This window comes from Ranitomeya variabilis, chromosome 5 (assembly GCF_051348905.1).
Source record: "Ranitomeya variabilis isolate aRanVar5 chromosome 5, aRanVar5.hap1, whole genome shotgun sequence".
In the NCBI taxonomy this organism is placed as follows: Eukaryota; Metazoa; Chordata; class Amphibia; order Anura; family Dendrobatidae; genus Ranitomeya; species Ranitomeya variabilis.
Window position 1 is genome coordinate 35,966,585 of NC_135236.1, and position 144,179 is coordinate 36,110,763.

A 144,179-nucleotide genomic window follows, 5' to 3' on the forward strand; every position below is an offset into this window, starting at 1 on the left:
CCATTTCATCATCTATCCCCTCTGAAATCCCTGAGTTCCTGTCTGACTATCGTGACGTCTTTGAAGAACCCAAGCTTGGTTCACTACCTCCGCACCGTGAGTGCGATTGTGCTATAGATTTAATTCCGGGTAGTAAATACCCAAAGGGTCGTTTGTTTAATCTGTCTGTGCCTGAACATGCTGCTATGCGAGAATATATAAAGGAGTCCTTGGAAAAGGGACATATTCGTCCATCGTCATCTCCCTTAGGAGCCGGTTTTTTCTTTGTGTCAAAAAAAGACGGCTCTTTGAGACCATGTATTGATTATCGGCTTTTGAATAAAATCACGGTTAAATATCAATACCCATTGCCGTTGCTGACTGATTTGTTTGCTCGCATAAAGGGGGCCAAGTGGTTCTCTAAGATTGATCTCCGTGGGGCGTATAATTTGGTGCGGATCAGGCAGGGGGATGAGTGGAAAACCGCATTTAATACGCCCGAGGGCCACTTTGAGTATTTGGTGATGCCTTTTGGTCTTTCTAATGCCCCTTCAGTCTTCCAGTCCTTTATGCATGATATTTTCCGCGATTTTTTGGATAAATTTATGATAGTGTATCTGGATGATATTCTGATTTTTTCGGATGACTGGGACTCTCATGTCCGGCAAGTTAAGAGGGTTTTTCAGGTTTTGCGGTCTAATTCTCTGTGTGTCAAGGGTTCTAAGTGCGTTTTTGGGGTTCAGAGAATTTCCTTTTTGGGATATATTTTTTCTCCCTCTTCCATTGAGATGGATCCTGTTAAGGTTCAAGCTATTTGTGATTGGACGCAGCCCTCTTCTCTTAAAAGTCTTCAGAAATTTTTGGGCTTTGCCAACTTTTATCGTCGATTTATTTCTGGTTTTTCGGATGTCGTTAAGCCATTGACCGATTTGACTAGACAGGGTGCTGATGTTGCTAATTGGTCCCCTGATGCTGTGGAGGCCTTTCAGGAGCTTAAGCGCTGTTTTTCTTCTGCCCCTGTGTTGCGTCAGCCTGATGTGACTCTTCCTTTTCAGGTTGAGGTCGACGCTTCTGAGATCGGAGCTGGGGCAGTGTTGTCGCAGAAAAGTTCTGACTGCGCCGTGATGAGGCCTTGTGCCTTCTTTTCCCGTAAATTTTCGCCCGCTGAGCGGAATTATGATGTTGGGAATCGGGAGCTTTTGGCCATGAAGTGGGCGTTTGAGGAGTGGCGCCATTGGCTCGAGGGGGCCAGACATCAGGTGGTGGTATTGACTGACCACAAAAATTTGATTTATCTTGAGACCGCCAGGCGCCTGAATCCTAGACAGGCGCGCTGGTCATTATTTTTTTCTCGGTTTAATTTTGTGGTATCGTACCTACCAGGTTCTAAGAATGTTAAGGCGGATGCCCTTTCTAGGAGTTTTGAGCCTGATTCACCTGGCAACTCTGACCCCACAGGTATTCTTAAGGAGGGAGTTATCTTGTCAGCCGTTTCTCCAGACCTGCGGCGGGCCTTGCAGGAGTTTCAGGCGGATAGACCGGATCGTTGTCCGCCTGATAGGCTGTTTGTTCCTGATGATTGGACCAGTAAAGTCATCTCTGAGGTGCATTCTTCTGCGTTGGCAGGTCATCCTGGAATTTTTGGTACCAGGGATTTGGTGGCAAGATCCTTCTGGTGGCCTTCCCTGTCACGAGATGTGCGAGGCTTTGTGCAGTCTTGTGACGTTTGTGCTCGGGCCAAGCCTTGTTGTTCTCGGGCTAGTGGATTATTGTTGCCCTTGCCTATTCCTAAGAGGCCTTGGACACACATCTCGATGGATTTTATTTCAGATCTGCCTGTTTCTCAGAAGATGTCTGTCATCTGGGTGGTGTGTGACCGTTTTTCTAAGATGGTTCATTTGGTTCCCCTGCCCAAATTGCCTTCTTCTTCCGAGTTGGTGCCCCTGTTTTTTCAAAATGTTGTTCGTTTGCATGGTATTCCTGAGAATATCGTTTCTGACAGAGGAACCCAATTTGTGTCTAGATTTTGGCGGGCATTTTGTGCTAGGATGGGCATAGATTTGTCTTTTTCGTCTGCTTTTCACCCTCAGACTAATGGCCAGACCGAGCGGACTAATCAGACCCTGGAGACATATCTGAGGTGTTTTGTGTCTGCTGACCAGGATGATTGGGTTGCTTTTTTGCCATTGGCGGAGTTCGCCCTCAATAATCGGGCCAGCTCTGCCACCTTGGTTTCCCCGTTTTTCTGTAATTCGGGGTTCCATCCTCGATTTTCCTCCGGTCAGATGGAATCCTCGGATTGTCCTGGAGTGGATGCGGTGGTGGAGAGATTGCATCATATCTGGGGGCAGGTGATGGACAATTTAAAGTTGTCCCAGGAGAAGACTCAGCTTTTTGCCAACCGTCACCGTCGTGTTGGTCCTCGGCTTTGTGTTGGAGATTTGGTGTGGTTGTCTTCTCGTTTTGTCCCTATGAGGGTCTCATCTCCTAAGTTTAAGCCTCGGTTCATCGGTCCGTATAAAATATTGGAGATTCTTAACCCTGTTTCCTTCCGTTTGGACCTCCCTGCATCCTTTTCTATTCATAACGTTTTTCATCGGTCGTTATTGCGCAGGTATGAGGCACCGGTTGTGCCTTCCGTTGAGCCTCCTGCTCCGGTGTTGGTTGAGGGTGAGTTGGAGTACGTTGTGGAAAAAATCCTAGACTCCCGTGTTTCCAGACGGAGACTCCAGTATCTGGTCAAGTGGAAGGGATATGGCCAGGAGGATAATTCTTGGGTCACTGCATCTGATGTTCATGCCTCTGATCTGGTTCGTGCCTTTCATAGGGCCCATCCTGATCGCCCTGGTGGTTCTGGTGAGGGTTCGGTGCCCCCTCCTTGAGGGGGGGGTACTGTTGTGAATTTGGATTCTGGGCTCCCCCGGTGGCTACTGGTGGAATTGAACTTGTGACATCATCTTCCCTGTTCACCTGTTCTGATTAGATCTGGGTGTCGCTATATAACCTGGCTTCTCTGTTAGATGCTTGCCGGTCAACAATGTTATCAGAAGCCTCTCTGTGCTTGTTCCTGCTCCCAGACATCTACTAGATAAGTTGGACATTCGTCCATGTTTTGTTTTTGTATTTTGGTTCCAGTTCACAGCTGCAGTTTCGTTACTGTGTCTGGAAAGCTCTTGTTGATCAGGAATTGCCACTCTGGTATTATGAGTTAATGCCAGAGTCCTAAAGTAATTTCTGGATGTGTTTTGTTAGGGTTTTCTACTGACCATGAAAGTATGCTTTCTGTCTTCTGCTATCTAGAAAGCGGACCTCAAATTTGCTAAAACTATTTTCCTGCTGCGTTTGTTGTTTCATCTCATATCACCGCCAATATATGTGGGGGGCCTCTGTCTCCTTTTTGGGCATTTCTCTAGAGGTGAGTCAGGTCTTATATTTCCCTCTGCTAGCATTATTTAGTTCTCCGGCCGGCGCTGGGCATATAGGGATAAAAAGTAGGACATGCTACCTGGCTACTTCTAGATGATGCGGTAGGTTTAGTTCATGGTCAGTATAGTTACATCTTCCAAGAGCTTGTTCCTATAGAGGCTTATGCTAGTTCTCTGGCCATGGAGATCATGACAGGCATGACTTCATGAAAACCCACACGGCGCAGCTGACAGTGGACCTCCGACTTACCATGTTGCTAGTAGGTATCAGCCATGGTCTCCCACAGAACAGATGTCTTTGACTGCCCAGCTGCCAGACATTAACCAACGACCTATGATTTTTGCCAGACAGTGTGGGGTGATACAGCACACTTACCAGGCAACCAGACAGGACGTGTAACAGTTAATGCGTTCAGCCCTGGGGGAAGCACCTTCCGCCCGACTGACAGCTGAGACATTTAAAATGTACCCAGGGGGAAATGGTCCCCAAGACGGAGAATCTAACAATGCCAGGTCAGGGTCTGACTTTGTTGAAGCACTAGAAAAAGCCTGTAAGATTAGACAGGAGGAAGTATCGGTGCATTTAGAAAACTGTACACAGGACCCGAAGGAGCTCCCCATTGATTATTTCTACAGGTTGCAACAACGGTGGTCTGATATGGGTTATGGTGAAGATGATAGAACTGCGACACGTTTGTTAAGTCATGCATATATGCAAGGGATTGATAAGTATGTAAGAGAGAAGGTGATGGCAAGTAGACCAGATTGGAGATCCTGCCCCCCAGGGGCAGGAGTGGACCCTCACAGAGAGGTGGAGGACGTGGACGACCCACTATGGGTCCTAGATTGTGTTACGGATGTAAGAAACCAGGACATTTTAGGAAAGATTGTCGCACAAACCCATACCCAGATAAGGTTCCCACACCTGCTACCCCCCACACCGACGAATAGGTAACTGACAGCCTGCAACTGTGTCCTCTAGTCACTCTACCTCCCATCCCCAACTGTACAGTACAGGTGAGCCTGCCAGGAGGAACTACAGCTGATTTCCAGGTTGACACAGGAGCTGACAACTCAGTTATCACGCTTTCAGACTGTCCATTATCCTTCCGTGACACCACCGACTTAGTCATGGCCATTGGCCACACCTTTCAAAGCGCCGACCCAGACCTTGGGAATGACGGAAACCATTCCCCTCTCCATTTGTGGGAAGACCATTCTGACTTAGTTAATAGTAGCCCCCAAGGGACAATGTAATTTGCTAGGTGCTGACGTTTTTGCGGAAACTACAGGCGGTTATTACTTGCCATGATGACGGAACAGTGACTATGACCCCTCAACTTAAACCCAGTACCCTCTGCAAGATTATGGCCCTGGATGCAGCTGCAAGTACTGCAGAAAGTGATCCGCCCACTGCACCTGCCCTGGATCAACTCCCACTGATCTGTGGGCAAAAGGCAAAACTGATGTGGGAAAACTCAAAGTTCCTCCCATAATAGTCAAATTGAAACCGGGGTAGAACCACCCCTATTGCGTCAGTACCCCTTGAGTGCTGCGCAAGAGGCTGCAATAGACGCACAGTTACAAAAATTGCTGGAATCAGGGGTTGTTGTGCCTACACAGTCCGTTTGCAACACTCCCCTGTATCCAGTAAAGGAGAGGGTTAGACCTTGGGAGCCGGTGAATTATAGAAAGGTCCATGACCTCAGAGCAGTCAATGCCGCAACAGAACTGCTTGCTCCCTTGGTTCCTAACCCGCACACCTTGTTAGCACACATACCTGTTAACAGTACTTGTTTTTCAGTGATTGACTTAGCAAATGCCTTTTTCAGTGTTCCATTGCACCTAGTTTGTCAGTATCACAAGGCTGGCATGTTAAAGGAGCAGTTCTCATTCAGTATGTTGATGACCTATTGCTGTGTGCTCCTTCTCATTCTCTGTGTAAAATGGCCACAATCTCTTTACTCTTTTTTTTCCTCCATGAACAGGAGTGCAAGGTATCCAAACAAAAATTACAGTTTTGCTTAAGTACTGTTGTGTTTCTAGGACATTGTCTCTCTCCAGGGAAAAAGCACCTCACCCCTGAGCGAAAACAGGCTATCATGGACATGCAGCCCCCACGGAATTTGCAGGGCCTCAGTGTGTTTTTAGGACTAACTTCCTACTGTCGTCCATGGATTTGTTCTGCCTCCATCTTAATGCAACTTCTATATGACCGTATGCAACCTGTCCCCTTCTGTCTTACACCAGAGGCACTCGACTGTTTTTACTCTCTGAAATTGTGCATTGTTTCTTCTCCAACTTTAGGCATCCCCAATTGTGCCCTTCCTTTTTACCTTTTTCTCCATGAAAATGCAGGACATGCTACGGGTGTGCTGACTCAGCTTCATGGAGACAAACAGAGACCTGTCGCTTCTTACAGCGGCCACCTGGATAAAGTGGCAAGAGAAAGCCCCTCCTGTGTTCGGGCTGTGTTGTCTGTCCAGCTGTTGCTACACAAGTTTTCAGAGATTGTTTGGGATCACCCACTGACGGTCCATACCCCACATGATGTACATAGTATCCTTAACCAAGTACAACCTAGCCACATGTCCATGGCCAGGCAGCTGCGACTTCAGTGTGCTATTCTCATGCCTACTAATGTGACTTTGAAAAGGTGCACTGTCCTAAACCCCGCTACTCTTCTTCCAGTTCCTATGGATCCAAATGGGGCAGGGGTAGGTGACATGGAAAAGGAGACTCTTTTTCTTTCTAGAATGGATCCAGAGGAACAAGATTAGGTTTCCAAACCACATGATTGTCTAGAATTGATGTCTCAGGAAACGGCTGGTCTCCTTACTGTCTCTAGTGTGCCCATTCTAATGCTGATTTTGAGCTTTTTGTAGATGGATCCCGTCACCATGATGACCAAGGACGCTTCTGTACCAGATATGCTGTGGTCTCAGCACATGAGGTAATCAAGGCAGAGTCAATGCCAGCTCATATGTCTGCACAAGAAGCAGAGCTCAAGGCGCTCACAGAAGCGTGCAAACTAGCAGAAGGTAAGACTGTAAATATCTACACTGATTCCAGGTATGCTTTTGGCATTGCACACGATTACGGGCCTATCTGGAGAGCCAGGGCCTTCCTGACAGCAAATGGCCACCCCATTAAACATGCTGAGGCAGTCCAGCAACTTATGAATGCACTACAGCTTCCCACCCAAGCAGGCATCATAAAGGTAAAGGCACATACCAAAGGCACTGATGGACAGGCAAAGGGTAACGCACTGGCAGACCAGGCTGCCAAGAAAGCAGCAAGCACTCCTGTAGCCTCTAGAGTACATCACCTAGACACCCCACCATCTCCACTTGTGTCAAAAGACATCTTAGCCCGGTTACAAGAACAGGCAAGTAAGGAGGAGAAAAATAGGTGGCAGGAGATAGGGGCTTGCTCTGATACCGTCACTGGACTATGGGGGAGGGGTGAAAAGGTCTGCCTACCACAGGTACTGTACCCAATGATGGCACAGTTTCTGCACGGGAATGTGCACCACTCGAAGATGGCCATGTGTGACACCCTACAGAAACAATGGATTGCCCCTGGGTTTTCCACCTGCGCAGAAAGGCAGGTACAGAGCTGCATGATATGTGTCACACATAATCAGGGTAGGACAGTGAAAACTCCATCCAAACACACTCCCCGGCCCCTTTACCCATTCCAGAGACTGCAGATTGATTATATTCAGTTGTCTAGGGTAGGGACGTATGAGTATGTGTTGGTCTGCATTGATTTATTTTCAGGTTGGCCAGAAGCCTACCCAGTTGCCAAAGCTACGGCTAAGACAACAGCGAAGAAACTGATGGCTGAGATCATATGCAGGTATGGAGTTCCTGAAGTCATTGAAAGCGATCAGGGTTCCCATTTTACTGGAGAGATCATGTCAGAGGTAATGGCAGCACTGGGGGTAAGTCAAGCATTGCATACTCCGTACCATCCACAGAGCAGTGGAAAAGTGGAGAGACTAAATGGAACTTTTAAGCTTAAAATCCAGAAGGCAATGGCAGAGACTGGAAAACCATGGACAGAATGCCTTCCTCTAGCTTTGTTTTCAGTAAGATATACCCCAAACAGGAAGACAGGACTGTCACCGTATGAGATTCTGTTTGGCAGGAGCCCCAATCTTGGATGTTTCTTTTCACAACAGTTGCAGCTCAAGTACCAGGACTTGACTAGCTATGTGCAGTTAACTGTCTTCAGTTCTCTTCCAGACCCAGACAAGGTTCCTGGACACCAACTCTTGGAGCCAGGAGACTGGGTAGTGATAAAGCGGCACGTCCGGAAGAGCCTGGATCCAAGATTTGACGGACTATACCAAGTGCTTCTGACCACAGCCACAGCTGTCAAGCTCGAAGGAAAACCTAGTTGGATCTGTACGCATTCACCGACGTCAGACACAAGTATCCCCTTCCTAGCTATCCCTGTGTCACCTGAGGAATTGCTTGACTGGACTGATTGTTCTGACACACTTGCCAACAATGCCACGAACAATGTTCAGTTGTGGAACACTACTGTCGGACAGCTGGTGGTCAGATACTTTCTCTTTCCTAAACCCAGCCAATTGGTTTAAGGGGATCGGGGGCTGGGTAGCTGGGGTTTTGCAAAGCCTATTGCATATAGTTGCGATTGTCCTTATTGCATATATAGTGTTCCAAATAGTTTTTAAGTGTATCTCTGCATGTACTGGGAAATTCTGCACTCACACAGCTGATGATGATGATATATACTAACAAATCCTACAGATACAAAAAAAAAAAAAAAAAGGGTACAGCTTATTCAGAATAGTGAATAAAATGGGGGAATTTGTTAGAGCAGGATCCATTTTATTTTGCTTGCCTCCATTTTGTATAAGTGTTACCTAAGGTCAGCAAAATAAGACATAATTCACTATTCTTCATTGTGCTGTTATCGCTGATTCCTAAGAACTAATTGTAGCAGTGAATGTCCTTGGTAGAATAACGAATAATGTACTGTGTAAAAATGTGTTTGCGAAATCATAGGGAGTCAAGGGAGTAATACACTCCGACGCTTAGCCAATATATGGAGAATCCGCCTCCAACACAAGAATGCATAAAAAGTGTGTGTAAGCTTAAATAAACTAGAGATATTTCAGATACAGCCCTGGCGTACTGTGTCTTGCCTCTCCAGTGCCGTGACGTCATCTCTACAGTGGACTCATCAGAGAGTAGGTCGAGACCTGCGATAACAGGAGAGACGAAGTGCTATTTACCGCCTGGATCGTAAATTTTCCTAGTGCTAGAATTACAGAACCAATTGACCCCATTTTGGAAATTATACCCCTTTGGGAATATATCTTACAGGTGTAGTGACAATTTTGACTCCATGTGTCTTTTTCAGAAGCAAGCAGCGGTGAATGTTACTGAGTTAAAATTGCAAACTGCCATTGTAGTGATCAGTACGTTGTAGTGACCAGTTTGCTGTGAGCAGCTCGTGCTTCTGGAGACACGCACCTGTAAATTAGGCGTATTCTCATCACTACCGGAATGCCAACCAAGTAAACTCTAACTGCGGATTAGATACATTGGAGCTAAGAAGGGAGAAGGCATTTGAGTTTGGGAGCACAGAATTTGCTGAATTTGTTTTGGGGGCAAGGAGCCATAGAACTTTTCCGAAGCCTTTGTGCTACCTGTAACGTGGAAGCCCTTATGTTTCCGTTAACAGATGACTGACTTTTTTTCCGGCAGACCCTAAAAAGAGGTCTGGCGGCCAGTGAAAATGTTCAAATGGATGGAAAAAGTGCTGAATTGAAGGAGAACAGCATGGGGAAGACCCCCCAGAAGCCTCTCTGACTCACAGATCGCTGCTGAGAACAATAGAGTCACACTTTTACTTCACTTTAAGGAGGGACAAAAAAATTCCAAACCCACAAAAAATTGCATTTTACAAAAAAAAATGTTAAGCATCATTTTTTCCTGTGCAATGACTTATATATGATGCAAAATTCGAAAAGGATTTTAAAACATATACAATGCTCAAAAATATAAAGGGAATGCTAAAATCCTACATCCTAGATATCACTGAATGAAATATTCCAGTTGTAAATCTTTATTCATTACAGAGTGGAATGTGTTGAGAGCAATAAAACCTAAAAATGATCAACGAAAATCACAACTAATATCCCACGGAGGTCTGGAGTTGGAATGATGCTCAAAATCAAAGTGGAAAATGAAGTTACAGGCTTATCCAACTTCAGTGGAAATGCCTCAAGACAAGGAAATGATGCTCAGTAGTGTGTGTGGCCTCCACATGCCTGTATGACCTCCCAACAATGCCTGGGCATGTGCCTGATGAGGTGGATAGTCTCCTGAGGGATCTCCTCTCAGACCTGGACTAAAGCATTCACCAACTCCTGTGGTGCAACGTGACATTGGTGGATGGTGCGAGACATGATGTCCCAGATGTGTTCAATTGGATTCAGGTCTGGGGAACGAGAGGGCCAGTCCATAGCTTCAATGCCTTCATCTTGCAGGAACTGCTGACACACTCCAGCCACATGAGGTCTGGCATTGTCCTGCATTAGGAGGAACCCAGGGCCAACCGCACCAGCATATGGTCTCACAAGGGGTCTGAGGATCTCATCTCGGTACCTAATGGCAGTCAGGCTACCTCTAGCGAGCACATGGAGGGCTGTGCGGCCCTCCAAAGAAATGCCACCCCATACCATTACTGACCTACTGCCAAACCGGTCATGCTGAAGGATGTTGCAGGCAGCAGGTCGCTCTCCACGGCATCTCCAGACTCTGTCATGTCTGTCACATGTGCTCAATGTGAACCTGCTTCCATCTGTGAAGAGCACAGGGCACCAGTGGCAAATTTGCCAATCCTGGTGTTCTGTAGCAAATGCCAAGCATCCTACACAGTGTTGGGCTATGAGCACAACCCCATCTGTGGACGTCGGGCACTCAGACCATCCTCATGGAGTCGGTTTCTAACCATTTGTTCAGACACATGCACATTTGTGGCCTGCTGGAGGTCATTTTGCAGGGCTCTGGCAGTGCTCCTCCTGTTCCTCCTTGCGCAAAGGCAGAGGTAGTGGTCCTACTGCTCGGTTGTTGCCCCCTCCAAGTCTCCCGGTGTACTGGCCTGTCTCCTGGTAGCGCCTCCAGCTTCTGGACACTATGCTGACAGACACAGTAAACCTTCTTGCCACAGCTCGCATTGATGTGTCATCCTGGAGGAGCTGCACTACCTTAGCCACTTGTGTGGGTTGTAGAGTCTGTCTACCATGAGTGTGAAAGCACAACCAATATTCAATAGTGACCAAAACATCAGCCAGAAAGCATTGGTACTGAGATGTGGTCTGTGGTCCCCACCTGCAGAACCACTCCTTTATTGAGTGTGTCTTGATAATTGCAATAATTTCCATCTGTTTATTCCATTTGCACAACAGAATGTGAAATTGATTGTCAAACAGTGTTGCTTCCTAAGTGGACAGTTTGATTTCACAGAAGTTTGATTTACTTGGAGTTATATTCTGTTGTTTAAGTGTTCCCTTTTTTTTTTGAGCAGTGTATAATTTAAGTAAACCCAAATAGTTTTTTTAATTAAAAATAGGAAATTTCATTTTAATTTATGAAAGAAGCAAGAACTGCCAATAATTAGGGACGCATATACACCCTGTATGAAACATAAAGAAGGCTGTGCACGTTTGAAGAATATATAGCAAGGAAATGTACTCCAGACAACGGAATAATCTATGGGTGAGCAATATAATACCTACACGTTGAGTCAAATCTTTCACCATTTTTGCATCTATTGGCAGGAAGTTATAATACCCTAAGGGTGAGCAATATAATACTGATAAATTATGGACAAGTTTTTTTGAGGTTTTTTTACCAACAAAATGTACTCAAGAAGATATAATGCCCTATGGGTGAGCAATAAAATACCATTAAACCTTGAACAAGTTTTTTGATGCTTTTATAGCAAAAAATGTACCCAAGGAGATGTAATACCCTGTGGGTGAGCAATTTGATACTATGAGTTTTGAACAAGTTTTTGGAGGTTGATATAGCAAATAAATGTACCTAAGAAAATGTAATACCCTATGGATGAGCAAGATTATACCGATACATTTTTTAGCAAGTTTTTTTTTGCGGCTTTTATAACAACGAAACCGACTCCAGACCACAGAACAGTCTATGAGTGAGCAATGTAATACCGATACATTTTTGAACAAGTTTTTTGAAGGTTACATACCACTGAAATGGACTCCAGACCACGAAATAGTTTATGGATGTGGAATATAATAACGATAAATTTTGAACAAGTTTTTTAGGCTAATATAGCAACTAAATGTACCCAAGAAGATGTAATACCCTATGGGAAAACAAAATAATACAGATACATATTGAACATTTTTTTTTAGGCTTACACAGCAACAAAATGTACTCCAGACCATGGAATAGTCTACGGGTGATCAATATAATAACGATAAAATTTTGAAAAAGTGTTTGGAGGGTTATGTACCTAAGAAATGTACCCAAGAACACATAACACTGTATGGCTGAGAAATGTAACCCAGCAACACAGAATAGTGTATGAGTTAGAAATGCCAAGAAGCAACCACAATATTCAAACGCTTTTTTCTACTGTTATATACCGCAAAAAATGTGATGTGTAATACTGTATAGATCAGTAATAAAATCCTGAACTATTTTTCTATGCTTGTTGTACATTTTATATACCACTGTAATGCAAAAATAATCATATTAATCTGTATGGATGAGTCGTTGAATCCGTAACAACACGTTGAATGAAAATATTTTAAAAGTGTAGTTGATGTACTAGTACAGTCATAAAGGCTTTGCAGGAAGTGCTAAGCCAGATAGAAAATATGACTAGGGTCATACATGGACCTCCTAAAGGCAACAACTGATAAAATATTGAATATTACAAACAAGTAATGGAAAAGTGTGGACTAATCCAGGCTTTTCATTTGTATGCTAGTGAGCACGTCTGAATGCTGTGATGACAGGCAAAAGTGCCTGTCTGTTATGACCCCCTTGCAGTACTAAAAACCCACTCAGATGCTAGTTGAAGGGCAGCACCACACCTCTAAGACACAGGGGTACAGCTCATGCCAGGTGCCCAGCTTTTAGACCTAAACATTGAAAGCTCCAACTGAATTAGGGAGCACGTTGGTACTTTGAATGGCACGTTGACCATCTTTAAAAACGTTTCCCTCCTTGTCAGCAATACCTGGTCATCAAGCCCTGGTCGCTGGGCTGGTGTCACAAAATTGGCCCACGCCTTTGTCAGTGTATCCCAACCTCTGCTGTGTGTTTCCCTGGCCTCTTTCCCTTGGTTGGGCAAGGAAGCTTCCCCCTGCTGCTAACATTGTCTGCTGGGAATTTTTTCAACATATTTTCCTCAATGGCCTTCTGGTATACCACCAATTTAGAAGACCTCTCCATCTTAAGAAGAAGAGATGCAAAATTCTCCTTGTTTCATAGGTCGAGCAGTGTGAACAACCAGTACTCTTTTTTTTGCCTAGATGAATATTACAAGAGGTTCACGGGAAAGGCAGAGGTACATAGTCAGCCATAAGTTCAAGTGTCAAGTGTTATGCTCCATACTGCCAACATTTCCAGTCTCCATCATCTCCTCCTCCCTCTCTTGCTCCTCATTCCCATCCTTAGCTCATCCATGTAGTAGAGATGGGGTGATGGTCGTGTGGCTATTAGCCTTTTTTGCACTAGCCACCAGCTCCTGTTTCTCCTCTTCCTCCTCCTCAGCATCCACATTGTTACCAAATTAATGCTGAGCAGATGATATGAGACTGGGTGCTCTACAATCTCTCTATGTTATGTCTTCCTCCATCTCCACCTGGTTCACATGCAAAGCTTCATGAGCAATTGTGAGCAGGGACTGTTTAAGTAGGCACAGAAGTGGGATAGTTGTGCTGACTATGGCAACATCGCCGCTTACCATCTTTGTGGAGTCCTGAAAGTCTTGGAGAACTGAACAAATGTATGCATTTGTGTGTGCACCATACGTGTAAATGAGTGCAACAGTGTATGTATGCATATATGTGTAACGTACCTCTGAGTGTGTGCATGTTTCTATGTCTAAAGCCTTGTAGCTGGGTGTGCATGTATGTGTAGAGCCATGCGCATGAGTGTGCATGTACAGTATGTGTACAGCCATGCGCATGAGCGTGCATGTAGAGTATGTGTACAGCCATGCGCATGAGTGTGCATGTAGAGTATGTGTACAGCCATGCGCATGAGTGTCCATGTACATACAATTTATTTTCTGGTGATATATTTTTATGTATAAATATGTATGCAACAATATAATACATATTTATTACAATTAGTGCAATTAAAAACAAAAATTATGCAAATAGTAATACTAAAAACATATTAATATGATTAATTCAAACATTTATTAAAATTATTTTGTTAATATAGAACTTCTTACAAAATATTTTCTAACGTTTATCTCAGGTCTGAACAATATGATAAAACATTTAGGGAAGAACATACATATGATTAGAGCCCAACTAGAGGCCAAAATGGCAAATATCTCCATGGCCACTGTATATTTGCCCTGGGCACTGAGGGAAGCTGGGATATAGGATATCCAGACACTGATGAAAGCCAACATGCTGAATGTAATAAATTGGGCTTCATTGAATCTGTTGGGAAGTCCCCGAGCCAGGAAAGCCACAATGAAACTAATAGTTGCCAGAAGGAAAAGATAACCCAACATGGTCCAAAAGGCAACGGGAGAACCTTCATTACATTCTATGACAATTATTGGAGATTTAGAGTTTGTGCTATGTTGAGGGAATGGAGGAGTAAGAGACAGCCAGATGAGACACAAAATGAGTTGAAAAAATGAACCATTAATAATAACCATGTAAGACACCTTGGGATTGATCCATTTTTGCAAATCTGGCTTGGTGGCCATAAAGGCAAAGACCACAATGATGGTCTTGGCCAAAACACAAGAGATGCAAAGAGCAAAAGTCATTCCAAATGCTACCTGTCGGAGAAGACATGTCTCAATTTTGGGATGGCCAATGAACATGAGAGGACAAAGAAAGCACAGGGATAAAGAGATCAAGAGAAGACAACTGATGCAGTAATTGTTGGCTTTTACTAGAGGTGTATTTTTATGGTGTATCAACATCTTCATAATCGTAATGGGGGTTAGGAAGGAGCCAAGACTGATGGCAGTAAATGTTGTTCCCATGGGGTCTTCAAAAGAAAGATATTCTATGGTTTTTGGCAGACATTGTGATTTTTCAGAATTTGGCCACTCGTTCCATGGACACGTCAAGCAAGTAACTGAATCTAAAAAAAGTTATAAGACACCATTACTTTCTAAACATTATAAGTCAAAACAGTTAAGATATAGGATAAATATTTCATAACTGGAGCCATTGGACACTTTTTTTACAACTTCTCTGCATTTAACCACTAACATGAGTGCATGAGTGAATTAATTTGATGCAAATCATATTTGTGTTGAATTTCCACAAATTCATGGAACTTGGTAAATTTAAACAATTTACAATTCTGTTAACACGGAAGCCACTTTTCCCATTGCAGAGGATAACATTAACCAGAGAAAGCTCACATGACCTAGATGTGGACAAGAAAGCTTCTGTACAATGTCTTTCAAAAAAAACAAAGTCCAGCTCACCATGTCGACATTCCCGGAGGCTCGGAGCACGGAACCGCTGTGTCAGGGCGCAGGCAAACATAAAAGGAGAAGAATCCAGCTCAACGATGCAGTGAAGAATCCGTAACTTTATTTCACTTCAAAATAGCGTGTAAGGACAAGACATCAGCATGATAAAACCAAGATCGACGCGTTTCCGGTGACTAGGCACCCTTAATCATGATTAAGGGTGCCTAGTCACCGGAAACGCGTCGATCTTGGTTTTATCATGCTGATGTCTTGTCCTTACACGCTATTTTGAAGTGAAATAAAGTTACGGATTCTTCACTGCATCGTTGAGCTGGATTCTTCTCCTACAATGTCTTTCAACATTCACATGACATGGTCAATCAGAAAGGACTACTATCATAGCCTCTATAAAAGCAGAAGCAGGAAATGCATTTGCAATTTTGAAATGAATCTGGATTGTTAGGAGATAGTACAGCTGATAGCTTAGCAATGAATGGAGTGATAGAAAGCTACAAACCAGTGTAGAAAATCTACAGGTAGTGTGTGTGACCAGGGCTGCCATCAGGGAATTACTGTCCTTACTGGAGTATGGGGCCTGGTGAGCAGAAGCAATGGGAGTGCCAAACTTCGGCCAGATGTAACCTCAGTGACGTCATCGCTAGTCACTGAGGCTGTGCTGACAGCAGCTCGTTCACCAGTGATTTTCAGTCTGGATGATCGCATCGTGGCACCGTCCAGGTTGAAAACTGTTTATCCCCCAGACATGGATTACGGCATGGGACAGAATGATGGACAAGTATGGTATATTTAATTTTTATTATTTTACTTTTATTACAAGAGATCGAGGGCTTCTTTGGGATTAGGCGTTTAAATAAAAATGAAAAACTGTGTTTAGTCTTATTTCTAATAAAGGACTTTATGCTGGCTGTGTCTTTATTTACCATACAACTATAGGATTAGTAATGGATAGTTGTCTTATAGACGCCTCTTCATTACTAAGCTGTGGGCTTGATGTCACCGGACAATACAAAGGTGACCTCAACCCCACAAATATGAACCTCACTTGCCACCGCTACAGGGCAAGCGGGAAGAGCCGAGCAAAGCACCAAAAATGGCGCATGTAATAGGTGTGCCTTTTTCTGGGCAGCTGCGGGCTGCTATATTTAGTTTGGAGGGGCCAATATCCATGGTCCCTTACCTGCCTAAGAATACCAGCTCCCAGTTTTCTGCTTTAGTAAGGTTGTTTGTCAAAAAGGAGGACCCTAAGGCATTTTTTTATTATTATTTATTTAAATAATTAAAAAAAACTGTGTTGGGACACCTCTATTCTTGATAACTAGCCTTGCTGTTGCTGAAAGCTGAGGGTTGCAGCCCCCAGCTGTGAGTTTTGTCTGGCTTGTTAGCATAAATACAGGGGAACCCACGCCGTTTTTTTACATTATTTATTTACAGCGCAGGAACAGATGATGAATACTCCCATCCGCCGCTCCTGCGCTCACTGTTATTAGCGGCAGGCAGTAAGTGTCAGCTGATGGGAGCTGTAGTCCCATCAGCTGACACCAGTGACCGGAGGTAAAATTTATACCTCCGATCACGGCTGAGCGCTCCTGTTGTCATTTGACAGCGTGGGAACCGCGGCTCTCTGACCGGCGTGGGTGATTTCACCGCCAAGCAGAAACAGTGTTTGCTGTGCTGCCATGCACATGACAGCAAGACAAACACCCAGTATTTGGGCATCTGAACCCTAACAGTAACACAGACTTCCTGATAAAGTCCAGGTTCGATGTACATGCCTGAACAGTAGGTGTTCTGTACGGACGTCGAACTTTACTGTTCCGGTTCGCCCATCTCTAGTGCTAAACACGAGTTCCGACAATACACTTGCCACAGGACAGTCCAGCCCCTCGTAGGCCCAAAAGGCAAACTAAGACCATGTGTCCAATTTGTAGACTCAAAAGTTAAATAGGGCAGACCCCTCACTGATTACTATCAAAGAAAAAGAAAAGAAAAGAAACGGCACTGCCCAACACAATTAACTATAGAAACGAGCCGGTGTGGATAGTGTCATGAATCCCCAATGGCTAGGGATAGCACAGGACAAGCAAAGTACAAATAAATAACGGACGAGCTCTAGGGTGATGGAACCTGGGCTGACCGCTGCCCTACGCCTGACAAACGCAACTAGAGATAGCCAGGGAGCGTGCCTACGTTGGTTCTAGACGCCACACACCAGCCTAAGAGCTAACTAGTACTGCAGAGAAAATAAAGACCTCACTTGCCTCCAGAGGAATGAACCCCAAAAGATATAGTTGCCCCCTCACATGTATTGACGGTGAAATAAGAGGAAGGCACACACATAGAGATGATATATATAGCTTTAGCAAATTGAGGCCCGCTGTAAACTAGAAAGCAGAACGATACAAAAGGGGACTGAGCGGTCAGCAAAAAACCCTAATCAAAAAAAAACCATCCTGAGATTACAAGAACCCATGTGCCAACTCATGGCACATGGGGAGAACCTCAGTCCACTAGAGCTACCAGCTAGCATAGAGAAATAATAAGCAAGCTGGACAAAAAAACAAACAACTGAAAATCAGCACTTAGCTTATCCTGAAAGATCTGGGAGCAGGTAGGCAGGAACCAAACAGAGCACATCTGAATACATTGATAGCCGGCAAGGGAATGACAGAAAGGCCAGGTAAAATAGGAAATACCCAGCCTCTGATGGACAGGTGGAAACCAAAGGCCGCAACCCACCAAAGTCACCCAGTACCAGCAGTAACCACCAGAGGGAGCCCACGAACAGAATCCACAACAGTACCCCCCCCTTGAGGAGGGGTCACCGAACCCTCACGAGAACGCCCAGGGCGATCAGGGTGAGCTCTATGGAAGGCGCGGACCAAATCAGTCGCATGAACATCGGAGGCGACCACCCAGGAATTATCCTCCTGACCATAACCCTTCCACTTAACCAAATACTGGAGTTTGCGTCTGGAAACACGAGAATCCAAGATCTTCTCAACAACATACTCCAATTCTCCCTCCACCAGCACCGGAGCAGGAGGCTCAACCAAAGGAACAACGGGCACCTCATACCTCCGCAACAACGACCGATGGAACACATTATGAATAGCAAACGATGCTGGGAGATCCAAATGAAAAGATACAGGGTTAAGAATCTCCGAGATCCTATAAGGACCGATGAACCGAGGCTTGAACTTAGGAGAAGAGACCTTCATAGGGACAAAACGAGAAGACAACCACACCAAATCCCCAACAAGAAGTCGGGGACCCACGCGGCGACGGCGATTAGCAAACTGCTGAGTCTTCTCCTGAGATAACTTCAAATTGTCCACCACCTGATTCCAAATCTGATGTAGCCTGTCCACCACCACGTCCACTCCAGGACAATCCGAAGACTCCACCTGACCAGAGGAAAAACGAGGATGAAACCCCGAATTACAAAAAAAAGGAGAGACCAACGTGGCAGAACTAGCCCGATTATTAAGAGCAAATTCGGCCAGTGGCAAAAAAGCAACCCAGTCATCTTGATCAGCAGAAACAAAACACCTCAAATAAGTTTCCAAGGTCTGATTAGTTCGCTCCGTCTGGCCATTCGTCTGAGGATGGAATGCAGACGAGAAAGACAAATCAATGCCCATCTTGGCACAAAACGTCCACCAAAATCTAGACACAAACTGGGATCCCCTGTCAGAAACGATATTCTCCGGAATCCCATGCAAACGAACCACGTTCTGAAAAAATAAAGGGACCAACTCAGAGGAGGAGGGCAACTTAGGCAAGGGCACCAAATGAACCATCTTAGAAAAGCGGTCACACACAACCCAGATAACGGACATTTTCTGTGAAACCGGGAGATCAGAAATAAAATCCATGGAAATGTGCGTCCAAGGCCTCTTCGGGATGGGCAAGGATAACAACAACCCACTGGCCCGAGAACAGCAAGGCTTAGCTCGAGCACACACTTCACAAGACTGCACAAAGGTACGCACATCCCTAGACAAGGAAGGCCACCAAAAAGACCTGGCCACCAAGTCTCTAGTACCAAATATTCCAGGATGACCAGCCAACACAGAAGAATGGACCTCGGAGATGACTCTACTGGTCCAATCATCCGGGACAAACAGTCTTTCTGGTGGACAACGATCCGGTTTATCCACCTGAAACTCCAGCAATGCACGTCGCAAGTCTGGGGATACGGCGGACAATATTACCCCATCCCTAAGGATACCAGTAGGCCCAGAGTCTCCAGGAGAGTCAGGCACAAAACTCCTGGAAAGAGCATCTGCCTTCACATTCTTTGAACCTGGCAGGTATGAAACCACGAAATTGAAACGAGAAAAAAACAACGACCAACGAGCCTGTCTAGGATTCAAACGCCTGGCAGACTCAAGGTAAATGAGATTCTTGTGATCAGTCAAGACCACCACACGATGTTTAGCACCCTCAAGCCAATGACGCCACTCCTCAAATGCCCACTTCATGGCCAAAAGCTCCCGATTACCCACATCATAATTGCGCTCGGCGGGCGAGAATTTTCTAGAGAAGAATGCACATCGCTTCATCACCGAGCCATTAGAACTTCTCTGTGACAAAACCGCCCCCGCTCCAATCTCGGAAGCATCAACCTCAACCTGAAAAGGAAGTGAAACATCTGGTTGACACAACACAGGAGCAGAAGAAAACCGGCGCTTAAGTTCCTGAAAGGCCTCCACGGCCGCAGGAGACCAATCAGCAACATCAGCACCCTTTTTAGTCAAATCAGTCAAAGGTTTAACAATACTGGAAAAATTAGCAATGAACCGACGATAAAAATTAGCAAACCCCAAGAACTTCTGAAGGCTCTTAACAGATGTAGGTTGTGTCCAGTCACAAATAGCCTGAACCTTGACGGGATCCATCTCAATAGTAGAAGGAGAAAAAATGTACCCCAAAAAAGAAATCTTCTGGACTCCGAAGAGACACTTTGAGCCCTTCACAAACAGAGAATTGGCCCGCAGAACCTGAAACACCTTCCTGACCTGTAGAACATGAGACTCCCAGTCATCAGAAAACACCAAAATATCATCCAAATACACAATCATAAACTTATCCAGATATTCACGGAAAATATTGTGCATAAAGGACTGAAAGACTGACGGAGCATTGGAGAGTCCAAAAGGCATTACCAAATACTCAAAATGGCCCTCAGGCGTATTAAATGCGGTTTTCCACTCATCACCCTGTTTTATCCGCACCAGATTATACGCACCGCGAAGATCTATCTTAGTGAACCACCTAGCCCCCTTAATGCGAGCAAACAAATCAGTTAATAATGGCAATGGATACTGATATTTAACTGTAATCTTATTCAGAAGGCGATAATCTATACAAGGCCTCAGGGAACCATCTTTTTTTGCCACGAAAAAAAAACCTGCTCCCAGAGGGGACGAAGATGGACGAATATGTCCCTTTTCCAAGGACTCCTTAATATAATTCCGCATAGCAGTATGCTCTGGCAGTGACAGATTAAATAAACGACCCTTAGGGAACTTACTGCCAGGAATCAATTCTATAGCACAGTCACAATCTCTATGAGGAGGGAGCGAATTGAGCTTAGGCTCCTCAAAAACATCCCTATAGTCAGACAAAAACGCAGGGATCTCAGAAGGAGTAGATGAAGCGATTGAAATCGGAGGTGCATCATCATGAACCCCCTGACATCCCCAGCTTAACACAGACATTGTTTTCCAGTCCAGGACAGGATTATGAGTTTGTAACCATGGCAGACCAAGCACTAGTACATCATGTAAATTATACAGTACAAGGAAGCGAATCACCTCCTGATGAACGGGAGTCATGCGCATGGTCACTTGTGTCCAGTACTGCGGTTTATTCATAGCCAATGGTGTAGAGTCAATTCCCTTCAGAGGAATAGGAACTTCCAGAGGCTCCAGACTAAAACCGCAGTGTTTAGCAAATGACCAATCCATAAGACTCAGGGCAGCGCCCGAATCCACATAGGCATCGACGGAAATGGAAGACAGTGAAAAAATCAGAGTCACAGACAAAATGAACTTAGGCTGCAGAGTACCAATGGCAAAAGATTTATCAACCCTTTTTGTGCGTTTAGAGCATGCTGATATAACATGAGCTGAATCACCACAATAAAAACACAATCCATTTTTCCGCCTATAATTTTGCCGTTCACTTCTGGACTGAATTCTATCACATTGCATAGTCTCAGGTGCCTGTTCAGAAGACACCGCCAACTGGTGCACGGGTTTGCGCTCCCGTAAACGCTGATCAATCTGAATGGCCATAGCCATAGACTCATTCAGACCTGTAGGCGTAGGGAACCCCACCATAATATCCTTAATGGCCTCAGAAAGACCATTTCTGAAGTTTGCAGCCAGGGCGCACTCATTCCACTGAGTAAGCACCGACCATTTCCGAAATTTTTGACAATATATTTCCGCTTCATCATGCCCCTGAGAGAGGGCTAATAAAGCCTTTTCAGCCTGAATCTCCAGGTTAGGTTCCTCATAGAGCAATCCCAATGCCAGAAAAAACGCATCCACACTGAGCAATGCAGGATCCCCTGGTGCCAATGCAAATGCCCAATTCTGAGGGTCGCCCCGCAGGAAAGATATTACAATCTTGACCTGTTGAGCAGGGTCTCCAGAGGAGCGAGATTTTAAAGAAAGAAACAATTTACAATTGTTCCTGAAATTCAGGAAGGTAGATCTATCTCCAGAAAAGAACTCTGGAATAGGGATTCTAGGTTCAGACATGGGAGTGTGAACAACAAAATCCTGTATGTTTTGAACTTTTGCCGCGAGATTACTCAGGCTGGAAGCCAAACTCTGGACATCCATGTTAAACAGCTAAGATCAGAGCCATTCAAGGGTTAAGAGGAGGTAAGAAGCAGCTAGACAGCAATTAAGGGCTAGGCAGCAAAACTCTGAAGGGAAAAAAAAAATAAAAATTTCCCTTAAACACTTCTTTTTCTCCTGCTTCAGCCCAAACAATTAACACTTTGTGGGCCGGCTATACTGTCATGAATCCCCAATGGCTAGGGATAGCACAGGACAAGCAAAGTACAAATAAATAACGGACGAGCTCTAGGGTGATGGAACCTGGGCTGACCGCTGCCCTACGCCTGACAAACGCAACTAGAGATAGCCAGGGAGCGTGCCTACGTTGGTTCTAGACGCCACGCACCAGCCTAAGAGCTAACTAGTACTGCAGAGAAAATAAAGACCTCACTTGCCTCCAGAGGAATGAACCCCAAAAGATATAGTTGCCCCCTCACATGTATTGACGGTGAAATAAGAGGAAGGCACACACATAGAGATGATATATATAGCTTTAGCAAATTGAGGCCCGCTGTAAACTAGAAAGCAGAACGATACAAAAGGGGACTGAGCGGTCAGCAAAAAACCCTAATCAAAAAAAAACCATCCTGAGATTACAAGAACCCATGTGCCAACTCATGGCACATGGGGAGAACCTCAGTCCACTAGAGCTACCAGCTAGCATACAGAAATAATAAGCAAGCTGGACAAAAAAACAAACAACTGAAAATCAGCACTTAGCTTATCCTGAAAGATCTGGGAGCAGGTAGGCAGGAACCAAACAGAGCACATCTGAATACATTGATAGCCGGCAAGGGAAAGACAGAAAGGCCAGGTAAAATAGGAAACACCCAGCCTCTGATGGACAGGTGGAAACCAAAGGCCGCAACCCACCAAAGTCACCCAGTACCAGCAGTAACCACCAGAGGGAGCCCACAAACAGAATCCACAACAGGATAGCGCCTGTTAGTCCAGAGACAGCCATACCTACGGAGATTACGGGTGCAACTCCATGAAAAAACAGTTGTATTCCATGAGGATAGAAGAAAAAACGGAATGCACTCACCATTCTTCCAAAAATAGCAGCTTTATTTAAGTCTTCATAAGTAAAACTTCAGGGCCGGGGGTGAAGGAGTGGAGCTCGGGCGAGCAGGAGGAGACGACGGCCGTTTCGCACAGTGTTTGTGCTTCAACGGGTCTGCATTACGTTAAGACATTTGGACATCTACGCTTTCACTATGTTGTTGAAATATTGCTTCATGCTAATGCTGACTTTATCAGATGGTGGTGACGGATGTTGTGGCGTGCGAGAAACGTTTTCCGCATTTCAGCCATGCTAACCCTCACTTCCAAGGTGGTGCTGGTGCCCCTGCTACATTGGTGACTTCCTCCTCATCCTCCTATGCCTTGATCTTCCACTGAGCCCCAGCTGTCGAGTGGAAACACCATCAGTAGCGTGTCTATGAACATGCCTTTGTATTCTTGCACTTTATGATCCCGCTTCAGTGAAGTGTGTGTACATATAATCCCTTAAAACTTCATTTTTATTTCTAATAAATATAAAACCCTGACCCACTATAAAAACTGAATATGGATATCACAAATATGGACAATAGGTCACCAATATATGTACCTATTCTGGTCCTAACTACACCTACTACTCATGCCTGCCTTGCTGTGGGGGTTGGCACCCTAAGAATCGATTTTTTTGGCGCCCCCACTCCACGTCGGCTAGCCCTTTCTCCCCTGTAGTATCCCTCACACTACAGGTGGGAAAACAAAATAGTTAAGAGCAGTCGTGAAAAAAACAGTAAATAACCAGATGTATAATCAATTGGACCTATATAGGTACCTCTACATAGTATAACAACATACCAAAACACACCGCACAAAATGCACTTATAATCCCCTATAATATATCAACACAGTCTGAGATGATAGCCGTAATGGTCCCAAAAATAATTAGCGATATATTAGATCAATAACCAAACAGCCACAAAAGGGGGCCCAATACATGCCAGACAAAATTTCTCTCAATAGATAATTAGGGTCACTTAGCGTGTGTCGGTATCTCCTCGACGCGTTTCCCCGCTCTCACGGTTCATCAGAAGGAGGTGATGCCGGATGCTCCATAGATGTAAGGCATTCAGTGAAGGAATTAGGGATAGTACATTGTTCTTGTTTCTGAGATCTAGTGAGGAGGCCACACAGTGATCAGCACTTGTAACAATCCAAGCAACTTGGCAGTCATTGCGCAGACACAAAATCATGTATTGGCTCATGTGTGACAAGATGCCCAGAGGCAACGACAAGCTGTCCTAAGTGGGAGGTGTCATCTGGGTTCTCTGCATCTCTCAAGCCATGCTCCAGTGATGCCCGTGAGCTGCTCTGAGTACCACCCTCCTGTGAACATGGTTCCTCCTCATCATCATCATGCATCAAAACTGTCCCTTGGCTGGACAGCTGTGTACCTGGCTGCTGTACAGGAACCCACTCTTCAAGCCATGTGTGGATAACTGGCCTGATAATGTTGTGGATGGTCCCTGTACCTACTCCTCTCTTTCCTGTGCCCCCACCTCATCCATCAACGCCCGAAGCTTTTTTTCATGCAAGCATAGAAGTGGGATAGTAATTCTGATGATGGGGTCATCAGCGCTGGCCAAGTTGGTGGAGTATTCGAAGCAGTGCAACATGGCAAACACATCCGCATGAAGGCCCACTCATTGTGCCGTGTGTGCTGCAGCTGAAACTCCACTATTGCCTGCTGCAGCTCGCACAGTCTCTCCAGCAAATGCAAAGTCGAGTTCCACCTTGTGGGTATGTTGCATATTAGATGTTGAGTGGGAAGGCAGAAGTGATACAGCAACGAAGACAGGTGAGCATCAGGGTGAAAACGCTGTAAGTAGCACAGAAAGTCCGGACTTTCTGCAGCAGCTCTGGCATTTTGGGGTAATTTTTAAGGAAGCTTTGCAACATCAAATTCAACATGGGTTAAGAAAGGGATGTGCATCAAACTGTCTAGGCCCAGAGTTGCTACTAGATTCCACTCATTATTAGTGTTGAGCGATACCTTCCGATACTTGAAAGTATTGGTATCGGATAGTATCGGCCGATACCTGAAAAATATTGGATATCGCCGATACCGATACCCAATATCAATACAAGTCAATGGGACACAAGTATCGGAAGGTATCCTGGATGGTTCCCAGGGTCTGAAGGAGAGGAAACTCTCCTTCAGGCCCTGGGATCCATATTCATGTAAAAAATAAAGAATTAAAATAAAAAATATGGATATACTCACCCCTCCGGAGGCCCCTGGACCTTACCGATGTAACCGGCAGCCTCCGTTCCTAAGAATGAGGAGTTTAGGACCTTCGATGACGTCGCGGCTTGTGATTGGTCGCGTGACCGCTCATGTGACCGCTCACGCGACCAATCACAAGCCGCGACATCATCGCAGGTCCTAAGCTCCTCATTCTTAGGAACGGAGGCTACCGGTTACATCGGTAAGGTCCAGGGGCCGCCGGAGGGGTGAATATATCCATATTTTTGATTTTAATTCTTTATTTTTTACATGAATATGGATCCCAGGGCCTGAAGGAGAGTCTCCTCTCCTCCAGACCCTGGGAACCATACACTGGGAACTTCCGATTCCGATTTCCGATATCACAAAAATATCAGAACTCGGTATCGGAATTCCGATACCGCAAATATCGGCAGATACCCGATACTTGCGGTATCGGAATGCTCAACACTACTCATTATAGCACACCGCCTTGCTGGGCTTAATGTTCAGTGACACCAACCACTCATCTTTCTGTTGTTTGATCCGTGTCCACAGCTCCTGCATAGTGTGGGATCTTTCCCTCAAACACATGAGTTTCAGAATAGCTGTCGTTTCACCCTGGCTGTGCTGAAGTTGGTAGTACAAGTGTTATGCTAACTGGTGGAGGAAGGGGAGTAGGAAGAAGAGGAGGCAACATGGACAGAGAAAGGTCCAGCAATCCTCGGTGGTCATGCAACATGCTCCAGAATGCCTTATACTTCACACACCCAGCCACCACTACGGTTACCTAGTGGGCAGGTAGATATAAAAATCCTTGGCCATGCCTACTGATCCACGTATCAGTGGTTACTTGGATCTTGGATGGAGTTGTACATTGTACACCTGATTTTGTCTGCAACCCGTGAGTGCAGAGTAGGGATGGTTCACCTGGAAAAGTAGTGGTGGCTAGTAGGGTTGAGCGAAACGGGTCGATCATTTTCAAAAGTCGCCGACTTTTGGCTAAGTCGGCGTCTCATGAAACCCGATCCGACCCCTGTGCTTGTCGGCCATGCGGTACGCGACTTTCGCGCCAAAGTCGCGTTTCAATGACGCGAAAAGCGCCATTTCTCAGCCAATGAAGGTGAACGCAGAGTGTGGGCAGCGTGATGACATAGATCCTGGTCACCACCATCTTAGAGAAGGGCATTGCAGTGATTGGCTTGCTGTCTGCGGCGTCACAGGGGCTATAAAGGGGCGTTCCCGCCGACCGCCATCTTACTGCTGCTGATCTGAGCTTAGGGACAGGTTGCTGCCGCTTCGTCAGAAGCAGGGAGAGCGTTAGGCAGGGTCCACTAACCACCAAACCGCTTGTGCTGCAGCGATTTCCACTGTCCAACACCACCTTCGGTGTGCAGGGACTGTGGAAGCTATTTTTTTTTTTTTTTCCCCTCAGCGCTGTAGCTCATTGGGCTGCCCTAGAAGGCTCCGTGATAGCTGTATTGCTGTGTGTACGCCACTGTGGAAACCAACTGCTTTTTTCAAAGCACATATCCTCTTGTTCCTTCCTTTCTGCACAGCTATCTTTTTTGTTTGTCCACACTTTTTATTTAATTTGTGCATCAGTCCACTCCTATTGCTGCCTGCCATACCTGGCTTAGATTACTGCAGGGAGATAGTAATTGTAGGACAGTCCCTGTTTTTTTTTTTTTTTTTTTTTTGTGGGAGATTAAGATTTGCATTTCTGCTACAGTGCCATCCCTGTGTGTGCCATCTCTCACTGAGTGGGCCATAGAAAGCCTATTTATTTTTTCCGTGATTTGTGTTCTAAATTCTACCTCAACACAAAAACACTACATCAATCAGTGGGAGAAAAATATTGGCCTCAGTCAGGGCTTGTGTGCCACTGCTGTGTGTGCTATCTCTCATTCAGTGGGCTATAGAAAGCCTATTTTTTTTTTTTTTTTTTTTTTTTAATATTATTTGGTTTCTAAAGTCTCCCTTAAAAAACAAAAAATACATAAAAAAACAGTGGGAGAGTAATATTGCCCTTTCAGCTTGTGTGCCAGGCTTGACTCCTGGGTGTGCCACCTCTCTCTCTCATTCAGTGGGCCATAGAAAGGCTATTTTTTTTTTTTGTTTTTTTAATATTATTTGGTTTCTAAAGTCTCCCTGAAAAAAAAAAAAAAACATAAAAAAACAGTGGGAGAGTAATATTGCCCTTTCAGCTTGTGTGCCAGTCTTGACTCCTGGGTGTGCCACCTCTCTCCCTCTCATTCAGTGGGCCATAGAAAGCCTATTTATTTATTTTTTTAAATATTATTGGGTTTCTAAAGTCTCCCTTAAAAAACAAAAAAAACATAAAAAAAAAGTGGGAGAGTAATATTGCCCTTTCAGCTTGTGTGCCAGGCTTGACTCCTGGGTGTGCCACCTCTCTCCCTCTCATTCAGTGGGCCATAGAAAGCCTATTTATTTTTTTTTTTAAATATTATTGGGTTTCTAAAGTCTCCCTTAAAAAACAAATAATACATAAAAAAACAGTGGGAGAGTAATATTGCCCTTTCAGCTTGTGTGCCAGGCTTGACTCCTGGGTGTGCCACCTCTCTCCCTCTCATTCAGTGGGCCATAGAAAGCCTATTTATTTTTTTTTTTAAATATTATTGGGTTTCTAAAGTCTCCCTTAAAAAACAAAAAATACATAAAAAAACAGTGGGAGAGTAATATTGCCCTTTCAGCTTGTGTGCCAGGCTTGACTCCTGGGTGTGCCACCTCTCTCCCTCTCATTCAGTGGGCCATAGAAAGCCTATTTATTTATTTTTTTAAATATTATTGGGTTTCTAAAGTCTCCCTTAAAAAACAAAAAATACATAAAAAAACAGTGGGAGAGTAATATTGCCCTTTCAGCTTGTGTGCCAGTCTTGACTCCTGGGTGTGCCACCTCTCTCCCTCTCATTCAGTGGGCCATAGAAAGCCTATTTATTTTTTTTTTAAAATATTATTGGGTTTCTAAAGTCTCCCTTAAAAAACAAAAAATACATAAAGAAACAGTGGGAGAGTAATATTGCCCTTTCAGCTTGTGTGCCAGTCTTGACTCCTGGGTGTGCCACCTCTCTCCCTCTCATTCAGTGGGCCATAGAAAGGCTATTTTTTTTTTTTGGTTTTTTTAATATTATTTGGTTTCTAAAGTCTCCCTGAAAAAAAAAAAAAACATAAAAAAACAGTGGGAGAGTAATATTGCCCTTTCAGCTTGTGTGCCAGTCTTGACTCCTGGGTGTGCCACCTCTCTCCCTCTCATTCAGTGGGCCATAGAAAGCCTATTTATTTATTTTTTAAAATATTATTGGGTTTCTAAAGTCTCCTTTAAAAAACAAAAAATACATAAAAAAACAGTGGGAGAGTAATATTGCCCTTTCAGCTTGTGTGCCAGGCTTGACTCCTGGGTGTGCCACCTCTCTCCCTCTCATTCAGTGGGCCATAGAAAGCCTATTTATTTATTTTTTTAAATATTATTGGGTTTCTAAAGTCTCCCTTAAAAAACAAAAACTACATAAAAAAACAGTGGGAGAGTAATATTGCCCTTTCAGCTTGTGTGCCAGTCTTGACTCCTGGGTGTGCCACCTCTCTCTCTCATTCAGTGGGCTATAGAAAGCCTATTTTTATTTTTTATTTTTTTAATATTATTTGGTTTCTAAAGTCTCCCTGAAATAAAAAAAAAACTTAAAAAAACAGTGGGAGAGTAATATTGCCCTTTCAGCTTGTGCGCCAGTCTTGACTCCTGGGTGTGCCACCTCTCTCTCTCTAATTGTGGGCCATAGAAAGCCTTTTTTTTTTTTTTTTTTTTAATATTATTTGGTTTCTAAAGTCTCCCTGAGAAAAAAAAAAAAATAAATTAGGTGGGAGATTAATATTGACATTAGTGCTTGAGTGACAGTCCTGCGTGTGTGTCATCTCTGTGATTTTGTGCCACAGAAAACAGAGTGTGTAACATTGTGCCTGATTTTCCTTGTGGTCTCACCAACCTGTTAAGGGATATTGAAATCATACTGAAGTTATAGCTCACCGTGTAAGTTGTTTGACAGCAACAAATAAAGTTACTTTGGTTAAGATTTTAAAACAATGAGGAAGTCTGGTGCAAGAGGTCGTCGTGGGCGTTCATTGTCAGCTGGTAATGATGGTAGTGGTAGTGGAGCATCAGGTGGTCGTGGGGATAAAAATATTCCACCTAAGTCTGGAGCTGTGGAGCCAGTTTCGTCGTCAGGCTATACAAGGCCTCGAACGCTCTCTTTTCTGGGAGTAGGAAAACCGCTTTTAAAGGCGGAGCAGCAACAGCAAGTTTTGGCTTACATTGCAGACTCAGCCTCTAGCTCTTTTGCCTCCTCTTCCGAAACTGGTAAATGTAAAAGCAGCGCGTCGCTTGTGGATGTTCACGGTCAGGGACAAGTTGCTTCCTTGTCCTCCTCAGCAAAAACTACAACAAGAGAGAAGGATGCAGCAGGCGACACAACGGGTCACTCCATGGAGCTCTTTACACATACCGTCCCTGGCTTAGAAAGTGAAACATTTAACAGGCCATGCCCATTACAAGTATATTCTGACATGGAGTGCACTGATGCACAGCCACAGCCAGAGTACTATGCTGCTCCTTTGACTCAGACCACCACATTGCCCTCTCAGGGTACAGATCCACAATCAGACCCTGATGAGACTATGTTGCCCCGCCACGAACGCTATACCACCGACCGACACAGTGACACAGACGAAGTTGCACACGAGCTCGAAGAGGAGGTAATAGATGACCCAGTTATTGACCCCGATTGGCAGCCATTGGGGGAACAGGGTGCAGGCGGCAGTAGTTCAGAAGCGGAGGTGGAGGAGGGGCCGCAGCAGGCATCAACATCGCAACAGGTTCCATCTGCCGGGCCCGTATCTGGCCCAAAACGCGTGTCAAAGCCAAAACCTGTTGGAGCACAGCGTTGCCATCCGGTTAAAGCTCAGTCTGCAATCCCTGAAAAGGGATCCGAGTCTAGGAAGAGTGCAGTCTGGCATTTTTTTAAACAACATCCAACTGATCAGCGCAAAGTCATCTGTCAAAAATGTTCAACTAGCTTAAGCAGAGGTCAGAATCTGAAAAGTCTAAATACTAGTTGCATGCATAGACACTTAACCACCATGCATTTTCAAGCCTGGACTAACTACCAAACGTCCCTCAAGGTTGTAGCACCCTCGGCCAATGAAGCTAGTCAGCAACGCAACATCCCTTCCGTCACTGTAAGGCCACCATTTTCCGCACCACCGGCAGTATCTGTGCAGGTTTCTTTGCCAGCCAAAAGCAGTCAGGGTCAGGGAATCACCAGTTTTGTAGGAGGAAATATTGCATCTAGGGCACCGGCGGAAACAATACCGTCTCCAACCGTCTCTCAGTCTGCCATGTACACCGGCACACCCGAAAGTTCCACGATCTCCAGCTCTCCAGTCCAGCTCACCCTACATGAGACTCTGGTTAGAAAAAGGAAGTACTTATCCTCGCATCCGCGTACACAGTGTTTTAACGCCCACATAGCTAGACTAATCTCGTTAGAGATGATGCCCTACCGGTTAGTTGAAAGCGAAGCTTTCAAAGCCCTGATGGAGTACGCTGAACCACGATACGAGCTACCCAGTCGACACTTTTTTTCCAGAAAAGCCATCCCAGCCCTGCACCAGCATGTTAAACAGCGCATCGTCCATGCACTCAGGCAATCTGTGAGTACAAAGGTGCACCTGACTACAGATGCATGGACCAGTAGGCATGGCCAGGGACGTTATGTGTCCATCACGGCACACTGGGTGAATGTGGTGGATGCAGGGTCCACAGGCGACATCAATTTAGGGACAGTTGTGCCTAGCCCACGGTCTAGGAAACAGTTGGCTGTAGGCGTTCGCACCCCCTCCTCCTCCTCCTCCTCGTTCTCCTGCAGAAGCTACAGCTCTTCCACAGAACGCAGTCTGCCAACCACTCCATCGGCAGATGACACTGTTGCACACCAGTTGTCCCATTATGGGCCAGCTACTGCCAAGCGTCAGCAGGCGCGGAAGTTCTGTCCGAGTTCTTGCAACAAGAAACGCAGTCGTGGCTGGGCACAGTAGATCTTGAGGCAGGCAAGGTAGTGAGTGATAACGGAAGGAATTTCATGGCTGCCATCTCCCTTTCCCAACTGAAACACATTCCTTGCCTGGCTCACACCTTAAACCTGGTGGTGCAGTGCTTATTGAAAACTTATCCTGGGTTCTCCGACCTGCTCCTCAAAGTGCGTGCACTTTGCTCACATATCCGACGTTCGCCTGTACACGCCAGCCGTATGCAGACCTATCAGCGGTCTTTGAACCTTCCCCAGCATCGCCTAATCATAGACGTTGCAACAAGGTGGAACTCAACACTGCACATGCTTCAGAGACTGTGCGAACAGAGGCGTGCTGTTATTTATTTGTGGGAGGATACACGGGCAGGCAGTAGGATGGCAGACATGGAGTTGTCAGGTGTGCAGTGGTCTAAGATACAAGACATGTGTCAAGTCCTTCAGTGTTTTGAGGAATGCACACGGCTGGTTAGTGCAGACAACGCCGTAATAAGCATGAGCATCCCCCTAATGCGTCTGCTGATGCAAAGTTTGACGCACATAAAGGAGCAGGCGTCTGCACCAGAGGAAGAGGAAAGCCTTGATGACAGTCAGCCATTGTCTGGTCAGGGCAGTGTACAGGACGAGGTAGCGGGCGAAGAGGAGGTGGAGGACGAGGAGGATGATGGGGATGAGTATATTTTTAATGCCGAACCTTTCCCGGGGGCACAGGAAATTGGTTGCGTGTCACGGCCGGGTTCTGGTTTTTTGAGGGACACAAGTGACGTAGATTTGCCTGCAACTGCCCCTCAACCAATCACAACCGGAGATTTGACAACTGGAACTTTGGCCGACATGGCGGATTATGCCTTACGTATCCTAAAAAGGGACACACGCATTACGAAAATGATGAACGATGACGATTACTGGTTGGCCTGCCTCCTTGATCCACGCTATAAAGGCAAATTGCAAAATATTATGCCACATGAGAACTTGGAACTAATATTAGCAACCAAACAATCAACTCTTGTTGACCGTTTGCTTCAGGCATTCCCAGCACACAGCGCACGTGATCGTTCTCACACGAGCTCCAGGGGGCAGCAGACTAGGAGTGTTAGGGGTGCACACATCAGAAGTGGCGTTGGACAGAGGGGTTTTCTGACCAGGTTGTGGAGTGATTTTGCTATGACCGCAGACAGGACAGGTACTGCTGCATCAATTGAAAGTGACAGGAGACAACATTTGTCCAGTATGGTTACTAACTATTTTTCATCCCTTATCGATGTTCTCCCTCAACCGTCATTCCCATTTGATTACTGGGCCTCCAAATTAGACACCTGGCCAGAATTGGCAGAATATGCATTGCAGGAGCTTGCTTGCCCGGCAGCAAGTGTCCTATCAGAAAGAGTATTCAGTGCTGCAGGTTCAATATTAACCGAAAAAAGGACTCGTCTGGCTACCCAAAATGTTGACGATCTAACATTCATTAAAATGAACCACAACTGGATTTCGAAATCTTTTGCCCCACCTTGCCCGGCCGACACCTAGCTTTCCTATGAAAGGCTCTTGCCTGTGAATTACTTTTCTAATGTCTAATTTGCTGCAGCTGATTGTACAGCATACGACATGTTTACACCTCCCTAAATGGCCAAACTCCCCACACGGGGCCGTGGTATCGCGACTTGGCGCAAGCACCCGTGAGACTGCTGTTTGTCTGAAGAGGTGGGTGTGCTCGCTTTTGGTTGACGGCATTGCTACTGGGTCCCTCATAGTACAATGTAGTGTCTCTGGCGGTGGTGGTGCGCACCCAACGTCAGACACACCGTTGTAACATGAGGGGCCCTGGGGCGGTCCCGCCGGCCTCTAGAGAGTTCCCCCCGTACCCCAGCTCAAAATGTGCTCTACCACATGCAAAATTATGTCGCACAGCTCCACCAATCTTTAGTCTATTCGCTGACATCATTCAATGTCTGGCACTGACAATACAAATTTGTAGACATCTATGATGCAACTTAAAGTAGTCTGTGTCTGTGTCCTATATTGGCACCATTAAATAGTTACTGCCAAATTACTATGTCAGAAACTCAGCAGATGAGCCCACCCCTGTACCTAAGTATGCCACCTTTTTTTTTGTTTTGGTTGTTTTGCGAGACATTAACATCTATTTATATTTTGGGAGTACTGGGACAGACACTCCTTGCACTACTCCTCCACTCACCACCAAGCTGCCCGTGTATCCATGTAACCGCTGTAAAACTGCCATGAGCCTATTGTTTGTTATTTTAGGCCTTTGAAGCCTGTCTGCGGTCCCTCCTTCCACTAGTCCTCCACTGACCAGACCACTGCTGCCCGTGTACCCCTGGAACCAATTATAAAGTGCCTACAGCCAGCCCATTTTTTTATGTTAGGCCTTTGAAGCCTGTCTGCGGTCCCTCCTTCCACTAGTCCTCCACTGACCAGACCACTGCTGCCCGTGTACCCCTGGAACCAATTATAAAGTGCCTACAGCCAGCCCATTTTTTTATGTTAGGCCTTTGAAGCCTGTCTGCGGTCCCTCCTTCCACTAGTCCTCCACTGACCAGACCACTGCTGCCCGTGTACCCCTGGAACCAATTATAAAGTGCCTACAGCCAGCCCATTTTTTATGTTAGGCCTTTGAAGCCTGTCTGCGGTCCCTCCTTCCACTAGTCCTCCACTGGCCAGACCACTGCTGCCCGTGTACCCCTGGAACCAATTATAAAGTGCCTACAGCCAGCCCATTTTTTTATGTTAGGCCTTTGAAGCCTGTCTGCGGTCCCTCCTTCCACTAGTCCTCCACTGGCCAGACCACTGCTGCCCGTGTACCCCTGGAACCAATTATAAAGTGCCTACAGCCAGCCCATTTTTTTATGTTAGGCCTTTGAAGCCTGTCTGCGGTCCCTCCTTCCACTAGTCCTCCACTGACCAGACCACTGCTGCCCGTGTACCCCTGGAACCAATTATAAAGTGCCTACAGCCAGCCCATTTTTTTATGTTAGGCCTTTGAAGCCTGTCTGCGGTCCCTCCTTCCACTAGTCCTCCACTGGCCAGACCACTGCTGCCCGTGTACCCCTGGAACCAATTATAAAGTGCCTACAGCCAGCCCATTTTTTTATGTTAGGCCTTTGAAGCCTGTCTGCGGTCCCTCCTTCCACTAGTCCTCCACTGGCCAGACCACTGCTGCCCGTGTACCCCTGGAACCAATTATAAAGTGCCTACAGCCAGCCCATTTTTTTATGTTAGGCCTTTGAAGCCTGTCTGCGGTCCCTCCTTCCACTAGTCCTCCACTGGCCAGACCACTGCTGCCCGTGTACCCCTGGAACCAATTATAAAGTGCCTACAGCCAGCCCATTTTTTTATGTTAGGCCTTTGAAGCCTGTCTGCGGTCCCTCCTTCCACTAGTCCTCCACTGACCAGACCACTGCTGCCCGTGTACCCCTGGAACCAATTATAAAGTGCCTACAGACAGCCCATTTTTTTATGTTAGGCCTTTGAAGCCTGTCTGCGGTCCCTCCTTCCACTAGTCCTCCACTGGCCAGACCACTGCTGCCCGTGTACCCCTGGAACCAATTATAAAGTGCCTACAGCCAGCCCATTTTTTTATGTTAGGCCTTTGAAGCCTGTCTGCGGTCCCTCCTTCCACTAGTCCTCCACTGGCCAGACCACTGCTGCCCGTGTACCCCTGGAACCAATTATAAAGTGCCTACAGCCAGCCCATTTTTTTATGTTAGGCCTTTGAAGCCTGTCTGCGGTCCCTCCTTCCACTAGTCCTCCACTGACCAGACCACTGCTGCCCGTGTACCCCTGGAACCAATTATAAAGTGCCTACAGCCAGCCCATTTTTTTATGTTAGGCCTTTGAAGCCTGTCTGCGGTCCCTCCTTCCACTAGTCCTCCACTGGCCAGACCACTGCTGCCCGTGTACCCCTGGAACCAATTATAAAGTGCCTACAGCCAGCCCATTTTTTTATGTTAGGCCTTTGAAGCCTGTCTGCGGTCCCTCCTTCCACTAGTCCTCCACTGGCCAGACCACTGCTGCCCGTGTACCCCTGGAACCAATTATAAAGTGCCTACAGCCAGCCCATTTTTTTATGTTAGGCCTTTGAAGCCTGTCTGCGGTCCCTCCTTCCACTAGTCCTCCACTGACCAGACCACTGCTGCCCGTGTACCCCTGGAACCAATTATAAAGTGCCTACAGCCAGCCCATTTTTTTATGTTAGGCCTTTGAAGCCTGTCTGCGGTCCCTCCTTCCACTAGTCCTCCACTGGCCAGACCACTGCTGCCCGTGTACCCCTGGAACCAATTATAAAGTGCCTACAGCCAGCCCATTTTTTTATGTTAGGCCTTTGAAGCCTGTCTGCGGTCCCTCCTTCCACTAGTCCTCCACTGGCCAGACCACTGCTGCCCGTGTACCCCTGGAACCAATTATAAAGTGCCTACAGCCAGCCCATTTTTTTATGTTAGGCCTTTGAAGCCTGTCTGCGGTCCCTCCTTCCACTAGTCCTCCACTGGCCAGACCACTGCTGCCCGTGTACCCCTGGAACCAATTATAAAGTGCCTACAGCCAGCCCATTTTCTTATGTTAGGCCTTTGAAGCCTGTCTGCGGTCCCTACTTTAAATACTCCTCCACTGACCACCAAGCTGCCTGCCCGTGTATCCATGTAACCGCTGTAAAACTGCCATGAGCCTATTGTTTGTTATGTTAGGCCTTTGATAGCCTGTCTGCGGTCCCTACTTTAAATACTCCTCCACTCACCACCAAGCTGCCTGCCCATCTATCCATGTAACCACTGTAAAACTGCAATGAGCCTATTGTTTGTTATTTTAGGCCTTTGATAGCCTGTCTGCGGCCCCTACTTGCAATACTCCTCCACTGACCACAATGCTGCCTGGAGTGCCTGCCTGTGTATCCACGTAACCGATGTAAAACTGCCATGACTGCCTACTGTTTGTTATTTTAGGCCTTTGATAGCCTGTCTGCAATACTCCTCCACTGACCACACCAATGCTGCCCGTGTACCCCTGGAACCTATTTAAAAGTTCATAGAGCCTAGTTATATATTTTATTTACTATTAATAAGGCCATGATGGACTACGCTGTACCACGCTACAAGCTAACCAGTCGACACTTCTTTTGCGAGAAAAGCCATCCCAACCCTCCACCAGCATGTAGAAGACCGCATTGTCCATGCACTCTGGCAATCTGTGAGTACAAAGGTGCACCTGACAACAGACGCATGGACCTGTAGGCATGGCCACGGAAGATTACGTGTCCATTACGGCGCAATGGGTTAATGTGGTGGATGCATGGTCCACAGGGGACAGCCTACTAAGTCTGTCTGCAGTCCCTAATTCAAATTGTCCTCCACTGTCTAAATTGGAGCTTCCACCTTCTGGCTTTCGGCCTATAGTATCAGAAATTAAACTGCATTTGGCCTTCAACTTTGGTTAGGGCCTACTAACGGCTTCTGCCCCTCCCTGGTGTTGTCCTCAACTAAATAAAGCTGAGCTTCAACCTTCTGCTCCAAATTACCATTTTAAAAAATGCAATAGGCTTTTCCGGCCTACTAAAGGTGTCTGTCTGTGTGCCCCTGCCTGGTGTTGTCCTCAACTAAATAAAGCTGAGCTTCAACCTTCTGCTCCAAATTACCATTTTAAAAAATGCAATAGGCTTTTCCGGCCTACTAAAGGTGTCTGTCTGTGTGCCCCTGCCTGGTGTTGTCCTCAACTAAATAAAGCTGAGCTTCAACCTTCTGCTCCAAATTACCATTTTAAAAAATGCAATAGGCTTTTCCGGCCTACTAAAGGTGTCTGTCTGTGTGTCCCTGCCTGGTGTTGTCCTCAACTAAATAAAGCTGAGCTTCAACCTTCCGGCTCTCATTAAGTGGTTTTAAAAAAAAAAAATGGTGGTTAGGGCCTACTAACGGCTTCTGCCCCTCCCTGGTGTTGTCCTCAACTAAATAAAGCTGAGCTTCAACCTTCCGGCTCTCATTAAGTGGTTTTAAAAAAAAAAAATGGTGGTTAGGGCCTACTAACGGCTTCTGCCCCTCCCTGGTGTTGTCCTCAACTAAATAAAGCTGAGCTTCAACCTTCTGCTCCAAATTACCATTTTAAAAAATGCAATAGGCTTTTCCGGCCTACTAAAGGTGTCTGTCTGTGTGCCCCTGCCTGGTGTTGTCCTCAACTAAATAAAGCTGAGCTTCAACCTTCCGGCTCTCATTAAGTGGTTTTAAAAAAAAAAAATGGTGGTTAGGGCCTACTAACGGCTTCTGCCCCTCCCTGGTGTTGTCCTCAACTAAATAAAGCTGAGCTTCAACCTTCCGGCTCTCATTAAGTGGTTTAAAAAAAAAAAAATGGTGGTTAGGGCCTACTAACGGCTTCTGCCCCTCCCTGGTGTTGTCCTCAACTAAATAAAGCTGAGCTTCAACCTTCTGCTCCAAATTACCATTTTAAAAAATGCAATAGGCTTTTCCGGCCTACTAAAGGTGTCTGTCTGTGTGCCCCTGCCTGGTGTTGTCCTCAACTAAATAAAGCTGAGCTTCAACCTTCCGGCTCTCATTAAGTGGTTTTAAAAAAAAAAAAATGGTGGTTAGGGCCTACTAACGGCTTCTGCCCCTCCCTGGTGTTGTCCTCAACTAAATAAAGCTGAGCTTCAACCTTCCGGCTCTCATTAAGTGGTTTTAAAAAAAAAAAATGGTGGTTAGGGCCTACTAACGGCTTCTGCCCCTCCCTGGTGTTGTCCTCAACTAAATAAAGCTGAGCTTCAACCTTCTGCTCCAAATTACCATTTTAAAAAATGCAATAGGCTTTTCCGGCCTACTAAAGGTGTCTGTCTGTGTGCCCCTGCCTGGTGTTGTCCTCAACTAAATAAAGCTGAGCTTCAACCTTCTGCTCCAAATTACCATTTTAAAAAATGCAATAGGCTTTTCCGGCCTACTAAAGGTGTCTGTCTGTGTGCCCCTGCCTGGTGTTGTCCTCAACTAAATAAAGCTGAGCTTCAACCTTCCGGCTCTCATTAAGTGGTTTTAAAAAAAAAAAATGGTGGTTAGGGCCTACTAACGGCTTCTGCCCCTCCCTGGTGTTGTCCTCAACTAAATAAAGCTGAGCTTCAACCTTCCGGCTCTCATTAAGTGGTTTTAAAAAAAAAAAATGGTGGTTAGGGCCTACTAACGGCTTCTGCCCCTCCCTGGTGTTGTCCTCAACTAAATAAAGCTGAGCTTCAACCTTCTGCTCCAAATTACGATTTTAAAAAATGCAATAGGCTTTTCCGGCCTACTAAAGGTGTCTGTCTGTGTGCCCCTGCCTGGTGTTGTCCTCAACTAAATAAAGCTGAGCTTCAACCTTCTGCTCCAAATTACCATTTTAAAAAATGCAATAGGCTTTTCCGGCCTACTAAAGGTGTCTGTCTGTGTGCCCCTGCCTGGTGTTGTCCTCAACTAAATAAAGCTGAGCTTCAACCTTCCGGCTCTCATTAAGTGGTTTTAAAAAAAAAAAATGGTGGTTAGGGCCTACTAACGGCTTCTGCCCCTCCCTGGTGTTGTCCTCAACTAAATAAAGCTGAGCTTCAACCTTCCGGCTCTCATTAAGTGGTTTTAAAAAAAAAAAATGGTGGTTAGGGCCTACTAACGGCTTCTGCCCCTCCCTGGTGTTGTCCTCAACTAAATAAAGCTGAGCTTCAACCTTCTGCTCCAAATTACCATTTTAAAAAATGCAATAGGCTTTTCCGGCCTACTAAAGGTGTCTGTCTGTGTGCCCCTGCCTGGTGTTGTCCTCAACTAAATAAAGCTGAGCTTCAACCTTCCGGCTCTCATTAAGTGGTTTTAAAAAAAAAAAATGGTGGTTAGGGCCTACTAACGGCTTCTGCCCCTCCCTGGTGTTGTCCTCAACTAAATAAAGCTGAGCTTCAACCTTCCGGCTCTCATTAAGTGGTTTAAAAAAAAAAAAATGGTGGTTAGGGCCTACTAACGGCTTCTGCCCCTCCCTGGTGTTGTCCTCAACTAAATAAAGCTGAGCTTCAACCTTCTGCTCCAAATTACCATTTTAAAAAATGCAATAGGCTTTTCCGGCCTACTAAAGGTGTCTGTCTGTGTGCCCCTGCCTGGTGTTGTCCTCAACTAAATAAAGCTGAGCTTCAACCTTCTGCTCCAAATTACCATTTTAAAAAATGCAATAGGCTTTTCCGGCCTACTAAAGGTGTCTGTCTGTGTGCCCCTGCCTGGTGTTGTCCTCAACTAAATAAAGCTGAGCTTCAACCTTCCGGCTCTCATTAAGTGGTTTTAAAAAAAAAAAATGGTGGTTAGGGCCTACTAACGGCTTCTGCCCCTCCCTGGTGTTGTCCTCAACTAAATAAAGCTGAGCTTCAACCTTCCGGCTCTCATTAAGTGGTTTTAAAAAAAAAAAATGGTGGTTAGGGCCTACTAACGGCTTCTGCCCCTCCCTGGTGTTGTCCTCAACTAAATAAAGCTGAGCTTCAACCTTCTGCTCCAAATTACCATTTTAAAAAATGCAATAGGCTTTTCCGGCCTACTAAAGGTGTCTGTCTGTGTGCCCCTGCCTGGTGTTGTCCTCAACTAAATAAAGCTGAGCTTCAACCTTCTGCTCCAAATTACCATTTTAAAAAATGCAATAGGCTTTTCCGGCCTACTAAAGGTGTCTGTCTGTGTGCCCCTGCCTGGTGTTGTCCTCAACTAAATAAAGCTGAGCTTCAACCTTCCGGCTCTCATTAAGTGGTTTTAAAAAAAAAAAATGGTGGTTAGGGCCTACTAACGGCTTCTGCCCCTCCCTGGTGTTGTCCTCAACTAAATAAAGCTGAGCTTCAACCTTCCGGCTCTCATTAAGTGGTTTTAAAAAAAAAAAATGGTGGTTAGGGCCTACTAACGGCTTCTGCCCCTCCCTGGTGTTGTCCTCAACTAAATAAAGCTGAGCTTCAACCTTCTGCTCCAAATTACCATTTTAAAAAATGCAATAGGCTTTTCCGGCCTACTAAAGGTGTCTGTCTGTGTGCCCCTGCCTGGTGTTGTCCTCAACTAAATAAAGCTGAGCTTCAACCTTCCAGCTCTCATTAAGTGGTTTTAAAAAAAAAAAATGGTGGTTAGGGCCTACTAACGGCTTCTGCCCCTCCCTGGTGTTGTCCTCAACTAAATAAAGCTGAGCTTCAACCTTCCGGCTCTCATTAAGTGGTTTAAAAAAAAAAAAATGGTGGTTAGGGCCTACTAACGGCTTCTGCCCCTCCCTGGTGTTGTCCTCAACTAAATAAAGCTGAGCTTCAACCTTCTGCTCCAAATTACCATTTTAAAAAATGCAATAGGCTTTTCCGGCCTACTAAAGGTGTCTGTCTGTGTGCCCCTGCCTGGTGTTGTCCTCAACTAAATAAAGCTGAGCTTCAACCTTCCGGCTCTCATTAAGTGGTTTTAAAAAAAAAAAATGGTGGTTAGGGCCTACTAACGGCTTCTGCCCCTCCCTGGTGTTGTCCTCAACTAAATAAAGCTGAGCTTCAACCTTCCGGCTCTCATTAAGTGGTTTTTAAAAAAAAAAATGGTGGTTAGGGCCTACTAACGGCTTCTGCCCCTCCCTGGTGTTGTCCTCAACTAAATAAAGCTGAGCTTCAACCTTCTGCTCCAAATTACCATTTTAAAAAATGCAATAGGCTTTTCCGGCCTACTAAAGGTGTCTGTCTGTGTGCCCCTGCCTGGTGTTGTCCTCAACTAAATAAAGCTGAGCTTCAACCTTCCGGCTCTCATTAAGTGGTTTTAAAAAAAAAAAATGGTGGTTAGGGCCTACTAACGGCTTCTGCCCCTCCCTGGTGTTGTCCTCAACTAAATAAAGCTGAGCTTCAACCTTCCGGCTCTCATTAAGTGGTTTTAAAAAAAAAAAATGGTGGTTAGGGCCTACTAACGGTTTCTGCCCCTCCCTGGTGTTGTCCTCAACTAAATAAAGCTGAGCTTCAACCTTCTGCTCCAAATTACCATTTTAAAAAATGCAATAGGCTTTTCCGGCCTACTAAAGGTGTCTGTCTGTGTGCCCCTGCCTCGTGTTGTCCTCAACTAAATAAAGCTGAGCTTCAACCTTCTGGCTCTCATTAAGTGGTTTTAAAAAAAAAAAATGGTGGTTAGGGCCTACTAACGGCTTCTGCCCCTCCCTGGTGTTGTCCTCAACTAAATAAAGCTGAGCTTCAACCTTCCGGCTCTCATTAAGTGGTTTTAAAAAAAAAAAATGGTGGTTAGGGCCTACTAACGGCTTCTGCCCCTCCCTGGTGTTGTCCTCAACTAAATAAAGCTGAGCTTCAACCTTCTGCTCCAAATTACCATTTTAAAAAATGCAATAGGCTTTTCCGGCCTACTAAAGGTGTCTGTCTGTGTGCCCCTGCCTGGTGTTGTCCTCAACTAAATAAAGCTGAGCTTCAACCTTCTGCTCCAAATTACCATTTTAAAAAATGCAATAGGCTTTTCCGGCCTACTAAAGGTGTCTGTCTGTGTGCCCCTGCCTGGTGTTGTCCTCAACTAAATAAAGCTGAGCTTCAACCTTCCGGCTCTCATTAAGTGGTTTTAAAAAAAAAAAATGGTGGTTAGGGCCTACTAACGGCTTCTGCCCCTCCCTGGTGTTGTCCTCAACTAAATAAAGCTGAGCTTCAACCTTCCGGCTCTCATTAAGTGGTTTTAAAAAAAAAAAATGGTGGTTAGGGCCTACTAACGGCTTCTGCCCCTCCCTGGTGTTGTCCTCAACTAAATAAAGCTGAGCTTCAACCTTCTGCTCCAAATTACCATTTTAAAAAATGCAATAGGCTTTTCCGGCCTACTAAAGGTGTCTGTCTGTGTGCCCCTGCCTGGTGTTGTCCTCAACTAAATAAAGCTGAGCTTCAACCTTCTGCTCCAAATTACCATTTTAAAAAATGCAATAGGCTTTTCCGGCCTACTAAAGGTGTCTGTCTGTGTGCCCCTGCCTGGTGTTGTCCTCAACTAAATAAAGCTGAGCTTCAACCTTCCGGCTCTCATTAAGTGGTTTTAAAAAAAAAAAATGGTGGTTAGGGCCTACTAACGGCTTCTGCCCCTCCCTGGTGTTGTCCTCAACTAAATAAAGCTGAGCTTCAACCTTCCGGCTCTCATTAAGTGGTTTTAAAAAAAAAAAATGGTGGTTAGGGCCTACTAACGGCTTCTGCCCCTCCCTGGTGTTGTCCTCAACTAAATAAAGCTGAGCTTCAACCTTCTGCTCCAAATTACCATTTTAAAAAATGCAATAGGCTTTTCCGGCCTACTAAAGGTGTCTGTCTGTGTGCCCCTGCCTGGTGTTGTCCTCAACTAAATAAAGCTGAGCTTCAACCTTCCGGCTCTCATTAAGTGGTTTTAAAAAAAAAAAATGGTGGTTAGGGCCTACTAACGGCTTCTGCCCCTCCCTGGTGTTGTCCTCAACTAAATAAAGCTGAGCTTCAACCTTCCGGCTCTCATTAAGTGGTTTTAAAAAAAAAAATGGTGGTTAGGGCCTACTAACGGCTTCTGCCCCTCCCTGGTGTTGTCCTCAACTAAATAAAGCTGAGCTTCAACCTTCTGCTCCAAATTACCATTTTAAAAAATGCAATAGGCTTTTCCGGCCTACTAAAGGTGTCTGTCTGTGTGCCCCTGCCTGGTGTTGTCCTCAACTAAATAAAGCTGAGCTTCAACCTTCCGGCTCTCATTAAGTGGTTTAAAAAAAAAAAAATGGTGGTTAGGGCCTACTAACGGCTTCTGCCCCTCCCTGGTGTTGTCCTCAACTAAATAAAGCTGAGCTTCAACCTTCCGGCTCTCATTAAGTGGTTTTAAAAAAAAAAAATGGTGGTTAGGGCCTACTAACGGCTTCTGCCCCTCCCTGGTGTTGTCCTCAACTAAATAAAGCTGAGCTTCAACCTTCTGCTCCAAATTACCATTTTAAAAAATGCAATAGGCTTTTCCGGCCTACTAAAGGTGTCTGTCTGTGTGCCCCTGCCTGGTGTTGTCCTCAACTAAATAAAGCTGAGCTTCAACCTTCCGGCTCTCATTAAGTGGTTTTAAAAAAAAAAAATGGTGGTTAGGGCCTACTAACGGCTTCTGCCCCTCCCTGGTGTTGTCCTCAACTAAATAAAGCTGAGCTTCAACCTTCCGGCTCTCATTAAGTGGTTTTAAAAAAAAAAAATGGTGGTTAGGGCCTACTAACGGCTTCTGCCCCTCCCTGGTGTTGTCCTCAACTAAATAAAGCTGAGCTTCAACCTTCTGCTCCAAATTACCATTTTAAAAAATGCAATAGGCTTTTCCGGCCTACTAAAGGTGTCTGTCTGTGTGCCCCTGCCTGGTGTTGTCCTCAACTAAATAAAGCTGAGCTTCAACCTTCCGGCTCTCATTAAGTGGTTTTAAAAAAAAAAAATGGTGGTTAGGGCCTACTAACGGCTTCTGCCCCTCCCTGGTGTTGTCCTCAACTAAATAAAGCTGAGCTTCAACCTTCCGGCTCTCATTAAGTGGTTTTAAAAAAAAAAAATGGTGGTTAGGGCCTACTAACGGCTTCTGCCCCTCCCTGGTGTTGTCCTCAACTAAATAAAGCTGAGCTTCAACCTTCTGCTCCAAATTACCATTTTAAAAAATGCAATAGGCTTTTCCGGCCTACTAAAGGTGTCTGTCTGTGTGCCCCTGCCTGGTGTTGTCCTCAACTAAATAAAGCTGAGCTTCAACCTTCTGCTCCAAATTACCATTTTAAAAAATGCAATAGGCTTTTCCGGCCTACTAAAGGTGTCTGTCTGTGTGCCCCTGCCTGGTGTTGTCCTCAACTAAATAAAGCTGAGCTTCAACCTTCCGGCTCTCATTAAGTGGTTTAAAAAAAAAAAAATGGTGGTTAGGGCCTACTAACGGCTTCTGCCCCTCCCTGGTGTTGTCCTCAACTAAATAAAGCTGAGCTTCAACCTTCTGGCTCTCATTAAGTGGTTTTAAAAAAAAAAAATGGTGGTTAGGGCCTACTAATGGCTTCTGCCCCTCCCTGGTGTTGTCCTCAACTAAATAAAGCTGAGCTTCAACCTTCTGCTCCAAATTACCATTTTAAAAAATGCAATAGGCTTTTCCGGCCTACTAAAGGTGTCTGTCTGTGTGCCCCTGCCTGGTGTTGTCCTCAACTAAATAAAGCTGAGCTTCAACCTTCCGGCTCTCATTAAGTGGTTTTAAAAAAAAAAAATGGTGGTTAGGGCCTACTAACGGCTTCTGCCCCTCCCTGGTGTTGTCCTCAACTAAATAAAGCTGAGCTTCAACCTTCTGCTCCAAATTACCATTTTAAAAAATGCAATAGGCTTTTCCGGCCTACTAAAGGTGTCTGTCTGTGTGCCCCTGCCTGGTGTTGTCCTCAACTAAATAAAGCTGAGCTTCAACCTTCTGCTCCAAATTACCATTTTAAAAAATGCAATAGGCTTTTCCGGCCTACTAAAGGTGTCTGCCCCTCCCTGGTGTTGTCCTCAACTGAACAAAGCTGAGCTTCCACATTCTGGCTTTCGCCCTATACTATCAGATATTAAACTGCATTTGGCCTATTAGTGTGGTTAGGCCCTTGAAACAGTGTCTGCTGCTCTTGGGTTTGCTACTCCACTGAACAAAGCAATGCCGCCTGTTTAGTCCTGTTACCAATTTTGAACTGCATGTAGCCTACTTTATTCTTTGGCCCTATATCTGTTTCCTCCTCATCCTGCCCATTGCCCAGCCACTGCTAAATGAGTCTGCTGGTACATTGACCTAGACCACTACATTCCCCTTGTACTCTACACAGCCAGAATCTGACCCTGCTGAAAGTAAGGTTCCCCTTCCCGCATGTTATACCACCTTACACAGGGACAAAGAGGAAGGTGCAGATGAAAGTGCAGGTTCCTTCATCAGGTGGGGGGGCATACTCGTTGGCGACGTCACTGGCACAGGGCCCCTCAGAGTACGCAAAAGTGTCGCTGCTGGTGGGAGGCGCCCCCGCCATGCAAACACACCGCCGTACTTTGAGGGGCCCTGTGCCAGTGGCAATGCGAACGAGTGGGCCCCCCCCTGCTTGCTCAGGATCACAGCACTTGCAACGTTTAAATACTTACCTTTCCCTGCAACACCGCCGTGACGTAGTCCGCATTTCCTGGGCCCACGAAAAACTTGAGCCAGCCCTACTCCCCCCACAACTTTCCCCCAATTCCCTATGCCCAACTATTATTATACAGTTAATTAAGATTGGCAAGCTTCAGAAACAAGAATGGATGTTTTTGGCATTAAAATGGGCACTGTAGGTGTTTTCCTGGCCTCCACTCACTGCCGACTATGCTTCCCCATTGACTTGCATTGGGTTTCGTGTTTCGGTCGATCCCCGACTTTTAGCGATAATCGGCCGACTGCACTCGACTCGACTCTGGACAAAATCGGGTTTCCCAAAACCCTACTCGATCTTAAAAAAATGAAAGTCGCTCAACCCTAGTGGCTAGGAATCATGTTCTGTGGGACAGCCACCTATATCAGTTTTTTAAAACTGTCTGGCTCCACCAGCTGGAATGGAAGAATTTCAAAGGTCTGGAATTTTTAAATGCTCTCATTTACGACCATGGCTCATGGGTTGGAAAAGGGGTACTTGTGCAGTGTGTGGGAGATGGAAAGCTGAACACTTCCATGGGATGGTGTGGAGATGCCCAGTGACACTGCTGGTTGTGGTAGTGCTGTGACATCCTCTCTATGTGGGAAGCCTGGGGGCCTGGATGACTGAGAGCTGGAGGAAGAGGCCGAAACTGCAGCAGTTGAGGGAGCAGTAGGCGCCTCAGATCTTCTCTGTTTTTTAAGGTATTACTCCACTGCAGCTTGTGCTTGGAATGCAGATGCTTTGTCATACAGGAGGTGCTCAGGTATGAAAATTAATGTCGCATTTCAGACTATGACTGGACAGCAAGCAAACGTGTCTCTTGTCATCAGCACATTGCTGGAAAAACTACCAAGCCAGGGAGATCCTTAGAGGTAGCATTGGTGTGCTCAGTTCATCCGAGCGATGGGCAGTAACAGATGATGTACTGTCTAGGTGTCGGATGCTGTGATTTTGCACCCTACTTTTTGGCTGTGCAGGTGGGGCAGCATGACCACCTCTTCTTCCTCTGAACTGCACAAGTCACACAGATTGCCTTCACTCCATGTAGGGTCTAGGACCTCATCATCCTCCACATCAAGCTCCTCCCACTCCTCACCCCTGCCTTCATTGCTAGTCTGCACACTACAGAATGACGCAGCAATTGGCACCAGTGTTTCGTTATTTTCACAGATGTGCTGCAGTGGTTCGCTGACCATGTATTCATTCCACGTACTCATCCTTCAACCAAACAAGTGGTTGGGCATCAGTGCACTTAATCTCTTTTGCTTGTGGGACTAAGCCAGGTGGATGGCCTATGGAACCCCAGTCAGCAGAGTCATTGAAAAGCAAAAGTGACTGCTGCGTGAGTTAGGGCTCAGACTGCTTGGCTGATTTGCACAGGGGTCAGTTGGAAGACAGATGACCATGGTCCGCAGATGCCAACTTTGCGCTTTCAGCAGGGGAATGGGTGGAAGATAATGCAAAGGAGCTTGAGGCACTTAGCCATAGAATCTAAAACAGCCACAGCATGTCTGAGGCCTCACCATTCATCCAGAACCCACAAAATTATGCAGAATGTCCTGTGTGCACAAGAGGAAGGTGTTTATTTAGTGCATAGAGCAGGCATTGAATAACCACATCCTCTCCATGCAGCAGTTACACCAACAAAACCATGGTCATGTCCACGTCCCCTATTTGATGCTCTCCTCATTTTTCACCCATGAAAGGTGCACAACAAAAAAGATAAAGTGCCACACAGATAAATACATTGTTATGGTACTGTGCATCAGGCTGCTATGGCACTCCATACTAGTCTTTCATGGAATTGTACACCAAGCTATTATGGTACTCCATACTAGGCTGTCATGGCACTGCACATCAGGCTCTTATTGCACTCCACACTAGGCTTTCATAGCACTGTGCACCAGGCTTTTATGGTACGCTACACTAGGCTGTCATGGCACTGTGCACCAGGCGGTAATGGCACTCCACAATATTCTGTCATGGCACTGTGCATCAGGCTGTTATTGCACTCCACATTAGGCTATCATGGCACTCTGCACCAGGCTGTTAAGGTACGCCACACTAGGCTGTCATGGCACTGTGCACCAGGCTCTTATGGCACTCCACACTAGGCTTTCATAGCACTGTACACCAGGCTTTTATGTTTCTCCACACTAGGCTGTCATGGCACTGTGCATCACGCTGATATGGCACTCCACACTAGGTTATCATGGCACTGTGCACCAGGCTGTTAATGTACTCCACACCAGGCTATCATGGCACTGTGCACCTGGCTGTAATGGTACTCCACACTAGTCTGTCATGGCACTGTGCACCTGGCTGTAATAGTACTCCACACTAGTCTGTCATGGCACTGTGCACCAGGCTGTTATGGCATTCCACACTAGGCTGCCATGACACTGTGCACCAGGCTGTTATGGCATTCCAAATCAGGCTGTCATGGCACTGTGCACCAGGCTGTTATGACACTCCACACTAGGCTGTCATGGCACTATGCACCAGGCTATTATGGCACTCCACATCAGGCTGTTATGGCACTATGCACCAGGCTGTTAGGGCACTCCACACTAGGCTGTCATAGCACTGTGCACCAGGCTGTTATGGTATTCCACACTAGGCTGCCATGATACTCTGCACCAGGCTGTTATGGTTCTCCACATCAGGCTGTCATGGCACTATGCACCAGGCTGTTATGGCACTACACACTAGGATATCTGTTGTGAATTCTGTTGTGAATTCTGCTCTTGGGCTCCCTCCGGTGGTTATAAGTGGTAGTGCTGCTGTTTGTCCTTCACAGCAGTCATCAGGTGCGTCCACTTCGGACGGGGCTATTTAGTCTGGCTTCACCCTTTAGTGAGTGCCAGTTGTTCATTGTTTCTGGAGGATTGACATCCCTTCCTGGTCGCTCCTGCTTGCTGTTCATTTCTACAAGATAAGTTCTGCTTGTTTTGCTTCCCACATGTTGTGGGCCTCATTGTTCAGTGCATTACATGTTTTTTCTTGTCCAGCTTAATCTGTGTAAGGATTTATGCAGCTTAGCTGGAATCTCTGGAGAAGCAGAAATACCCTCCATGTCTTTAGTTAGATGTGGAGTTTTTTGTATTTTCTGTGGTGGACATTTTCTTAGTATTTTAATACTGACCGCATAGTTCTCTGTCCTATCTTTTCTATTTAGCTAGATTGGCCTCCTTTGCTAAATCCTGTTTTCAGCCTGTGTATGTTCTTTCCTCTCCTCTCACAGTCAATATTTGTGGGGGGCTGCCTATCCTTTTGGAATTTTCTCTGAGGCAAGATAGTTTTCCCTTTTCTATCTATAGGGTTAATTAGTCCTCCGGCTGTGTCGAGGTGTCTAGGATTGGTAGGTACATCCCACGGCTACTTCTAGTTGCGGTGTTAAGTCCAGGGTCTGTGGTCAGTACAGTTGCCACATTCTCCAGAGTATGTCTCATGCCGCTCCTAGGCCACCAGATCATAACAGTACAACTGGCCTACAATGAGTTAACCGCATCTCAGAAGAAGGGAAAGAAATAATAATAATAATAATAATCTTTATTTATATAGCGCCAACATATTCCGCAGCGCTTTAAAGTTTAAAGAAAGTGCTGAGCCATTTTTTTTTCTGTACTCTGTTGTGTTCTTTTTTCCCTCTTTACCTCTGGGTGGCTCAGGAGTTAGGCGCTGACATGGATGTTCAGGGACTTGCTTCTCGTGTGGATCAACTTGCTGCTAGAGTACAGGGTATTTCTGATTATATCGTGCAGACTCCTGTTTTAGAGCCTAGAATTCCTACCCCTGATCTGTTTTTTGGGGACAGGTCCAAATTTTTGAGCTTTAAAAATAACTGTAAACTGTTTTGTGCTCTGAAGCCCCGTTCCACTGGTGATTCCATCCAGCAGGTAAAAATTGTCATATCTCTGTTGCGTGGCGACCCTCAGGATTGGGCATTTTCCCTGGAATCTGGGAATCCGGCCTTGCTTAATGTAGACACCTTTTTTCAGGCGCTTGGGTTATTGTATGATGAACCTAATTCTGTGGATCATGCTGAGAAAACCTTGTTGGCCCTGTGTCAGGGTCAAGAAGCGGCAGAATCGTATTGCCAGAAATTTAGAAAATGGTCTGTGCTTACTAAATGGAATGAGGATGCTTTGGCGGCAATTTTCAGAAAGGGTCTTTCTGAATCCGTTAAAGATGTTATGGTGGGGTTCCCCATGCCTGCAGGTCTGAGTGATTCTATGTCTCTGGCCATTCAAATTGATCGGCGCTTGCGTGAGCGCAGAGTGGTGCACACTATGGCGTTGTCTTCCGAGCGGAGTCCTGAGCCTATGCAGTGTGATAGGATTGTGTCTAGAGCTGAACGTCAAGGATTCAGACGTCAGAATAGGTTGTGCTTTTACTGCGGCGATTCTGCTCATGTTATTTCTGATTGCCCTAAGCGTGCCAAGAGAATCGCTAGTTCTGTTACCATCAGTACTGTACAACCTAAATTTCTGTTATCTGTGACCCTGATCTGCTCATTATCGTCATTTTCTGTCATGGCATTTGTGGATTCAGGCGCCGCTTTAAATTTAATGGACTTAGAATTTCCAGACGTTGTGGTTTTCCCTTACAGTCTTTGCAGAGTCCTATCCCTTTGAGGGGCATTGATGCTACACCATTGGCTAAAAACAAACCTCAGTTTTGGACACAGTTAACCATGTGCATGGCGCCAGCCCATCAGGAAGATTGTCGTTTCCTGGTGTTGCATAATTTGCATGATGCTATTGTGCTGGGGTTTCCATGATTACAGGTACATATTCCGGTGTTGGATTGGAAATCTATGTCTGTGACTAGTTGGGGTTGTCAGGGGGTTCATGATGACGTTTCTTTGATGTAAATTTCCTCCTCCCCCTCTTCTGAAATTCCTGAGTTTCTGTCAGATTTCCAGGATGTTTTCGATGAGCCCAAGTCCAGTTCCCTTCCACCGCATAGGGACTGTGATTGTGCTATCAACTTGATTCCAGGCTGTAAGTTCCCTAAGGGCCGACTTTTCAACCTGTCTGTGCCTGAGCATGCCGCCATGTGGAGTTATGTTAAGGAGTCTTTGGAGAAGGGGCATATTCAGCCATCTTCTTCTCCATTGGGAGCAGGGGTTTTTTTTGTTGCCAAGAAGGATGGCTCCTTGAGACCCTGTATTGATTATCGCCTCTTGAATAAGATCACGGTCAAATTCCAATACCCTTTGCCTTTGCTTTCTGATTTGTTTGCCAGGATTAAGGGGGCTAGTTGGTTTACTAAGATTGACCTTCGAGGGGCATATAATCTTGTTCGTATTAAGCAGGGTGACGAATGGAAAACTGCGTTTAATACACCCGAGGGCCATTTTGAATATCTTGTGATGCCATTCGGACTCTCTAATGCCTCATCTGTGTTTCAGTCCTTCATGCATGATATATTTCGGAATTATCTTGATAAATTCATGATTGTATATTTGGATGATATTTTGATTTTTTCAGATGATTGGGAGTCTCATGTGAAACAAGTCAGGATGGTATTTCAGGTCCTTCGTGATAATGCCTTGTTTGTGAAGGGGTCTAAGTGCCTCTTTGGAGTACAGAAGGTTTCTTTTTTGGGCTTCATTTTTTCTCCATCATCTATAGAAATGGATCCGGTTAAGGTTCAGGCCATTCATGTTTGGATCCAGCCCACATCCGTGAAGAGCCTTCAGAAATTTTTGGGCTTTGCTAATTTTTATCGCCGTTTCATTGCCAACTTGTCCAGTGTGGTTAAACCCCTGACCGATTTGACGAGGAAGGGCGCTGATGTAACGAATTGGTCCTCTGAGGCTGTTTCTGCCTTTCAGGAGCTTAAGCGCCGATTTACTTCTGCCCCTGTGTTGCGTCAGCTGGATGTTTCTCTTCCTTTTCAGGTTGAGGTTGACGCTTCTGAGATTGGGGCAGGGGCCGTTTTGTCTCAGAGGAATCCTGATGGTTCCTTGATGAAACCGTGTGCCTTCTTTTCTCGAAAGTTTTCGCCTGCGGAACGCAATTATAATGTCGGCAATCGTGAGTTGTTGGCTATGAAGTGGGCATTTGAGGAGTGGCAACATTGGCTTGAGGGGGCCAAGCACCGTATTGTGGTCTTGACCGATCATAAGAATCTGATTTACCTCGAGTCTGCCAAATGGCTGAATCCTAGACAGGCCCGATGGTCCCTGTTTTTCTCCCGTTTTGATTTTGTTGTCTCGTATCTTCCAGGTTCTAAGAATGTTAAGGCTGATGCCCTCTCTAGGAGTTTTTTGCCTGATTCTCCTGGGGTTCTTGAGCCGGTCGGCATTCTGAAGGAGGGGGTGATTCTTTCTGCCATCTCCCCTGATTTGCGACGGGTTCTTCAGGAGTTTCAGGCTGATAAACCTGATCGCTGTCCAGCGGGGAAACTGTTTGTTCCTGACAGATGGACTAGTAAAGTGATTTCTGAGGTTCACTGTTCTGTGTTGGCTGGCCATCCTGGGATTTTTGGTACCAGAGATTTGGTTAGTAGGTCCTTTTGGTGGCCTTCTTTGTCACAGGATGTGCGTTCTTTTGTGCAGTCCTGTGGGACTTGTGCGTGGGCCAAACCTTGCTGCTCCCACGCCAGTGGGTTGCTTTTGCCTTTGCCGGTCCCTGAGAGGCCTTGGACTCATATTTCTATGGATTTTATTTTGGATCTTCCTGTTTCCCAGAGGATGTCGGTTATCTAAGTGGTTTGTGACCAGTTTTCTAAGATGGTTCATTTGGTACCTTTGCCTAAATTGCCTTCCTCTTCTGAGTTGGTTCAGTTGTTTTTTCAGCATGTGGTTCGTTTGCATGGCATTCCGGAGAATATTGTTTCCGATAGAGGTTCCCAGTTTGTTTCTAGGTTTTGGCGGTCCTTTTGTGCTAAGCTGGGCATTGATTTGTCTTTTTCCTCCGCATTTCATCCTCAGACAAACGGCCAAACCGAGCGAACTAACCAGACTTTGGAAACTTATTTGAGATGCTTTGTGTCTGCCGATCAGGATGATTGGGTGGCTTTCTTGCCATTGGCCGAGTTTGCCCTTAATAATCGGGCTAGTTCTGCTACCTTTGTTTCACCCTTCTTTTGTAACTCTGGGTTTCATCCTCGTTTTTCTTCAGGGCAGGTTGAGTCTTCCGATTGTCCTGGGGTGGACTCTGTGGTTGACAGGTTGCAGCAAATTTGGGCTCATGTTGTGGACAATTTGGTGTTGTCTCAGGAGGAGGCTCAGCGTTTTGCTAACCGTCGTCGGCGTGTGGGTTCCCGGCTTCGGTTTGGGGATTTGGTCTGGTTGTCTTCCCGTCATGTTCCTATGAAGGTTTCTTCCCCGAAGTTCAAGCCTCGGTTTATTGGTCCTTATAGGATTTCTGAGATTATCAATCCAGTGTCTTTTCGTTTGGCCCTTCCAGCCTCTTTTTGCATCCATAATGTTTTTCATAGATCTTTGTTGCGGAAATATGTGGTGCCCGTGGTTCCCTCTGTTGATCCTCCTGCCCCGGTGTTGATTGATGGGGAGTTGGAGTATGTTGTTGAGAAGATCTTGGATTCTCGTTTTTCTAGATGGAGGCTTCAGTATCTTGTCAAGTGGAAGGGTTATGGCCAGGAGGATAATTCTTGGGTTGTTGCCTCCGATGTTCATGCTGACGATTTGGTTCGTGCCTTCCATTCGGCTCGTCCTGATCGGCCTGGGGGCTCTGGTGAGGGTTCGGTGACCCCCCCTCAAGGGGGGGATACTGTTGTGAATTCTGTTGTGAATTCTGCTCTTGGGCTCCCTCCGGTGGTTATAAGTGGTAGTGCTGCTGTTTGTCCTTCACAGCAGTCATCAGGTGCGTCCACTTCGGACGGGGCTATATAGTATGGCTTCACCCTTTAGTGAGTGCCAGTTGTTCATTGTTTCTGGAGGATTGACATCCCTTCCTGTTCGCTCCTGCTTGCTGTTTATTTCTACAAGATAAGTTCTGCTTGTTTTGCTTCCCACATGTTGTGGGCCTCATTGTTCAGTGCATTACATGTTTTTTCTTGTCCAGCTTAATCTGTGTAAGGATTTATGCAGCTTAGCTGGAATCTCTGGAGAAGCAGAAATACCCTCCATGTCTTTAGTTAGATGTGGAGTTTTTTGTATTTTCTGTGGTGGACATTTTCTTAGTATTTTAATACTGACTGCATAGTTCTCTGTCCTATCTTTTCTATCTAGCTAGATTGGCCTCCTTTGCTAAATCCTGTTTTCAGCCTGTGTATGTTCTTTCCTCTCCTCTCACAGTCAATATTTGTGGGGGGCTGCCTATCCTTTTGGAATTTTCTCTGAGGCAAGATAGTTTTCCCTTTTCTATCTATAGGGTTAATTAGTCCTCCGGCTGTGTCGAGGTGTCTAGGATTGGTAGGTACATCCCACGGCTACTTCTAGTTGCGGTGTTAAGTCCAGGGTCTGCGGTCAGTACAGTTGCCACATTCTCCAGAGTACGTCTCATGCCGCTCCTAGGCCACCAGATCATAACAGATATCATGGCACTGCGCATCAGGCTGATATGGCACTCGACACTAGGTTTTCATGGCATTGTGCACTAGGCTTTTAAGGTACTCCACACAAGGCTGACATGGCACTGTGCCACAGCCTGTTATGGCACTTCACACTAGGTTGTCATGGCACTGTGCGCCAGGCTGTTATGGTACTCTATACTGGGCTGTCATGGCACTGTGCATCAGGCTGTTATGGGATTCCACACTAGGCTGTAATGGCACTCTGCATCAGGCTTGTTATTGCACTCCACATTAGGCTGTCATGGCACTGTGCACCAGGCTGTTATGGCACTCTACACTATGCTGTCATGGCACTGTGCACCAGGCTGTTATGGCACTCTACAGTAGGCTGTCATGGCACTGTGCACCAGGCTGTTATGGCACTCCATACTAGGCTGTCATGGCACTGTGCACCAGGCTATTATGGCACGCCACATCAGGCTGTTATGACACTCCACATCAGGCTGTCATGGCACTGTGCACCAGGCTGTTAGGGCACTGTACTCCAGGCTGTTAGGGCACTGTACTCCAGGCTGTTAGGGCACTGTACTCCAGGCTGTTGTGGCACTGTACTCCATGATGTTGTGGCACTGTACTCCAGGCTGTTAGGGCCCTCTATATTAGGCTGTTATGGCACTGTGCACCAGGCTGTTATGGCTCTCCACACTAGGCTGTCATAGCACTGTGCACCAGGCTGTTATGGTATTCCACACTAGGCTGTCATGACACTCTGCACCAGGCTGTTATGGTTCTCCACATCAGGCTGTCATGGCACTATGCACCAGGCTGTTATGGCACTACACACCAGGATATCATGGCACTGTGCATCAGGCTGATATGGCACTCGACACTAGGTTTTCATGGCACTGTGCACCAGGCTTTTAAGGTACTCCACACAAGGCTGACATGGCACTGTGCCACAGCCTGTTATGGCACTTCACACTAGGTTGTCATGGCACTGTGCATCAGGCTGTTATGGGATTCCACACTAGGCTGTAATGGCACTCTGCATCAGGCTGTTATTGCACTCCACATTAGGCTGTCATGGCACTGTGCACCAGGCTGTTATGGTACTCTACACTAGGCTGTCATGGCACTGTGCACCAGGCTGTTATGGTATTCCACACTAGTCTGTCATGGCACTGTGCACCAGGCTGTTATGGCACTCCACACTAGGCTGTCATGGCACTGTGCACCAGGCTATTATGGCACTCCACATCAGGCTGTTATGACACTCCACATCAGGCTGTCATGGCACTGTGCACCAGGCTGTTAGGGCACTGTACTCCAGGCTGTTGTGGCACTGTACTCCATGATGTTGTGGCACTGTACTCCAGGCTGTTAGGGCCCTCTATACTAGGCTGTTATGGCACTGTGTACCAGGCTGTTAGGGCACTGTACTCCAGGCTGTTGTGGCACTGTACTCCATGATGTTGTGGCACTGTACTCCAGGCTGTTAGGGCCCTCTATACTAGGCTGTTATGGCACTGTGTACCAGGCTGTTAGGGGACTGTACTCCAGGCTGTTGTGGCACTGTACTCCGGGCTGTTGTGGCACTGTACTTCAGGCTGCTGTGGCACTGTACTCTAGGCTGTTAGGGCACTGTGCACCAGGCTGTTATAGCACACTATACTAGTCTGTTATGGCACTTTACTCCAGGCTGTTAGGGCACTGTGCACCAGGCAGTAAGTGAAGGCTGCACAAGGCTGTTATGACACTCTACAGCATACTGTTATAACACTGTGCACCAGGCTTTTATGGCACTGTACTCCAGGCTGTTAGGGCACTCTGTACCAGGCAGTAAGGGAAGACTGCACAAGGCTAAATGGCACTCTACACCAGGCTGTTATGGCAATGTGCTCACCGTACTCCAGGCTGTTAGAGCACTGTGAACCAGGCTGTTAGATCACACTGCATCGGATTGTTATGGCACTCTCTACCAGGCTGTTAGAGGACACTGTACCAGTCTTTTAAAGCACCCAGGCTGTTATGCTACTGTGCACCAGTTTGTTATCGGAGGCTGCACCAGGCTGTTATGGCATTCTACACTAGGCTGTTATGGCACTGTGCACCAGGCTGTTAGGGCATGCTGCACCCAGTTAGAGCACGCTGCATCAGATTGTTAGGGCATTCTACACCAAGCTGTTAGGGCATGCTGTACCAGGCTGCTATGGCACTGTGCAGCAGGCTGTTAGGGCATACTGCACCAGGTTGTTAGGGCATTCTGCACCAAGATGTTAGGGCATGCTATACCAGGTTGTTAGGGCACGCTGTACCAGGTTGTTATGGCACTCTACACCAGGCTCCGTTTAAAATGGTGATGCAACCCGTGATCTGGTGTTTATACAGGCCAGGTCACATGTTGCACCGGCCAATCAAAGTAATGCCATGGCTGTGATGGCTGCAGAGGTTACAGTTCGGCTTTGCTCATCCCTAATTGCAACATCGCCATAATTATTGTACCACATGCGAGACCACATGCTGTCACAAAGAGTGCCTAGGGCTCCACAGTAGAGTGCCAAGTAGACTGCCATGCTGTAAGTCTGGGGCCTTACTTGTAGGTAGAGTTTTATAAAAAAAAAAAAACATAACATTTATTTTAGTCCTGCATTATCCATACTATTTTATATTTCCACAATTCACCTGTCTGATTGGAGACCTCTCCAGGAGCACATGGGACACATTCATAGCAGCAGATGGGCTGTCCTATCCTAGCTGCTTTCCTGAAACCAGGTGGACAAATGTCACTGCAAGGTGAGACCTAGGAGACAAGGAAGCTTCATGTTACCTGCCCTCCTGACCATTCGTTTCATGGCTATTCAATAGAAATGAGTGGACGGATTTGAGGGATTCTGGTACAGTGCGCAGGTCAGTGGTACCAGTAGTACCTGGTGGCTTTCTCTTTTGCTCTGTCCCAGAAACAGCTTTTGATTAGCAAGGGCTGGTGCAACATCATCTTGTCATACCAGTCCTGACAAATCAAATCGAAAATGCAGGAAAGTAAGAAATTTGTGGACCTTCCATATAGCCATTAGGGACCACTTACCTGGACACTGGACCAGAGTCCCACGAATTGATCTGCTCACCTCTATTATACAGCTTAATAGTTTTACTTAAAACACCAATCTCAAGATATGTCTGTATCAACTTGTCCTTGGTTTTCCATATTATTTACCAGGTGACCCAATAGGACTTGGTGCTAATTAAACTAATTTATCTACAAATTGGTCAGACAGTTTGCACAAACCTTACTTAAAATTATTTAATATCCCTACAAATCTCAAAAGTATTGAATGAAAACCTCTTGCAGGTCCTGACCATTTCCACAAAAGATGTATAGAGAATAATTCAGCAACCATAGAGAACTCAGTCATAATAACATAGCTATTTATGTTACCTAAAGTATCAACACAGTGGCATTCAATAGACAGGACTTAATATACTAAATGTTTTATTGCTAACATATGGCTTCTTCAGGTAAAAAATTGTACCATAAGTTTTTATACTAAAGATGAGTGGATCAATCTGCAAATTTCTCACTATGCGAGAGGTGATGTCAGTAAGGTTACCGTAGTTCATCGGCCGGCTCACATAGAGCTTACTATGGGCACCACTGCTTGTGACCGGCGGTAACTCTAACAACATCATCGCTCCTCACTGCTGCTGTATTTTCACGCTAAGCTCAGTGTGTTCTGACTGGCATGGTGAGTAGTGTTGAGCATTCCGATACCGCAAGTATCGGGTATCGGCCGATACTTGCGGGTATCGGAATTCCGATACCGAGATCCGATACTTTTGTGGTATCGGGTATCGGTATCGAAACAACATTAATGTAAAAATGTGTAAAAGAGAGAATTAAAATAAAAAATATTGCTATACTCACCTCTCCGACGCAGCCTGCACCTTACCGAGGGAAGCGGCAGCGTTCTTTGTTTAAAATTCGCGCTTTTCTTTCCTTTACGTGAAGTCCCGGCTTGTGATTGGTTGCGTCGCAGTCACATGGGCGACGCAACCAATCACAGCAAGCCGTGACGTAATTTCAGGTCCTTAAGGATTTTAAAATTACGTCCCGGCTTTGTGATTGGTTGCGTCGCAGTCACATGGGCGACGCAACCAATCACAGCAAGCCGTGACGTAATTTCAGGCCCTTAAGGATTTTAAAATTACGTCCCGGCTTTGTGATTGGTTGCGTCGCAGTCACATGGGCGACGCAACCAATCACAAGCCATGACGTCACGGGAGGCTGGACAAGCGCGCATTTTAAAATGCGCGCGTGTCCAGCCTCCCGGCTTGTGATTGGTTGACCGCGACGCAACCAATCACAAGCCGGGACGTCACGGGAGGCTGGACAAGCGCGCATTTTAAAATGCGCGCGTGTCCAGCCTCCCGGCTTGTGATTGGTTGACCGCGACGCAACCAATCACAAGCCGTGACGTCACGGGAGGCTGGACAAGCGCGCATTTTAAAATGCGCGTGTGTCCAGCCTCCCATGACGTCACGGCTTGTGATTGGTTGCGTCGCCCATGTGACTGCGACGCAACCAATCACAAAGCCGGGACGTAATTTTAAAATCCTTAAGGACCTGAAATTACGTCACGGCTTGCTGTGATTGGTTGCGTCGCCCATGTGACTGCGACGCAACCAATCACAAAGCCGGGACTTCACGTAAGGAAAGAAAAGCGCGAATTTTAAGCAAACAACGCTGCCGGTTCCCTCGGAGAGGTGAGTATAGCAATATTTTTTATTTTAATTCTTTATTTTACACATTAATATGGTTCCCAGGGCCTGAAGGAGAGTTTCCTCTCCTTCAGACCCTGGGAACCATCAGGGATACCGTCCGATACTTGAGTCCCATTGACTTGTATTGGTATCGGGTATCGGTATCGGATTGGATCCGATACTTTGCCGGTATCGGCCGATACTTTCCGATACCGATACTTTCAAGCATCGGACGGTATCGCTCAACACTAATGGTGAGCAGTCACATTACTGATGTCACCGCTCACCACACTATCCGGATGCAGCAGAATTGGGGATTGGCGTGGGACCTCATCATTGTGGATTAATGGTAGACAGATGAGGATTACTTTGCTTTTTAATGTGTAGGTTAATTATTGGGAAAGAGAAGGTCAGGGAGTGTTTATTTCAATAAAAGGACTTTACTCTATGTGACACTTTATTCATGTTGACCACGGTGTTAGTAGTAGGAGCGTCTGATAGACACTTCTCCATTACTTACTCCTGGGCTTCATGTAAGGACATAAAACAGCTAACATCAACCCAAAACCTATTACCCCAATTGCCACTGCATGAGGGCAAGTGGGAAGACCCAAGGCTAAGTGATAGAATTGGCACATTCAATGTATGCACAATTTCTGAGGCTGCTGAGGACTGGTGTTCTTAGCCTGGAAGGGGGCCAATATCCATGGCCCCTTTCTAGCCTATTAATGTCAGACAGCAGCTGTCTGTTTAGCCTTTGCTGGTTAGTAAAATTATTGGGGACTGTAAGTCATTTTTTTATGTTCCTCATTTTTACTAACCAGTAAAAACAAAGCAAAGAGCTGTGAGCTGTTATTAATAGACTGGGAACCTTTATAGTTATTGGCCCCTTCCCAGAATATTAACACCAGCTCAAAGATGTCGGCTTTCCTTCAGCTGGTTAGGAAAATGAAGGGGGACTCTGTACAGTTTTTAAAAAATTCATTTAATACACACAATACACAGATGGCGGTTCCTGACTCAAACTGTCATCATTTCCGCCTGATCGTGCTGATGGCAGAGAGATCAGGCAACAATGATGAGAGCTGGATTCAGTGCCCAATGCCTGGGAACAGCACTGACAGTAGTGCTCTTTTAAAGAGGCTGGTACACAATAATGTATCACACAGACGGCACAAGGATGCCACATGGAGGAGACACCGGACATGGATAGCACCGGTGCTGGTTTTTGCAGTAACGGAATAGCAGTACGTGTGAAAGATGCCTGAGAGAGTCCTCTCTGTTTGCTGAGTAATTCCTGACGTATCTAATATGAGAAAAGTGTGGAACACCTCCGGAGATTTCAACTCTCTACTTCTGAGCTTTTTAGGGATATTCTGTAATAAAAGGTTGGCATTTAGGGTTCGCTCCAACTAGCATATAGATATCGGTCCCATTCTCATCCAGGAGAGTAGGACAATTTTTTCTCACTTGTCATCTGTGTGCTGTCTGTATACAATCCGTTTTTTTACTCAGCAGCTATTAATCATTTACAGGACCATTAATCTTTTACAGGACCATTAATCATTTACAGGACCATTAATTTTTACGCAAGTTTGAGCAAGACCATAATCATATAATATGGCAATGAATCGTAATAAAAATCTAATGTAGAGTCGTTAAATATCTTTCTGTTGCCTTCAGGAAACTTGTAAGTTAATACATCACTTTATCACATAACTGCGATAGTGAATCAATGGCCACATGGGTGATGTCAGGGTGATTGACAGCCATCACAAGATTTGACTTGAGAACTATATATTGAAATAACTATAGATGTGGCAAATTTTAGACCAAAGGACCAGGCTCAAGGTCATATTATGGGGCTGTGTCATATATATCCTGAAGACTTCACTCCAAGACTTCCATGTAAACATTTTGTTTATTCACGATACTCAGAGTTGGTATAAAAGTCCACTGAAATAAGTACTGTATATATTAAAATACAATGGTTCATGGAGTTACTACAGGTTTGTAATTGGCAAAAAGTCCCATTACTTAATTTTATTTTGTCTTCATAGACCTCACTTTTAAGGCAGGGTTTTTGCTATGAGAGCTATGAGCAACATGATCTAGGTGATGAGACCCTGATTCCAGTGATGTATCACTTACTAGGCTGTGTTTTTGTGTAATGAAATCAGTGTTTTATAAACAGGAGATTATCACTACTGGACTATGTGTCTGGTGCCTCCTAGTCCAACCCTGCCCTCACCACTGTTAACAGTTTTCTTCTAGATTGTACACAGTAAGCTTTCAATCAGAGATATGGGCGGGGTTATGCAGGGCTCAACATTCCGAGCTCTGCTAGATCTGCAGTAGTACTGCTGCACCCAGTAAACTAAGCGACACATCACTGGAATCAGGGTCTCAGTCTCAAATTTTTGAATTTTTTTTTGTATAAAACATCTTTCCTGTAAAATGAGCTTGAGATATGATACCTGTTCAGTTTTTTGCTTTATGATCTTAGCCCTGTAATACCTGATGATCTTCTAGACCCCAGAGGATTGAACTTGTGTTAATGGCAAACATTTCTCCGGAGGAAGACACTGTGTCATAGCTGCCCACCTTCACCTGGTGCAAGACGCCTTCTGCAGTCAGCTGCCAGTTCACAATATCATATACTGCAGGTGGATCTCCATTTTGATCAAAATATAGATCTCTGCCATTGTTGAGTCTGATTTTCACCCTCTTCATATAGTGTAAGATCTGAAAGATAGAAGACAAACCAATACTCTCCATGACATTGGAGTACATCCTGCTGATCCCTGAAATCATTGATGTAGACAGGGCCGACTTCATCACCCGACGCACCCAGGGATATGCTGAGACCCCACTCACCATCGTACCTACTGAGGTCACAGCTGTCATGAGGGGCCCATTGATCCCAACAAATATTTGAGCTGGATGTGCTTTCTCAGACACACATTCAGTTGAAGTGTATTGCAACCCAAAGGCCCATCAGATGCATGCACCGCAATACACGCTGCCGGCCAATCGGAGGCAAGCAGCTGACATGGTACGCATGTGCCGTCATGCGCTTCCATCACTTGTACTCTGCAAGTGAGCTGACGGCTTCAGAAGAGGATGTTGCACAGTGGGGGAACAGATGGGAGGTGAGTAGGTATTTTTTTAAAAAATCAGTGAGTACACGGTGGTCATGCTACTACATCAATGACTATGGGCTGTGCATTATATATGAAGATGCATTATACTATATGGAGGAATATGGAGGACTATGGGAGGTACACTATATTATATGGAGGACTATGGGCTGTGCATTATATGTGGAGGACTATGGGCTGTGCATTATACTATATAGAAGACTATGGAGTGTGCATTATTTATGGAGGACAAGGGGTTGTGCATTTTACTATATGGAGGACTATGAGATGTGCATTATATATGGAGGACTAGGAGATGTGCATTATATATAGAGGACTTTGACGAGTGCATTATACTATATGGAAGATTAGAGGCTGGCTGTCCATTATACTATATGGAGGACTATGGGATTATTATACTATATGTATGGTGCTGTGGAATTTCCAACAGATATCACTCACGTAATGTAAGAAATGAAATCTTTGACATTGCACTATACCTTTATTTCTCTGCCGTATCTGAACATCATGAATTGTGGTATGTGTTTAAGGGGCCCACTGAGAGTCTTTTTTTTCCCAGGGCCCACGAAAACCTAGAGCTGTCCCTGGATTTAGAGGCTTGAGTCCTTCAAGTTACAACTGCAGTCATCCTCCCTCACTTGTGAATTATTGTGATGGGCATGCAAAACAAATCTGCCTATATTAAAGGGTTTGTTCAGGCATCTAAACACTTCCCGACCAGGCGGTTGGTTTTCCAGCTTTGAGCTTTTGTTTCTTCTTTCCCTTATTAGACTGAATCTTAACCTTTTGAGTCTCTAATTTATCTCTGGCAGCAGGGATTCATGCTGTAATCCTAATTGATGAAATAGCATCCCACTCCTAGTTGTCTGGTCCTAATGGAGTCCATAGTTGCCCCTGTGCAATACCAGACACCACAGACAAAAACATACCAGTCTGATTCTGTGTAAGTAGCAATCCATCAGTGTATGTCTTATTAACTATAGATATAGTGCATATTAGCTAGCTGCTGAGGGGCATACATGTAAAACATCTCCTGCTAGACATAAATAAAGTGCAAATTATAGATGAGGCGCATACATGCTGTGGAAACACAGTGGTCAGTGGGTGCTCTCATCAGCTGGCCCGACTGTCTTTAGAAAGACAGCATGGACCAAGGGTCATCCCAATGAATGCCTGCACTCCTTCCCCTTGGGCATAATGCTACTCAGACAACAAAGGGTGAGGGTAAAACAGTGGGGCAGTGTGGATTCAGAACTGAAAGGGCTGCATCCTCTGTTCCTGGGGGAAAGCTTTGAGGAAGCGGACCTTCCCCTGCTGCCTGTGGGAAGCTCTAGTGAGATGGAGTTTCCTGCTGCCTCAGGAGGGCGGGGAGGGCAAAAGAAGTGCGTACAGCGAAGAAGTAAGAGAGGAGGAAAGTGCGTAAAGCAGAGCAGTCTGGCGCTGGTGGAGAGCAGCGCAGAGAGCAGCACGCAGAATGGTGAGTGGCATGCTCTGCTTTCCCCAACTGAGAGGACTGACTTGGCGACGGGCTGTATAGAAAGAGCCCCCGTTGCCTGTGGAGAGAGCTGTGCCAGCAGAGAGAGCCATATGGAGCAGAGTCTTGCAGAGCTGTGCCCGCAGAGCAGAGCCAAGCCCGGTGCTGCAGCAGCCAAAGAGAGGTGTGCTCCATCCAGGGAGCACCAGCACCAAACAGACCAGCAACCGCTGTCGTCCGCCATTGACAAGAGAGAGTGAGACTGGCAGTGTGTGCCTGGTGACCCCCATAAAACCAGGTGGCAGTTGCTCCAGGACAATGAGTACCGCGCGTGTGCTGCTTGACAGAGACTGAAGTGTGACCATCAGCTACCCCTGACTGTGCTGTTTAATATTGGCACAGACACTTGTGACCTAACCTTGCCCGCATTTGGCATGCTGAGCTCATACAGGACTGTGGCCCTCACCGTTAGTTAGCCACTACAGTATGTGGACTAGGGGTAATGCAAGGTGCCGGAGACCGACCACTGTCACCAGAAGACAGGGTATATGTTGCGTGCTGAACCCCATTAGTAAGGACAACATGCCCGCCGTTGCCGGCGCTATTGAATTCACAGCAGGACCTGTAGTTTTGGGACTTCCTGATACGCTTGTTACCGAACTGTTGTTATTTGAATGGTTGTACTTCACTTTACCATTTATACTGTTTTACTCTTTACCTCCCTGCATTCCCCTGTAAATAAACCTGTTAACCCTTGCTCTGCCTCCTGTCTGTCACTGCATCCCACTTTCCTGCTTGAACCTTTCACTTGGCGTAAGTGGGCAGGATGCAGTCTATGGACGCGGGGGTGGCAGACCAAGCAGTCAGGGGTGCCCCAAGAGCCACCATACCATTGGAGACAATATTGAATAATCTCCCCATGTTCACAGGGAGCAATGTTCCATTATGGAGCTGGACTGAGTGTGTCAGGGGGATGATGAAGATGTACCACATGACTCCTGCAATAGAGGCCGAGGTTGGATGATGTTTCTGGATGGAGAGGCAAAGAAGTCTGTCATGCTACAACCTCCCCAGGCACGAGACATCTTTGACAAAGTACTGCAAGAACTTGAAGAGACGCATGGAGACCTCACGGATGTAGGAGAGTTCCGCACACATTTGTTTACGTGTATTCAAAGAGAGGTGGAGATTGTGACACAGTACATGATCATAATACAGGATTTACACACTGCAATTCTTAAGAAAGACGGCATAGGCTTATGAACCCCCAACATAGTGCTGCGAGATGAGTTAGTGACGGGCCTGAGTGATGTGCTGCTTGGGCGGTCTTTGCGTGAGCGCCTGCTAGTTAACCAGTACATGAATTTGCCGACAAATCGGAGCAGGAGATTGCAGCCTTGACAGGGATGGTCCGGAGTTGTGAGGTATCCACCCCCAACATTGAAGAACCGAAGTGGTCCTGTGAATTACAGCAAGGAATGGAGAAAATAGCAATCGAGAATCTGAAGGAAGTCAATACTGAAACCTTAGAGAACACCGCCATACCCCGAGGTAACTCGCATCAACAGATGAAAGAGGTTAGAGGAGAGGTGTGGAGCATGAAAATAACTTCAGAAACAGCTCCAGAACTCAACCCCATATTGTGGGGAGAAGAGCGAAGGCGGAGGGAGTATGCTTCTCGTAGAGGACGGCGATCCCGACCAAAACGCCCACCAGAGACACGCAGAAGAAGGTGTTGGACGTGTGGAAAACTGGGACACCTGTCCAGAAGTTGCCCTTACAGAGACAGGCAATGGAGAAGATACGATCATCCCTCTGAAGGTTCTGCTAATTGGAGAGAATGCCGCCCCTGGGAAAAATGGAATGGCGAGAGGAGAGAAGCCGCACCTAGAGCCAGACAGAGTCATAATGACGGATGCAGAGAAGAGATGGAGGAAGTGTTGACTGGCCACAGTGAGATGTCTGCGCTGTCCAGGCGCAAGAAGGTAAGTCTGGTTGAACTCCAAACTGGATACGAAGGCCACGTCTGTGAGATTCGACCCGAAGGAGAAGAAGCGACATCTGCCTGAAAGGTCCACCGGAGTAAATCGCTACCTTGCCTACCACAAGTTCCCGAAGAAGTGTCCTGTGACACTCGTTCCTGAGGTTCCTGATGGAAAGGATGAAGAACCACTGCACCATTCTCTGAAGTGGAAAGTTTTCAGTCCACTAGCTCACAAGATTCTGACCGGATAGAAGAGATGAAGCAGCTGTGTGAGACAGAGAGTAAGGCTGAAAAGCAATGGGGACTCATGCCCATAGAACCCAGTGCGGATGTCAAGGGGTCCAGCCTGCATGGTCTTAATTCATCCGATTCCAGTTCTGATGGGAAAGGACCAGTCAAAGAGAGGGGGAGCTATGGAGAAGAATTGCCAGTACAAAGTCCCCGAGCTGAGGAGCCAGAGCAAGAAGTCCCTAAGGTTTCCACTGATGAAAAAAAAATGGGTGAACCATCTGATCAAATGTATGCTGGCAGCAAAGCCAAGAAGAAGAAAAAAAAAGAAGATGATGATGGAAGCCATTAAAAAACCTAAGGTGACAACACAAAATTCATCTGAGGAATTTTCTTCTACGGCTGCCGTTGAAGAAGAGGAAGAATTTCTTGACTTCACTGACAAGCAACTCCTAGACAGTATCTTTTGGCAGAGTGTGGAAGAAGAGAGGCAGGAGAGGACATGAAAACTGCGGGAGTTTGTCTCCCCTCAAAAGAGTGAAAAGGAGTATGAAAAGTTCTCGCCCGTGGAATGGCGAGCTAAAAGAGAAGGGGAGCGTAAGGAGAAACACTGAACCATGGGTACCTGCATGCCTGGTCTGGAACTGAAAGAGCCTCATCCTCTGTTCCTCAGGGGAAAGCTTTGAGGAGGAGGACCTTCCCCTGCAGCCTGGGGGAAGCTCTAGTGAGATGGAGTTTCCTGCTGCCTTGGGAGGGCAGGGAGAGCAAAAGAAGCACGCGCAGCGAAGAAGTAAGAAAGGAGGAAAACGCGCAAAGCAGGGCAGTCTGGTGCCGGCAGAGAGTAGAACAGAGAGCAGTGCGCAGAATTGTGAGCATCGCTCTCTGCTTTCCCCACCTGAGAGGACTGACTTGGCAACGGGCCAGATAGAAAGAGTCCCCGTTGCCTGTGGAGAGAGTTGTGTCAGCAGACAGAGACGTGCGGATCAGAGTCTTGCAGAGCCATGCCCACAGAGCTGAGCCAAGCCGGGTGCTGCAGCAGCCAAAGAGAGGAGTGCTCCGTCCAGGGAGCACCAGCACCACACAGACCAGCAACCGCTGTCATCCGCCATCGACAGTGGGGACAAGAGAGAGAGAGACGGGCAGTGTGTACCCGGTGACTGACATAATGCCAGGTGCCAGTCGCTCCAGGACAGTCAATACCATGCGCTTGCTGCTTGACAGACACCGGAAGGGTGACCGTCAGCTACCCCTGACTGCGCTGTTTAATATCGACCCAGACACTTGTGACCTAACCTTGCCAGTGTATGTTAGCAGAGCCACGCTGGGCTTGTACAGGACTGTGGACCTCACCATTAGTTAGCTGCTACAGTATATGGACTAGGGGAAATGGAAGGTACCGGAGACTGACCACTGTCACCAGAAGACAGGATATTGTTGTTTGCTGAACCCCATTAGTAAAGACACCGTGCCAGCCGTTGCCGATGCTATTGAGTTCACAGCAGGAGCTGTAGTTTTGGGACTTCCTGATACGCTTGCTACCGAACTGTTATTTGAACAGTTGCACTTCACTTTACCATTTATACTGTTTTACTCTTTACCTCCCTGCGTAGAGTATTCCCCTGTAAATAAACCTGTTAACCCTTGCTCTCCATCCCGTCCGTCACTGCATCCCGCGTTCCTGCTTGAACCTTTCAGAAAAGACTGAGTGATTCATGCTAGCTAACACTACGGAAGACAGAGAAAGGATTCAGATGGATCAAGATTAGCTTGAACAATGGACAGCAATTAATGGAATCATATTTGGCAGGTAGAAATGCAAGATTCTACTTCTGGGTAAGAAAAACAAAAATTACATCTATAGAAATGGAGGAATACACGTAAGCAACAGCGCGTGTGAAAAAGACTTGGGTATGCTAATAGATCACAGACTGCACATAAGTCAACAGAGTGATGCAGCAGCAAAAAAAAAGAAACACAGTTCTAGGATGTATTCAGAGAATCATATAATCTAGATCACATTGAGTAATTATCCCCCCTACTCCTCCTTGGTCAGGCCTCATCTGGAATACTGTGTGCTGCTCTGGGCACCACATATAAAAAAACATTAAAAACCTGGAGCAACTACGGAGAAGAGCTACCAGAATGGTGAACGGTGTTGTGAAATTGGATTTTGGGCTCCCCTGGTGGCCACTGATGGAATTGAACTGTGTGCATCATCCCCTCTGTTCACCTGTTTCCATCAGGATGTGGGAGTCGCTATTTAACCTTGCTCCTCTGTCACTTCCATGCCGGTCAACATTGTAATCAGAAGCCTTTCTGTGCATGTTCCTGCTACTAGACAACTCCCAGCTAAGTTGGACTTTTGTCCTCGTTTGTTTTTGCATTTTGTTCCAGTTCACAGCTGTAGTTTCGTTTCTGTGTCTGGAAAGCTCTTGTGATCTGAAATTGCCACTCTGATGTTATGAGTTAATACTAGAGTCTTAAAGTAATTTCAGGATGATATTTTGATAGGGTTTTCAGCTGACCATGAAAGTGCCCTTTCTGTCTTCCTGCTATCTAGTAAGCGGACCTCAATTTTGCTAAACCTATTTTCATACTACGTTTGTCATTTCATCTATAATCACCGCCAATATATGTGGGGGCCTCTGTCAGCCTATCGGGGAAATTTCTCTAGAGGTGAGCCAGGACTATATTTTCCTCTGCCAGGATTAGTTAGTCCTCCGGCCGGCGCTGGGCGTCTAGGGATAAAAACGTAGGCTACGCTACCCGGCTACTGTTAGTTGTGCGGCAGGTTTAGTTCATGGTCAGTTTAGTTTCCATCCTTCCAAGAGCTAGTACTCATGTTTGCTGGGCTATGTTCTCTTGCCATTGAGAACCATAACAGTTTGACCGGCCAAAAAGGGTTAAATTAATTGACAGAGAAAGGAGAGAAAAGAGAAGTCTGCTGAAGATTTTTTTTTTTTTTTCCCTTCCCTTTAGTTCTGAGTGTGCTTGTAATTGAATCTCTTGCAAGTCTGCCTATATTGCAGCCTTTCTCTCTCTCTCTCTCCTTCTAATCCTGGAATGGCTCTGTGTTCACCTGTTTAAAATGGATATTCAGAGTTTAGCTGCAGGTTTGAATAATCTCACCACGAAAGTTCAAAATTTACAAGATTTTGTTGTTCATGTTCCTATATCTGAACCTAGAATTCCTTTGCCTGAATTTTTCTCGGGGAATAGATCTTGCTTTCAAAATTTCAAAAATAATTGCAAGTTGTTTTTGTCCCTGAAATCTCGCTCTGCTGGAGATCCTGCTCAGCAGGTCAGGATTGTGATTTCCTTGCTCCGGGGCGACCCTCAGGATTGGGCTTTTGCATTGGCTCCAGGGGATCCTGCGTTGCTCAATGTGGATGCGTTTTTTCTGGCCTTGGGGTTGCTTTATGAGGAACCTCAGTTAGAGCTTCAGGCGGAAAAGGCCTTGATGTCCCTATCTCAGGGGCAAGACGAAGCTGAAATATACTGCCAGAAATTCCGTAAATGGGCTGTGCTTACTCAGTGGAATGAGTGCGCCCTGGCGGCGAATTTCAGAGAGGGTCTCTCTGATGCCATTAAGGATGTTATGGTGGGGTTCCCTGTGCCTGCGGGTCTGAATGAGTCCATGACAATGGCTATCCAGATCGATAGGCGTCTGCGGGAGCGCAAACCTGTGCACCATTTGGCGGTGTCTACTGAGAAGACGCCAGAGAATATGCAATGTGATAGAATTCTGTCCAGAAGTGAACGGCAGAATTTAAGACGAAAAAATGGGTTGTGCTTCTATTGCGGTGATTCAACTCATGTTATATCAGCATGCTCTAAGCGTACTAAGAAGCTTGATAAGTCTGTTTCAATTGGCACTTTACAGTCTAAGTTTATTCTATCTGTGACCCTGATTTGTTCTTTATCATCTATTACCGCGGATGCCTATGTCGACTCTGGCGCCGCTTTGAGTCTTATGGATTGGTCCTTTGCCAAACGCTGTGGGTATGATTTGGAGCCTCTTGAAACTCCTATACCCCTGAAGGGGATTGACTCCACCCCATTGGCTAGTAATAAACCACAATACTGGACACAAGTAACTATGCGGATTAATCCGGATCATCAGGAGATTATTCGCTTTCTTGTGCTGTATAACCTACATGATGTGTTGGTGCTTGGATTGCCATGGCTGCAATCTCATAACCCAGTCCTTGACTGGAAAGCTATGTCTGTGTTAAGCTGGGGATGTAAGGGGACGCATGGGGACGTACCTGTGGTTTCCATTTCATCATCTATTTCCTCTGAGATTCCTGAATTCTTGACTGAATATCGTGACGTTTTTGAAGAACCTAAGCTTGGTTCATTACCTCCGCACCGGGAGTGCGATTGTGCCATAGATTTGATTCCGGGTAGTAAATACCCTAAGGGTCGTTTATTTAATCTGTCTGTGCCTGAACATGCTGCTATGCGAGAATATATAAAGGAGTCCCTGGAAAAGGGACATATTCGTCCTTCGTCATCTCCCTTAGGAGCCGTTTTTTTCTTTGTGGCTAAGAAAGATGGCTCTTTGAGACCGTGTATTGATTATCGGCTTTTGAATAAAATCACGGTTAAATATCAATATCCGTTGCCACTGCTGACTGATTTGTTTGCTCGCATAAAGGGGGCCAAGTGGTTCTCTAAGATAGATCTCCGTGGGGCGTATAATTTGGTGCGAATTAAGCAGGGGGATGAGTGGAAGACCGCATTTAATACGCCCGAGGGCCACTTTGAGTATTTGGTGATGCCTTTTGGTCTTTCAAATGCCCCTTCAGTCTTTCAGTCCTTTATGCATGACATTTTCCGTGATTATTTGGATAAATTTATGATTGTGTATCTGGATGATATTTTGATTTTTTCGGATGACTGGGACTCTCATGTCCAGCAGGTCAGGAGGGTTTTTCAGGTTTTGCGGTCTAATTCCTTGTGTGTGAAGGGTTCTAAGTGCGTTTTTGGGGTTCAAAAGATTTCCTTTTTGGGATATATTTTTTCCCCCTCTTCCATCGAGATGGATCCTGTCAAGGTTCAGGCTATTTGTGATTGGACGCAACCCTCTTCTCTTAAGAGTCTTCAGAAATTTTTGGGCTTTGCTAACTTTTATCGTCGATTTATTGCTGGTTTTTCTGATGTTGTTAAACCATTGACTGATTTGACTAAGAAGGGTGCTGATGTTGCTGATTGGTCCCCTGCTGCTGTGGAGGCCTTTCGGGAGCTTAAGCGCCGCTTTTCTTCCGCCCCTGTGTTGCGTCAGCCTGATGTTGCTCTTCCTTTTCAGGTTGAGGTCGACGCTTCTGAAATCGGAGCTGGGGCAGTTTTGTCGCAGAGAAGTTCCGATTGTTCCGTGATGAGACCTTGTGCCTTTTTCTCGCGTAAATGTTCGCCTGCCGAGCGGAATTATGATGTTGGGAATCGGGAGCTTTTGGCCATGAAGTGGGCTTTTGAGGAGTGGCGTCATTGGCTTGAGGGGGCTAGACATCAGGTGGTGGTATTGACTGACCACAAAAATCTAATTTATCTTGAGTCCGCCAGACGCCTGAATCCTAGACAGGCGCGCTGGTCGTTGTTTTTCTCTCGGTTTAATTTTGTGGTGTCCTACCTGCCGGGTTCTAAGAATGTTAAGGCGGATGCCCTTTCTAGGAGTTTTGAGCCTGACTCCCCTGGTAACTCTGAACCTACAGGTATCCTTAAGGATGGAGTGATATTGTCTGCCGTTTCTCCAGACCTGCGGCGGGCCTTGCAGGAGTTTCAGGCGGATAGACCTGATCGTTGCCCACCTGGTAGACTGTTTGTTCCTGATGATTGGACCAGTAAAGTCATTTCTGAGGTTCATTCTTCTGCGTTGACAGGTCATCCTGGAATCTTTGGTACCAGGGATTTGGTGGCAAGGTCCTTCTGGTGGCCTTCCCTGTCTCGAGATGTGCGAGGCTTTGTGCAGTCTTGTGACGTTTGTGCTCGGGCCAAGCCTTGTTGTTCTCGGGCTAGTGGATTGTTGTTGCCCTTGCCTATCCCGAAGAGGCCCTGGACGCACATCTCGATGGATTTTATTTCGGATCTTCCTGTTTCTCAGAAGATGTCTGTCATCTGGGTGGTGTGTGACCGTTTCTCTAAGATGGTCCATTTGGTTCCCCTGCCTAAGTTGCCTTCTTCTTCCGAGTTGGTTCCTCTGTTTTTTCAAAATGTGGTCCGTTTGCATGGTATTCCGGAGAATATCGTTTCTGACAGAGGAACCCAATTCGTGTCTAGATTTTGGCGAGCATTCTGTGCTAGGATGGGCATAGATTTGTCTTTCTCGTCTGCTTTCCATCCTCAGACAAATGGCCAGACCGAGCGGACGAATCAGACCTTGGAGACATATTTGAGGTGTTTTGTGTCTGCAGATCAGGATGATTGGGTTGCTTTTTTGCCTTTAGCGGAGTTTGCCCTCAATAATCGGGCCAGCTCTGCCACCTTGGTGTCTCCTTTTTTCTGTAATTCGGGGTTTCATCCTCGATTTTCTTCTGGTCAGGTGGAATCTTCGGATTGTCCTGGAGTGGATGCTGTGGTGGAGAGGTTGCATCAGATTTGGGGGCAGGTAGTGGACAATTTGAAGTTGTCCCAGGAGAAGACTCAGCTTTTTGCCAACCGCCGGCGTCGGGTTGGTCCTCGGCTTTGTGTTGGGGACTTGGTGTGGTTGTCTTCTCGTTTTGTCCCTATGAGGGTTTCTTCTCCTAAGTTTAAGCCTCGGTTCATCGGCCCGTACAAGATATTGGAGATTCTTAACCCTGTGTCCTTCCGTTTGGACCTCCCTGCATCTTTTTCTATTCATAATGTTTTTCATCGGTCATTGTTGCGCAGGTATGAGGTACCGGTTGTGCCTTCCGTTGAGCCTCCTGCTCCGGTGTTGGTTGAGGGCGAGTTGGAGTACGTTGTGGAAAAAATCTTGGACTCCCGTGTTTCCAGACGGAAACTCCAGTATCTGGTCAAATGGAAGGGATACGGTCAGGAGGATAATTCTTGGGTGACTGCCTCTGATGTTCATGCCTCCGATCTGGTCCGTGCCTTTCATAGGGCTCATCCTGATCGCCCTGGTGGTTCTGGTGAGGGTTCGGTGCCCCCTCCTTGAGGGGGGGTACTGTTGTGAAATTGGATTTTGGGCTCCCCCGGTGGCCACTGGTGGAATTGAACTGTGTGCATCATCCCCTCTGTTCACCTGTTTCCATCAGGATGTGGGAGTCGCTATTTAACCTTGCTCCTCTGTCACTTCCATGCCGGTCAACATTGTAATCAGAAGCCTTTCTGTGCATGTTCCTGCTACTAGACAACTCCCAGCTAAGTTGGACTTTTGTCCTCGTTTGTTTTTGCATTTTGTTCCAGTTCACAGCTGTAGTTTCGTTTCTGTGTCTGGAAAGCTCTTGTGATCTGAAATTGCCACTCTGATGTTATGAGTTAATACTAGAGTCTTAAAGTAATTTCAGGATGATATTTTGATAGGGTTTTCAGCTGACCATGAAAGTGCCCTTTCTGTCTTCCTGCTATCTAGTAAGCGGACCTCAATTTTGCTAAACCTATTTTCATACTACGTTTGTCATTTCATCTATAATCACCGCCAATATATGTGGGGGCCTCTGTCAGCCTATCGGGGAAATTTCTCTAGAGGTGAGCCAGGACTATATTTTCCTCTGCCAGGATTAGTTAGTCCTCCGGCCGGCGCTGGGCGTCTAGGGATAAAAACGTAGGCTACGCTACCCGGCTACTGTTAGTTGTGCGGCAGGTTTAGTTCATGGTCAGTTTAGTTTCCATCCTTCCAAGAGCTAGTACTCATGTTTGCTGGGCTATGTTCTCTTGCCATTGAGAACCATAACAGAACGGACTGCAATATATGTCCTACGAGGAATGGTTAAAGGATCTGGGAATGTTTAGCTTGCAAAAATGAAGGCTACTGTCTACAGATATCTGAAGGGCTGTCACAGTGTAAAGGGACCATTCTTATTCTCACTTGCACATAGAAACACAACAATCAATGGAATGAAACTGAAAGGGAGATGATTAGTGTTGAGCATTCCGATACTGCAAGTATTGGGTATCGGCCGATACTTGCGGTATCGGAATTCCGATACCGAGATCCGATACTTTTGTGGTATCGGGAATCGGAATCGGAAGTTCCCAGTGTATGGTTCTCAGGGTCTGAAGGAGAGGAAACTCTCCTTCAGGCCCTGGGATCCATATCCATGTAAAAAATAAATAATTAAAATAAAAAATATTGATATACTCACCTCTCCGGAGGCCCCTGGACATCACCGCTGGTAACCGGCAGCCTGCTTTGCTTAAAATGAGCGCGTTCAGCACCTTCCATGACGTCACGGCCCTGACAGTGCTCACTAGGACCTTCAATGGTTTAGAAATTCTTCTGTAACCAATGCCATCAGTATGTTTTGCAACAAAAAGGTTGTAAAGGTCTTGAGGCAACTCATTGGTTTTACCCATTGTGAGATGTTTCTTGTGTGGCACCGTGGCAATGAGACACCTCGTTATAGACCGTCAGTTGAACAAGCTGATATTATTTGTCACTAAGTGGCAGGATTGATTTCTAACTACTGATAGATTTCTGCTGGGGTCATGAGTTTCCAAGGCTTATTGCACCTCTCTTTCTTCATGAGTTTAATACGTTTTCCCTGTATTAGTTCTCATTTTTACATATAACTTAATTTATGGATCTCTGTGGTTTGACTGATTTGTCTGTGTGGGTTGTTAATGATATCCGGTGATAATTTTATGTCAATAGCAGCTTTAGAAATGTATTTACTTAGAAAATTAGTGACGTGTGTTATATACTTATTTCACCCTGTATATATATATATTTTTTTTTTATAAACATTTTTTATTTTAGTTTTAGTTTTCCTCAGAGACATGGACCTGATTATTTGGGCTATATACTGCTATAATATTGCAGTATATAGTAAAAAATCATGGTCTCCTTGTGAAGGGACAAATTAAGAAAGATTCTCCATTTTGTGCTTTTCGACTCCATTTTCCTGTTGCTTAAAGATAAATTCTGTTAATTAGGTAAAAGGTTATAGCTGCCATGAAGTAACTTTATCTTGTTGTTCACAAGCCTGGTATTCAACTAGGCTATGGTTTATAATTGGTATAAAGACCTTGAATCTTCTGACTCGAGCCAGGGAAGGGACTCGGGGGTGTATTGCTAGATAAGACTTTGAGGCACCTGTGAGTATATGTTTTTCTAGGCCAAGAAGATATGACCATATATGTAGTTTCCGGTTTTTCTGTATACTCATGGGTTAAGTTTTTCCTGCATTCTTATAGGTTAAGAACTGTGAGCGTGTTCTTATGCTGATTGGTTGAAGTATAATTTCTATGATTATGAAAAGCAATACACAATAAAACGGGGGCCAGAGATCTGCTCGATCCCCCATACAGAGACACACGTCTCCGTCTGGTCATTTTCAGTTGCCGGCAACGCCCTGTAGATTAATTTGGAAATCACTGAGTTAACCGTGAAGGATCAATTTAGATCCTCCCTCAACATCCTATGAAGTCTAGCAACTGGTATCGATCTTCCAGGGAGCACCATCATGGCCAGTACAGTGTCATTCAGCAGGCCCCTGGTTGCTATGGTAACCTATGGGCATCCCATGATCACATTGTAGAGGAAGGCAATGGGTAACTACAGTGGGCAGAACTCAGTCTAATTGACTGCTGATAGAGGCAGATAATAACTGTATAACAAAGCCAATATCTTCTGGGCTTGATGCAATCATAAAAAAGGATCTAGCCATAGGATGAACAATTTTGTCCCATGTCGTACATGGGCCAATATTTATGACCTATCTTCAGGATAGATCATCAATATCAGGAAAGTGGGGTTCAACGCCCAAGACCTCAACAATTATATATTATTAACTCTGTCTTTCGCTGAATGGACATACTGAATAAAGTTCTGCTGCCCAGTTCCCTTTAATGTGTATTATGAGTTGCCAAGAACTGAATACTAGCCTCAATTCTATTGAATATCAGCAAACATATATATGTGAGTCTTCTTAATAATAATAATAATAATAATCTTTATTTATATAGCGCCAACATATTCCGCAGCGCTTTACAGTTTAACAGTTTCAAACACAACAATTTCTTGTCCATTTGACCCTCTCAACTAAATTGTACAGGACTTATGAAAGAAGCTAAGCCACTGACTCTTTAGAAGTCTATCTACCACTTATTTTTAGACAGATTTACTAAACAATAGCGATGAGCAAACATGCTCAGATATGGCATTATTTGAGCATGATCAGGTGCTAACAGAGTCTCTTCTGTGTGCTCGATATGCATGGATTGCCTATTTGTTAGGTAATCCCTGCATGTGTTGCGGCTGTCGAACACCTGTAAAACACGCAGATGTGGGGACTTGAACATACTATTCGAGCACACTGAAGCACATGAGCATGTTCGGATAACACCTTATCTGAGCACATTCGCTCATCACTACTAAACAACCAAGAGTGATCCTCTGTTTTCTTGAGAGGTGGCAATCTTAGAGGTGGGTAATATATACACAACCCATAATATCAATGCCAGAAACTGTAATGAAACTAATACCTGCCAAGGCATAAAATCATATTTATCTCCACAACTTGACATAAAAAATGGACCATTCCCATTATGACATCTCCTAAGATCCTCCAAAGCGTTGGCCACCACATGAACTGAAGTGTAGACATTATATGACGGTCTCAATCTGGACACATCATTGTAGCTGTTCTGAATGTTGAGTAAGTTTTCGGTTCCCGTACATTGTTTTACTGTGTAGTCAGACAGTGATTTTGAATCTGTAATGTCGGTGCCATAGATATATGTACAGTTAAACGTTTGCTCCCAAAATATCTTTGTCCATTCTCTACCAAAAGAAACAGAGAGGTGAACCTTGTTGAGAAATTCCTTCAACCCAGGAATTGTTCCACTAGAAAATGCAAATCCAATGGTGCCATAAAGAAGGTTGGAAAATTTCACAGTCGAAAAGATATTAGTTGTGGACCATGCATCACTGGCAATGAAGATCTTCTTTGAAACATTTTGCTTCAACCACTCATTCAAAATAGGCATCAAGTCAACGTCATTGCAGAAAACCACCACAACTTTGGCTGTTGACTTTTTAATAACTTTCACAACATGCGGGGCATTACGATCCGGCTGACTCATTAGAATGTTCTCGATGTACTCCACACAAGCCCCCGCCTTTAGTAATTCTTGCTTAATCAGCTGAATTCCTTGTTGACCATAATCATTGTCTGCAGCTAAAAGTCCCACCCAAGACCACCCACAATATAACACAAGACGAGCAAGCCCGTGGGACTGGAAAGTATCACTTGGGACAACCCTGAAGAAGGATGGGAACTTTGTCCGATCGCTCAGAAGAGGACTGGTGGAAAACTGGCTGATCTGTTTATAAAAGTAAACATAGCTTAGGAATATTATGTACAAATATGGCAATTTTCCTAAAGCATTTATTCATTTCATTTCTGGCCGATGTGCTTGAAAAATATGAAGAAAATGTTTATCCCTTACCTAGATAACTCACCACTTCCCCTTTCTGACCACAACATTCTCTCCTTCACACTCACAATTCCTCGCCCACCCCAGCACTCTCCTACCTACCACACACTCAGAAATCTACATGCCATTAACCCTCATACACTTTCAGACTCCTTACACTCATCATTGTCCCCAATCTCTTCTTTTTCCTGTCCTGATCTGGCTGTACATCACTACAACGACACTCTTAGAAGCACCCTAGACCAAGTAGCTCCCCTCACCCTCAGAACCTCCAAACACAGAGTGAAACAGCCCTGGCTCACATCGCAAACCCGATTTCTCCAGCGATGCTCTAGGAGTGCTGAACTCTTATGGAGGAAAACTTGCACCCCAGAAGGCTTCATACACTTCAAATTTATGTTAAGGACCTATAACTCTGCCCTTCACCTCGCCAAACAGTCCTACTACACCACCCTGATCTCCTCACTATCCAGCAACTCCAAGAAACTTTTTAAAACATTTCACTCCCTCCTCAGGCCAAAAGCACAAGACCCTATCACAGACATTTGTGCTGATGACCTGGCCTCCCACTTTATAGAGAAAATAGACAATATCCGGCAGGAAATCCGCTCCCAGACACCAAGTGCAATGACTCCCATTCCTCCCTGCATCTCCCCTGGCTCACTCTCCACATTCGATCCATCACAGAAAAAGAAGTCTCCAAGCTCCTCTCCTCTTCTCGTCCGACTACATGCACTACCGACCCCATTCCCTCACATCTCCTCCAGTCTCTCTCTCCAGTCGTCACAACTCACCTAACCACAATTTTTAATCTCTCCCTTTCCTCTGGCATTTTTCCCTCCCCCTTCAAACACTCTATCATTACTCCATTACCAAAAAAACCCACCCTTGACCCATCCTGCACAAACAACTACAGACCGGTCTCCAATCTCCCCTTCATCTCAAAACTCCTGGAGCGCCTAGTCTACTCCCGCCTTACCCGTTACCTCTCCACTCATTCCCTCCTAGACCCTTCACAGTCTGGGTTCCGCCCCCTACATTCGACAGAAACTGCACTCATCAAGGTGACCAATGACCTTCTGACAGCAAAACATAATGGTGACCACTCTCTGCTCATTCTCCTCGATCTTTCTGCAGCTTTTGACACTGTTGACCACCCTCTCCTACTCTCTAGGCTCCAGTCACTAGGCATTAAGGACACTGCTCTCTCCTGGTTCTCTTATTATTTTTCTGAACGCTCCTTCAGTGTTCTGTTCTCCGGCTCCACTTCATCTCCTCTTCCTCTCACTGTCGGGGTACCTCAGGGCTCAGTCCTTGGCCCCCTTCTCTTCTCCCTCTACACGGCCCCAATTGGACAGACCATCAGCAGATTTGGCTTTCAGTACCATCTTTATGCTGATGACACACAACTATACACGTCATCCCCTGACCTTACCCCCGCTGTACTACAGAACGCCACTGACTGTCTATCCGCAGTCTCTGACATCATGTCCGCTCTCTATCTGAAACTCAACCTCTCCAAAACTGAACTTCTTCTTCTCCCGCCTTCTACTAACCTCCCTAAATCTGACATTTCCCTCTCCGTGGGTGGCACCATAATAACACCCCAGCAGCAGGCACGCTGTCTGGGTGTTATGTTTGACTTCGATCTCTCCTTCACCTCCCACATACAATCTCTTGCCCGCTCGTGCCGCTTACACCTAAAGAACATCTCTAGAATCCGCCCTTTTCTCACCATGGAGACAACAAAACCCCTCACTGTCGCCCTGATCCACTCCCGCCTGGACTACTGTAATGCTCTATTAATTGGCCTCCCCCTCACATGACTTTCCCCTCTCCAGTCTATCCTTAATGCAGCAGCCAGGGTTGTCCATCTGGCTAATCGTTACTCAAACGCGTCCGCTCTTCGCCAGTCGTTACACTGGCTGCCCATTCATTACAGGATACAATTCAAACTACTTGTTCTCACCCACAAAGCTCTCCACAGTGCGGCACCCCCTTACATCTCCTCCCTCATTTCTGTCTATCAGCCTAGCCGACCACTACGCTCTGCAAACGACTTTCGACTAACCTCTGCACTAATCCGTACCTCCCACTCCCGACTCCAAGACTTCTCCCGTGCTGCGCCAATCCTCTGGAATGCTCTACCCCAAGATATTAGGACCATCCGCAACTTGCATAGTTTTAGGCGCTCGCTCAAAACTCATTTGTTCAGTGCGGCCTACCACGTTCCCTAATCAAACTCATTTTATGTTTGTGTGTGTGTAGCCCATTCACTATCTCCATCTACCCCCCCCACCCCCTGAACATGGCTGGACCATCATTGTAAATACACACCTGTACTTTGTATCTCCCCACAACATTGTAGATTGTAAGCTCTCACGAGCAGGGTTGTCTTATTTTGTCTTATTTTGCTTTATTACTGTATTGTTAACATTGTTACCTATGACTATTGTGTTTGAAACTGTTAAACTGTAAAGCGCTGCGGAATATGCTGGCGCTATATAAATAAAGATTATTATTATTATTATTATTATTATTATTATTATTATTATTTATGTAATACAAGTAGCGTAGTCCAGGGTTTCTGTATGACTCTTAGCTGGTCAAACTCTTATGATCTCCTACACAATACACTTACCATGTGGATTCTTCTTTCCTGCTTCACTGGTGAATACAGGATTCTGTGCATTTTATGAAGAGCCATTAATTTAAATAAGTAGAACATAATAATATAATTTATCTCTCGAAGCCACTATAATAGAAATATTTAAGCAGCTGGAGCTGCCTCCATATACTAAACATTATACGCAGCTTGCTGTCTTTTTACTTCATTTTAAAGAGGACCTGTCAGTAAATCAGCTCTTTTTGCCACTGCTCCTCTAAGTATATAGTCCGAATCCGTGCAATGCGTTGGCTGGCAGAACAGGGAGTCATTACACAGATCATGGTAAGCTGACTTCATCCTATTTCTTACTTATGTTGAAGAGATTCCATTTTTATTATATTCTGCAATAACCAATTACTGAGTTGGATGAACTAAGTTTAAGTCTAAGATTATATTTGAGTCTAGTAAAAAAAAGGTTTCAGACATGTCACATTCTATAATTTCCTTAGGATATACTTCAGGCATTTTACCTGTGGGTGTCTAGTAAGTCCAAGGATATGAGCCATGGATATTGAATGGGTAGAATGAGAGGATCCAAGAATGGCAGTCAATGGAGACTCCAGGAAACATCTGTAGTTAGGAACGGCTACGTCTAAGCCAGTCAACACTTGCAGTGTACCTTGTAAGTCCAGATGAGGTGCATCACAAGAATCATACACCTGTAGTCCTAAAGTTGTGTTAGGCAGAAGGTTGGAGTCATTGTTGATCTCTTCCAAAGCAAATACTGTGGTCTGAAGCATCTGGTAATTTTCAATCTGGAACCTTAAGAATAAAATCAATTTAGATATTCTTAAATCTTCCCCCTCAGTGGCAACAAAGAGCGTATCATATTTCATCACTACAATATCTGAAGTAGGGGCTGTTGATTGCTAAAAACCCCATAAGCTATAAAGTAAAAGGATTGCGGTCACAGTGGCTTCACCAATTAGTGCAGGCTTTTCGGTGCTATTCTTAAGGTCAAACTTCCAGATAAAAAAGTGAGCTTGTAAATGGCAATACTGTGGAATTAGCATCGTCCTGTATGGTCATAAGGGAATATGGGTATTGCGTTGGGATAGATGGGTTTCTGTAGGAAAGAACCATGGAGGAATTTTCACTTTTTTGCTGAGTAAGGCAAACTGGAGGTTGGAAAGATGGTCAGGTAAGATAGAGTCTCATGTAAAGTCCTACCCTTATAAAGTACAGCCCTCACATTTTGAAGCCTCACCAATGAACACTCAATCTAAACCATTCTTGTTACGACTTCTTGTTTTCAAAAAAATTGTAGTAGGATCAACCCTATAATTCCTACCAAACTTTACTACCAATTGCAGACTTGTTTCCCTTTAAATATTTTATTGATTTAACTTGAGTAAATGTTTAAGTTGTGTAGATGCATTAATATATTCATCAATCGCCGTATTCCTTGTTTTTCAGTGTCGCACAAACCCTCTTCTGGGTCACATTATGGCTATTCTAACTTGTAGGCATTGATGCTCACTGACCGCCTTCTTTCCAGTTTTCAGTACTTCTCCAGTCCTTTTCTGGGTCACATGATGGCTATTCTAACTTGCAGGCATTAATGCTCGCTGATCGCCTTCTTTCCAGCTTCCAACACTGCTCCAGTCCTCTTCTGGGTCATGTGATGGCTATTCCGACTTACCAGCTCACTCTTTTCTCTATGTGTCAGATGGAAGTTGCTTTGACAGTGTAGATTTGTGTAGCGTCGGAACAAGGTTCTACTGGCTTACATTGTAAACAAAACTTCCTGCTCACGCGTGAACTGACAAGTCAGAATAGCAATCATGTGACCCAGAACAGGTTTGGACGTGAGAAAAGATTGCAATTGATAAGTATATTACTTCACTGACAATATATTGCATATACATTAACATTGATTAAGCCAATGACAATTTTCATGGGAGTATTTCTTTAAGAGAGAGAGCAAGGTCTACTAAAATAGAGGTGGTCAGATTGATAAAATGCCTAAAGTGCAGTTATGGTAACATTACCTAGTTAAACAATGGCTTCCAATTCAGATCCTCGAGAAACACAACTCTACTAACACAACACAACTCTACTAACTGTTCCTTGGGCCCAAACTAAGGCAATTTATAGAATTTTAACACTTACATAGTACAGAAAGTCTTAGGTGGTTTCTCAGTAAAAGTAACCTGTTCATAGGATTTGTCTAGATGAAGTGGAATGATAAGTCCAATCACTGTGTCTCCAGGTAGAAAGCTTCCACGTAGATTCGAAGAATCTAGTTTGCATTTTGGGTTATTTAGCATTTCCAAGTAGAAAGTTGGAATGAAGCAGGAGAAAACAAGGATCCACACTGCTGAAGATATGCCCACCATCTTGCTTTATTAGCAAATAAGGCATTCGGGTTTTATGCAGTAAATCTGTTTAAGTAGTTCTCCTGGAAATAATCTAAGAAAATGTTAGAATTAGGTGGATCTCATAAAGCCAAGATCTGGACTTTCTTGTCCCTATTTGACCAAACTAAGGATTCTAGAAAGATCTAGCTTTGGTTCAGTAGAACTGCGAGATATCCGGGATAAGTATACAGGATATTGACAGGGACACACAGCAATTACTGTACATTAGATAACAGATTGTATGGGAAGTGTGTGCGGTGGGACAGCAGTAGTTTCCTCACACGCTCTGACTTGCCCATCTCATAATCATTCCTTCCTTCCCTATTTATATTGCCAGAAGAATTTTTATTTCAAAGTGTAACTATAACGTTAACCCACGTGTATGTCATTGTTTCTACCTTATTCCTCACCTGTATTGGTTCTTCATGGGTTAAGAGAATATGATTGTCTCAAATGTGAATTCCCTGGCATTGGTAACTCCCTGGTGAGGAGTTATGATCATTAACATCTTGGGTGGAAATTCTCATTTCATCAAATACTATTTGGAGCAATAAGTTTTTTATGTTTAAGGGAAATACATAAAGTAAAGTCACAATTATTAAGGTTAGTTTTTGAGTTGTATATGTTTGCTTTCCATAGAGTCAATGAAATGTAAAAGGCATGTTATAAGCTTTATACATTTTCATTATAAGATTTATGTCAGAAAGTGTGATATCATGTGAATACAAACATTGACTACATTTTGGAGCTTCGTTCTCTGACTTAAGGTACCTTCACATTAAGCGACGCTGCAGCGATAGCGACAACGATGCAGATCGCTGCAGCGTCGCTGTTTGATCGCTGGAGAGCTGTCACACAGACCGCTCTCCAGCGACCAACGATGCCGAGGTCCCCGGGTAACCAAGGTAAACATCGGGTTGCTAAGCGCAGGGCCGCACTTAGTAACCCGATGTTTACCCTGGTTACCAGCGTAAAATGTAAAAAAAACAAACAGTACATACTTACATTCGCGTCCCCCGGCGTCCGCTTCCTGCACTGTGTGAGCGCCGGCCCTAACAGCAGAGCGGTGATGTCACCGCTGTGCTGTACTTTCACTTTCACTTTACGGCGCTCAGTCAGTGTGGGAAGCGGATGCTGGGGGATGCGAAGGTGAGTATGTAGTGTTTGGTTTTTTTACATTTTACACTGGTAACCAGGGTAAACATCGGGTTACTAAGCGCGGCCCTGCGCTTAGTAACCCGATGTTTACCCTGGTTACTAGCGTAAAATGTAAAAAAAACAAACAGTACATACTTACATTCGCATCCCCCGGCGTCCGCTTCCTGCACTGTGTGAGCGCCGGCCCTAACAGCAGAGCGGTGATGTCGCCGCTGTGCTGTACTTTCACTTTCACTTTACGGCACTCAGTCAGTGTGGGAAGCGGATGCTGGGGGATGCGAAGGTGAGTATGTAGTGTTTGGTTTTTTTTACATTTTACACTGGTAACCAGGGTAAACATCGGGTTACTAAGCGCGGCCCTGCGCTTAGTAACCCGATGTTTACCCTGGTTACCAGTGTAAAACATCGCTGGCATCATTGCTTTTGGTGTCAAACACGATGATACACGCCGGTCTGACGACCAAATAAAGTTCTGAACTTTGTTCAACGACCAGCGATATCACAGCAGGATCCTGATCGCTGCTGCGTGTCAAACTAAACCATATCGCTAGCCAGGACGCTGCAACGTCACGGATCGCTAGCGATATCGTTTAGTGTGAAGGTACCTTTAGTCTACTCAAATTGATCAGAATTCATTAAACAAACTGGACAGGAGATAGGCACAAATCACAAAGACTAGTGTTTCTAAACACCCCCATACACATTAGGATAATGTCTGCCCGTATTGACAGATTTGACCAACTGTATAAAGTGCACGGGGGAGACGGACAACTAATTTTGATATTGATTGGACATATCCAATTTCAGACTGCTGATCTCACCTATCCACTTGGTGCTACAGACAGTTTTGGAGGGAAATTTTTCGGTTGGGTTTGGATTTTATTTTTGTCTTATACACTGTGTGGTAAAAATACTATTTTTGTATTTTGCTTTTACTTGACAACCTGTGCGGTAAAACTAGCATTTCCACTTTATTCTTCATTACAATCAGAGCAAAATTGGCTTGCTCTCAGGGCTTATAGGCCAGCTCAAGTGGTGGATCACTAGGAGATGCATCCAAGCCACAACTGTATCTTCTTTCATTCTTTCCACTTTTTCAATAGAAGTTCTTCCCTCCATAAGCTCTGAACCAGTTTTGTGACCAGTGTTTAGTAAGTTTCTTTCGCTATTCCTTTTTACTTAATTTGATTGTATATGTCATATTGTTTTTCTCCCATTGTGTATCATCTTGTATATTTTTTAACAAAAAATGCCTTTACTTCTGGATCAAATATAAAATTTAATAGCTCTTTTCTTGTTTTAAACTGCACCCCTGAAAGACATAGGTTACTTGTAACTGGTGTTCAATTAACCTGAATAAACAATTGGTGGTGGCAGCTAGTGTTTTTTTTAATCATTGTTGAGCTGACAGTGACAGTACAGGGGTATATACATATAATCAATGGGTTGGAATCGTAGGTGTATAAACTTTTCGCTCACTGTTAGTTCTCCAATAACCGGCCTAGTAGTGAAAGCAGCCGTGTTGAGACCTCAGTGAGATCACCGCTAGCACCATGAGAAAGTCGCATGGTGCAGAGTCGAGTTCACCGGGAGAATTTCACTGCGGTGAGCTCGCCACTGCACCGTGAGACTTTAAAGAGGTGCCTGTGTCACATTGTAAATTTTATCCTAAACACTCTTGTTAGTTACCAGGTCCTCAAGTCCAAGACCTCATATTCCTGTATACCTGCCTGTCTACCAGCAGTGCCTGACTGTTTATCAGCTGTGCCCGCCTGCCTTACTATCAGCTGAGCCCATCTGCCTGTGTTTCAGCCAGTCCAGCCTGCACCTGAAAGAGGTCCTCTCTACGTCAGCTGGTCCATCCACACTTGCTAGTGCTTATGTCTATGTCAGCAGATCCAGCCACACTTGCCAGTGCTTATCTCTATCTCAGCCTATCTAGTTGCACTTGCTAGGGCTCATCTGTACATCAGCTGGTACCGTCTGCATCCGTGACTCCCCGTAATCTCACAGCACCTGCCTGCATCTACTGGACCTTCCTTTGGGCTGTCCCAGCTACTCGTCCCTAGGGGTCAGCTGCCACCTTCCCAAGCTCCGATCAGGAGTAACACCTGGTCAACCTCCTTAGTCTCTCCTTAGATTACTGTTTCATGTGCAGCTCTGTATCAGAGGTTGGATTTTTTATTCATGCCCCTCCAGACTTTCCTTGATCTATGGCACAGTGTTTCCACCACCCAGCTCGTTACAGTATGCTAATTATGTCCACAAAGATTTTACTGACATTAGCATGGACCAGTATTGGACTTAATCCAGCCTTGTGTGCAACATCGCAATGTTCAATACTGAATGATACCTGCGTACGTGTTCTCCTCTGAATACAAAATTAGCAGATGAGTAAGTAGTTGACTTCAGCAGTCCACCAGTCAGTGCCTGTTTAGGCTCTTCCACAACCCTCTTGTATGCTTTTGTGCTGGGCCGCATTCCCAGCCATCCTTGGTTTCAACCAATTGCTGTGGATTTTACACTCCTAATTTGAAAGTTTGGCTGTGTAATATTGATCCTTTGCTTGATCGTAACAGTTTGCCTGTTATCCCACCAGCATTGCAGCATACAGCTTGCAATTCTCGCCAGCATGACCAAAAGCCCCCTAAAAAACTACGTTGCTACAAAGGTAAACATACAGAAAGTAAGCCACGGCAATACCCAGCTGTATTGTTGTAGCACATATGCTTGTTAAATTAGACTAGTAAAACATTTGCAGAACCTTAACTTTTTGTTGCATTATTTCCAATCATCTCTTCTTGGCAAAAAAAATCTATGTAACTCTAAACTACTACACTGCTTGGGAGCTATAAAGAAAGTAGAAAGGATGACCATAAAAAATCTTGTGGCAACAACATGCAGTATGGTCATATGGTATATGGTTGCTAAATTGGACTACAGGTATTCAAAAATGAAATTGTGTCCTTTACTAACAAAAGCCAGATAAGTTATCATCCTGAAATTAAGCACATGCAACAGACCGCTATATTCTGGGGGCATTGACAAGTCCCCTATATGACTATATATCAATAGGGCAAGGAAGTGTGTAAAAATACAGTATATATTTTTATTTTTTACAAAAAGCACAGAGTGTGAGGTAGACAGTTGTATTTAGATTTCTGGAATGTGGCAATTTTTATTTTGTCCTTAAAAACAATTAACGGCTTGTCCTTCTCACAAGCCAGGAGGCGTGCCTTTTGTGAGTCTTGCTTTCCAAATTTTTCTTTGCAGTGTGTGAAGAAAAATAAATCTATTATTAAGGTGCTGTTACTTCAGTATATTGCAGATCCATCAATTCACAGTCACATTGAGTGACTATGCAGGTACAGTACTTCCCTATATGTCATGAGAATATTTGGATTGTTATTCACAGCCTCAGACTAAGGGCTCATACTCACATGCGAGAAACTCGGAAGAGTCTCGCACGTCAATACCGGTACTGCACCCGGCACTCGGATCGGAGCGTGCGGCCACGTAGCAATACATGCAGCCACACGCTCCGTTCCTGAGTGCCGGGTGCAGTGCCGGGTATTGACGTGCAAGACTCATCCGAGTTTCTCGCATGAGAGAATGAGCCCTAACACTCTAATTTTCAATGTGCTTCAGCACTGCAGGAGGAATTGCCACAATCAGATTTATGTTTTTATTTTATCCTAATTTGTAGTATGCCAAGCACTTTGACCTTTTGTTTCTAGGCTGTAAAATTGCTCCCCTTCTTCCCAGAGCCGTAACTTTTTTACTTTTTGGTGAAAATGGCCATGTGAGGGCTTTTGTTTTATGGGACAAGTTGTACTTTTGAAAAACGTGATTAGTTTTATTAGTTGTGTTTTCTAATGTTATTATAGAACAAAGTTTAGCTCTTTCAGAGTTTTTCATTTGTCCTCATAAAACCACATTTCCAATTTAGGAACCTTGTATTGAACTTTTGAAACTGTTGAGGCTAAAATAGATTTGCTTTATGACTGAAAGTCTCCATTGCTTCAACTGAGGCAAACAAAGTATTTGTAACAACCCTGCTGGCATCATTGCATGGCCTCCCATCCCCCACCTGCATTACACTCAACTCACTCACTTCTCTGGGCCATCTTGCGACTTCTCTCTGCTGCCAGCTCCATGCTGTGTGCCTCATGTCTGCTGCTTGCTCTGTGCTTGCTCTGTCTGTGTGCATAGGGGGGTAGCGATGGCAACTCCTGTGTCTTATTGAGTCTGTGTGCACCTTGCTAAGGTGTCCCTGGCCAATCGCCATGAGGCCTGTGCAACTTATTCCCTCAGTCAGTTCTTAGCTGCTGAGGTGCCAGGCCCTGTCTCTGTTACTCTTATGTCCGCCATCCAGGGGGGCGTTGTACCCTAGTCTGTGTCCTGTGTTTGCCATCCAGTGGGGCCTCGTACCTTGGCCTATGTCCGCCACCCAGAGGGGTGTTGTACCCTGGCTTGTGTCCATGTCTCTGTGCCTTGTCCTGTTCCTGACTTTGTCTTAGCCTAGTCCTGTTCCTGTGTCCGTTTTTATCCCTGCCTTGGTTTTCTTTCCCTGCTGTGCGTACTCTTTGTCTTGCTTTGCTCTGCTTTTGGCTATGCTCTCTGTGATCTTGCTTTGCTCCTTGCTCTGCATTCTGAGGCCTTGCTCTGCTCTCAGCTCCACACTCTGTGGCTTTGCTCTCAGCTCTGCACTCTGGGTCTTGCTCTGCAATTAGCTCTGTACTCTGACTTTGTTCTGCTCTCAGCTCTGCACTCTGAGGCTTTGCTCTCAGCTCTGCTCTCTGTAACTTTGCACTGCACTCTGATCTTGCTCTGCACTCTGTGGCTTTGCTCTGTGGCTCAGCTCTTGCTCTGTGGTTCCACTCCTTGGGTTTCTACATCTCTTGTCCTTGGCTTCTACATCTCTTGTCCTTGGCTCTGCCTCCTGCGTTTCTGCACTTGGCTCTGCCTCCTGCTCTTGGCTCCACCTCCTGCGTTTCTGCATGCGGCTCCGCCTCCTGCTCTTGGCTCTGCCTCCTGCATTTCTGCACATGGCTCCGCCTCCTGCTCTGGGCTCTGCCTCAAGTGTTTCTGAACGTGGCTCTGCCTCCTGCACTTGGCTCCGCCTCCTGCATTTCTGCACTTGGCTCCTCCTCCTGGCTCCTCCTCCTGCATCTCTGTTCTTGGCTCTTGCTCTTGTGCTTTCTCTCTGCATCCAGTCTTGTGCTCTTTCTCTACCTATTCATTAGTCCTCCTGTCTGAACAGGTTCTTACCTGTCTTATATACCTGCCTGCAGACCGGTTCTTCCAGTGTACAGCCTTGCCCACCTGTCCTGCTAGAGCCAGCCGTACCTACCTGCCTACCAGAGAGCCAGCTGTCCCCTCCTGCCTGCCAGTGTCTCTGTTCTACCTGTCTGCCTGCCTGTGTCCCAGCCATACCCGCCTGTCTGCCAGAGTGCCAGCCATGCCTGCTTGCCTGTCTATGTTCCATTCTCTGGTGGGATAAGCAGCCACAGCCAGACACCACCCTGGAGTAGCACCTGGTAGCTTCCTGCTGCACAAGTCTGACCTCACCATCAGAGGCTCCAGTGAATACCAAGGAAGCTACTTAGTTACACCCCTTCCAGGGTAGTCTGGTCTGTGGCACAGTGGGGCCATTCTGGGCGTGAGCGTGACAGTAGGAAATTTGGATTAAAAAAGGTTTTTAGATATAGCTGATGCAGAAAAAGACCTTGACAGGATAAATATGTAGAATATTGTTAGGTTCAAAATAATTCACAATAATTTATGTCAGGATAGAAATTATTTATTTTATATGAAACGCTGAAGACAGAGATAAAAATGAATAAAAACACAATTGTGTATTTTATTTTTTTTGTTTTGCCATTAATTTCTCTCTTGAGTTCATATTGGGTCTGAATACAATAATAAAACATTTTGGAAGGAACATGCAAATAACCACACTCCAAGTTGATGACTGAATAGCAAAGATCTCCATGGCCACCACATATTTTCCTTGTGAACTGAGAGATGCCGGGATGTAAGATACCCAGACACTCAAGAATGCCAGCATGCTGAAGGTGATGAACTTGGCTTCATTGAAATTGTCTGGAAGTCTCCTGGCCAAGAAAGCAACAATGAAACTGATGAAGGCCAGTAGTCCAAGGTAGCCCAACATGCTCCAAAAAGCCATCGGTGAACCCTCATTACACTCAACAATTAGTACTTCTGAATTACTCTCTGATTTCACATCAAAAAAGGGAGGAGATAATGTCAACCACATAATGCAAAGAAAGGTCTGAATAAGCATACATGAGATTACTATGAGATATGATACATGTGGACCAGTCCATTTCCGCAGTTGGCTACCTGGCTGGGTGGCCTTGAAAGCTATAACAACCATAACAGTTTTGGCTAAAATGCAGGAAACAGAAAGTGCAAACACAATACCAAAAGTCACTTGCCTTAAAAGACATTTAGTTGACTGTGGATAACCAATAAACACTAAAGAACAAAGAAAGCAGAGTGATAATGTCAATAGAAGAAGACAACTTAAAGAGTAGTTATTGGCTCGAACAATGGGTGTTGTTCTATGATGAAGAAAAAGTCCAAGGATGACCATGGGAATAAACGATGAGGAGATGCTTGTAGCCGTTAAGGTGATGCCTAGTGGATCTTCATTTGAAAGGAATTCTCGGGTCTTTGGAGCACAATGATCTTGCTTAGAATTTGGCCACATATCCCATGGACATTTTGTACATTGCAGTGAATCTATAAAAGAAGTTTCAAAACGTGTTGTTAAATGAGTTGATCTAAATTTCTACCATATGGTTTGTCTTGCTCAACAATGGACTAAGAGCGCAAAACATTTTATAGTTCAATTCTTTTTTGTTTCTTACCTGTTTCGTTAGTCATCTCTCCATTAGGACAAGTAATGCACTGGAAACAGCATGAAGGTTCACCTCTTCTGGCTGCCTTTCTGAAGCCTGGTGGACAACTCGGGCTGCAAACTGAAGAAGGTACCTTGAAATAATTTTGAAGAAGAAAATAATAAAAAAAATTTTATAGGAAGTGTTTTATAGGAGAAAAAAAAATCAGATGCTGATCTGCAAATTCAAAACATTTATTTGCCTGAGTCTCCACGCAGATTCTCATTCTAAAGGATCATTTTACACAGAGTGGAATCAAAATTGTACTTGTCCTTCACGATGCGCTAAATAATGGTATTGTTTGTTTATAGCAATGACGTAGAGAAAACCACCTCACCTTCGTAGAGGTCATTGTAGGAGAAAATTACATCTGCCCGGTATGGTGCAAGATGTTGATAGAAGTAAAGTACTCAAGTCATATTCCATATTAACAGGTAAGCAGTCCTTATAAGAAACGCATGGGGAAAGGACAGAATTTTTACTCTGGATTATATTTCAAACTCTGGAGTAAAGTTTAATCTAGAATACGGCTGGAGGACTTTTCTTCTTTGGACTTATTTATTTATGCACTGGAAGTTGTCCATCACACCTCTTTGAGAAATTAATGGAAATCTCATGATGCTAGGACCACTTTGGCTATCATTGTTTGTTGGTGGCAAAAATAAACGTTTATGGGCAAACCCTTTGTTTGCTTATCATTGCATTCATACTTTTTGTCATGTTGTACAAATATAAGCAAATTTATAAAATTTATATCATCATGGGACCTCTCCAAGTAAGGTTTCGAGGTCAACTGAAATTAACAGATTGTTGCTTGACATTCTAGTATACTACTGTGCTACTAAAGAAACAAGCAAAAAAAGAAAAACGCTGCATCTTTATATAATATTGTAAAGACTTTTTCTGGTCTTATCCAAATGATGGCCTAGTGATAAGTGAGTCAGTTTAATTTTACTAAAAACAAATCTTGTTATTCTAAATTTTTCATCAATTTGCTTTGTGCAAATTAAGCAAAATGGCAGCTGAATGGATATTATTCTCCTTACATGTTGAAGGTTCAGTAATGGGAAGAAAATAAAACCTCGCTGTTCCCTTATCCTTTCGCCAAAGCCCCCATTAAGTCCTCCACACAGCACCCTTTAGCCCCTGCTTTGCTTAAAGTGAAATAACTGGAGAGATAAAAAAAAGTGCAATAGGGTCTTATCCAGTAAAACTAAGGGTGGCAGGGTTGTGACAGTCACAACCACTGTAGAAACCATGTAAAGGCCACTCCAGGACCACCAAGTAGATAGAATACAAATGATGAGGGATGTGGTGGTTCTAAATCTGTGCTGCCAAATATCCAATATACGATTGGAGGAATTGTTTGGCCTCCAATCGTATGTTGGATATGTGGCAGCACAGATTTGCAACCACTACATCCGTCATCAATTGCATCCTCTACTTTGGCATCAGGCATGACATCTATGCGATAGAGCTTCTGGCGCTTCTGGCATCATGATGCACCGTATGTTGTGAATCACCAGAGGTGATGACAAGGTCTCCAATGAGCCAGATTTCTATACATTTATTATGCTCTGGGATCGGGATAAAACTCTGCTTATGATAAGGCATGTTTCATTCTTATTGAATAAGTTTACTGTGAATTACATTTTCTGGCTAAATTCGAGTAAATCTGCTGTAGCATAGCACCTACTACGTGTCTTGGGGAACACTCGCTTGGCAGCAGAATCAAAGCACTCGGGCACGGTTTTCTATCAAAAACAGTCTTTTCGGTTTATTTCACATAATGTAAACCACATCCACAGGAACTTGGTAACAGTTTGAACACAGTCTGCATATATTCATCTTTACCACAGTTTGTCTCTTACCCCGGTCAGCATTATACACGGTTTTCATACCGTTACCCGTTGGCAACCTTTACGGGTTCCTGGACACCCCTTGGCCTCCGAGGTGCCCATACACAACGTCTCTCACTCTGACCCCGGTCAGTGTCACACGGTTCCTTCCTGTTACCTGTTGGTGCTGCACAGGTTTCCCAGATCCCTCTTCTCCACAGAGGTATCCATCAGACGTTTCTCACTCACACTGACTTCAGGTCAGTCCCAGGTCCTCAACACAGACCTCCCAGGTTTACGGTCTCCAGGTGCTTCCAGGACGACTCCACTCGCCGGAGCCTCCAACACCAACCGTCCGTGCTATGTCCAGCACGCAGGCTCTCCAGCCTGGAATGGTCACTGTGTGCTTCCAGGACGACTGTCCCCACCTGGGACTGTCCAGCACACAGGCCACTTTGCAGTGTCCTGCCAGGACATACGGAAGTGTGTCCACCCTGTCGGACACTTACCCACTAACACTCACATTCCACCATGTGCTCCACATACCTCCTTTACATAGATGTAACCACACCCAGGTACCTGTCACATGGCTAGTCAGGTGAGCGTGACATCACCACAGGTCCTTGCACACCATATATATGCCTCAATGCATATCTCAAGGAGCACACACAGCGCCCCCTAGCTGCCACAGGGGTCGCTATACCACACTGCACAAATGAACTTTGTCAGGTTTGCTCCTCACTAAGGTGGATTATTTGTTACAGTGTGTTATAGATGATATCCGTAAGTTATAGAATCTGAAAATCTCACCATATGGTCTTCTGTTCCCCACTGTACATGGCTGGTATTAATCATGAAGATGTTTCCACTAATTACGTTGGTGTCATAGCTGCCCACTTTGACTTGTTGGAGTTGTCCTCCTGGGCTCAGCTGCCAGTTCATTATATCATAAGCAGCAGGTGGATCGCCATTCTCATTGAAATAGAGTTGTCTTCCACTGGACATGCTTAGATGTAACTTCTTCATGTAGTGCAACAACTATGCGGTAATAATACAACATTAATGGTTTTAATCTATCTGCAAACAAATCGGTAAATAATGGCATTTTTTCCAACAGCAGGACCATACTTGTCTATAGGCTCTGTGCAGCATTGCAGCTCACTTCCATAAAGTTTAACTGTGATTTTAGGTAATTTCAGAATAATTTGTGTGCGCACATGAGTAATAATAACACTGGCTATTATGTCACTTATATCCTTCATGTTTCATCAGTTTTCCCTTCTACCAGCTGTGTCTCTATTTTTCAGTCTCTGAGCTTTTGGGTAGAAAATTCATAGTGACAAACCTTTTATATATGGGCAGTGGTAAGAGGAGAAGAGCAACATGAAGCTTCTCCAGAATTTTTATTTCATGAAGATTGCAAGCAGTTATTTAAAAAAGTCATGTCAGGAGCCCCTTATGTTGATAATATGTCTTAATAGTCTTAGATTCTGACTTAAAAGGAGTTTAAAAGACCAAGATTGATGGTTTCTTTGACTTTGACTGTCACATTGAGGGCATTTCCCCCTAAAAGAAGTGAGCTTGCAAATAAAACATGAATACAGCTCATATGCTGACCTATGTCTATTATGAATTCCTGATTAGCACTGTATATAAGTAATTTGAAATACCAGAAAATAATTAGTTTATGAATAACATGATATAAGAAACAAACTAGTGAGATTTCATTCTTCTATTAAGCTTTCTAGAACTCCCTTACCTGCCAAGGCTCAAAGTTGTCTATGCGAGCACATGTTCCATTGGGAAATGGTCCAAATTCATCCTCGCATTTACCCAAATCGTGCAGAGCTTTTGCTATCACATGAACTGCTGTATAAATGCTGTACGTCACCCTCAGACCAGAAACGTCATTGTAACTATTCCGTATGCCCTCAAGACTTTCTTGACCGGTGCATTCTTTTATTGATGAGTTTGAAGAGACTTTGATACTGTTCTGGACTTGGAACTTGCAACCAAAAACCTCTTCCCAAAATATTTTTATCCATTGCCTTCCTACAACCATCGATGGATTGATACTATTAAGGAAATCTCCAAATCCTGGCATGCTTCCACTGTGGAGGGCAAAACCAATAGTCCCAAAAAGAAGTCCTGAATATTTATATATTGACAAGAAAGGTGATGTTGCCCAAGCTTCACTGGCAATCCATACTTTACCTGTGATGTTCTGCTTCAACATCTCATCCAGTACATAGACTAAGTCTACATCAGTAGAGAAAATGACCACCGCCGTAGCTGTTGAATCTTTAACCACCTGAGCAATATGTTTGGCGTTACGATCCTGCTGACTGGAAACTATGGTCTCTGTGAAAGCCACACAAGCCCCAGCTTTTATTATATCGTTCTTGATCATTTGTATACCTTGCTGCCCATAATCATTATCGATGGCCAAAAGACCAATCCAGGTCCATCCAAAGTGCAACACCAGCTGCGCTAGACCCTTAGACTGAAAAGCATCACTGGGCACTGTTCTAAAGAATGACCGGAACTGAATACGGTTGCTAAGAAGGGAACTGGTGGAAAAGTGACTAATCTGTTGGAAAATTCAAGAATATCAGAGTGAGAAAACTAGTATCGGTCTTTCAGACAGCTTTTGAAGGCTACATATTTTATGAGTGCGGTTTAAGGTGTTATTCCCAAAAAACAATTATTTCTGGGGTTCTAAGTATGAAGGGCCCCTTAAGCGCTTGAACATGGATCCCAAAAGACCCTATATGAATGGAGCAGAAGTGCACATGTATGATTCCATTATATTCAAGCTCACTACATCTCTCATTGACAGTGAGTGAACGGTGGTCAGTGTGAGCAATGTAACTCCATTCACAAAAGGGAATTTGGAACTCTCATTCCTGAGATCATGGGAGTCCAAATAGTTTGATTTCCAATGATCATAAATAGGATAGGTGATAAACGTTGTTTCTGGTACAACCTTTCCCCAAAGGTGAAAATAGTGAAACTTTAACATCATAGAATTTACCCATATCTATGTATGTTGTGGTCACTTTGACACTACTATGGCTGAGTTTAATGTAAAGACCTTGAATAGGGTTCAAAACCATCCTGGGAGACCTAAGAGCGGTGGACATATGTTTTTAGGCCAATGGACACTATAGTACGTTCAATTTGCAGCAAATCAAATTTTGTGTGAAAATTCCAAAAGATTCACTCATCTCTATAGATTCCTTTCAAATTATAATCACCACGAATATTAACCACAATGGCCCCGATTCATTAAAACTGGTGCTTCGTATGACAGTCTTAATGAGGGATAAGAAGTGGCAAAATCGGTAAGAGTCAAATGCCGCTAAGTGAATTCTTATGAATGTCATGCACCTCCATGCGCTTTACAAAATTGAACATGTAGCAATTCAGTTCCACTGTACTGTTTGTAAGTCTAATAAGTTTAACGCTCAAATAACTATTACTATGAAGCAATAATTCTAATCTGTATACTTTATTACTGGTGGATAAAAAATATGGCTACAGATACTGTATTTCTGACACCAATATCGCTTATTCCTTTGTGCACATTGAGCACATTGGTAACATTAGGAGTAAATAGGATACCACTCTGTAGAAACATATGTGAGCTGAGCATGAAGAGAATCTCAAACTCCTAAAATTCCAAGGAATTGAGAAAATGAGGCAATTGCCCTGATGGGGTATTTGGGATAATTGAAGGGAAATCATGCTCCAATATAGTCTGACAATATGAGTTATTCCCATAGGCAAATTACCAATACTGGATAACAATGGTGCAAAAAAAGATGTCCTTGATCCATATTTGAGTTTTGAGAACATTGAATTTGCAGAGAGTATTTTGAGGAATGTAGCAAACTCCTCTGTGCTCTAGTTGTTCAATGTGGAAACACCCTTTAAGCAGATACTGCTGCTATTGTCTACCAGTGGGTGCCCTAGTCTATCTATATAATCGTCTAAGTGGTACTTCTGTCTGTTTGTCTGTCTGTCTCTCTGCCACGGAAATCCCGCGTCGCTGATTAGTCGCGGCCGGCAGGCCGCAACCAATCAGCAATGGGCACAGTCCGGCCGTGAATTTGCCCCTTTCTACTGTCTGTCAGTGCCCCCTCCATACTCCCCTCCAGTCAGCACTCACACAGGGTTAATGGCTATGTTACACCGCGTTATGCCGCGGTGTAATGCAGTCCGCTAACGCTGCTATTAACCCTGTGTGACCAACTTTTTACTATCGATGCCACTAGGGTTGAGCGACCTTAGCTTTTTTAGGATCGAGGTGGGTTTTGTGAAACCCGACCTTCTCGGATGTCGGATCGTATGGAATCGGCCGATTCTACTGTAAAGTCGGGTTCCGGACCCGGAACACGAAACCCAATGTATGTCAATGAAATTATTTTTTTTATTCTCTCTCTCTCTCTCTCTCTCTCTCTCTCTCTCTCTCTCTCTCTCTCTCTCTCTCTCTCTCTCCCTCTCTCTCTCTCTCTCTCCAAGGCATATGTTATTTTTTGACTCCGGAAATTACTACGTCCGAAAACGTAACATAGCACTATGATGCCGCAGGAGCCGGAACCTATGTCATCACGCTGCCCACAATTAATTGGCTCAAAAAAATGGCGGGGAAGGCGTCATTCGAAACGCGACTTTGGCGCCAAGTTCGCGTTCCACGTGGCCGACCCACACTGGGATCGGATCGGGTTTCATGAGACGCCGACTTTGCCAAAAGTCGGCGACTTATGAAAATGAACGACCCGTTTCGCTCAACCCTAGATGCCACCTATGCAGCATCAATAGTAAAAAGATCTAATGTTAAAAATAATAAAAAAATAAAAAATCATTATATTCTCACCTTCCGGCGCCTTTCCCGCTCCTCACGATGCTCCGGGCCATGCATTGCGGTCTCGTGAGATGATGGCGTAGCGCTCTTGCGAGACCGCTACTTCATCATCTTGCGAGACTGCAATGCATTCTTGGGACCGGAGCATCGCTAAACGCCTCGTCTGGATCCGGGGGCCGACGGAAGGTGAGTATATAACTATTTTTTATTTTAATTCTTTTTTTTAACAGGGATATGGTGCCCACATTGCTATATAATACGTGGGCTGTGTAATATACTACGTGGGCTGTGTTATATACTACGTGGGCTGTGTTATATACTGCGTGGGCTGTGTTATATGCTGCGTGGGCTGTGTTATATACTGCATCTCTGTGCTATATACTACATGGGCTGTGTAATGTACTGCATGAGCTGTGTTATATACTGCATCTCTGTGCTATATATTACATGGGCTGTGCAATACATTACGTGGCTGGGCAATATACTACGTGGCTGTGCTATATACTGCGTGAGCTGTGCTATATACTATGTGAGCTGTGCTATATACTATGTGAGCTGTGCTATATACTACGTAGCTGTGCAGTATATTATGTGGCTGGGCAATATACTACGTGGCTGTGCTATATACTGCGTGAGCTGTGCTATATACTATGTGAGCTGTGGTGTATACTACATGGCTGTGTTATATACTATGTGGGTTGTGCTATATACTGCATGGGCTGTGTGATACACTGCGTGGGCTGTGCTATATACTACTTGGGCTTTCATACACTGCGTGGGCTGTGTTATATACTACGTGGGCTGTACTATACACTGCATGGGCTGTGCTATATACTGCATGGGCTGTGCTATATACTATGTGGGCTGTGCTATATACTACGTGGGCTGTGCTATATATTACGTGGCTGTGCTATATGCTACGTGGCTGTATTATATGCTATGTGGCTCTCTGCTGTATCTGTGCATCATGAATCGTGGTATGTCTTAAAGAGGGGGGCCCACTGAGATTCTTTTGCCCGGAGCCCTCAGAAACCTGGAGCCAGCCCTGGCTTCACTGATTGGTCACTCCCAGCTGGCCACGAACAATCAGTGACAAGTGCACTCCGGCCATGAATTGGCGTGGAATTTGAATGACGCTTCGCTAATTGGTTGTACCTGGCTGGCCGAATCCTGTGTATAGATCGCATTATTCTGAAAACTTCATATATAAACTACATACATATTCTAGAATACCCGATGCTTTAGAATCGGGCCAACATCTAGTGTAAATATATGGAGATTAAGGGTGGCATAGAGAAATACATATCCTAGATTTCATGGCTACAATATTGTGTCTACTGACGGGAGTTTTGAATTAAGGCGACCAACTCCCCAGCAGCACCATAAACGTTCTATGCAAATGAAGAACTAGTATAGAAAAGTAGGAGACAAAAAAAGCGCAAATAGGGTCTTATCCTCAGGATTGCTTCTAATCAATTATGAGAGAACTGCTCACCTGGTGGTACACAGTAAAGGCGTGTAGTTTGTCAGCTGCTGCAGATCCACAGGTTGGCGCTGCAACCTCTTAGAGACGTTTGTTATGATCCTAGTGGCAAGGATCGCAGGTCGGGCTAGCTAAGAAACTGAACAGACTACTTGCTCTGGGGAAGTGGTAACTATATTGACCGCAACCTGATCCTATCCGCAAACAACTATAGGCAGCCGTGGAACGTTACCTAAAAATCCTAGACGTCTCGTCACGGCCTGAGAAACTGACTATTCCTGGAGGGAAAGTAAGTCCTCACTTGCCTCAGTGGAATGACCCCAAAGATATAGAATAGCTCCCCCCACAAATATTAACGGTGAGTTAAGGGGAAAGCACAAACGCAGAGATTAAATCAGATTTAGCAAATGAGGCCCGCTAATACTAGATAGCAGAAAATAGAAAGGAAACTGTGCGGTCAATAAAAAACCCTATTCAAAATATCCACGCAGAGATTGCTCGAGCCCCCGCACCAACTAATGGTGCGGGGGAAGCAACTCCGTACCCCAGAGCTTACCAGCAAAAAGAAATCACATGTAAGCAAGCTGGACTAGACTCATCATACACAGAAATAATATTGCAGGCAGATGAGCAAAAAATATTCAAACAGAACTTAGCTTATCCTGAAGAGGCAGAAAACGAGATAATCAGGAGTAATCAGAATAGCACTGAATAAATTGACAGCCGGCAACAAGTGGAAGTGAAGCAGAGCTAAATAGGAGCCTCCCTGGTGAATAACAAGGCAGCTGATCCAGCAGACCCGCAGGATAATAAACCAAACCACCAGGGGGAGCCAAAAAACCCAAAGTCACACAATACCATCTGTGACCACAAGAGGGAGCCTGAAAACGGAGTTCACAACAGTACCCCCCCCCTTGAGGAGGGGTCACCGAACCCTCATCAAAACCCCCAGGGCGATCAGGGTGAGCCACATGGAAGGCACGAACCAAATCGGCCGCATGAACATCAGAGGCGACAACCCAGGAATTATCCTCCTGACCATAGCCTTTCCACTTAACCAAATACTGAAGCCTCCATCTAGAAATACGAGAATCCAAGATCTTCTCCACCACGTATTCCAATTCTCCCTCAACCAGCACAGGGGCAGGAGGCTCAACCGAAGGAACCACAGGCACCACATACCTCCGCAACAACGACCGATGGAACACATTATGAATAGCAAACGATGCCGGGAGGTCCAAATGAAATGACACAGGGTTAAGGACTTCCAAAATCTTATAAGGACCGATAAACCGAGGCTTAAACTTAGGAGAGGAGACCTTCATAGGAACAAAGCGAGAAGACAACCACACCAAATCCCCAACGCGAAGTCTGGGACCCACACAGCGACGGCGGTTGGCAAAGCGCTGAGCCTTCTCTTGTGACAGCTTCAAATTGTCCACCACATGATTCCAAATCTGATGCAACCTATCCACCACAACATCCACTCCAAGACAGTCAGAAGACTCCACCTGACCCGAGGAAAAACGAGGATGAAACCCTGAATTACAAAAAAAAGGCGAAACCAAAGTAGCAGAACTAGCCCGATTATTAAGGGCAAACTCGGCCAATGGCAAAAAAGTCACCCAGTCATCCTGATCAGCAGAAACAAAACATCTTAAATAGGTTTCCAAAGTCTGATTAGTGCGCTCAGTTTGGCCATTCGTCTGAGGATGGAAGGCCGACGAAAAAGACAAATTAATGCCCATCTTAGCACAAAAGGTCCGCCAAAATCTAGACACAAACTGGGATCCTCTGTCGGAAACAATATTTTCAGGGATCCCGTGCAAATGAACCACATTTTGAAAAAACAGAGGAACCAACTCGGAGGAGGAAGGCAACTTAGGCAAGGGCACCAAATGGACCATTTTAGAAAAACGATCACACACCACCCAAATGACCGACATTCTCTGAGAGACAGGGAGATCTGACATAAAATCCATGGAAATGTGCATCCAAGGCCTCTTCGGGACAGGCAAAGGCAACAACAAGCCACTGGCACGAGAACAGCAAGGCTTAGCCCGAGCACAAATTCCACAAGACTGCACAAAGGAACGCACATCCCGCGACAAGGAAGGCCACCAGAAGGACCTAGCCACCAAATCTCTGGTACCAAAAATCCCAGGATGGCCTGCCAACACCGAAGAATGAACCTCGGAAATAACTCTGCTGGTCCATCTATCCGGGACAAACAGTCTCTCCGGTGGACAACGGTCAGGTCTATCCACCTGAAACTCCTGCAGCACTCGTCGCAAATCTGGGGAGATGGCAGACAAAATCACCCCTTCTCTGAGGATACCAGCTGGCTCTGAATCACCAGGAGAGTCAGGCACAAAACTCCTAGAAAGAGCATCAGCCTTCACATTCTTCGAACCAGGCAGGTATGAGACCACAAAATCAAAACGAGAGAAAAACAACGACCAACGAGCCTGTCTAGGATTCAGCCGCTTGGCCGACTCGAGATAAATCAAATTCTTGTGATCAGTCAAGACCACCACACGATGCTTAGCTCCCTCGAGCCAATGTCGCCACTCCTCAAATGCCCACTTCATAGCCAACAACTCCCGATTACCAACATCATAATTCCTCTCGGCAGGCGAAAACTTTCTTGAAAAGAAAGCACATGGCTTCATCACAGAGCCATCAGAGCTTCTCTGCGACAAAACAGCCCCCACTCCAATCTCAGAAGCATCAACCTCGACCTGGAAAGGAAGGGAGACGTCTGGCTGACATAAGACCGGAGCCGAAGAAAACCGGCGCTTCAGCTCCCGAAAGGCCTCCACAGCCGCAGGAGACCAATTAGTAACATCAGAACCCTTCTTGGTCAAATCCGTCAATGGCTTAACAACACCAGAAAAATTAGCGATGAAGCGACGGTAAAAATTAGCAAAACCCAAGAACTTCTGAAGACTCTTAACAGATGTAAGCTGAGTCCAGTCATGAATAGCCTGAACCTTGACTGGGTCCATCTCAATAGCAGAAGGAGAAAAAATGAAACCCAAAAAAGAGACCTTCTGGACTCCAAAAAGACATTTTGAGCCCTTCACAAATAAAGCATTGGCACGCAGGACCTGAAACACCATCCTGACCTGCTTAACATGGGACTCCCAATCATCCGAAAAAAACAGAATATCATCCAGATACACAATCATAAATTTATCCAGATATTCGCGGAAGATGTCGTGCATAAAGGACTGAAAGACAGAAGGAGCATTAGAAAGTCCAAAAGGCATCACCAAGTACTCAAAATGGCCTTCGGGCGTATTAAATGCAGTTTTCCATTCATCACCCTGCTTAATACGCACAAGGTTATACGCACCACGAAGATCTATCTTGGTGAACCAACTAGACCCCCTACTGCGAGCAAACAGATCAGATAACAATGGCAAAGGATACTGAAATTTGACCGTGATTTTGTTTAGAAGGCGATAATCAATACAAGGTCTCAAGGAACCATCCTTCTTAGCCACAAAAAAGAACCCCGCACCAAGAGGGGAGGAGGAGGGGCGAATAAGTCCTTTCTCCAAAGACTCCTTTATATAACTCCGCATAGCAGCATGCTCTGGCACTGACAAATTGAAAAGTCGTCCCTTAGGAAACTTACTACCAGGAATCAAATTTATAGCACAATCACAATCCCTATGAGGAGGTAGAGAACTGAGTTTGGGCTCATCAAATACATCCTGGTAATCTGACAAAAACGCAGGGACCTCAGAAGGAGTGGATGAAGCAATTGACACCACAGGAGCGTCGCCATGAATTCCCTGACAACCCCAACTTGACACAGACATTGCTTTCCAATCCAGGACTGGATTATGAGTCTGCAACCATGGCAGGCCCAACACGACAACATCATGCAAATTATGCAATACAAGAAAGCGAATCACCTCCTGATGAACAGGAGTCATGCACATGGTCACTTGTGTCCAGTACTGAGGTTTATTCGTAGCCAATGGTGTAGCATCAATTCCCCTTAGTGGAATAGGGAATTTTAAAGGCTCCAAAACAAAACCACAGCGCCTGGCAAATGACAAATCCATCAGACTCAGGGCAGCACCTGAATCCACAAAAGCCATAACCGGGTAAGATGACAGGGAACAAATCAGGGTAACAGACAAAATAAACTTAGGCTGTAAAGTACCGATGGTGACAGATTTATCAATCTTTTCTGTGTGCTTAGAGCATGCTGAGATAACATGAGCTGAGTCACCACAGTAAAAGCACAACCCATTTTGCCGTCTATAATTTTGCCGTTCACTTCTGGTCAGAATTCTATCACATTGCATAGACTCAGGTGTCTGTTCAGAAGACACCGCCAAATGGTGCGCAGGTTTGCGCTCCCGCAAACGCCGATCAATCTGAATGGCCAGAGTCATTGACTCATTCAGACCTGCAGGCGTAGGGAACCCCACCATGACATTCTTAATGGCTTCAGAAAGACCTTTTCTGAAATTTGCAGCCAGGGCACACTCATTCCATTGAGTAAGTACCGACCATTTCCGAAATTTCTGGCAGTACACCTCTGCATCATCTTGCCCCTGAGAGAGGGCCAACAATGCTTTTTCAGCCTGGTTCTCAAGATTAGGTTCCTCATAGAGCAGCCAGACACACGGCAGCAAAAAAAAAAAAAAATATCTCCAAGCTTCTTTTCTCCTGCTTCTGCCATGCAATTAACACTTTATAGGCCGGCTGTACTGTTATGATCCTAGTGGCAAGGATCGCAGGTCGGACTAGCTAAGAAACTGAACAGACTACTAGCTCTGGGGAAGTGGTAACTAGATTGACCGCAACCTGATCCTATCCGCAAACAACTATAGGCAGCCGTGGAACATTACCTAAAAATCCTAGACGTCTCGTCACGGCCTGAGAAACTGACTATTCCTGGAGGGAAAGTAAGTCCTCACTTGCCTCAGTGGAATGACCCCAAAGATATAGAATAGCCCCCCACAAATATTAACGGTGAGTTAAGGGGAAAGCACAAACGCAGAGATGAAATCAGATTTAGAAAATGAGGCCCGCTAATACTAGATAGCAGAAAATAGGAAGGAAACTGTGCGGTCAATAAAAAACCCTATTCAAAAGATCCACGCAGAGATTGCTCGAGCCCCCGCACCAACTAACGGTGCGGGGAAAGCAACTCCGTACCCCAGAGCTTACCAGCAAAAAGAAATCACATGTTAGCAAGCTGGACTAGACTCATCATACACAGGAATAATATTGCAGGCAGATGAGCAAAAAATATTCAAACAGAACTTAGCTTATCCTGAAGAGGCAGAAAACGAGATAATCAGGAGTAATCAGAATAGCACTGAATAAATTGACAGCCGGCAACAAGTGGAAGTGAAGCAGAGCTAAATAGGAGCCTCCCTGGTGAATAACGAGGCAGCTGATCCAGCAGACCCGCAGGATAATAAACCAAAACACCAGGGTGAGCCAAAAAAACAAAGTCACACAATACCATCTGTGACCACAAGAGGGAGCCTGAAAACGGAGTTCACAACAGACGTTATAATAGATGAATGTGGATAAAATCCGCGCTGCTGCGACAAATAATGGATCCAGATATAGTTATAAGGTGTTCGGGTGGTTTATTCAACGCGTTTCGAAGCTCATGGCTTCTTCTTCAGGAACTTTCCACACAGAGGTATCTCTGTGTGGAAACTTCCTGAAGAAGAAGCCATGAGCTTCGAAACGCGTTGAATAAACCACCCGAACACCTTATAACTATATCTGGATCCATTATTTGTCGCAGCAGCGCGGATTTTATCCACATTCATCTATTATAACGATGCAAATGAAGAAGGGATGTTGGTGGCAGAAATATCTTTATATCCATCATTTATGGGGTATCCAGATTGGAATTAATATCCTGTAGACAATACGGCACCTTGAGTGTCAAACCTATTAGCTGGATAGACTTAAACAAAGCATGGTGGAATTGAATCTTTACATGTTCAATTCTATAAATAAAAGTTATATTTTATCTATGTCATCCACCTAAGTCAGTGATATATTTTAATTTTGGTGGATTTCTTTGATTCTTAGGGTCTTAGTCAATTATATATAACTCTACGCTCTATACCTGTAATGTTACTCCAGTTAAAAAAAAAAAAGCTGGACTAACATTTTTGGTGTAGGAAGCATAACAACGTTACAGAAATTTTATGGGTGACCATTGACACGCCCAATCCCCAATCAACTCCTCCCCAGCGCTGCCCATTTTTGCGGAGCTGCATGAAACTTTGATGTATCAGCCCCAATGTTTCATCTTGAAGTCATATTAAATATCTTTCAGAACGAGGGTAACTCTTTATTATATGCCCATTAAAGACATGAAAGTATCATGGAAGAAGTCCCCCACTCTATCAGCCAAACTAACACTTCTTACATTGGCAGGCTTTACTATATACTACAGAATGTGGATTTTTTTTAAATGGGTGCCATGTAATTCAAGTTGGGACTCGGGAGCCTTCCCTTAAAGAGATTGGATCTATCTATAGAAAATATAAGCTTGGCAGATGTCTTCTTTAGACATATATGTAAGTCTGTAAGTGTCTTTCCTTTAATATGTCAGATTAAGGAAACTATACTAGAGGGCTAAAATAATCTTAAGCCCTAAAAGTAAACATGACTGGCTAGTATTCATTGAAGGCCAACTCTCAAAAAAAGTCCAGGAGGCTAGAGAAAAAAGTAGACTTCCAAGACTCTAATGATGGGATGCTCTGTCATTGGGTTCATCTGTTGAAGCTAGATCCTTTTTCACTGGATGAGAACAAGTTGTGGATTAAACATTGCCGTTCAAAAAGGCACCATATTTATTGAATAGCAATCCCTTATTGCCTGGAATGGAATTTATTATAATTTAGCCTAATTAATTAATTTTATTTGTTCTTTGGCAAAACAATGTGAAACTTTTATCAACTTGCATCTATACCCTGAATAACTATTCCCTTCAATTGGATCCTAAATCATCATTACCTATGAACCGACACCCTAGAAGATGATCACAGAGGTTAAGTTAGTCGCTAAAAGGATACCTAAAGTCATTGGTGCTCCAGCACTTACTTGTGGGTACCTGTATAGCCCCAATATTTGAGCTAGTAACATTGTGTATGTAGATATAGAGTGTCCAATTACTGCAGCCAAACGGACGTCCTGCTTACATCGATAATTAGGGAGAGGTTTTCCATATCCACTCAACAGCTGCAAGGTTCCCGAGACTGCTCTTTGGAGAACTGTACAAGCGTCGAAGACCTGGAATCCTAGGGTGACATTTGGCAAGAAATCAGGAGTTTTGTTAACTTCTTCCACAGCGAAATGTACGGCCTGGACACGCTGGTAGTTCTCTAACCTGAATCTGAGGACAATATGGGCAAGAATATATTATTCCGAGCATCATATCGAGTAATAATAATTACTTGTGGCTTGTTGGACTTGTCTTCTATTAATGATTCCATATGCCAATGATGCAAATTTTGCCAAAATTTTTTGAAAAAATTAATTTTTCTTATAAAACAGAAACTTAACCTGCTTACCGTAGTCTCAGCTAAACGTTTTTCTTTTGCGACTTTGAATCTCAAAATAGGTTTTCTAATAACTAATGAAAAGCCACAAAAGTATGTTTCCTTTATGTTTTTCTCCTTCTTAATATGGAGTAAATAATTTGACTCTAACATGTTCTTCTGAATCAGCTGGTATTTTTAGTTCTTGCTCCTATCCATTATTGAGATATGGCCTCCTCTTTCTTATAAATAAATCTAATTATTTTATCCAAGTGAGTGTGTTCTTCTCTGCGGGTCCTGGGCAATTTTCTTAAAAGACTAGATTTACACATAGGGAAAAGGGGGCCATAACTCCTGTGGAATGGAGAGGGGCAGGAACAACTACACCGGATTCAGGAGAACAGCGGCATTCACACCAAGAACATTAAACGTTCATTTGAAGTGATGTGTTCTTAAACTCCTTACCAACATATAACGTACTGATACGAGTCCACATCTTTTCCCGCACATAATGGCTGTTACGTGTAGCACAAGCAATCAGATGATTGCAACTTCAAGTCCACTAAGAGGACTATTAAACACAGTACAATAAAAAGTTAAACAAAATGTTATTCCTAATTAAAAATAAAATAATAAAAAAATACACATACATGTTGTCGATCTATCAAATTATAAAATAAATTAATCTGACTGGTAAACAGCATAATGAGAAACAAAAAAAAAGAAAATCCAGAATTATGTTTTTTTTGGCAGCCGCAACATTGCCATAAAATGCAATGAGAGGTGATCAAAATATTGCATCTGGCCCAAAATGGTATCAATAAAAATATCAGCTTACGGCACAAAAAATTAAGCCCTCACACCACCCCCTATTCCGAAAAATGAGTTTCTGATTTTTTTTCCACCACTTAAATTAAAAAAGAACTGTGAATTATTGGAATCTGCATAATCATACTAACATGGAAAATAATACTGTCAGGTCAGATTTCTTATATAGTTAATATGGCAAGTAAAAAAAAATTGTAAGTTTGCCCTTTTTTTTTGCAATTCGACGCACTTGGAATTTTTTTCCTGTTTTCCAGTGCATCACATGTGACACTCAAAATTACAACTTGTCCTGTAAAATACAAGACTTGACATGGCTATGCTGATGGAAAATAAATAATGTATGGCTCTTCGATTAAGGAGAGGAAAAAATGAAAACAAAACACTGGTAAATGGCCATGACGTGCAGGCGTTAAAGGGTGTACTCCCAGGTATAACATAAACTGATGAAGTATTGGACAAAATGTGGGTGCACAACTATAGCTGAGGTTACATGAATGAGTAAGCCTTTAATGACCATTTCTCCGACACTAAGGAACCTGTAAAGCCAAATTTTCATAGTTGGGGGACCTTGTCATGCGGGTTGGATTAAGACCTGAGGGCATTAAATTATGCCTCTGGCATGATCATGTCAATGAAAACAATGTTGGATAGATAAAGTCCCAATCTGTTAAAATAAAGTAGTTTACAGAGATCCTCCTTCACCATAACATAAGAACAATATTCCGAGAGGCTTAAATGATCTAATTTTAGAAAATAAAATTAGGGAATTCCAAGTTTTTAGAAAGGTTTGGCCTATCAAGATCCTTATTTGTTATTCAGCCAAAAAAAGACCTATCAGTGATGCCTGCTCCTTTGGAGGACCCAACACATCTCTTTACTACTTTGGCAGCTCATTGATTTAACTGATAACTGTGCAATACTGTATTTCTCCTGTGGGGGTGCTGTAGGGGAATTAAACATTTAGTGAATGGTTCTCCCATAGATTAAAGCCAGAAAATTTTAAGTCAGAGCAGATTTTTGGGTATTAAAGTGGCGATTGCTTGGCAACCTCATGTCAAGATACCAAAGGGAGCAGTCTGAGAGTAGAGCAAAAGAACAATCCACCTCACTATTAGTTCCTTTATACAGACAGTGATCAATGAGCAATCAGATGAATGAGGCATCCATGCTTAGGGCATAATATAAATCAGGACACTACCCCCCTCCAGGTGCCATTTATAATACTGGCATTTTCTTGTGGGGTAGAAGTGACTTTGGTTTGGGTCCTCATAGGGCACCAAGGTCTGGGTGCAATACTTACCATTGCGCTTTTTACATCCACCTATCTTAACACAAGCTTCCTAATGGATGTCATAAATGTCCATGATGTAAATATACCTTAATCTTTATTTACTTAAAAATGGAAGACCCCTTCAGTACAATTTTATCTAAACCCATAGCAAGCACCTCAACAACAGCTGAGGAACAAATCTTACGTCTTACAGATGACAGGTTCAGGGCTCTCCTTGTAACTGATCTTAGTATATATTTTGTCCACGTGAACAGGGACCACCACCCCGATTATTATATTCCCGTCCAAGGACATGCCTGTGAGCTCGCTGCTGTCCAGTTGGCAACCATGTCCAATGCAGTCACAGAGTTGTAAGATGCACAGCATGGAGAGAAGTCGCATTGTCTGTAGGAAATGAGGCGTTAGATGAACAAGAGGTCATATGTGGAGATGGTATTGTAGAGTTTACAATATAAAATCAGAACAATAGAATATTATACTAGAATTCATCTGACTTGAGATTATGCATTCTGTAGACAGGGGAATGTAGCATTGACCGGTTGTGTTGTCTCAGTAGAAAAATTGTAAACGTTATGCATGTTAAATTATAACCATAAAGACAACAGTTGATCAAAAAGAATTGCGGGACCATAGTCAAGTTTCCTCATCTGTAGTCATTGAATGGAGGACCATAGCCCTGCACACTGTCTTCTACCTATCAACATCACCGGCTGGTCCTCTGATTTCTAGTTGTATAATGTTTCACCGGGCCTACTAATCCTAAGAAGCACTTTAACTGCTAGCAGGTTGGTAGAGATCTGCAATTCTCGGATCCGTAGCTACAGACTACTGACATGGCTGATGGACCACGGTTCTACAAATCTTTATGATAAACTCTAGTAAAGAAATATACAATATACAATAGATAAACTTGAAGAGCATCTATTCCCCCAAATACTCATCCTCTATTTCCTTAATTTCTTTAGTTTGCAGATGTATTTAAAGGGAACCTGTGGGCAGTTTTGACCAATGTAAGATGCGGCCACTGCCTTTCAGGGCTTACCTACAGCATTCTATAATGCTATAGATAAGCCCCCCGGTGCGACCTGCAAGAGAAGAAAAATAAATTTTTATATACTCACCCGGGGGGCGGTCCAGTGCGGTCCGGTCCAATGGGTGTCGCAGGTCTGGGTCCGGCGCCTCCGATGTTCTTGTGATGCCACCCTCCTGCTTCTTCATCGCTCCCCGGCATCAGTGCTCCTGTGCAGGCGTACATATCTGCCCTGTTGAGGGCAGAGTAAAGTACTGCAGTGCACAGGTGCTGGGCATCTCTGATCTTTCCTGGCGCCTGTGCACTGCAGTACTTTACTCTGCCCTCAACAGGACAGAGAAGTACGCCTGCTCAGGAGCATGATGTCAAGGCGCGATGAAGAAGCAGGAAGGCAACGTTGCAAGAAGAAGGGAGGACCCGTACCTACGACATCCATCGGACCGGACCGCACAGGACCGTCCCATGGGTGAGTATAACAAAACTTATTTTTGTTCACTTGCAGGTCTGACTGGGGGCTTATCTACAGCATTATAGAATGCTGTAGATAAGCCCAGAAAGGCAGTGGCTGCATCTTATAGCAGCAAAATCTGCTGACAGGCTCCCTTTAATCTTCAAATGAATTTATTTTTATAGAAACTAAACACTAATTCTTTAAGGTGTTTTTTGACAGTCTGGTATGAAATAGTTTAATGAGTCATAACATTTTTGTGTGATTTGGAAGTTGCACAAAAGTTTTGCAACAATCGACATTTTCATGCTAGTCCCAGTCAGGTTCACCATTTGTCATAGTGGGGAGAACATTCACCCTTTCATTTTATTGATAAAAATTTACTTTACAGACATAACTTTCAACAGAAATGTACTACTGTCCCAGACTGGAATAGACACTTGGTTTAGGAGCATGGAGCCAGTAAGATGCACTTAACTCATTAAGTGGCATGCCCCGCCTATTGAATTAGATGTGCCACTTCATTAAGACTAGCAGGTACAATGCTGGTCTTAGTAAATCAGTCACAATGTATTCGATGTGTGCCAAAACCACTAAGTTCTAAAAAAAAGTGCAGAAATTGAGCTTATTAATGTCTCTCCTTGTTTCATAAACTCATTTTGATAACTCAATATGAAGGGCCTTTGTCACTGAGTGAAGACATCAGTTTCCATGCACATTTCTTTATGGGTGCAGTCAGACAGCCGTATAACATGGACGACGAGTGCATCGCAATGTTCTGACTGGCCGGCGGCTCTCCTCACCGACACCGAAGAGTGACAGCTGCATAGAAATACATGCTGCCACACTCTGATCAGGAGAGCTGTTGGCCAGTCCAAACATTGAGATGCCCTCTCCGTCCGTGTTATACGGCTGTCTGACTGCACCCTATAACAAAGGCAATGAATCAGGAGGTGCTGCATGTTTTCCAGCACAATTCGCACTTATTTTGGGGCTAATCCCTTTAGTTAGCGTTCCTGTACTTAAAATTTGCATAAATATGTAGTCTACCATGATAAAAAAACCAGATAATCCAGCAATATTTGAATTAGATCCTTAACAAACTTTAAAGTCTTAACATTACCTTTAGATTATTGGCTGGGGATTCCTTGGAGGTCAATAGCTTTTGGAACCAAGATGTTGGAAACCCTTATCAAGGCGTCGCCTTCACAGAGTCCAGATTCCCCTCTTTACAGATACCATCTTCGTACAATTTTCAGATTCAAAGAAACATACAATCAGTTGAAAACAGTCATATAGTATTTGCTTCATTCAACCCCCTTTTTCCACCTTCTACCAAAATGTAGCCACTGAGGAGCCTTCTCTAACCAATGGCTCGAAGTATTGAAGTTAACAAATATCTTGAAAAATGAACACTTTCAAGGTTGATCACACCTACATTTTTGTGCATGCTGACAGATAAAAATATGAGAATCTGGCAAGTGTTGATCAGCTCAACGCTTTTGATAAAGGGTTATTCCAGAACTACCTCCATCAATCACGCACACACATTCGACAGGTATATGTAGATATTTCCATTTCAGAAATAGGCAGCACCTGAACAACCTTCTACAAATATACACTCACTGGCCACTTTATTAGGTACACCTGTCCAACTTCTTGTTAACACTTAATTTCTAATCAGCCAATCACATGGCGGCAACTCAGTGCATTTAGGCATGTAGACATGGTCAAGACAATCTCCTGCAGTTCAAACCGAGCATCAGTATGGGGAAGAAAGGTGATTTGAGTGCCTTTGAACGTGGCATGGTTGTTGGTGCCAGAAGGGCTGGTCTGAGTATTTCAGAAACTGCTGATCTACTGGGATTTTCACGCACAACCATCTCTAGGGTTTACAGAGAATGATCCGAAAAAGAAAAAAAATCCAGTGAGCAGCAGTTCTGTGGGCGGAAATGCCTTGTTGATGCCAGAGGTCAGAGGAGAATGGGCAGACTGGTTCGAGCTGATAGAAAGGCAACAGTGACTCAAATCGCCACCCGTTACAACCAAGGTAGGCCTAAGAGCATCTCTGAACGCACAGTGCGTCGAACTTTGAGGCAGATGGGCTACAGCAGCAGAAGACCACACCGGGTACCACTCCTTTCAGCTAAGAACAGGAAACTGAGGCTACAATTTGTACAAGCTCATCGAAATTGGACAGTAGAAGATTGGAAAAACGTTGCTTGGTCTGATGAGTCTCGATTTCTGCTGCGACATTCGGATGGTAGGGTCAGAATTTGGCGTAAACAACATGAAAGCATGGATCCATCCTGCCTTGTATGGAGCATCTTTGGGATGTGCAGCCGACAAATCTGCGGCAACTGTGTGATGCCATCATGTCAATATGGACCAAAATCTCTGAGGAATGCTTCCAGCACCTTGTTGAATCTATGCCACGAAGAATTGAGGCAGTTCTGAAGGCAAAAGGGGTCCAACCCGTTACTAGCATGGTGTACCTAATAAAGTGGCCGGTGAGTGTATTTCCAGTACTCTTCCAGGAGAGGGCAATGGAAAGTTTAGCTCTTCCAATTCTTTTTTTGTGCAACCATCATGACTCTAGTCAATGCTAAAGCCAACAAAGAGAGCATCTGGGAGATTCAACGCAGGGCCACTCACAGTCTGAATCGCAATCATAATCATTATTAGCTTTAGAAAAAGGTATGGCTGAGTATCTTCTGACATTGTCTCCACTGCCTTCACTTTGGAAGAAGCAAAAGATTAAACATATAACAGTGTCCTCAAAATCTATCCAAATGATGACTCAATTGGAACAGCTTCTCGTGGTCTACCATCTAACCTCAATTGCTGATGCAAAAAAACATTATCTTTGGACTACCTCCCTGTTATGACCCCAATGGCGAGGGTCTCAGAGGTACGTGGAAGTCTGCAGAATACAAAAATCCAGCTCATAGGGCAGTGGTAACTGGGTTGACCATATATCTACTCCTAACGCCAACACTAGAAGTAGCCGGGGATCATTCCTACGTTGATTCTAGATGACACGCTCCAGCCGGAGAATCTAGCTACCCCTAGTAGAGGAAAACAAAAGACCTTTCTTGCCTCCAGAGAAGGGGACCCCAAAGCTGGATAGAAGCCCCCCACAAATAATAACGGTGAGGTAAGAGGAAATGACAAACACAGAAATGAACCAGGTTTAGCACAGAGAGGCCCGCTTACTGATAGCAGAATAAAGAAAGGTAACTTATATGGTCAACAAAAACCCTATCAAAATCCACACTGGAAATTCAAGAACCCCCGAACCGTCTAACGGTCCGGGGGGAGAACACCAGCCCCCTAGAGCTTCCAGCAAAGGTCAGGATATAGATTTGGAACAAGCTGGACAAAAATACAAAACCAAAACAAATAGCAAAAAGCAAAAGGCAGACTTAGCTGATATAACTGGAACAGGATCAGTAGACAAGAGCACAGCAGACTAGCTCTGATAACTACGTTGCCAGGCATTGAACTGAAGGTCTAGGGAGCTTATATAGCAACACCCCTAACTAACGACCCAGGTGCGGATAAAAGGAATGACAGAAAAACCAGAGTCAAAAAACTAGTAACCACTAGAGGGAGCAAAAAGCAAATTCACAACAGTACCCCCCCCCTTAGTGAGGGGTCACCGAACCCTCACCACGACCACCAGGGCGATCAGGATGAGCGGCATGAAAGGCACGAACTAAATCGGCCGCATGAACATCAGAGGCGACCACCCAGGAATTATCCTCCTGACCATAGCCTGTCATGATCTCAATGGCAAGAGATCATAGCATAAGCATATATAGGAACTAGCTCTTGGAAGATGGGAACTGAGCTGACCATGAACTAAACCTAACGCACAACTAGCAGTGGCCGGGTAGCATGCCTACGTTGGTTCTAGATGCCCAGCCCAGCCGGAGGACTAAATAAAGCTAGCAGAGGAAAATATTAGTCCTAGCTCACCTCTAGAGAAATACCCCGAAAGGAGACAGAGGCCCCCCACATGTATTGGCGGTGAGTTGAGATGAAATAACAAACGTAGTATGAAAATAGGTTTAGCAAATTTGAGGTCCACTTACTACATAGCAGAAGACAGAAAGGACACTTTCATGGTCAGCTGAAAACCCTATCAAAAAACACCATCCAGAAATTACTTTAAAACTCTGGCATTAACTCATAACACCAGAGTGGCAATTCCCGTTCACAAGAGCTTTCCAGACACAGTAACGAAACTACAGCTGTGAACTGGAACAAAATGCAAAAACAAACATGGACAAGAGTCCAACTTATCTAGTAGTTGTCTAGGAGCAGGAACAAGCACAGAGAGGCTTCTGATAACATTGTTGACCGGCAAGCAACTAACAGAGCAGCAAGGTTATATAGCGACTCCCACATCTTGATGGGAACAGGTGAACAGAGAAGATGAAGACACCAGTTCAATTCCACCAGTAGCCACCGGGGGAGCCCAGAATCCAAATTCACAACAGTACCCCCCCCTCAAGGAGGGGGCACCGAACCCTCACCAGAACCACCAGGGCGATCAGGATGGGCCCTATGAAAGGCACGAACCAGATCGGAGGCATGGACATCAGATGCATTCACCCAAGAATTATCCTCCTGGCCGTATCCCTTCCACTTGACCAGATACTGGAGTCTCCGTCTGGAAACACGAGAGTCCAAAATTTTCTCCACAACGTACTCCAACTCACCCTCAACCAACACCGGAGCAGGAGGCTCAACGGAAGGCACAACCGGTACCTCATACCTGCGCAATAATGACCGATGAAAAACGTTATGAATAGAAAAGGATGCAGGGAGGTCCAAACGGAAGGAAACAGGGTTAAGAATCTCCAATATCTTATACGGGCCGATAAACCGAGGCTTAAACTTAGGAGAAGAGACCCTCATAGGGATAAAACGAGAAGACAACCACACCAAATCCCCAACAGAAAGCCGAGGACCAACACGACGGTGGCGGTTGGCAAAAAGCTGAGTCTTCTCCTGGGACAACCTCAAATTGTCCACCACCTGCCCCCAGATCTGATGCAATCTCTCCACCACAGCATCCACTCCAGGACAATCCGAAGATTCCACCTGACCAGAGGAAAATCGAGGATGAAACCCCGAATTACAGAAAAACGGGGACACCAAAGTGGCAGAGCTGGCCCGATTATTGAGAGCGAACTCCGCCAATGGCAAAAAAGCAACCCAATCATCCTGGTCAGCAGACACAAAACACCTCAGATATGTCTCCAGGGTCTGATTAATCCGCTCGGTCTGGCCATTCGTCTGAGGATGGAAAGCGGACGAAAAAGATAAATCTATGCCCATCCTAGCACAGAATGCCCGCCAAAATCTAGACACGAATTGGGTCCCTCTGTCAGAAACGATATTCTCAGGAATACCATGCAAACGAACAACATTTTGAAAAAACAGAGGAACCAACTCGGAAGAAGAAGGTAACTTGGGCAGAGGAACCAAATGGACCATCTTAGAAAAACGGTCACACACCACCCAGATGACAGACATCTTCTGAGAAACAGGCAGATCTGAAATAAAATCCATCGAGATGTGCGTCCAAGGCCTCTTAGGAATAGGCAAGGGCAACAATAATCCACTAGCCCGAGAACAACAAGGCTTGGCCCGAGCACAAACGTCACAAGACTGCACAAAGCCTCGCACATCTCGTGACAGGGAAGGCCACCAGAAGGACCTTGCCACCAAATCCCTGGTACCAAAAATGCCAGGATGACCTGCCAACGCAGAAGAATGAACCTCAGAGATGACTCTACTGGTCCAATCATCAGGAACAAACAGTTTATCAGGTGGGCAACGATCAGGTCTCTCCGCCTGAAACTCCTGCAAGGCCCGCCGCAGGTCTGGAGAAACGGCTGACAATACCACTCCATCCTTAAGGATACCTGTGGGCTCAGAGTTACCAGGCGAGTCAGGCTCAAAACTCCTAGAAAGGGCATCCGCCTTAACATTCTTAGAACCCGGTAGGTATGACACCACAAAATTAAACCGAGAGAAAAATAATGACCAGCGCGCCTGTCTAGGATTCAGGCGCCTGGCGGTCTCAAGATAAATCAAATTTTTGTGGTCAGTCAATACCACCACCTGATGTCTGGCCCCCTCAAGCCAATGGCGCCACTCCTCAAAAGCCCACTTCATGGCCAAAAGCTCCCGATTCCCAACATCATAATTCCGCTCAGCGGGCGAAAATTTACGGGAAAAGAAGGCACAAGGCCTCATCACGGAGCAGTCAGAACTTTTCTGCGACAACACTGCCCCAGCTCCGATCTCAGAAGCGTCGACCTCAACCTGAAAAGGTAGAGCAACATCAGGCTGACGCAACACAGGGGCAGAGGAAAAACGGCGCTTAAGCTCCCGAAAGGCCTCCACAGCATCAGGGGACCAATCAGCAACATCAGCACCCTTCTTAGTCAAATCGGTCAATGGCTTAGCAATATCCGAAAAACCAGCAATAAATCGACGATAAAAGTTAGCAAAGCCCAAAAATTTCTGAAGACTCTTAAGAGAAGAGGGCTGCGTCCAATCACAAATAGCTTGAACCTTGACAGGATCCATTTCAATGGAAGAGGGGGAAAAAATATATCCCAAAAAGGAAATCCTCTGTACCCCAAAAACACACTTAGAACCCTTCACACACAAAGAATTAGACCGCAAAACCTGAAAAACCCTCCTGACTTGCTGGACATGAGAGTCCCAGTCATCCGAAAAAATCAGAATATCATCCAGATACACAATCATAAATTTATCCAAATAATCGCGAAAAATATCATGCATAAAGGACTGGAAAACTGACGGAGCATTAGAAAGACCAAAAGGCATCACTAAATACTCAAAGTGGCCCTCGGGCGTATTAAATGCGGTTTTCCACTCATCCCCCTGCCTGATTCGCACCAAATTATACGCCCCACGAAGGTCAATCTTAGAGAACCACTTGGCCCCCTTTATGCGAGCAAACAAATCAGTCAGCAACGGCAATGGATATTGATATTTAACAGTGATTTTATTCAAAAGCCGATAATCAATACATGGTCTCAAAGAGCCGTCTTTTTTTGACACAAAGAAAAAACCGGCTCCTAAGGGAGATGACGATGGACGAATATGTCCCTTTTCCAAGGACTCCTTTATATATTCTCGCATAGCAGCATGTTCAGGCACAGACAGATTAAATAAACGACCCTTTGGGTATTTACTACCCGGGATTAAATCTATGGCACAATCGCACTCTCGGTGCGGAGGTAACGAACCAAGCTTGGATTCTTCAAAGACGTCACGATAGTCAGACAGGAACTCAGGAATTTCAGAGGGAATGGATGATGAAATGGAAACCACAGGTACATCCCCATGAGCCCCCTTACATCCCCAGCTCAACACAGACATAGCTCTCCAGTCGAGGACTGGGTTGTGAGATTGCAGCCAAGGCAATCCTAGCACCAAATCATCATGTAGATTATACAGCACCAGAAAGCGAATAATCTCCTGGTGATCCGGATTAATACGCATAGTTACTTGTGTCCAGTATTGTGGTTTATTATTAGCCAATGGGGTGGAGTCAATCCCCTTCAGAGGAATAGGAGTCTCCAAAGGCTCTAAATCATACCCACAGCGTTTGGCAAAGGACCAATCCATAAGACTCAAAGCGGCGCCAGAGTCGACATAGGCGTCCGTGGTAATAGATGACAAAGAGCAAATCAGGGTCACAGATAGAATAAATTTAGACGGTAAGGTGCAAATGGAAACAGATTTACCAAGCTTTTTAGTGCGCTTAGAGCATGCTGATATAACATGAGTAGAATCACCACAATAGAAACACAACCCATTTTTCCGTCTAAAATTCTGCCGCTCGCTTCGGGACAGAATTCTATCACACTGCATACTCTCTGGCGACTTCTCAGTGGACACCGCCAGATGGTGCACTGGTTTGCGCTCCCGCAAACGCCTATCGATCTGAATAGCCATTGTCATGGACTCATTCAGACCCGCAGGCACAGGGAACCCCACCATAACATCCTTAATGGCATCAGAGAGACCCTCACTGAAAGTCGCCGCCAGGGCGCACTCATTCCACTGAGTAAGCACAGACCATTTACGGAATCTTTGGCAGTAAATTTCCGCTTCATCTTGCCCCTGAGATAGGGACATCAAAGTTTTTTCTGCCTGAAGCTCCAAATGAGGTTCGTCATAAAGCAACCCCAAGGCCAGAAAAAACGCATCCACATTGAGCAACGCAGGATCCCCTGGTGTCAATGAAAAAGCCCAGTCTTGAGGGTCGCCCCGGAGCAAGGAAATCACAATCCTGACCTGCTGTGCAGGGTCTCCGGCAGAGCGAAATTTCAGAGACAAAAATAATTTGCAATTATTTCGAAAATTCTGAAACCCGGATCTATTCCCCGAGAAAAATTCCGGCAAAGGAATTCTCGGCTCAGATACAGGTGCATGACAAACAAAATCTTGCAAATTTTGTACCTTCGTGGCGAGATTATTCAAACCTGCAGTTACACTCTGAAGATCCATTACAAACAGGTGGACACAGAGCCATTCAAGGGTTAAGAGGAGGTAAGAAGCAGCTAGACAGCAATTAAGGGCTAGGCAGCAAAACTCTGAGGGGAAAAAAAAAAAAAATTTCCCTTCAACACTTCTTTTTCTCCTGCTTCAGCCCAAACAATTAACACTTTGCGGGCCGGTCAAACTGTCATGATCTCAATGGCAAGAGATCATAGCATAAGCATATATAGGAACTAGCTCTTGGAAGATGGGAACTGAGCTGACCATGAACTAAACCTAACGCACAACTAGCAGTGGCCGGGTAGCATGCCTACGTTGGTTCTAGATGCCCAGCCCAGCCGGAGGACTAAATAAAGCTAGCAGAGGAAAATATTAGTCCTAGCTCACCTCTAGAGAAATACCCCGAAAGGAGACAGAGGCCCCCCACATGTATTGGCGGTGAGTTGAGATGAAATAACAAACGTAGTATGAAAATAGGTTTAGCAAATTTGAGGTCCACTTACTACATAGCAGAAGACAGAAAGGACATTTTCATGGTCAGCTGAAAACCCTATCAAAAAACACCATCCAGAAATTACTTTAAAACTCTGGCATTAACTCATAACACCAGAGTGGCAATTCCCGTTCACAAGAGCTTTCCAGACACAGTAACGAAACTACAGCTGTGAACTGGAACAAAATGCAAAAACAAACATGGACAAGAGTCCAACTTATCTAGTAGTTGTCTAGGAGCAGGAACAAGCACAGAGAGGCTTCTGATAACATTGTTGACCGGCAAGCAACTAACAGAGCAGCAAGGTTATATAGCGACTCCCACATCTTGATGGGAACAGGTGAACAGAGAAGATGAAGACACCAGTTCAATTCCACCAGTAGCCACCGGGGGAGCCCAGAATCCAAATTCACAACAATAGCCCTTCCACTTGACCAGGTACTGAAGCCTCCGCCTGGAGAGGCGAGAATCCAAGATCTTCTCCACCACGTACTCCAACTCGCCCTCAACCAACACCGGAGCAGGAGGCTCAGCAGAAGGAACTACAGGCACAATGTACCGCCGCAACAAGGACCTATGAAATACATTGTGAATAGCAAACGACACAGGAAGATCCAGACGAAAAGATACAGGATTAAGGATTTCCAATATCTTGTAAGGCCCAATAAAACGAGGTTTAAATTTGGGAGAGGAGACCTTCATAGGAACAAAGCGGGAAGAAAGCCATACCAAATCCCCAACGCGTAGTCGGGGACCCACACCGCGGCGGCGGTTGGCAAAGCGCTGAGCCCTCTCCTGTGACAACTTCAAGTTGTCCACCACATGATTCCAGATCCGCTGCAACCTATCTACCACAGAATCCACCCCAGGACAGTCAGAAGGCTCCACATGACCCGAAGAAAAGCGAGGATGGAAACCAGAGTTGCAGAAAAAAGGCGAAACCAAGGTGGCGGAACTAGCCCGATTATTAAGGGCAAACTCAGCCAACGGCAAGAATGTCACCCAATCGTCCTGATCAGCAGAGACAAAACACCTCAAATAAGCCTCCAAAGTCTGATTGGTTCGCTCCGTCTGTCCATTAGTCTGAGGATGGAAAGCAGACGAAAACGACAAATCAATGCCCATCCTACTACAAAAGGATCGCCAGAACCTAGAAACGAACTGGGATCCTCTGTCTGACACAATATTCTCAGGGATGCCGTGCAAACGAACCACGTTCTGGAAAAACACAGGAACCAGATCGGAAGAGGAAGGCAGCTTAGGCAAAGGAACCAAATGGACCATCTTGGAGAAGCGATCACATATCACCCAGATAACGGACATGCCCTGAGATAGCGGAAGATCAGAAATGAAATCCATGGAGATATGTGTCCAAGGTCTCTTCGGGACAGGCAAGGGCAAGAGCAAACCGCTGGCACGAGAACAGCAAGGCTTAGCTCGAGCACAAGTCCCACAGGACTGCACAAATGACCGCACATCCCTTGACAAGGAAGGCCACCAAAAGGACCTGGCCACCAGATCTCTGGTGCCAAAAATTCCCGGGTGACCTGCCAACACCGAGGAATGAACCTCGGAAATGACTCTGCTGGTCCATTTATCCGGGACAAACAGTCTGTCAGGTGGACAAGACTCAGGCCTATCAGCCTGAAATCTCTGCAACACACGTCGCAGATCCGGAGAAATAGCTGACAAGATAACTCCATCTTTAAGAATACCAACAGGATCAGCGACTCCAGGAGCATCAGGCACAAAGCTCCTAGAAAGAGCATCGGCCTTCACATTCTTTGAACCTGGTAAATACGAGACAACAAAATCAAAGCGGGAGAAAAACAATGACCAGCGGGCCTGTCTCGGATTAAGGCGTTTAGCAGACTCGAGATACATCAGATTTTTGTGATCAGTCAAGACCACCACACGATGCTTAGCACCCTCGAGCCAATGACGCCACTCCTCAAATGCCCATTTCATGGCCAACAACTCCCGATTGCCCACATCATAATTTCGCTCGGCAGGCGAAAACTTCCTGGAGAAAAAGGCACAAGGTTTCATAACAGAGCAACCAGGGCCTCTCTGCGACAAAACGGCCCCTGCTCCAATCTCTGAAGCATCCACCTCAACCTGAAAGGGAAGTGAGACATCGGGCTGGCACAAAACAGGCGCCGAAGTAAACCGGCGCTTCAACTCCTGGAAAGCCTCCACGGCAGCAGGAGCCCAGTTAGCTACATCGGAGCCCTTCTTGGTCATATCCGTCAACGGTTTCACAATGCTAGAAAAATTAGCGATAAAACGACGGTAGAAGTTAGCGAAACCCAAGAACTTCTGAAGACTCTTAACCGACGAGGGCTGAGTCCAATCAAGAATAGCTCGGACCTTGACTGGGTCCATCTCCACAGCAGAAGGGGAAAAAATGAACCCCAAAAAGGGAACCTTCTGTACACCAAAGAGACACTTTGAGCCCTTGACAAACAAAGAATTTTCACGCAGAATTTTAAAGACCAACCTGACCTGCTCCACATGCGAATCCCAATCATCAGAAAAAAACAAAATATCATCCAGATAAACAATCAAAAATTTATCCAGATACTTCCGGAAAATGTCATGCATAAAGGACTGAAAAACTGAAGGCGCATTGGAGAGCCCAAAAGGCATCACCAAGTACTCAAAATGACCTTCGGGCGTATTGAATGCGGTTTTCCATTCATCACCTTGCTTAATGCGCACAAGGTTGTACGCACCACGAAGGTCTATCTTGGTGAACCACTTGGCACCTTTAATCCGGGCAAACAAGTCAGACAACAGCGGTAAAGGATACTGAAATTTGACAGTGATCTTATTTAAAAGCCGATAATCAATACAAGGTCTCAAAGATCCGTCCTTTTTTGCCACAAAAAAGAATCCCGCACCAAGGGGGGAAGAAGACGGACGAATATGTCCTTTCTCCAGAGACTCCTTGATATATGAACGCATAGCGGTATGTTCAGGTACCGACAGATTAAACAGTCTTCCCTTAGGAAACTTACTGCCTGGGATCAAATCTATAGCACAGTCACAGTCCCTATGAGGAGGCAGTGCACTGGACTCAGACTCACTGAAGACATCCTGATAATCAGACAAATACTCCGGAACTTCCGAAGGCGTAGAAGAAGCAATAGACACAGGCAGGGAATCCCCATGAATACCACGACAGCCCCAACTTGAGACTGACATAGCCTTCCAGTCCAGGACTGGATTATGGGTCTGTAACCATGGCAGCCCTAAAACAACCAAATCATGCATTTTATGTAAAACCAGGAAACGTATCACCTCGCGGTGTTCAGGAGTCATGCACATGATAACCTGTGTCCAATACTGCGGTTTATTTGCTGAAAATGGCGTAGCATCAATACCCCTGAGAGGAATAGGATTTTCTAATGGTTCAAGAGTAAAACCACAGTGCTTAGCAAATGACAGATCCATAAGACTCAGGGCAGCACCTGAATCTACAAACGCCATGACAGGATAAGACGACAGTGAGCAAATCAAAGTTACCGACAGAATAAATTTAGGTTGCAAATTACCAACGGTGACAGGACTAACAACCTTAGCTATACGTTTAGAGCATGCTGAGATAACATGTGTAGAATCACCACAGTAGTAGCACAAGCCATTCCGGCGTCTATGAATTTTCCGCTCATTTCTAGTCAGGATTCTATCACATTGCATTAAATCAGGTGTCTGTTCAGACAACACCATGAGGGAATTTGCGGTTTTTCTATCACATTGCACCGAATTAGGTGTCTGTTCAGACAACACCATGAGGGAATTTGCGGTTTTGCGCTCCCGCAACCGCCGGTCAATTTGAATAGCCAGTGCCATAGTATCATTGAGACCTGTGGGAATGGGAAAACCCACCATAACATTCTTAATGGCTTCAGATAGGCCATTTCTAAAATTAGCGGCCAGTGCACACTCGTTCCAATGTGTCAGCACGGACCATTTCCGAAATTTTTGGCAATACACTTCAGCCTCGTCCTGCCCCTGAGACATAGCCAGCAAGGCCTTTTCTGCCTGAATCTCAAGATTGGGTTCCTCATAAAGTAAACCGAGCGCCAGAAAAAACGCATCAATATCAGCCAATGCCGGATCTCCTGGCGCCAGCGAAAAAGCCCAATCCTGAGGGTCGCCCCGTAAGAACGAAATAACTATTTTTACTTGCTGAGCAGAGTCTCCAGATGAACAGGGTCTCAGGGACAAAAACAATTTACAATTATTCACAAAATTCCTAAACTTAAACCTGTCTCCGGAAAACAGTTCAGGAATCGGTATTTTAGGTTCTGACCTAGGATTTCTGATAACATAGTCTTGTATGCCCTGCACACGAGTAGCCAGCTGGTCCACACTTGTAATCAAGGTCTGGACATTCATGTCTGCAGCAAGCATAGCCACTCTGAGGTAAAGGGGAAGAAGAAAGAAAAAAAAAAACCTCAGAATCTTCTTTCTTATAATCCCTCTTCTGCAACGCATTAAACATTTAATACTGGCCTGGCAAACTGTTATGACCCCAATGGCGAGGGTCTCAGAGGTACGTGGAAGTCTGCAGAATACAAAAATCCAGCTCATAGGGCAGTGGTAACTGGGTTGACCATATATCTACTCCTAACGCCAACACTAGAAGTAGCCGGGGATCATTCCTACGTTGATTCTAGATGACACGCTCCAGCCGGAGAATCTAGCTACCCCTAGTAGAGGAAAACAAAAGACCTTTCTTGCCTCCAGAGAAGGGGACCCCAAAGCTGGATAGAAGCCCCCCACAAATAATAACGGTGAGGTAAGAGGAAATGACAAACACAGAAATGAACCAGGTTTAGCACAGAGAGGCCCGCTTACTGATAGCAGAATAAAGAAAGGTAACTTATATGGTCAACAAAAACCCTATCAAAATCCACACTGGAAATTCAAGAACCCCCGAACCGTCTAACGGTCCGGGGGGAGAACACCAGCCCCCTAGAGCTTCCAGCAAAGGTCAGGATATAGATTTGGAACAAGCTGGACAAAAATACAAAACCAAAACAAATAGCAAAAAGCAAAAGGCAGACTTAGCTGATATAACTGGAACAGGATCAGTAGACAAGAGCACAGCAGACTAGCTCTGATAACTACGTTGCCAGGCATTGAACTGAAGGTCTAGGGAGCTTATATAGCAACACCCCTAACTAACGACCCAGGTGCGGATAAAAGGAATGACAGAAAAACCAGAGTCAAAAAACTAGTAACCACTAGAGGGAGCAAAAAGCAAATTCACAACACCTCCCCTGCCAAATTAGCTCACTTCCAAAGGATTTCCAAAGCAACTATCAACCTTTCCACTCCCAGGCACTACAGGGTGTCTTAGACTCCAGGACCCATTTGACAGCACCATTACTTGTACATATGACTAGTGCTATGCATGACTGTGACCCACTGGGAATGGCTCATCTACGATGACCCAGTGGTGTAGTGACTAACACTGTGCAAAGTATGATAATCCACTCATTAAACTGGGATGTGGTGTCATAGTAGGGGAAGCCCCCCTAGCTGCCTGAAGCAACAGCAGTGTCCTCTCTGTTGCTTCCCTTTTGTGACATAGGGTTCTGGGCTAGTTTAGTTGGTGAATATAATCTGAAAGTGTTCAAATTCGAATGGAACCTTGAATTTCAAGAAAAGCACTAGAACTTGAGTGACCTCAGCTGTCAGCTTCCTCAATGATGTCCATGAATAATGCTACATCTTGAAGAAAAGGGAGGAAGGGATAGAGAAGGTGCTCCCTAGTATAATATCATTAGGTTACAGGAGAGAGGAGGACATATACATACAATATGTCTATGAGCCGGTAAGCTAAGATGAGGAGACCTAGCGGATGGGCTGGGTATTCTGATCCAAGCACAGACCGAATTTCATGGATTTGTGAAAGATTGCAATGAAACATAGAACTCTTATCCAGTGGCCATGTTGGTAGTTTGTGGTCACCAGATCAGATCTCTGCTAACCGTCTCCTGTGAAGGTTTGCAGGTTTCTGGTCCTGCAGTATATGAACTATTTTATTCAACTAATTGCTATATCTCCTAAAGATTTGTCTCATATTAGTCTCCAGGAAAAACAGTATGTATCTCATACGGGAAAACCTGAGTGAGTAATTAGACATCAAGAAATGGAGGCTGCCCCTAATAAAGCATGGGGCTTTGGTAGGTCATGTGTTCAGGCCTGGATTGATAGGCAGGTTTGGGTAACAGGCCTGTCCTTCCTTTCTGACCTAGTGTTCTGTAGTAATCAATCAGTACAAGTTTTAGGCTGGATCATTACCAGTGTAAGAAAGGAGCGCACTGTGTGGACGGTAGTTGGAGGAAAGTGTCTGAAGACGCACAAGGTCTCCTCTAAAGGGATGACTACTGAGGTCCACTTGTCTCCAAGAGGTGCAATGGACGCAAGGTCTTAAAAAGCACCAAAAAAGCCCAGCGTGATCTAAACTTTTGTGTCACTGTCTCTTACTGCATTTATCCCTTTGCCTACCCACTATACAGCTTATTCCACAGCATGATCACACTGGCAGTATCACACATGATGGGATTAGGTACACAGCTCATCAGACAGTATCACTCATGAAGGATAGGAAAAACAGCTCAGAAGTCAAAATCATACACTGTAGGACTAGATACACTGCTCAGCAGTCAGTATTACACATGGTAGGATTAGATACACAGCTCAGCAGTACCCAGTACCTAAATCTCACAGTATTAGCCCATTAAGGTGTATTCTGCACTCACCTCATATCCTCCCCACACTTTCTCCTGTTGTTAATGCAGTCACTTTTTATATGAAAGCTCCTGCCTGTCCTGGGAATCTCACTGATAATTACCCAGGTCGGTTCTGGAGGAGATGATTTTCACACCGGCTCAATCCCACTGGAGACATTATCAGGAGAAATGCATAATTATGTAATGATTAGTGAATTGAGAGCACAAAAATGCTCGGGTGCTCGTTGCTCGGGTCGAGCAGATTGGAATACTTGGGTACTCGACCCGAGCAACGAGCCCATTGTAAGTCTATTGGAAACCCGAGTATTTTTACCGCGATCCCCCCGAGGGTCCTTTTAACGTCTAAAAACGTCAGAAAATGATGGAAACACTGCTCAAATGACACAGGAACATCATGGGGATCGCCCCTGGAAGCATTCCTGACTCCTATGTCACGGCTGTAAGCAATGTTGTCAGAGTTTCACGCCATTTTTACAGGTGCACCTAAAAACATACAAAAACGAAACCAAAATGGATTTTGCTGAGAAATATGTTAAGGTACATCCTTTCCAGGATAATGACTTGTATATAAGGCAAAATAATTAACCCCAGACCAAAATGTTCCTCCCCCACTTGGGCTATGTTCACACGCAGCGTTTTTTATGCGTTTTTCAACTTTTACATTGCTTTCAACCAATAAAATGCATTCACTGGGAAATGTCATTATAACATTTAACAACCCTAGCTGGCCATGTGATGTGTGACTCATAAGGAGACACATCTTGTTTCATTTATGAAGGAGGGACTCTTTAAGTCACAAAGCCTATTTTTAGAGTGGCATCAGGTGGCATTAATATTCTTAAAGGGCCATTATTAAACAATGGGTCTCCTATGCTGTTATTGCCTATGCTGTGAGTGGCTGGGCTGCCAAGAATTACAACGCATGCCAATACCCCTTTCACGAGAGGTACAGGAGAGCTTCCTGAAAAAATGTTGCATTGAATTCAAGGCCTGCCCTGCTATCAAGTCATATGCACCCCAAGAATCCTTTGAACCCAGGTACTGGATGGCCACAGGAAAATCCACTTCACATTCTTCAGTTGGTCCTGCCATACTGTTTTCTTATGTATTGAATGCAAGGCCTGCCCTACTACCCAGTCATATGCACCCCAAGAAACGTTTGAACCCAGGTACTGGATGGCCACAGGAAAACCCACTTCACATTCTTCAGTTGTACTGCCATACTGTTTCCTTATGCATTGAATGCAAGGGCCACCTTGACCCAAATTTGCAAGCAACGCAATCCCCCCTTGGAAGAAACATGGAGAAGGGCCTCATAAAAAACTGTCCCATTACAAAGGAGCTGGTCTCCTAGACTCGTAATGCCCATACACTAAGTCTATGGGCTGACAAACATTTCCCCATGGGGGATACATTTTTTAAAAATATTTAATGGGGATCATAGACATCCTGTTATGGATAGCGGAACACGCCAAGTATAGATAGGTAGCTACAAGGTGCGTTCAAAGCCCGGGTCCACCGTGCAGAGATATCTGCTGCAAAGTAACGGCGGATAACCTCTGAGCTCTCACGTGGGTTAAGCTTCACCCCGTGTGAACTGGAAGCCATCTCTCTTGCCTCACAGAGTCGCGCTGTACACAAAACTATTACCATAACTAGGGTTGTTCTTGTGCAGCGCCCCAGAGTCTTGGTCGTTGCAGTACTGTGGCTCCGCCGCTAAGGGGGGCTATGGTACGTCTGATGGCACTGAAGGAGTTCATCTGACCAGGTATCACATACACCAATACATTTCACAGTCGGGCCTCCAGGGGGAGCTAAGGGTGCTATTTATTAGGCCACTCCTCACCACAGTGGGTAAACTGGGGGTCAGGCAGGAAGTTAGTCAGAAAGCTGACTGGGTTGGAACCAGGCAACACCTTGTGGCAGAGGGTGTTGTGGGGGGAAGATTCGGTAGGGTCCCTGTCAGGTTTTGGACCCTGACAGAGGCCTGGCAACAAGGAAGAACGTCACGGGACCGTGCCTGCTCAGTATAGCGGCGGTGCCCTAAGAAAGGATCAGAAGCGAGATATATTGTGCTGAGTGAGAAACGAGATCAAAGCAAGAGGAGAAATACCAGTAGGAGTCGTGCTGTAAGACCGAGGCAACATCCTACTGAGGCGCACAACCGGCGGCCGGAACGCCGAGGAAGTATTTATATATCTAGCTCCAAGCAATACTTCAAACCACGGCAGGACAGTCAGTCTCAGGCGGGCTGTCTAACATACATCACCTATGAAGACATGGGGGGCGCACTAGGAGAGGGGCGACTCTAGGGTCCCGGAAGAGCTTCGAGCCTACTCGTCATACGGGTGCCGTCCTAACCAAAACATCAGGGAGGGACGGAGGAGAAGAACATCATCCGAACGAGTTGTGAGGGAACATCAGAAACAGACACAACAGTTGTGGGGTACTATCCCGTAAGCACAGCAGGGGAGGACCACAACACATAGCGCTAGCGGGAAGGCACAGATTTCCACCTGCAAAGAGAACTCTGGAGGTGCCATTGGACCGGCCGGACTTGCGCGGCCTGGTGAACCGTATTCCGGACTGAGGACCCAGAGATCTTCAGTAAAGAGGTAAAGAGACTGCAACCTGGTGTCCTCGTTATTTACTGCGACCGGCACTACACCGCACCCCGACCACCATCCATATCTATCATTCACTGTACACCCCTCAGCAGGGTCACGGACCGGGTCTAGCCACCGTGACAACCCCAGAGCAGAGACTCAGAGGCCCGGTACCGGGTACCCCTCGGCCCTGCGGCAGTGGGGGCGCTACACTTGCTCTGGAACTCTTCTGTGCTAACTGCACACATGAAGGAACCAGATGCTAAGCCAAGGCTAATTGCCCCCACTGACGCTAGCTGCCTGCCTGTACAGTCCCAAAGCTACAGCCTCATACCAAATATGTATAGAGGTATAGTATCCACTGGCATAAGCCAAACACATTTGATACTAGCGCATGGCCGTGCGGCCATGCAAACCTTTTATAGTTGCAGCTCTACAGGACCTTCCTGGTGGACCAATGGGAGCTGCTAAAGGGCCTGAGCGTGTGACCCCCAACCTCCAATGAGAAGTCCTCCCATGGGCATGCTCAGTGCGTGAAAAGCAGAACTTAGTCCCAGAAAACAAGAGCAGAGCCTGGAAAGGCAACAATAACCATCCACACCTTATCAGGCTGGAACCTGAGCAGGTTCCACTGCGGCTGGAGGAGAATGGGAGACCGCAGCGGAGATGGTTTGAGATTCCCCCTGTGCAGCGGTGGGAACTCGACACCTAACACCTGTTAAGTGTAAGCTCTTATGGTCAACTAGCTTTTGTCTTTTCTTCTCCTTTCTCCCACATATTTTTACGAGCAATTAAAAGCTTTCCAACACTGAGATTTGAGCAAATTTATTTGATGCAAACATAATTTTTTTGAGAAAGTTCATAGAATTTCATAAGATCTGCTCGTCTCTTATAATTATTCTCATTTTGACACTGTATAGTATTTCCATTCCACAGTACATGGTATGATGCTGTTGAAGCGGCCAACAAAAGGCATAACACAGGGTATCATTCATTATCACATTTTGACTGTTTAAGTCAAAATATTTTTTTAAAAATCATACTTTTCAAATACATCTAGTCTCAAGCTACTTGTGGATATCTCACAACTTTCAGAATATGAGCCATGAGTATTGAGAATGTTGATGTACTGTAGCCTATGAAAGCAACCAGTTGATTCCTCTTTTGGCACTGGTTGTTGGGTATAGCTCCATGTTGCCTTCAAGTTCCCTCTGGAGAAGTCGACAAGAATCATAAACCTGGAAACCCTAAGTCAGGTTGGGAAGAATGTTGGGATTATTGTTAATTTCCTTCATTGTATACCTTATAATCTGTAACTGAAGATATTTATCTAGCTGAAATCTACAATAAGAAAACATTAAACATCTAGACTTTAGGAAGGCTGGAAATTTCTCCAGAAATCATTGAAAAGTTTATGGAATTCCCCATTTATAATTTGAAAGGCAATTTATTTAAAAGTCTCTTTACACTGAATAAGAAAAATTACAGAAGAGCAATTGATGACATATATGTCTGAAGGCGGGGACAGTGATACCAGAACTTATTGGGCCCAGGGCTCACATGTCATAACAACTGTGCATTTGTCCCGGGAACATGAATGCCGACATCGCTGGATCGGTACCGGCATGGGAGTATAAGTGTTTTTATTTTTACGATTGCAAACAGATCGAGGAAGGGTTGTCCTAGTACTGTACAAACCCTTTAGTCCCTCTGCTCCCTCACCACTCATACACTTGCCAAAGACAAAGTAGACTTGAATTTTTTTATTATTTTTTCACAAACTGAGACTACCAATCCGATTTTCAATGTTATTCAGCAAAACAGTATTTCACCGCAATCAAAATTCGGCTTTTTTATCCCCTGTCTGTAAAGATGAGCTGTTTATTCTGATATCCTAACCCTGAGCTGTAAAATCCCAAAATATTTACTTCTTTCCCTGACCTCATCTTTTATTGTATCTGTGAAACCCCCTAGTTAGGCCATGTGATGTGATAGCTGCATCACGGGAGAATATACTTGAGCGTGCCTGACATCTTGAGACTGCTCTCTGATGATGCAATTTTCAGCAGTGCGTAAATGGCACTGGAATTTATTTTATTTTTCTTGCGATTCTCACAAATTCTATAACAATCTGTTAGAATTCGAAGAGACCTGGAAATTTCAGTAAATTTTATTTCTAGTGGATTTAGTGCCCAGTAAAAATATTATAGACACCAGCAGTCCTGAGACACTAGTTGTAGAAAGAAGAACAATCCCTTTGGGGAAGATGGTCCCATGCTTATGACTTGAATCTGACTGCTTCAGGAGGTCTCACAACTTCATAGTCCAAGTTTATAAAAGGAACTCTACTGCATCACTCTTAATACTCCATGCTTGCATTGTTCGGCCCTCTACTCAGTTACAAATCCAAATCTTTAAGAACAATGTCATAAGCACTGTAAATTCCAGATAAAATTCAGTTTCTATTGCTCATGACATCAAAAGCAAGTGGAAATATTTTGGCCATTTTTTGGGGGGGATAAATGTTGCCTTTAGGGCTCTTTCACACGTCCTGATATTTCCGGTACCAGAAAAAACCAGTACCGGAGATATCCGTGTCCGTATGTCCGTGTGCTCAAGTGGCACATACGTGCGGCATCCGTGTGCCACCCGTGTGCCGCCTGAGGACCACACGGACCGTGCAGGAGAGACAGCGCTACACTAAGCGCTGTCCCCCCCGCATGTGGTGCTGAAGGCAGAATTCATCTCTTCTTCCCCGCCGGAGAGAAGAGATGAAAGATCTTTTTTTTTTTTTCTGGGGGGGGGTGAAAAATAAAGTTTGCATGTGCCCCCGCGTCCCCCCCAGTGCGCCGCCTGGCCTCTTGCCGCAGAAATACTCACCCGGCCAGCTCCTGCGATGTCTCCTGTGTCCTCTCCGCGCTGCCAGCTTCTCCTGTGTGAGCGGTCACGTGGTTACAGTCAGTGAATAATCCCTGACTGTAATGAGCGGTCCCACGTGACCGCTCACACAGGAGAAGCTGGCAGCGCGGAGAGGACACAGGAGACATCGCAGGAGCTGGCCGGGTGAGTATTTCTGCGGGAAGAGGCCAGGCGGCGCACTGGGGGGGGGGGAACGCGGGGCCACATGCAAACTTTATTTTTCACCCCCCCCCCAAAAAAAAAAACAAGAAAAAAAACCTTTCATTTCTTCTCTCCGGCGGGGAAGAAGAGATGAATTCCGCCTTCAGCACCACACGCGGGGGGGGGGGGCACAGCGCTTACTGTAGCGCTGTCTCTCCTGCGGGCGGTACGTGCACACGGAGGAGAGTGCACACTGTTCTCCGTGTGCACGTGTGCTGTCCGTATTGTGGTCCGTGCTGCCGGTGGAAAACGGACATGTCGACGTGTTTTCAGCACGGACATACGGTCCGTGTGAAAACACGCACATGTGCATAGACCCATTCATTTGAATGGGTCTACGTGTGTCAGTGTCTCCGGTACATGAGAAAACTGTCACTACACGTACCGGAGACACTGACGTGTGAAAGAGGCCTTAAAGTGATGATCAATAAAGGTGGAAATATTCTGGAACCTAATGTGAGCTGAACCTTCTTTTGATTGAGCTACATAATCCAACCCAATCTTGGTTGGACCAACATGACTGACCCTTCATGACCCAGCCTATTTTGACCTTAATGACCTGGCCGTTTTTTGCAATTCTGACCAGTGTCCCTTTATGAGGTAATAACTCAGGAACGCTTCAACGGATGCTAGTGATTCTGAGATTGTTTTTTCGTGACATATTGGGCTTCATGCTAGTCGTAAATTTAGGTCGATAATTTCTGCGATTATTTGTGAAAAAAATGGAAATTTGGCAAAAATTTGGAAAATTTTGCAATTTTCACATTTTGAATTTTTATTCTGTTAAATCAGAGAGTTATGTGACACAAAATAGTTAATAAATAACATTTCTCACATGTCTACTGTACATCAGCACAATTTTGGAAACAAAATTTTTTTTTGCTAGGAAGTTATAAGGGTTAAAATTTGACCAGTGATTCCTCATTTTTACAACAAAATTTACAAAACCATTTTTTTTAGGGACCACCTCACATTTGAAGTCAGTTTGAGGGTTCTATATGGCTGAAAATACCCAAAAGTGACACCATTCTAAAAACTGCACCCATCAAGGTGCTCAAAACCACATTCAAGAAGTTTATTAACCCTTCAGGTGTTTCACAGCAGCAAAAGCAACATGGAAGGAAAAAATGAACATTTTACTTTTTAGTCACAAAAATGATATTTAGCAACAATTTTTTTATTTTCCCAAGGGTAAAAAGAGAGACTGGACCATGAAAGTTGTTGTGCAATTTGTCCTGAGTACGTTGATACCTCATATGTGGGGGTAAACCATTGTTTGGGCGCACGGCAGGGCTCGGAAGGGAAGGTGCGCCATTTGACTTTTTGAATGAAAATTTGGCTCCAATCTTTAGCGGACACCATGTCGTGTTTGGAGAGCCCCCGTGTGCCTAAACATTGGAACTCCCCCACAAGTGACCCCATTTTGGAAACTAGACGCCCCAAGGAACTTATCTAGATGCATAGTGAGCACTTTAAACCCCCAGGTGCTTCACAAATTGATCCCTAAAAATGAAAATGTACTTTTTTTTCACAAAAAAATTATTTTAGCCTCAATTTTTTCATTTTCACATGGGCAACAGGATAAAATGGATCCTAAAATTTGTTGGAAAATTTCTCCTGAGTACACTGATACCTCACATGTGGGGGTAAACCACTGTTTGGGCGCACGGCAGGGCTCGGAAGGGAAGGTGCGCCATTTGACTTTTTGAATGAAAATTTGGCTCCAATCTTTAGCGGACACCATGTCGTGTTTGGAGAGCCTCCGTGTGCCTAAACATTGGAGCTCCCCCACAAGTGACCCCATTTTGGAAACTAGACGCCCCAAGGAACTTATCTAGGTGCATAGTGAGCACTTTAAACCCCCAGGTGCTTCACAAATTGATCCGTAAAAATGAAAATGTACTTTTTTTTCACAAAAAAATATTTTAGCCTCAATTTTTTCATTTTCACATGGGCAACAGGATAAAATGGATCCTAAAATTTGTTGGGAAATTTCTCCTGAGTACGCCGATATCTCATATGTGGGGGTAAACCACTGTTTGTGCACATGGTAAGGCTCAGAAGGGAAGGAGCGCCATTTGACTTTTTGAATGAAAAATTATCTCCATCGTTAGCGGACACCATGTCGCGTTTGGAGAGTCCCCGTGTGCCTAAACATTGAAGCTCCCCCACAAATGACCCTATTTTGGAAACTAGACCCCCCAAGGAACTTATCTAGATGCATAGTGAGCACTTTAAACCCTCAGGTGCTTCAGAAATTGATCCGTAAAAATGAAAAAGTGCTTTTTTTCACAAAAAATATTTTTTAGCCTCAATATTTTCATTTTCACATGGGCAACATGATAAAATGGATCCTAAAATTTGTTGGGAAATTTCTCCTGAGTACGCCGATACCTCATATGTGGGGGTAAACCACTGTTTGGGCGCACGTTGGGGCTCGGAAGGGAGGGAGCACCATTGGACTTTTTGAACGCAAGATTGGCTGGAATCAATGGTGGCGCCATGTTGCGTTTGGAGACCCCTGATGTGCCTAAACAGTGGAAACCTCTCAATTCTAACTCCAACACTAAGCCCAACACACCCCTAACCATAATCCCAACTCTAGCCATAACCCTAACCACAACCCTAACCCCAACACACCCCTAACCCCAACACACCCCTAACCATAATCCCAACCCTAACCCTAATCCCAACCCTAACCACAACCCTAACCCCCAACACACCCCTAATCATAACCCCTCACCACAAGCCTAATCTTAAACCTGTTTCCAACCCTAGCCCTAATTCCATCCCTAACTCTAATTCCAACCCTAACCCTAAGGCTATGTGCCCACGTTGCGGATTCGTGTGAGATTTTTCCGCACCATTTTTTAAAAATCCGCAGGTAAAAGGCACTGAGTTTTACATGCAGATTTACCACGGATTTCCAGTGGTTTTTGTGTGCATTTCACGTGCGGATTCCTATTGAGGAACAGGTGTAAAACGCTGCGGAATCTGCACAAAGAATTGACATGCTGCGGAAAATACAACGCAGCATTTCCGCGTGGTATTTTCCGCACCATGGGCACAGCGGATTTGGTTTTCCATAGGTTTACGTGGAACTGTAAACTTGTTGGAAAACTGCTACGAATCCGCAGCAGCCAATCCACTGCGGATCCACAGCCAAATCCGCACCTTGTGCACATAGTCTAATTCTAAGGCTATGTGCACACGCTGCGGAAAACGCTGCGGATCCGCAGCGTGTCCGCAGCAGTTTCCCTTGAGTTTATTGTTCAATGTAAACCTATGGGAAACCAAAAACGCTGTGCACATGCTGCGGAAAAAACAGAGCGGAAACGCAGCAGTTTACATGCCGCAGCATGTCACTTCTTTCTGCGGATTCTGCAGCGGTTTTACAACTGCTCCAATAGAAAACCGCAGTTGTAAAACCGCAGTGAAATGCACAGAAAAAATGCAGAAAAACCACGTTGAATCCGTGATAAGTCCGCAGTGGTTTTGCACTGCGGATTTATTAAATCCACTGTGGAAAAATCCACAGAGGACCAGAATACATGTGCATAGCCATACCCTAACCCTAACCCTAACCCTAACCCTAGCTCTAACCCTAGTTCTAACCCTAACCCTAACCCTAGTTCTAACCCTAGTTCTAACCCTAACCCTAACCCTAACCCTAGTTCTAACCCTAGTTCTAACCCTAGTTCTAACCCTTGTTCTAACCCTAACCCTAACCCTAGTTCTAACCCTAGTGGGAAAAAAAATAATAAAAAAATATTTTCTTTATTTTATTGTTGTCCCTACCTATGGGGGTGATAAAGGGGGGGTTCATTTACAATTTTTTTTTATTTTGATCACTGTGATGTACATGGAATGAATCTGCCGGCCGGCAGATTCGGCGGGTGCACTGCGCATGCGCCCGCCATTTTGGAAGATGGCGGCGCCCAGGGAGGAGGCGGATGGACACCGGGAGGCTCGGTAAGTATGAAGGGGTGAGGGGGGGAGCACGGGGGGTGGATCGGAGCACAAGGGGGGTGGATCGGAACACAGGGGGTGGATCGGAGCACAGAGGGAGCGGACAGGAGGACGGGGGAGCGGACAGGAGGACGGAGGGGAGCGGACCACAGTACGGGGGACTGGGGAGGAGATCGGTGGCGGTGGGGGGGGCAGATCAGGGTTTCCAGCCATGGCCGATGATATTGCAGCATCGGCCATGGCTGGATTGTAATATTTCACCACTTTTCATAGGTGAAATATTACAAATTGCTCTGATTGGCTGTTACACTTTCAACAGCCAATCAGAGCGATCGTAGCCACGTGGGGGTAAAGCCACCCCCCCCCCTGGGCTAAAGTACCACTCCCCCTGTCCCTGCAGATCGGGTGAAATTGGAGTTAACCCTTTCACCTGATCTGCAGGGACGCGATCATTCTGTGACACAGCATATGCGTCACAGGTCGGATTGGCACCGACTTTCATGACGCATACGCTGTGTCACAGGTCGGGAAGGGGTTAAAACCTCACACACATATTAACGTAGATCATCAACTGATCTCACCGCAATTGATGAATTTGGATGAATTTTATGAAAGACCAGCTATAAAATCTGAAGGCCTGAGAGTGAACATGGTCAGCCATCTCTCATGTAACGACACGAATCTAAGGTTCTCTTTGCTCTCACGACAAGAAGAAGAGACATCTTAAATGTTGAAAAGACAGTGCCCTGAAATTATTCAGTACCACAGATGAAACATCACAGAATACTGCTAACTATATTGTTTTTTTTATAAATATCGATATTTAAACCCTAAACACTTTTGTAATTTGCTTTATTATAAATTACCCATCATTCTCCTTATACAGCTATTCCTTTCCTGTCCTAAATTAGGATGTCACCAGTGGTCAGTGCTGTTGTCATTTATGACAGCTTCGCCTCCAACCCTTGAATCAAAAGGTGTCAGCTTCATGACATGCCTGAAGAACTGAAAGAGGGTTACAACCCAAGTTATTAGAATTTCACAATGAACAGGACTGAGCAGCAAGCAATGTATGAACATATGTGCAGGCTACAGAAAGCAACCCTCTGAAAAATGTTTATAAGCCAATTAGTTGCATCATGCATGTATTTGTAGCCAAAATGACATGTATTTTAGAAAATAAATTGTCCATAAATGTGTTTATAGAGTTTAATGACAAATATCAGGTTTTACAGCTGCTTCAATATCACACTACAGTCACCGCTGTGTTGGCACCCTTGAAATTGATGTAAAAAATGAAGTTTTTTTCCCCCCAGACAAATTATTGCAATTACACATCTTTTGTTATACATGTTTGTTTATTTATTTTGTGGGTATTGGAACAACACAAAAAACAAAACTGAAAAAAAGGCAAAATGGATATAATTTCACGCACAAAAAAATTGCAGACAAAAATTGATGGCACCTTTCCAAAAGTATGAGTAAACAAATTGTTTTCAAGCATGTGATGCTCTTTCAAACTCACCCATGGCAAGTAACAATTTCAAAGGTGCCAAAACTATTTCTATAATTTTTTCATTTTATTTCAATGTGGGTTATACATTTAAATTATTGTGCATGCAGTTTATCATAATTATTAAATATTTTTAATATTATGTATTATAAGACTCCAAAAAATTAAAATGACATAGCAAAGTAGTGTAAAAATAAATAAAATAAATAATAATAATACAAAATAAAAATAGTAATTATCATAAACGCAATGTTAGAGGTCGAGTTCCCACCTCTGCACAGGGGGGAGTCTCGAGCCATCTCCTCTGCAGTCTCTCATTCTTCTCAAGACACAGTGGAGTCTGCTCAGCGGAGACATTGGCCCCAGACTCTGGCTCGGCGTGATGATTTCTGCTGTTTTCCCAGGCTCAGCCATTGTAAACCAGTACTGGTCAGCGGTGAGCAGACATCTCTGGGACTAAGTCCTGCTTTTTCTCTTCTGAGCATGCCCAAGATAAGACCTCTCATTGGAGGTCAGGGGTCACATGCTCAAGTACTGCTGCAGCTCCCATTGGTCTTCTAGGAAGGTCCTGAAGTTGCTCTGATATTGCATCAACTTCCATTGGTCCTCTAGGAAGGTCCTGAAGCTGCTGCAGCTATAAAAGGTTTGCATGGCCGCACGGCCATGCGCTAGTATCACTTCATGTGATAAGCTTGCTAATTGTTGTCGGGCCTGTATGATTGTATTCAGGGACCCGGCTGAAATAAGCCCCTAGAATACCGGCACCTCCGGTGAGGAGTTTGTATGATTGTATTCAGGGACCAGGCTGAAATAAGCCCTCAGAATACTGGCACCTCCGATGAGGAGTTTTTGTGTGCTTCTCTGTGTGCGTGACCACTGACTGCCCTCAGCTCAGCAGTTAGCTGTGTTCCCCTGTAAAGCTAAAAGGGCACAGCATGTTCTTTTCTGTATGACTCAGTGAAGTAACTGAGTTCACTTATACCGCCATATAGTACCGTCATTTTCTAGCAGCAGTTTGTCTCCTGCACAGTGGACCCCAGGCTGCGAACGCACCAATTATAACATCCATGTTAACTCGGTGTGTTCCGCCAGTCCTCACACACAATACCTTATTGCACTGAGACTTACACCAATAACTTCAGTAAATAGAACAGCTGCCGTCTCTTAAATATATATGTATACTTATATATACTTATTGAAAGTGTTTTCTCCATCCCAGGTGAACATAAAATCAGTAGATACTTTTCATCTACAGGGACATGTTAATTGTTCTTCTTTTTATAGAACACGCAATGCGCTATATGTTGTTTCTGGACATCTTTGTATATATCGCCTGTGTCTCTTGGGTTGGACTGTAGGTCCTCTGAGAGAAAGATCTGAGATAAGATCATTTTGAAGGCAACTGATTATGGTGGCTACCTTTTTTAGCCTTGATCACCTTTTACATAATGTATTATGTAGATGTAAATATTACACATTTCTCCAATCTCTAAAAGTTATTTTAAAATGACTGAGGCTTTTCAATGATGCTCATCTGTTACATTTAACAGTTCTTATGCCGCTGGTCAATGGGATTCTTTGCTGCTTTTGTATTTTCAGTGCAACGGAATAACTTATGATCTTACACCATTCATGCTATCCCTATATGCTCCATAGTTGGCACATTTTCTTCTGTTCTCCTACTCTCTTTAACTTTTAGACCCTGGTGGTAGATGCCACCTTATTATACATGCCTTAGCCACACTGGTAATCCCAGTATAGCGATTGAGTGATCACCGTCAATCCAACTTCTCTCACTCAGGAGTAGGTTTGGGGGAAATAAACAATAATGGGAATCAACAAGGCCAAACAAGTGCAACTTTTTTGTCTTTTACTCAACCAATAACAACTGGTATTTTCTTCTTTTCTAATAGATAGCTCTTTAGCATCAGGTTGCAAGGCACTGGTTCCTGATGTCATCCTGGTCAATGTGTGGGGGGGACAGTGGTAATCCGACCAACTATATGTAGATATTTCCCTAGAGATGACAGAGGCAGCTTGTATTTAGAACTGATTTTACTGGAGGTAATCAGGTAGATAACTATATACAGTTGTGAGGTAAATGGGTCAGCTTATTCCTTACAAATGAACATTTGCAGACAGGCAGTTTCTCAGTGTGATATTGGCTGCTTTCAAGTTCTCTCTCTGTGGAGACCCTCACTCAATTACACCTCAGTGGCTGAGCTGTCTGTTTTCTTCCCTCTGAGGTGACTTGCCCTCCCAGAAATGCAGTGAAAATCCTCTCACAATGGTGGATGTCCGCTGCCTTCCCTGCTATCTCCCTGTGCAGGGCTCAGATCCCTGTAGAGGCCGGTCTTCTGTCACTCTCAAATACCTGGCTTACTGCCATCACCATCCTTTTCTGACTGACCCAAATCTTACCGCCTCATAACAGTTAGCTCCTCCCCATAGGATGTGAATTTCCAAGAAGCAGTCATTGGATGACTCACTGTCAATACTCCTTCCCATAAAACTCACTAAAACCTTTACTGATGTTGTCCCTGTAAGAAAATTCACAATTAAGCAAGACGAGCAAAGAAATGGGAATAATATAGGAAAAACCACATGCATTGAAAATGAAGAAATAACATAACAAAAATACTTCTATCTCAGGAACTTTATGTGATAGAGCAAAACTAAGCATATTTTTGAAATCTGCACATCAAACTCCATAAAACAGACATATTATCTTTGCTCGTGATTTTTATGTGTTAACCAGTGTAATGGAAGGACAAGATGGAAGGTCAAGATGCTGATGGGATACGCATAAAAAGACCAGAGGAGAGGTGAATATAAAGGTTTACTAACTTTTTTCAACCCTTACTAGCCCTCTGAATCAAGCAAACATTCTGGCCCATGGCCACCCTTTTGCTTAATTTGAACATCTTGAATCTCCAAAAATTTGGATTTATTAGAATATGAATTTTAGGGGAAATGTATATGATTTTATTTGGAATCAAATTGTTTTATTAAAATCAATTTGCTCATCTCTACTCTAAGGAATTAAATATTATATTTCAACTATCCAGCTGTCATTAATATATATTTGGGAAAATATTAGGTCCACATACTGTTCCTCAATGTCAATCATCTCTAGCTTACATAATGTAAAAGTTTAGATGCTGTTAAACATAAGCTTCTTTAATGACCAACTGTTAGGGTATGTGCACACGCTGCGGACTGGTGTGCGTTTTTTTCCTCACTGATTTTGATAAATCCGCAGGGCAAAAACACTGCGTTTTTCCTGCGGATTTATTGCGGATTTACCGCGGTTTCTACTGCGGTTTTACACCTGCAGTTTTCTAATATGGAGCAGGTGTAAAACCGCTGCAGAATCCGCACAAAGAATTGACATGCTGCGGAAAATAAACTGCTGCGTTTCTGCGCGGTTTTTCCGCAGCATGTGCACAGTGGTTTTTATTTTCCATAGGTTAACATGGTACTGTACACCGCATGGAAAACTGCTGCGGATCCGCAGCGTCAAAAACCGCAACGTGTGCACATGGCCTTAGGTGTCGAGTTCCCGCCGCTATACAGGGGGAATCTCGAAACATCTCCACTGTGGTCTCCCATTCTCCTCCAGTAACAGTGGAGCCTACTCAGCAGAGATGTCGGTCCCAGTGTCTGGCTCAAGCAGATACTGTGCAGCTGGTTACTGCTGTCCTTCCAGGCTCAGCCATTGTAACCAGTACTGATCAGCGGCAAGCGGGCGTCCCTGGGACTAAGTCCCGCTTTTCTTCTTCTGAACATGCCCAATGGACAACCTCTCATTGGAGGTTGGGGGTCACATGCTCAGGTCCTGTAGCAGCTCCTATTGGACCACTAGGAAGGTCCTGGAGAGCTTCCGCTATAAAAGGTTTGCATGGCCGCACGGCCATGTATTAGTGTAAACTTATTGTCATGTGTGTGTGTGTGGATGTATGCCTGTCAATGGATGAATATCAAAGTATATCGTGGCACAGCTGTGATGGTGCTCAAAAGAAGGTTCCCACACCTGGAACAAGCGGTGGACACCGCGTTCCTCCCAGATCCCAGATGATACCGCTACCCTCCCTAGACAGGGACAAACTCTAGATCAGTCCAATATATGGATCTGAACAGCTCATAAGAGTATACAGGATTTATTCCTCTGACCTGGATTTATGAGGAGACATTTACTCTAAACGCATTTATCCGGAGATCCTCACATGATTTTGAGGACCATCGCTGGACATTCTTCCCATTATCCTCATCTATACTAAGTTATAGGATAAATTGTAGGACCTCTTTAAGTTGGCATAAGCCACACACACACATTTTTCCTGCATAGCAGCGAGTATACTGAGGAAGGTCATTCTTACTGACCGAAATGTTTATATACGAGTGACTGCCAATAAAATCCTTTCAGTTGACAAGTTGAGTGCCAAAATTTATAATATTTTGTCAATGAATGAAAGCTCCGAATCATTCCCATCCCTAGTGTTGTTGACTGTTCGCGAATGGTGGAAGCTACCTAGCGCCTGACAGTGCTATCCCGCACAGCTAGCTTTCTGGCCCAAGTCTGGGTGGTTAGTGGCGTCCACCAGAGCGGCACTGCACGCTCTCTTGTGCAGAAAATTATTAGTTCTTTTAATCTCTGACACCAAAGTAGCGGTGTCGAGCTCAAGAGGTCTAAAAAAACTCTTTCCCTGAGTCTTGGGACAGAGTTCTGTGACTCTTTGCTTGCGCTCTTTGTGCCACGGCCCACGGCCCTGTGACGCAACAGAGTTCGCTTCCTTCATACCGGGTGAAGCTAACCCGTGTGTGTATCCACATTATACTGCCACATAGTCTGTCATTACTCAGCAGCAGGTTTCATCTCTGCACGGTGGACCCCGGGCTGCAAACGCACCTTATACCATTCTTATAATTATTTGGTGCGTTCCGCTAGCCTTAACACCAACCACCAATTTTTTCTAAGAACTTTTAATAATATGGTTAAAAAAAATATTATGAAGAATACAGACAGACCATTATGTGATACAAAACTATTTTATTTGAGGCTTGGCATGGTACGCTTTGTAAAAAGGTGTTTTCGGGAATTAACTTGTGGTTGAAACAGAATAACATAACATTTAGGAAAAAACATGCAGCAGAGAATGGCCCAACTAGAAGCCATTATTGCAAAGATCTCCATCGCCACAGTGTATTTACCACTCGTACTTAGTGAAGCGGGAATGAAAGATACCCAAACTGTGAGGAATGCCAGCATGCTGAAAGTGATGAACTTGGCCTCATTGAATCTATCTGGAAGTTGTCTTGCCAAGAAAGCAACAAGGCAACTAGTTAGAGCCAAGAAACTTAGATATCCTAAAGTCAACCAATATGCCGTGGATGAGCCTCGATTACATTCAATAACTAGGACTCCAGACTTAGCTTTTAAGTTATATTCAGGGAAAGGAGGAGAAAAAATAAGCCACATTATACAGATAAGTATCTGAATGACAGTTCCTATACAGATTACCAGGTAGGAGACCTGAGGACTGGTCCATCTCTGTAAATCACTGTTGGGTTTAGTAGCCCTAAATGCAATCATAACTAAGATAGTTTTGGCCAAAATGCAAGAAACGCATAACGCAAAAATCAAGCCAAAGGCCATTTCATGTAGAAGGCATTTTAGCCTTTCTGGATAGCCGATGAATTCCAAGGAGCACAGAAAACAAAGGGACAAACAGATCAGAAGAAGACAACTGATGGTGTAGTTGTTGGCACGAACAATGGCGGTGGTCTTATTGCAAATGAGTAGTCCTAAAATAGCTATAGGCACAAAGGATGATGCCACACTGGTGGATGCCAATGTGATGCCCAACGTCTCTTCATAGGAGAGGTATTCAATTGGTTTTTGTAGACATCTGTCTCTTTCATCACTTGGCCACTTATTCCATGGACATTTAGAACAATCAGTTGCATCTGAGAAGAGATGTAACATTTTTTTACATGTTGTATGCTTTTATATTAATATTTATAATAAAAATTAAATAGGAAACATACCCGTTGCATTAGATATTTCTCCTTGTGAGCAGGGAACACATTTGAAGCAGCAACTTGGTTGTCCTGGAATGGAAGTTTTTCTGGAGCCTGGTGGACAACTTTCACTGCATCTTGAGATTGGAACCTAGAAAAAATTAAAGGATGAGTAATGTATAATACTGCATTTTAGAAATCAGTGAAACTTTTATGTTTTTTAAAATAGAATATTTGATGTGGAGGCATAGTATAGCATGGGGAGCAGGTACCGTTACTGTACAGGGATGGAGTTGGTATGCTGCAATGGCTCTCACGATTTTGGTAACCATGTGGTTTTACAGACCTAAGAGGCAGATTCTGAAAGCTTATTGGTGCCAATGATTTGCTGACAACCAGGAACCACAGTAGACTGCTGTGTCTCATCAAGTGATCCTAATCTAGTGATCCTGAACCTGTTCCTGCATTCCTGTATAGTATGTACATTGCCCTGAAGAAGCTCACGTGGTACCCGAACCCTAAAGCTGCTCCGGCAATGCATGAATCATGAAGCCTCACAGGCAGTACCTGAGTTCTGTTGTCACACCGGTGGTACCTGAGCCATGAAGCTTCACCTGTGTTATCTTAATCCTGAAGCCATAACTGTCCGGTGATTCTGAAACGTACTGATTGAACAGGCTCCGAATTCAGTCCTCCCTGTGACTCCTAGTCCGTGACCATGACTGCGATCCTGCCCCTTTTGGAATAAGCAGCTGCATTACTGAAAACTACCTAGGAGTAGTACCTGGTGGCTACCTGCAGCTCAAACCTGAGTCCACTATCAGGAGCTCCAATGAAAACCAAGCAGCCGCTTAGCTATGAACCTTCCTAGGTAAACCTGGCCCAGCGGTGGCACAATGGGCCCTTGATCCACGTGTTTCACCTGCGTGTGTAACAACTGGGCCATTTTGCGGACCATTTTTCCTCCATGTGTTAATAACTTTTTTTTTGTTTCGGTCCATGTTTCAGGTCTTATTAACTCCATTAATTTGTCATCCCTTTTTTCACATATGCAAAATAAAACCTGAGGTTTTACCAATGTCTCCCAGCACCTAGTCCGTGAAGGTCAAGTCCCCTAGTGAAGTAGAATAGTTAAATATAAAAGAAATATGAAATAAAAACAGAACAAAATGGTATTTAGCTTTTTTTTGCAGTTATAATAACATGCCGGGTAAATTTATTGTATTATATTATTTGTACTGCTAACTGTGAACAAAGTAAAACACCCCCAAAAAATGAACGTATAAAAATGAATACAAATTAATTAATGGAGTATGATCCTAAAATGATGCAAATGAAAATAAGTTGTCTTGTAAAAAAAACAAAAACTACCTCAATGGAAAGATAATAAATAAAAAGTAAGGTTATTAGAAGGTGATGGCATGCAAAAATAAAAAAATACTGTTCAAAAGTAGTATAACATAAACAAATATAGATTTGATACTGCTGAATTTTTTGGATCTATAGAAAAAAATTATGTTATCATCAACAGAAAAAATAACAAATAAAATCCTAAACACAATGACAGAACTGCTGTTCCTTTCCACCACCATTCATT

General features: G+C 44.8%; 2 protein-coding genes and 1 long non-coding RNA gene across 3 annotated transcripts; all 3 read right to left on the bottom strand.

The window, feature by feature from the left end:
- Nucleotides 1-13,862: 13,862 nt before the first annotated feature.
- Nucleotides 13,863-61,459, bottom strand: LOC143774814 (vomeronasal type-2 receptor 26-like). Its single transcript, XM_077262583.1, has 3 exons — nucleotides 61,184-61,459; nucleotides 56,591-56,708; nucleotides 13,863-14,767 (listed from the first exon to the last, which is right to left on the bottom strand). Exons 1-3 carry the CDS (start codon nucleotides 61,457-61,459, stop codon nucleotides 13,863-13,865), a joined length of 1,299 nt encoding a protein of 432 aa, XP_077118698.1.
- Nucleotides 61,460-89,145: 27,686 nt separating this feature from the next.
- Nucleotides 89,146-95,432, bottom strand: LOC143774815 (extracellular calcium-sensing receptor-like). The gene is made up of 5 exons (XM_077262584.1): nucleotides 95,304-95,432; nucleotides 93,806-94,636; nucleotides 92,857-93,084; nucleotides 90,179-90,323; nucleotides 89,146-90,050 (listed from the first exon to the last, which is right to left on the bottom strand). The coding sequence occupies exons 1-5, from the start codon at nucleotides 95,430-95,432 to the stop codon at nucleotides 89,146-89,148; spliced, it is 2,238 nt and encodes a 745-aa protein (XP_077118699.1).
- A 12,888-nt stretch (nucleotides 95,433-108,320) lies between these two features.
- On the bottom strand, nucleotides 108,321-142,670 carry LOC143773266 (uncharacterized). The gene is made up of 3 exons (XR_013215119.1): nucleotides 142,610-142,670; nucleotides 110,658-110,776; nucleotides 108,321-108,440 (listed from the first exon to the last, which is right to left on the bottom strand). It is a non-coding gene; the product is annotated as an uncharacterized LOC143773266 (long non-coding RNA).
- Nucleotides 142,671-144,179: the final 1,509 nt, after the last annotated feature.

What these genes read in the sequence shown, in the direction of transcription:
- LOC143774814 (XM_077262583.1), bottom strand. Translation starts at nt 61,459, where the DNA reads ATGTACTCCAATGTCATGGAGAGTATTGGTTTGTCTTCTATCTTTCAG. An exon ending in GGGGTCTAGAAGATCATCAG is followed by an intron (nt 56,709 to 61,183) that starts GTATTACAGGGC and finishes CTTGTCTCCTAG; the next exon opens with GTCTCACCTTGCAGTGACAT. An exon ending in AGAGGTCTCCAATCAGACAG is followed by an intron (nt 14,768 to 56,590) that starts GTGAATTGTGGA and finishes AACTTTTTTTAG; the next exon opens with ATTCAGTTACTTGCTTGACG.
- LOC143774815 (XM_077262584.1), bottom strand. Translation starts at nt 95,432, where the DNA reads ATGACATTCATAAGAATTCACTTAGCGGCATTTGACTCTTACCGATTT. An exon ending in GGGGAACAGAAGACCATATG is followed by an intron (nt 90,324 to 92,856) that starts GTGAGATTTTCA and finishes TTTTATTATTTT; the next exon opens with CTTCTTCAAAATTATTTCAA. An exon ending in AGAGATGACTAACGAAACAG is followed by an intron (nt 90,051 to 90,178) that starts GTAAGAAACAAA and finishes CTTCTTTTATAG; the next exon opens with ATTCACTGCAATGTACAAAA.